The following is a 144,179-nucleotide window of genomic DNA, read 5'->3' on the forward strand; positions in this document are numbered from 1 at the left end:
CGTTAGTTGTTGACAGTTAGAGGCAAAATCAGCTGGGTCAGAGCATATCCTTCTGAAACGCAGAGACTGACTGTATGGTATGCCGAGTTTACAGTGTTTGACGTGGTTGCTTTTGAAATGCAAGTACTGGTGTCGGTCCGTTGGCTTCCTGTACACTGAGGTCACAAGCTTGTTGTCCGATATCCTCACTGATACATCGAGAAAGTTGATGGTAGATGCGGAATACGAGTGGAAGAATGAAATGCTCTCGTGGGCGTTGTTGGAAGCGGTTATAAATGTTAGAAGTTTCTCTTCCCCATGGCACCAAATGAGAAAAATATCGTCAATGAACCTTCGATAGAAAAGAGGGTGAAGCTGTGCCTTGCTTAGAAATTCCGACTCCAATGTGCCCATGAAAATGTTAGCATAGTTGGGTCCTATTTTGGTTCCCATCGAGGTCCCGTCGATTTGCACGTAGTGCTTATTGTCGAACTCAAAGTTGTTCAGCTCCAAGACAAGCTTTAGAAGTACGCCGAGAGTTTCACCATCAATTGAATTGTCTTGGGCGGCATCATTGTATGCCTGGATGACAGATCGGATGCCGTCCGAGTGTGGAATATTTGTATATAGCGAGGCGACGTCGAGAGTGACTAGCAGGCTATCTTCCGGTATAACTAGATCCATAATATCAGCCAGAAAATGGTTTGTATCCTTTACATATGAAGGTAGTGTGGGAGGAATGTCTTTGATTAAGCTATCGATAAAACTAGAGATGATTTCTGTTACTGTCCCTATACCGGAGATGATTGGCCTGCCCGGATTTCCTGCTTTATGTATTTTAGGCAACATATAAAATCGTCCTGGAACTGGGCTTAAAACTTGAAGCGAGGCTGCAGTTTTTTCCGGAAGTTTTTTGTCTTTGACGAGCGCAATCAGTGTCTGGCTTACCTTGTTCTTAAATTGCGGAGTCTGATCGGTGACAGTTGGTTTATAGAAAGAAGTATCGCTGAGCTGTCTTTCCGCCTCAGTGATGTAGTCCTGCTTATTCATAATAACAATTGCGCCACCTTTGTCGGCGGGTTTGATTGTTTTGTCGGAGCGCTCGCTTAAACCTTGTAATGCCTTTTCCTCTTTCTGTGAGAGATTTTTGTGATGCGGTGATCGATTTTTACATTGAGCTAGAATGTCGCGTTGTACCGCCTTGATGTAGATGTCTAAGCATTTGTCTCTTTGTGGGGGAGGAGTCCAATGGCGTAGTGATGGCAGCCTAGTGTCTATATTAGCGTCTTGTGATTTGCCATAGTAATATTCGCTGAGCCTAAGCGTTCGGGAGAAGTTCTCTAGATCCTTATAGAGTTGGAATTCGTCTAGTCTGCCGGTTGCAGGGCAAAAACTCAAGCCTCTTGATAGCACGCGTTCTTCGTCATCAGTGAGGGGGGTGTCGGAAAGATTTACTATGTGGCACTCTTTGAACTGGGAGGGGTTCAGGTCAGGAATATTTTCGGGGCTTGCATGGGAAGGAAAAAAAGACGTGTCTACTTTTTCAGGAAGGGAAGTTATGCCGTCCCGAAGCAGCTTTTTCTGTTTTGTTAGAATTAGTTGGCGCTCTTTGTTTTCTGCAAATACTTTTAAAAGGTTAATTTCATGGGGCGTCAAGTCTACCTGGTCAGTGAGTTTTCGTTCCTCACTGAGGATGTGCTCTAGTTGTGAGTTATCGTGGTCAATAACAATATTCAAAAGTTCCTTGGATGCTTCATGTATGCATAGCGCCCACCTAGCCTGAAGCTCTTGAGACATGTCGGATGTGGCGGCTTTAACGTAAATGCGGAGCCCTTTCGGAACAACATCACATCTGCGATAGAGAATGAGGGTACTGAGATGGCACTGATATCGCACTCGCTTTTCAACAATTTTCCTAGCCTTTAAAAAAATTTTTGACACGGTTGGCCTGTTCTGACCACAAGAATCACTTGATTTTAGTCAGTTCCTTCGGTTTTGGTTCACGACGGCCGAGAAGGTCTTTCGCAAGTTGTAGCGAGGCTCCGATGGAGCCTGGGATGAGGCCGCTGGGTCTGATGGAGCATTGCCTGAGCTTTGGGCTGGAGACCGGGATGCTGCCGCTGGGTCCGATGGAGCCTGGGCTGAAGCCCGGGATTCTGCCGCTGGAGAGGCCGGTGCTGGTGGAGGAGAGGTAGGGGCCGGTTCAGCCGCTGTGTGGCCCGCAGAGTGCTGCTGCCACGTGTCATCTGCGCTTCCGTATCCTCGACGTAGGGTCTGGTGCAGGTGGCTCGCCAGGATAGCCACACCCTCGAAACTTGGGTGGAGCCCGTCAGCGGCTAGCACCCGAGCCGGCGGGAGCCACTGGAAGCCGTGGTCGAGGAAAAAGAGGCCCCTTGTCTGCCGGCAATGCCGGCGAAGAAGGCCGTTGAAGCGGGAACCCTCCCTGTTGCATTTCCCAATGAAACGGCGGTTCGTTCCACCCCGGCGGCGATTGATGGAGCGGGGCAGGATTAGGGTGGCATACACCCTCTTGATGCTGGGAAAGTCTCGTGCGATGACGTCCAAAAGGGTGCGATAGCGCCCGAACGCCTCTTCCGCTGAGGACTGGGCCATATCGTTGGTGCCGACATGTAGCACGATGGCGGTGGTTGTCGCCGGGACGAAGTTCAGCAGGGAGCAGGCGTCGACGATTTTCGCACCGGATTGAGAGATGAATGCGGGCGTTCCCTTCCGCCCTGGGTTGAAGTGGTGATGCAGGTGCTTGCAGTGAGAGTCTCCAATGACAACTGAAGTAGGTTGATACTTTGGAAATTTACAACTTATGTCTTTCGCGTTGACTGTGCCTCTAGCCATTGTTGCAAAGTTAAGAGAAAAGGTTCCTGGCTATGAGGTTAGCTGTACGATAGAGAAGTCAAACTGAAAAACATAACAACATTTATTCTAACGTTTCGACCGGGGGCCAGTCTTTTTCAAAGATACAAATAGTGCAGATCAGTTGAGTTTAAATACATTTCAGTCGTGGGCGGGGCAAGAAAAACGTAGGCTCTACGCGACACAAAAAAGCCGCAGAACGCAAAAGGTGGAAAAAAAAAGGGGGGGGGGGATAGAGGGCTGTTGGAGTGCTGCCGGGGCACAGAGGGGAAAGGGGCCTAATGAAGTCAGGCGGAGCTATAGGATAAGAGGAAAGCATTGCAAGGTACTGAAGTCACGACGGGAAAGCAAGAAGGTGAGAACTAAGGAGGGGCTCGTTTTAGCTCGTTTGTTGACCTGTTTCTGGCGGCAGGTGCCAGGTAGGGCAACCTGCAGGGTGTGAGAGTTTCAAAAATACAGAAAATATGCAAAGAACCAGAGGAAATTGACTGGTGAGGAGAAAAGGGTGGGAGAGCCCAGAGGTAATTACGGATGCCTAGTGCAAGCGTTAACACACATAAAGAAAGGGAAAAAAGAAAAAAAGAAAACGAGGGAAAGAAGAGGGGGATTGGGATTAGCGGGAGGGACGCGGAAACCGCAGAGGGAGGGAGGTGCGGGGATGAAAGAGGTTCGAAGAAAAGACCAAGCGACCATGCGGGGGTGAAAGAGGTTCGAAGAAAAGACCAAGCGACACGTGGTTTCACATGGCGTGAAATCGCGGAAACGTTTTCTTGCGAAAAACGTGGCAGCCGGCCACGAGGCATCCACGAGGTCATGCAATGCAAGGACAATACAATGCAAAGTAACGCTAATTTAAGCTTGATCACATAAATACCGAAAATAAATGGACATAAGGCTAAAAACACATAGAAAAAAAGGAAATATACAGTGCCACATGAAGTTTTTGAAGAGCATTCACGCAAGATCATATTTCTTTACATACCCGCATACAGACACACAGAAAAAACTGAAAACAAAATATCACCACAGAAAAGACAAGCCGTTTTATCTACCCGATAGCAATTGTTCATTGCAAAAGGACACAAAATAATAATCATACAAATAAAGAAAAAATATAAAGCAAGGGGTACTATGGTGAAATCTATGTACATGTGGTATGGCAACTACACACAAGCAATACACTGACACAGTACAAAGTACGATATGTACACATATTTAAAAAAAAAAAGTAAGAACGTTTTTCTTTCAGAACAAAGTTTTTCAGTTGCTCGCTGCATCGGCCTTCTCTGGTGCCTGATTGGGCAGGCAAGACAATCGGCCTGTGTTTTCATTTATGGAGCTCAAGACAGTGTTAAGCTTGTAAATAAGGTACGATTCGCGGGCTTCACGATCATAATGCGTTTTGAAATTGGACTGAAGCACTGTGGCTGTGAATGCGTGGAAACGGTGGCCTAGATTATTTACATGTTTAGATAGGGGAAGGTGTGGTAGGGACTTTATGTGTGCTCGGTGGTTGTTGATTCTCATTCTAAACGGATTCTCAGTTTGACCAACGTACTGGGCGTGGCATATGGTGCATTCAAGAAGGTAGACAATGTTTGCGCTGTCACAGTCAAAGTTTCCTCTTATCTGGAAAGAGAATGAAGACGTGGTGCTGGTGGCGACAGAGGCTTTGTCATCATGGGGCATAGTTTGCACTTAGGCTTATTGCAGGGTCCGCTGCCTGTGAAGCTGGGGGTGTTGACCTTAGATGACGTTACAATATCCCTGATGTTTCTCGCACGTCGGTACACGACGCGGGGAGGCTCAGGGAAAACACTTCGCAACTTTTCGCTTTGAAGTAGAATGTTGTGGTGCTTTCTGAGTATGCAGTTTACGCTGGAGGACGAAGCGGCATATGTTAGAATAAGGTTGGGGGTCGTATTCAAAGATTTTGATTTTGAGTTAGTTATCAGGTGGCGGCGGTCCTGTTTCTCAGACTTCCTAATAGCATCACTGATGACAGACGGTGGGTATTGTTGTCGTGTTAGGTCGTTAGTTGTTGACAGTTAGAGGCAAAATCAGCTGGGTCAGAGCATATCCTTCTGAAACGCAGAGACTGACTGTATGGTATGCCGAGTTTTTTCGCAAGAAAACGTTTCCGCGTTCTCGGGGTGAAGGTCCCCTTCACCCCGAGTAGTCCGAGTGGCGCTGGCTACCATCCCCAAGCGCAGGAAACAAAAACACGTGAACATAAATACCCCAGAAAGTGGAGGTTATAGTAGCCCCGCCGGTAGCGTAGTGGTTATGGCACCAGACCGGTATTCTGGAGGTCGTGGGTTCGGATCCCACCTGGCGGGCATTTTTTCTCCACTCTCTTATTTTCCAAATTCTTTATCTTGACGTACTACATCCTCCCCTTTGCTTTCCGAGGTTGTCTTGACTACCAATTCTTATTTCTGTCTTATTTCAACGAGCCCCTCATTTCCTATTCTGATTCGCTAGATGCATAGCGAGGGCCTCTGTTCTGGCAGTCTTGGTGACAAGGTTAGCTTAAGAGGGTTCAACGCTGGTCGACCACTCTCGACATGTCGTAGACGATCGAGTCACGGCCCGGGGGTTAAAAAGAAGGTCCCCTTCACCCCGAGTAGTCCGAGTGGCGCTGGCTACCACCCCCAAGCGCAGGAAACAAAAACACGTGAACATAAATACCCCAGAAAGTGGAGGTTAAAGTAGCCCCGCCGGTACCGTAGTGGTTATCGCACCAGACCGGTATTCTGGAGGTCATGGGTTCGGATCCCACCTAGCGGGCATTTTTCTCCACTTTCTTATATTCCAAAATCTTTATCTTGACGTACTACATCCTCCCCTTTGCTTTCCGAGGTTGTCTTGACTACCAATTCTTATTTCTGTCTTATTTCAACGAGCCCCTCATTTCCTATTCTGATTCGCTATATATATATATATATATATATATATATATATATATATATATATATATATATATATATATATATATATATATATATATATATATGTATATATATATATATATATATATATATATATATATATATATATATATATATATATATATATATATATAAACAAAGTAAAATAACGCTCTTTGGTGACTTTATTTCCAACGTTTCGACCTGAGGCAGGTCTTCCTCAGGATTCCCGAGGAAGACCTGTCTCAGGTCGAAACGTTGGGAATAAAGTCTCCGAAGAGCGTACTTTTACTTCGTGCGTATTCCTGCAGCAACTAAAGAGTCTTCTTCACAACTTTATATATATATATATATATATATATATATATATATATATATATATATATATAACACAGAAATAAGGGTTGGCAGTCAAGAAGACCTCGGAAAGCAAAGGGGAGGTTGTGGTAGGCCATTGAAACAGATCAAGAATTTGGAAAGAAAGAAAGAAAGCGAAGAAAAAATGCCCGCCAGGTGGGATCCGAACCCACGACCTCCAGAATACCGGTCTGGTGCGGTATTCTGGAGGTCGTGGGTTCGGATCCCACCTGGCGGGCATTTTTTCTTCGCTTTCTTTCTTTCTTTCCAAATTCTTGATCTGTTTCAATGGCCTACCACAACCTCCCCTTTGCTTTCCGAGGTCTTCTTGACTGCCAACCCTTATTTCTGTGTTATATATATATATATATATATATATATATATATATATATATATATATATCTATATATATATATATATATATATTGAGAGACGGCGTTTCGCAAGAAGGCCTTTATTCGGTCGCCCAGCCCAGACGTTCGTCCGCAGTCGAAGCGAGGGGATGCTGATGATTATTTACAGATGATAATGGCGATGGGTGCAAAGACATGACTAAACGGGAAACACACCCCTTAGTGTCCACAATGCAAGCGATGATGCTTATGCTGCGTTTGGGCATAATGTCCGGCAATAACGTCCCTATGCTCACAATATATATATATATATATATATATATATATATATATATATATATATATATATAAAGACAGCAAAATCATGTAACTTTACTCAGATGAAGGCAAGTCCCGTTGCCGCTACGTATGTAAACATTGTTTGTTATTGTTCTTGCTGTGTATCCGAATCTTTACTTATACTATATATATTGCCATTTGGGTTGTGCAATGCGCCAGCGACCTTCGAAACAATGATGGATTCTCTACTTCGTGGATTCAAATGGTCGACGTGCTTGTGTTACTTGGATGACGTCATTGTGTTTTCCCCATCATTCGAAACTCACCTACCTCACCTTGCGGACATCCTTTCCCTTTTCCGACATGCTGGCCTGCAACTAAACTCTTCTAAATGTCGATTTTCTCGCCGCCGCATTACGATCCTCGGCCATCTCGTCGGCGCTGAAGGAGTTCAGCCTGACCCAGACAAAGTCAACGCCGTGAAGAACTTCCCGGTTCCGTGTTCTACAGACGCCGTGCGGAGCTTTGTCGGACTATGTTCTTATTTTCGACGTTTCATCAAAAGCTTTGCTGATATCGCCCGTCCTCTCACTGAGCTTCTCAAGAAAGACGCTAAGTTCTTCTGGGGTATCGACCAAGATGAGGCTTTTCACACCCTAATATCCCTCCTTACATCATCCCCAATTTTAGCCCCCTTCAACGCAGCCGCTCCTACCGAAGTGCGAACCGATGCCAGCGGTCACGGGATCGGCGCCGTACTGGCTCAACGCCAGGGCGGTCACGATCGCGTTATCGCGTACGCCAGTCACCTCCTCTCGCCTGCCGAACGCAACTGTTCTATCACCGAACGGGAATGCCTTGCACTTGTGTGGGCCGTTGGAAAGTTTTGCCCCTACCTGTACGGACGGCTCTTCACTGTTGTGACAGATCATCATGCGTTATGTTGGCTCTCTTCATTGAAAGATCCCACCAGACGCTTGGTCGCTGGGCACTACGCCTTCAAGACTATTTTTTCTCCGTCGTCTACAAGTCTGGTCGCCTTCATCGGGACGCTGACTGTCTATCTCGTTATCCGGTTGACCCTCCTGAGCCTCTGCCCCAATCCTGCTTGTTGTTAATTTCGGGATTACTCCACATCGGTGATGAGCAGCGTCGCGATCCCTCTTTGAAATCCATCATCGACAGTCTCACCATCGGCTCCCCTGCACCTACCACTCATCTCTTTCGACTCCAGGATGGCATCCTTTACCGCCGGAATCTCCGTCCAGATGGCCCTGAGCTCCTGCTTGTTGTCCCTAACCACCTTCGTTTAGACATCCTCAAACAATTTCACGACCTACCTACGGCTGGTCACCTGGGTGTTTCCCGAACGTACGACCGTGTGCATCGTCGATTTTTTTGGCCCGGCCTTTACCGTTCTGTCCAACGTTACGTGGCCTGCTGAGCACGAGGTCGCGGGTTCGATTCCCGGCCGCGGCGGCCGCTTTTCTGATGGAGGCGAAAAGCGAAAACGCCCGTGTGAACGAGATTTCGGCGCACGTTAAAGATCCCCAGGTGGTCAAAATTAATCTGGAGCCCCCCATTACGGCGCGCCTCATCGCCTGCGTTGCGTCGGCGCGTTAAACCCCCAATCAATCAATCAACGTAATGTGGCCACGTGTGACCTATGCCCACGCCGCAAGAAGCCCACCGCGTCGCCGCCCGGTCTCCTACAACCGTTACACATCCCCACTGAGCCCTTTTATCGTGTTGGTGTTGATCTTCTCGGTCCGTTTCCGGTGTCTACCTCGGGCAACAAGTGGGTAGCAGTCGCTACCGATTACGCGACACGCTATGACATTATCCGTGCTCTCCCCACCAGCTGCGCATCCGACGTGGCCGACTTCCTTCTACACGATGTAATTCTTCATCATGGAGCACCTCGCCAGCTTCTTACTGATCGAGGCCGCTATTTCTTGTCCCGAGTTGTTGAGGACCTTCTTCGTGCGTGCGCAACACAACACAAGGTCACGACTGCTTATCATCCGCAAACCAACGGCCTCACGTAGAGGCTCAACAGGACGCTTACAGACATGTTGTCGATGTACGGGTCCACCGACCATCGCGACTGGGACGTGGCGTTGCCTTACGTCACGTTCGCTTACAATTCGTCCCGTCACGACACTGCAGGCTCGTCCCCATTCTACTTGCTCTACGGCCGCGAACCATCTTTGCCGCTCGACACCCTTTTACCGCCTTCTCAGCCCACAGCTGAGTATGCCGAAGCCGCCATCGCCCGTGCCGACCACGCTCGCCAAGTTGCCCGCTCTAACCTTCTCTCATCACAAGTCTCCCAAAAGGCGCGCTACGACTCGCGACACCGAAACCTTTACTTCCCGCCGGGATCACTTGTTATGCTGTGGTCGCCGTCGCGCCGCGTGGGACTTTCTTAAAAACTCCTTTCCCTATTCAAGCCTTACCGTGTCATCCGACAAGTCACCGATGTCACGTACGAAATAACACAGGCCATGGCATCTCCAACTTCCCACCGTTCAACAAAGGACGTTGTTCACGTAGCCCGCCTCAAACCGTACCACGGTCCGCAACCCGCGTCGCTATAATTAGCACCGAGACGGCGCTTTCCGCCGCGGGGGTTATGCTACGGTACGTGCATAGCCTATGCACCATATTGGGACATGTGCCAGATACTAGCCGAAAGAAGATGACGGTAGCGCACGCGGACTCGAAAAACGAGCTAGATGTCGAAGTAGAAGAGGATCTTGCGCCTGGCCTGCGGGGTGCTCTCGCGATTGCAAATACACTGTGCGGATACCTCTTGTACCGCTTGGCTACACGTCTTCCTTCACGTCACAGTAACAATATATATATATATAGTCTGAAAGGATAAAAACTCACACAGAGCGCGAAAAAACTAAGGTTAGTAGAGACAGAGACGAACGAGAAAGACGTAGAAAATAGAAATAAGTTTACTGACGTTTCAGGGAGAGGACTCCCTTTCTTCAGAGTACTCTGAAGAAAGGGAGTCTTCTCCCTCAAACGTCCGTAAACTTATTTCTATTTGCTACGTCTTTCTCGTTTGTCTCTGTCTCTACTAACCTTATATATATATATATATATATATATATATATATATATATATATATATATACATATATATATATACATATATATTGTGAGACCAGTGGTAGCCTCGTTTGTGGAAGTTCGGCCCGCCGTCATCGTGGCACGGAGGTTGTCCACGTTTCCCGCCTCAAGGTATTTCCACCGGCGTAATCCGCAATAAAACGCGACCAGGCGGCCACTCCCGCCCCGCGGGGGGGGGACAGGGAGGAATAGCATCGTTTGTGAAAGTTCGGACCGCTGAAAGCAATGTCCCAGTGAAATGGTATCACCACAGACACCCGGTTGCGGCCACGGCTTCTTCATCTCTGTATATTCTTTCGATTCTACTGATTCTTCCGCCTTCTCGAACTATCATCAGCGGTAAGCTAGTGCGGTCGCCATCTTGCCGCCTGCGAGCTCGGCCTGCGAATAAAGCGGTTTGCGCGTACTGGTCTGCCTTCGCCTACCATCGGCCTTAAAAGTGGTAGAAAGTGCGTTTCGGTCCCGTAATCCACCTCTCCATCTGTCCCACTGGAGCGCCGCTCGGGTCGCCGCCTAATTCCGGAAACTACAGCAATGACGCTGGAATCGGCGAACGCCACGGCTCCACCGACCCCCCAGTGCATCATAACGAGCCCCCAGCGTGACCCTCCTTTCTTCGCCGGCCTTCGTGACGATGATGCCGGCGAGTGGCTGGACAACTACGACAGGGTGAGTGCATTCAACCGCTGGGACGATAAGCGCAAGCGGCAAAATATTTCGTTCTCCCTGACCAAGGTTGCCGAGACGTGGTATCTAAATAACCGGTATACCATCACCGACTGGGCCGATTTCGTTGCTCAGTTCCGCCAGATTTTCGGCTCTTCTAAAGCTCGGAGCGACAGCACGAAAAAGAAACTCGAAACCCGTGTGCAACAGGCGCATGAAACGTACACGTCATATATCAAGGACGTTCTGGCGCTGTGTGGTCGCGCCAACAGTAACATGCCGGAAGCGGACCGTGTACGCCACGTTTCGAAAGGAACCGCTGAGTTCGCGTTCACCACTCTAGCAACGCAGAATCCCACAACCGTCTCGAACGTGATCTCCACTTGCAAACGTCTCGACGCCTCCATCCGCCTTCGTCAAGACAGGGCGCCTACCCACTATCTGGGAAATGAAGACCTGCGTTCGTTTATCCGCTCTATAATTCACGAGGAAATGCACGCCAATATTTCCCAGTGCACACACTGTGTCCGCGAAGCTTCTTCTGTGCCTGGCCTACGGGGTATCGTTAAGGAGGGGCTCGCGGCTATGCCCGTACTTCCGCCTTCCACCCAACCTGTTTCTGTGGCAACGCCATCTTAATCGAACGTGGCTGGTCGGCATCCTCTGCCGCTCACTCCCATTACGACACAGGCCCCTCCCGGCATGTGGCCGCCATGCATCGGTTGAAGACCACGCGAACTTATTGTCCGCCAAACCACGACCCCAACGTTGGCCGGCCAGTCTGCTATTAATGTGGCATGGGGGGTCACATCTCCCGATTTTGTCGAAGGCGCCAACACGACGAACGACGCGGCTACGCAGCCTACGAACGCGATTATGTACGCCCGAATTGCTTCGTATACGTGCAGCGTACGCACCCGTCTTTCTCACGCCGTTCACTATCGCCACGCGGGCCACCAACCGACCTTCCTCGTAGGCCGCGCGATACGCGACGCCGCTCACCATCGCCAGGCCGTCGGGCGCTGTCGCCCCTTCGGCCTGCGACCTACGTCACCGACCAGCACTCCGAAAACTAGTTAATGCAGTTTCGGGAGGGGAAACTGCATCACGTGGGAAACTTACAATGCCTCCGGCGCGTCCATCGAACATGGTGTCAGTTTATGTTGAAGGTGTTTGTGTAGATGCCCCTATTGACACTGGTGCCAGTATTTCGATGATAAGTATGGAGTTGTGTGCACGACTACGCAAGGTTCGAACACCCTACCCTTCTTTGCATGGCGCCAATAGCAGCCCGATCAAGCCATCCGGACAGTGCACGGTACGAATTTCAATCGGTCAACTTCGTCATCACGTTCAGTGTGCAGTGCTCTCACCCTGTGTGCATCACCTTAACTTGGGCTGGGACTTCTTGTCAACCGCATCCGCCGTCATTTTGTGCCAGCAACCCCAAATTGAACTCGCAGATAGGGAGGATACCAACATTCCGGAAGAAAAGACAACTCAATTTGGCAGCAAGTCCCGATTACGTTTTATACCCTGGCCACGATACAATCCTTTCAGTTCACTCAACCCAAATTCGTGATGGTGATGTGTTAATCGTTCCGTCTGGTGTTTTATTCACCAAGGGATCATTATTGCGACCTGCTTTGCCCGTTTTGCAGGTGGGTCTGCACCGCTCGTCGCTACAAATACCACTTCTGAGACGATACTCCTCCCGGAAGGCACCGCGCTCGCTTCCGCTGTGGCTGATGACAGTCTGCCTCTGTTTTCCCTCTGCTCTGTGTCTTGCGTTCCCCTGTCTTCAGATTCCAGCCCCTCACATCCCACCCTGGCAGCCACGATAGCGATGACCTCACAGCGTTCGAAACAAAACTCCTACTTGAGCTGCTTGAAAAACACAAAAACTCATTCGACTGCATCTCCACCAACCTGTGACAGACGTCTGTTGCAGAGCATCGTATTGAGACACATGGGACCCACATTTTTCGCCGTCGCCCGTACCGTGTGTCGTCGTCGGAACGGAAAGTCATCGAAGAAAACCTCGCGGACATGCTTCAAGGAAACGTTATTCGACCGTCCTCGAGCCCGTGGTCTTCTCCTGTTGTTCCGGTGAGAAAAAAAGACGGTTCCGTATGCTTTTGTGTGGACTATCGGGCTTTGAATAGGATTACCCGGAAGGATGTATATCGGATGCCGCGCATAGATTACGCGCTGGACCGCCTACAAGGAGCTGAATATTTCTCTAGTCTAGACCTGCGTTCTGGCTACTGGCAGATCCCCGTGCGCGAGTCTGACAAAGAGAAAACGGCGTTTGCGACTCCAAACGGCTTGTACGAATTTAACGTAATACCTTTTGGCTTATGCAACGTCCCAGCCACATTTGAGCGCCACCCGCCGCGGTGGCTCAGTGGCTAAGGCGTTGCGCTTCTGAGCACGAGGTCGCGGGTTCCATTCCCGGCCACGGCGGCCGCTTTTCTGATGGAGGCGGAAAGCAAAAACGCCCGTGTGTACGAGATTTCGGCGCACGTTAAAGATCCCCAGGTGGTCAAAATTAATCCGGAGCGCTCCACTATGGCTAAAAAAATTAATCGGCGCTAAAACAGGGACGAAGAAGCAACACGTAACACACAACACAGTTTCGGCACCGTGTTGTGTTACGTGTTTCTTGCCCACATCAAGCTTTTGTTACTCCACTACGGCGCGCCTCATCGCCTGCGTTGCGTTGTGCGTCAAACCCCACAATCAAAAATCAGATTTGAGCGCATGATAGATACGGCCCTTCGTGGCCTTAAATGGAAAACATGTCTGTGTTACCTTGACGACATCGTCATCTTTTCGTCAAGTTTTGCGGCACATCTGCAGCGTCTGGACGAGGTGTTGACTTGCCTGGCAAAGGCTGGTCTGACTCTGAACACCAAGAAATGTCGTTTTGCTAGCCAATCGATAAAGGCTCTCGGTCACGTCGTCAGTGAAGATGGCATACGCGCTTACCCCGACAAAATTTCTGCTGTAGCCAATTTTCCTCGACCTCAGCAACAAAAAGCCCTGCCTAGTTTTCTCGGTCTGGCGTCCTATTTTCGCCGTTTCGCCCGCAATTTTGCTACTCTCGCTGCACTTCTAAACGAGCTATTAAATTCTGATACCCCCTTCGACTGAAGTGATGGCTGCGAGAAAGCCTTCCAAGACCTCAAGCAAGCCCTTATTTCCGCACCTGTATTATACAATTTTGATGACTCGAGAACGGCGATCCTCCACACCGACGCTAGTGGGCATGGCATTGGCGTCGTTCTCACCACTGTGAGAGTGTTGTTGCTTATGCCAGCCGCTCTCTAACACGAGCGGAGAAGAATTATACGATAACGGAACAGGAGTGGCTGGCCATTGTGTGGTCTGTGCAAAAGCTTTGGCCATATCCCTACGCCCGACATTTCACCGTCGTCACAGACCATCACTCTCTGTGCTGGCTGTATTCATTGAAAAACTTGTCGGTACGCCTGGGGCGCTGGATTCGGCGATTGCAAGAGTACGACTTTACTGTTACCTACAAGTCCGGACTCAAGCATGTAGACGCAGATGCACTATCCCGGTGGCCGCTGATGCCGTCTTCAAACGACATGGCGTAACGTTCCCATGCGCCGCCATCATCAGTTGCACCTGTCGACTATGCACCGACTGACGACCGCCGCGGCTTGGTTGGTCATCAACGGCGAGACAGCTACTGCCGAAAAATATTGTATCGGCTCGCTGGTTCGACACGTCCACCGAATAGCCGCATACGTCGCCAACTGCGGCAGTTCCTGCTCATAGACGGTGCACTGCATCGCAGAAACCACCACCCAAATGGCGCCACATGGGTCCCAGTTGTGCCTCGTTCTCTCCGGAGTCGCGTCTTGCAAGCTTTTCATGACGACGACATCGCCGGCCACCTTGGCTTTCAAAAGACCTACGACCGCATTCGAGGTCGGTTCTTTGGGCCAGGACTCTCAACCAGTGCGGTGAAACACCTCGCATCTTGTTCACCCTGCCAGCCCCGAAAGCGCTCTACAGCGCCCCCTGTCGGTCTCCTCCAGCCTGTTCTGTGTCCAACTACGCCGTTTGAAGTGGTCGGTATTGATTTGTACGGGCCCTTACCGACGACATCCACTGCCCACCGCTGGATCGTCACGGCCGTTGATCATTTCCCTCGCTACGCCACTTCCCTCGGCTGGCGCTGGCGCCGTCGCTGCCTTCTTTTTGTGACACATCCTGCTACAACATGGAGCCCCTCACGTACTGTTAAGTGACCGCGGCAAGATGTTTCTATCCGAGATCTATGCCGAAGTGCTTCGTGCCTCTAATACCTCGCACAAAATGACATCAAGCTACCATCAACAAACGAAGGGGCTCACCGAACGTTTTCACCACATGCTCTATGAGATGATATTGTGAGACACCCTGACCACGACTCTGTGCTCTTCTCGTAATCGGTACATTATCTTCAGTGCTAGCTCTCATGGCCCCGGCATCATCATCACCTGTACATAATCATCACCACCACTTAATTGGGTTTTTCGTCCGAGTGTCCGAATAAACCGGTCACGCTTTCCATCGGCTCTCAAGTGGTGGAGGGTGCCTTTCGATCTCACAGTCTACCGCTGCAGCGCCACTCCTGGAGCTCCGTTCGGGCCGCCGTCTGACTCAGGAGACCATGCCCATGGCGCTCGATCCAGCCAGCGCCACGGCTACGCCTCCCCCGCAATGTTTTATCAGCCGCCAGCGAGATCCGCCCGACTTCGCTGGCCTTCGGGGGGATGATGTAGAAGAGTGGTTGGAGAACTTCGAGAGAGTCAGCGCATATAATGGGTGGGATGACAAGCTAAAACGGCTGACTGTCGGCTTTTCCCTCACCGAGATCGCGAAGACGTGGTACCTCAATAACGCCGGACGCCTACCCGATTGGACGACCTTTACAACCGAGATCCGCAAGATTTTTGGGACATACGCAGCTCGCTCTGAGGACGCGAAAAAGAAACTGGAAGCGCGCGTGCAACACCCGTGCGAAAGCTACACCTCTTATATCGAAGATGTTCTCGCACTGTGCCGGAAGGAAAATAAGGATATGTCAGAGTCGGACCGCGTACGCCAGATACTGCAAGGTATTAACCAGATCGCTTTCACTGCGCTCGCCCTTCAGAACCCAAGAACCATCTCGGATGTCACCACTACTTGCCAACGGCTTGGCGATCTGCAGTCGATCCGCATTCAGCAGGATACATCGGCCACGCGCTTAGGCGAAGAAGACCTTCGCGTGCTTATAAGGCAGCTGATTCCGGAGGAGCTTGACGGCCGGGCCTCCGTGTGTGCTTCTGCTCCTGCTCACCACTCAGCAAGCACCAATCTTCGACAGATAATCAAGGAGGAGCTTGCCTGTGTGCCTGGTCGGTCAGTGCCTGATCTTGCCGCCCCTTATGCCATACCGTCCTATTCGGAAGTCGCTGGAAGGCCGCCCCTGCCCATGGCCTCGGTTACCTCGCAGCCTCTGGCCGGATATGTGGCAACGATCAACCATGCCATTCGGCCGCAGCCTTACTATCGCACGTGGGGACCGCCGAGCCCCGAGCGCCCACCTAACAGGCCAGTGTGTTTCTACTGCGGAAGTCGCGGCCACATTGCTCGGTTCTGTCGCAGGCGTGCACAGGATGAACGGCGTGGCTACGACACCTAGGAGCGCGACGTAACGAGCACTCATTATGGATACCGCCAGCGGGGTTAGCAATCTCCGACCCGCCAGACTCCTCCCCCAGCCAATTCCCCTGGGATACAGCGCAATTCACGTGATCAACGACGCCGCTCTCCTTCGCCTTACCGCCGATCTGTATCGCCGCTTCGCCCCGTCGTTCACGACAGCGCTCGTCTCTCGGGAAACTAAGCCATGCAGTTTTTGGAGGGGAAACTGCATAGAGGGAAAAGAAAAAAACTCCTCCAGGACTCCTCCAGAGTCCGTCAGAGCCTTTCGGGACCGTAGGCATCGATTTGTTCAGACCACTACCTCCAACGCCATCTGGATACCGTTGGATAGTTACGGTTGTCGACCATCTGACACGATACGCTGAAACAGCACCCATTCGCTCTGGAACGGCTGCTGAAGTCGCTGACTTTATACTGCACAACATTATTTTGCGCCATGGCGCGCCACGCGTCCTCCTCAGCGATCGCGGCAGGGCTTTTCTGTCAGCTGCAGTCGAAGAGCTTCTGCGTGCCTCCAAGACCGTGCACAAGACAACGTCCAGCTACCATCCCCAGACTAATGGATTAACAGAGAGATTCTATCGAACCCTCGCGGACATGCTCTCGATGTACATCAGCCCTGATCGTCGCAACTGGGATACCATCCTGCCATTTGTGACTTTTGCGTACAATACTGCAACGCAAAAAACGACTGGACTCACCATTCTTCCTAGTCTTTGGCCGCCCTCCCTCTATTACCTTCGAGTCAACTTTCTTCTGTGCTTCGGTCCCCTCTGAAATGTCATCTCGGGAGCAGTACGTTTCACCGCTCGCCCACTGCCGCGAAATCGCGCGAAGTCGAACCGATAGTCAACAACAAGAACGCAAAGCTCGCCACGACGTCGCACATCGCTCTGTTCAATTTCGACCAGGTGATGAAGTATTGTTATGGACCCCTGTTCGTGTACCCGGTCTGTGCGAGAAATTCCTTCATCGCTTTCTTGGTCCACACAAAATCACAGAACAGACTTCGCCAGTTAATTACCGTGTGACGCCAGTAGAATAGTCGTCAGATGGGCGCCACCGTTGTACTGAAATCGTACACGTATCTCACCTCAAGCCGTTCAACTGCAGGCCAGAACAATAAGTCGCGGCCAGGCGGCTGCTTCCGGCCGCAGAGGGGTAATTATGTGAGACACCCTGACCTCGACTCTGTGCTCTTCAACACGTTAAGGACATTTCCTCGTAATTGGTACATTATCATCAGTGCTAGCTCTCATGGCCCTGGCATCATCATCACCTGTACATAATCATCACCACCACTTAATTGGGTTTTTCGTCCGAGTGTCCGAATAAACCGGTCACGCTTTCCATCGTCTCTCAATATCAATGTACATTGTGGGAACGCGACCTTAGCGCGTTTCCTTTGGTTCGGCTTCGCCGCGCAGCTTGATCTCGCGGGAACTTGCTCGGCGAGACGTCGGCGAGGGGGATCTACCTCCTCGCCGAACGAGTGTCTTGGGGGGCCGGCGAGCACGCGCGAGAGGCAATCAGCGCGGGGGAGCCGGAGCTCGGAAAGCGAGGCGTCAGGACACGCCTGGCGACCTCCTTCCTTCGAGGATCGGGCAAAAAGGAGGGCGACAATGGCTGCCATCGGTGTCCCAGCGAGTCAAACGCGAGCGCGCTGAGGCGGCGCGCCGGCAATGACTGTTGTCGCGGTGAGTCGAACCTCTCGATTCCCTTAAATTGCCCGGGCGAGGAACTAGATCCTCGCCGTCAACCAGGTAGCCTGCATGCTCTTTGGATGTTTATTATTCAGTAATAAATGTCAATGAGCGAAAACACTTGTCGCTTCCTTTGTTCCGGTGAACCACGGCCCGCCGCGGCTGGCGCGCCACAGCGCGGAGCCGCGGGGTGGGAGATAGCTTGCTAGCGGGGCGAAACGAGAAGACAAAGACTGATTAGTCTCTCTCGTCGCCGGTTAGGCTATCGTAGGGAAATGTAAACCAATCTACTTTACCTCCCTCCAATCCCACAACATATACCCTGACCACCGAAATCGGGACACTATATTACCTTCATTCCCCTGTGCCTATAACACGGCAGTTCAAAGCACTACAGGGTACACGGCTTTCTACCTTGCCTACGGCCGTCACCCATTGCACGCACGTGCTTGATACCTGTTTCTATACCGCTCTTGCCAGCAGTCTACAACGCCAAAGAAGGCATAGGGGAATGGTTAGACTATTTTTTACCGTTAGTGACGTTACATTATTATTTTTTATTAATTAAGTGAGAAAGAAAGAAAAACACGCGCCCAGAGTGGGGACCGAGCCCACGCCTTTCGATTAGATCTCGAATGCATTACCAATTTGGCTATCTGGGCGACTGTGTTCTCCTTAACTTTCTAGGGTATTTATATTTACTACAACTGTATCTGACGCTTGAGGATGGTAGCCAGCGCAACTCAGACTACACAGGGAGAAGGGGACCTTCTTTTCAACCCCCGGGGCGTGACTCGAACGTCTACCGCCTGTCATGCGCGGGTAACTGGCGGGAAATCCTCTTATGCTACCACTTTCTTTTCGACTCAAAAAATTCTTCATCTCTTTCTATGACCCACCAGAACCTCCCCTTTGCTTTCCGAGGTTTTCTTGACTGCCAACCCTTATTTTCTGTCTTATTTTGCGGAGCCCCTCATTTCCCATTTTCTGATTCGCTACATGCTTAGCGAAGACCGGAGACACCGTCGCCAGAAGTAAGTCTACCAAACCCCTAACCAGAGCACAATTTGTTAAGAAGATAAACGCTACAATGGAAAAGGCAGCCCGCATGCCCAGAGACATGAATAGGGAAGAAGCCAAAGTGATCGTCAGACCACGTGGTGGACTGGCAGTTGGTAGCGTTAAGCCTACCACGCTCATGCGAGCCATCTCGAACGCCGCAGGCATCGACCCCCAAATAGCAGCGGAAGATACGCTATACCCCAACACCGCACAGAATATTGTCGTAATAAGCACTCCCGATGACAAAAGAGCCAGGAAATACGCCCGTATACAATGCATTGTCGTCGACACCAAAGCGTACGAGGTATTTGCATACGGATCCCTTCCGGACTACATGGTCAAAGGTGTAATACACAACATATCACAAGACGATACACAGGAAGACATCCTAAAGCATCTCAGCAACTCCTACAACACCACCTTTAGAGCGGCCCGCCGTATAGGGTCATCGGAAGCGGTGGTCATAGCTTTCGAAGCAGACAGAATACCGGCACACGTCAAGTACGCCGGCGTAATGCTCAAATGCACGGCATACAGACAACACAGGGAGGTATGCAAGACCTGCGGCCAAATAGGACACAGGAGGGATGTCTGCCCCACCCCCGAAGTCAACGCATGTTTCGCGTGTGGGCTGCGAATCCCGGACCCAGAACATGGCAGCAGCTGTAAGCCAAGCTGCAAGCTTTGCAACGGCGACCACCCCACCGGCGATCCGCGATGCAAGAACCGCTTCAAAACACCATACCAGGCAAGGAGACAAATATGGGAAGCAAGGAAGCCAGCTGAGACTACCACATCTGCAACTAAAGTCAGACTCTCACGCAAGGACGAATTCCCGAAACTCGAGGGAGCAGCTAAGCCACATCGCTCGCCGTCAGCAAGGCGCGCAAATCGCCAAAGATCAAATAGTGCAGCACGGAGCGCTTTGAAAAGCCAGACTCAGAACGCAACAGCATGGGCCAAAGTAGTGGCCGCCGCAACGGCCAACGCAGGAAATGCAGCAGAGCAAACGAAACACATGCTGCGACAGCGATCAGTCGGTCGCAAACGTGACGATAGAGACGACAGGATTGCCATGCTCGAGAGAAAGGTAAAGACTCAAAACGAAACCATCGCAATGCTTACCAAACAAATAGAAGCACTCACACTCAGAGAAGCAAGCAAAACAACAACCCCACCTCAACCAGAAGGCAACCACGACACACACAACATGACCGCAGAAAGGATGGAGGAGGAAGCGGAAAACAATACAGCGCGACAAACACAACAACAGGCAGACGAAGAGAAAGCTGACGAAGAGGCTAATGAGAGGACTGAATCCCCCAGAAATACACCACAGGCAGAAAAGTCACACAAGACCACAATGGGAAGAATTGTAAAGAAGACCACCAAGACCACTGAACACAACAGAGCAATGAAAGGCCTAGAAGGATATCTAATCAAGCGTCAAGAGGAGTTCGAAACAAGAATTGGAATACGCATGGACAGTTTAGAAGCCCGCATGGACGCCCACATGAAAGGAGTGGAGCAAGCCCTGCTCGAAGTACAAAGAATGCTCAGCTTACTGAGCAAACAACCTGCCGGCACAACCGAAAAACCGACACAGCAGCATGGGTAAACAAGCACAAGGCAGCATCAAAATATGGCACTGGAATGCGAATGGCCAATAGTGCCGGAAAGCAGCCCTGCAACAATACATTCAAAGTCTTGATTCCCCTCGGGATATCGTGATGGTGCAGGAAACCCACAGTGAACGATCGCCAACAATCCCTGGTTATCGAACACAGGCTACCCCCCCAAGCGCGCGCACTGGCTCCAGAGGTACGGCGCAAGGGGTATGCACCTTCATCCGCAAGGGAATCATACACATACCACACGACGACCTCCTGGGAAGGGACACGGCCCTCGAACTGTGCGCGACCGAGGTGGTCGTCGGAAAGAAGAGAAAGGAAACCCTATATGTCATCAATACCTACAGCAACCCGAAGCACAGAAGCCAACGCTTCGGAACGTTATTTCAGAGAACACTTAGGAAAGTTTCCGGCGCACCCACCATCATCGCGGGCGATTTCAATGCACATCACAGGGTAACCGGTTACAACAACACCACAGCAAAGGGCAGGAACCTGTTAGAAGAAGCAGCCACAGCACAATTCGAACTTCTCACCGATCCCACACAGCCCTCGCGCATCGCTACATCCGTCGCACGTGACTCTAATCCAGACCTCGCCTTCGCCTACCTACCCGACGGCAGAACTGCCAAGTGGAAGAACACCGGGGTGAGTCTGGGCAGCGATCATTTCATTATTGAGGTGGAGATCCCAGTGCGGGCCACGAAAACCCCCGGCATGAACGAAAAGAGTCACAAAGTTATAGACTGGAACATCTTCCGACAACAAGCAACCGCATCCACTGTAGGTGACATTGATCAGTGGACCAGTGACCTACTTAAAGCTGCCGATGAAGCCACCACGACAGTGGTCACCGACAATACCATCCGAAGCGTCGATTCAAAGCTCGTCCACATGATCGAAGCCCGCCAATCCCTCCAGCGAACATGGAGGAAACGCCGGCACCTCCGCTCCTTGCGGAAAAGGATTGCGCAGCTCGGTAAAGCGATTGAGTTGCACAGTCGACAACTCAGCGCACAACAATGGCATGCCCTATGTAACGAAATGGGTGGACAATTACACACCAGTAAAGCCTGGAGGTGGCTTAGGCATTTAAAGGACGAAGCGCAAAGCAAAGGCTACCAGCAGCACAGGCTCAACCAAATTATACACACAGCAACCAAAACGCTTGGCGATCAAGAGCTACGAAGACGACTGAATAATCAATACCTGCCAGTCACCCCGATCGTCACCCACCCTGACTACCAAGGTCCGCGGAATCCTGAATTGGATGCAGAGATCCAAGAATGGGAAGTTCGCAATGCGGCACAGACGCTAAACTGCCAGTCAGCAGCAGGACCGGATCGAATACATAACAAGATGTTACGAAACCTCAACAACACGGCCATAACGGCACTAACGGCATACTACAATAAGTGCTGGCGTACCGGGGTACTACCCAAGCAATGGAAAACCGCCAAGACAGTCCTAATACCGAAACCAAACAAGCCTCCAAGCATCGACAACCTCAGACCTATCTCCCTTACATCCTGCGTCGGCAAAGTCCTGGAGCATATCCTTAACAACAGGTGGAAACGCTACCTAGAGGACCATGACATGTACCCGAGGACCATGCTGGGCTTTCGAGCCAAACTCAGTACGCAGGACGCAATACTACAACTATAGCATGACGTCATCGAGACGCCAAGCAAGGTGGACTGCAGGGCCATCCTGGGCCTCGACCTTAAAAGCGCCTTCGATAATGTTCAACACTCCGCCATCCTCAAGCAAGTTAGCAAGCTGGGACTGGGTGAGAGAACATACAATTATATCCGGGCCTTTCTCACGGATAGAACCGCAAATATACAAATTGGCAATACACAACTAGAGGAGCGCAAGAGAGGGAGAACTGGCACCCCACAGGGATCTGTCATCTCCTCGTTCCTCTTCAATCTAGTCCCCATCCCAGTGGCAGAACGCCTAATTCAAATCCCAGCAGTCAGACATTCAATATACGCGGATGATATCACCATATGGATGACCGGAGGTACCAATGGACACATCGAAGAATCGTTACAACGAGCGATAAATGAGGTCGAGGCCGGACTGGCCGACACTGGACTCAAGTGCTCACCGCAAAAGTCCGAGCTCCTAATACTAACACCGCCGGGCTCGCGCAGAAGAGAAGCCGCTGAGAGCGCCTCTTGCATCGCCCTCCACGCGCAGGACGGAACACAAATCCCACACGTCAAAAGTATAAGAGTGCTCGGATACCACATCGATGAGGGCCGGAATACCAACCGCACGGCCCTAAACAAGCTACTGACGAGCATCGACACCACCACCCGGTTGATAAGGAGAATATCCACACGCAACGAAGGCATGCGCGAAGCCAACCTCCTTCGCTTGCTACAGTCCTTTGTAGTCAGCCAGATCTCCTATACCGGCTCCTACCACGCATGGCTGGCACAGGAACGCGACAAGATAAACGCCGCAATACGGAAAGCATACAAGGTCGCCCTTGGACTGTTACAATGCACCAGCAACAAAGGGCTTGACACTCTGGGAGTCCATAACACCCTGGACCAAATATGTGAAGCTCAGAGATCTGCCCAAATCGCACGACTCCAAGCAACACCGACTGGAAGAGAAATACTACGCAGGATTGGACACCGCACCCCGAACCGCACTAGAACGCATGGGAACCAAAGTACGGAACACGAGAACGAAGCCAAGCTATAGGAACGGGTGCCTAGATCAATGTGTGAACAACTAATAATCACTCCCCTGCCTAAAAACATGCACCCGGACAGGGACAAAGAAAGAAGAAAGGCGAGAGCCAGGACGCTGGCCGAAACCTACAACACTGACAACACTGCCGTGTACGTCGACGTTGCCCGCTACCCGCACAGGACCCAAACTTACGTGGCGGTGGTAATTCGAGCTAGGGACGGTGCCACCCTTAATGCCGCAAGCCTCATGGCCCGGGACGCCACACAGGCGGAGGAGGCAGCGATCGCGCTAGCACTGAAGAGCGATCCGAAAATCGCCACTATAATAAGTGACTCCAAATCAGCTATCATCAACTTCAGCAAGGGCGTCATAGGGCCTCCAGCCCACCACATCCTGCCAAGTCGGAAAACGAATACCACATACCTCAGATGGTTCCCGGCCCACGTCGGCCCCATACCCGGCGGAACGGCCAACCAAAACGAGAGGGCGGACGCCGTCGCGCGCGAGCTTACACACCGCGCGGCGCCCCCCCGCCCCTCGAACTCTCAGGCCGCAAGGGACGACCAGGAAGCGCAAGGAAAAGAAGACGAACACGAGCCTCTCCTAGAGTATGGAGACATACTCAGACACTACAGAGAACTGCGAAAGACACAGCCTCCGCCGCATCCTGGACTCAACAGACACGAACAGGTACTGCTCCGACAGCTACAGACGAGATCGGTGATCACACCCGCGCTGGCTCGTTATGTGTGCCCAGGACGCTTTAAAGACTACATGTGCAGTGTGTGTGCGCGAGCGCCCGCCACCCTCTCCCACATCTTGTGGGAACACGGGAAATCAGGTGGCGGGCAGGTGAACAGTGGTGCAGTGCGCGTGTTCAAGTGCAGTGACACCTTGAGTGACAATGTTACGCCGTGTGGGAAAGCTACCCCGTCCGATCTACCGCCGGACATAGTGACAATGACTACAGCGTCGGACTGTGAATCCCAGAGGCAAGCCATCCAGCGGCTCGAGGAAGCCCTGGCCCGGCAAGAGCGAACGGAGAATTCCGCTGCCGTCGCGCCTTCCTCCCGCACTCCGAGGGTGCCGGGGAGGGCGGCGCGGGTGGAGGAAGCTTAGTAGCTTGAGCTGGGCCACTGGCCAAACACCCCTCGAGGCTTAGACTAGGCAGGAGGGGGGAGAATACCCCGACGAGGGTTTTCCTCTCGTCCCTCTCCACGCAGGATCACGTAATAAAGTCTTTCTCTCTCTCTCTCTCTGTTCTGGCAGTCTTGGTGCCAAAGGGAGCTTAAGAGGGTTCAACGCTGGTCGACCACTCTCGACATGTCGTACACACTCGAGTCACGGCCCGGGGTTTAAAAAGAAGGTCCCCTTCACCCCTAGTAGTCCGAGTGGCGCTGGCTACCAGCCCCAAGTGCAGGAAACAAAAATACATTGACATAAATACCCGAGAAAGTGCTGGGGAAACAGCCCGCCGGTAGCGTAGTGGTTATCGCACCAGACCGGTATTCTGGAGGTCGTGGGTACGGATCCCACCCGGCGGGCATTTTTTCACCACTTTCTTTTGGACTCAAAAAATTCTTCATCTCTTTCTATGACCCACCACAAGGTCCCCTTTGCTTTCCGAGGTTTTCTTGACTGCCAACCCTTATTTTCTGTCTTATTTTGCGAAGCCCCTCATTTCCCATTTTCTGATTCGCTACATGCTTAGCGAAGGCCTGTGTTCTGGCAGTCTTGGTGCCAAAGGGAGCTTAAGAGGGTTCAACGCTGGTCGACCACTCTCGACATGTGGTACACACTCGAGTCACGGCCCGGGGTTTAAAAAGAAGGTCCCCTTCACCCCGAGTAGTCCGAGTGGCGCTGGCTACCACCCCCAAGTGTAGGAAACAAAAATACCTTAACATAAGTACCCGAGAAAGTGCTGGGGAAACAGCCCGCCGGTAGCGTAGTGGTTATCGCACCAGACCGGTATTCTGGAGGTCGTGGGTACGGATCCCACCCGGCGGGCATTTTTTCACCACTTTCTTTTCGACTCAAAAAATTCTTCATCTGTTTCTATGACCCACCACAACGTCCCCTTTGCTTTCCGAGGTTTTCTTGACTGCCCACCCTTATTTTCTGTCTTATTTTGCGGAGCCCCTCATTTCCCATTTTCTGATTCGCTGCATGCTTAGCGAAGGCCTCTGTTCTGGCAGTCTTGGTGCCAAAGGGAGCTTAAGAGGGTTCAACGCTGGTCGACCACTCTCGACATGTCGTACACACTCGAGTCACGGCCCGGGGTTTAAAAAGAAGGTTGCCTTCACCCCGAGTAGAACGAGTGGCGCTGGCTACCACCTCCAAGTGCAGGAAACAGAAATACCTTAACCTAAATACCCGAGAAAGTGCTGGGGAAACAGCCCGCCGGTAGCGTAGTGGTTATCGGACCAGACCGGTATTCTGGAGGTCCTGGGTACGGATCCCAACCGGCGGGCATTTTTTCACCACTTTCTTTTCAACTCAAAAAATTCTTCATCTCTTTCTATGACCCACCACAACGTCCCCTTTGCTTTCCGAGGTTTTCTTGACTGCCAACCCTTATTTTCTGTCTTAATTTGCGGAGCCCCTCATTTCCCATTTTCTGATTCGCTACATGCTTAGCGAAGGCCTGTGTTCTGGCAGTCTTGGTGCCAAAGAGAGTTTAAGAGTGTTCAACGCTGGTCGACCACTCTCGACATGTGGTACACACTCGAGTCACGGCCCGGGGTTTAAAAAGAAGGTCCCCTTCACCCCGAGTAGTCCGAGTGGCGCTGGCTACCACCCCCAAGTGCAGGAAACAAAAATACCTTAACATAAGTACCCGAGAAAGTGCTGGGGAAACAGCCCGTCGGTAGCGTAGTGGTTATCGCACCAGACCGGTATTCTGGAGGTCGTGGGTACGGATCCCACTCGGTGGGCATTTTTTCACCACTTTCTTTTCGACTCAAAAAATTCTTCATCTGTTTCTATGACCCACCACAACGTCCCCTTTGCTTCCCGAGGTTTTCTTGACTGCCAACCCTTATTTTCTGTCTTATTTTGTGGAGCCCCTCATTTCTCATTTTCTGATTCGCTAAATGCTTAGCGAAGGCCTCTGTTCTGGCAGTCTTGGTGCCAAAAGGAGCTTAAGGGGGTTCAACGCTGGCCGACCACTCTCGACATGTCCTACACACTCGAGTCACGGCCCGGGGTTTAAAAAGAAGGTTGCCTTCACCCCGAGTAGAACGAGTGGCACTGGCTACCACCTCCAAGTGCAGGAAACAAAAATACCTTAACATAAATACCCGAGAAAGTGCTAGGGAAACAGCCCGCCGGTAGCGTAGTGGTTATCGCACCAGACCGGTATTCTGGAGGTCGTGGGTACGGATCCCACCCGGCGGGCATTTTTTCACCACTTTCTTTTCAACTCAAAAAATTATTCATCTCTTTCTATGACCCACCACAACGTCCCCTTTGCTTTCCGAGGTTTTCTTGACTGCCAACCCTTATTTTCTGTGTTATTTTGCGGAGCCCCTCATTTCCCATTTTCTGATTCGCTACATGCTTAGCGAAGGCCTCTGTTCTGGCAGTCTTGGTGCCAAAGGGAGCTTAAGAGGGTTCAACGCTGGTCGACAACTCTCGACATGTCCTACACACTTAAGTCACGGCCCGGGGTTTAAAAAGAAGGTCCCCTTCACCCCGATTAGTCCGAGTGGCGCTGGCTACCACGTCAAGGTGCAGGAAACAAAAATACCTTAACCTAAATACCCGAGAAAGTGCTGGGGAAACAGCCCGCCGCTAGCGTAGTGGTTATCGCACCAGACAGGTATTCTGGAGGTCGTGGGTACGGATCCCACCCGGCGGGCATTTTTTCACCACTTTCTTTACGACACAAAAAATTCTTCATCTGTATTTATGACCCACCACAACGTCCCCTTTGCTTTCCGAGGTTTTCTTGACTGCCAACCCTTATTTTCTGACTTATTTTGCGGAGCCCCTCATTTCCCATTTTCTTATTCGCTGCATGCTTAGCGAAGGCCTCTGTTCTGGCAGTCTTGGTGCCAAAGGGAGCTTAAGAGGGTTCAACGCTGGTCGACCACTCTCGACATGTCGTACCCACTCGAATCACGGCCCGGGGTTTAAAAAGAAGGTTCCCTTCACCCCGAGTAGAACGAGTGGCGCTGGCTACCACCCCCAAGTGCAGGAAACAAAAATACCTTAACATAAATACCCGAGAAAGTGCTGGGGAAACAGCCCGCCGGTAGCGTAGTGGTTATCGCACCAGACCGGTATGCTGGAGGTCGTGGGTACGGATCCCACCCGGCGGGCATTTTTTCACCACTTTCTTTTCGACTCAAAAAATTCTTCATCTCTTTCTATGACCCACCACAACGCCCCGTTTGCTTTCCGAGGTTTTCTTGACTGCCAACCGGTATTTTCTGTCTTATTTTGCGGAGCCCCTCATTTCCCATTTTCTGATTCGCTACATGCTTAGCGAAGGCCTCTGTTCTGGCAGTCTTGGTGCCAAAGGGAGCTTAAGAGGGTTCAAGGCTGGTCGACCACTCTCGACATGTCGTACACACTCGAGTCACGGCCCGGGGTTTAAAAAGAAGGTCCCCTTCACCCCGAGTAGTCCGAGTGGCGCTGGCTACCACCCCCAAGTGCAGGAAACAAAAATACCTTAACATAAATACCCGAGAAAGTGCTGGGAAAACAGCCCGCCGGTAGCGTAGTGGTTATCGCACCAGACCGGTATTTTGGAGGTCGTGGGCACGGATCCCACCCGGCGGGCATTTTTTCACCACTTTCTTTTCGACTCAAAAAATTCTTCATCTGTTTCTATGAACCACCACAACGTCCCCTTTGCTTTCCGAGGTTTTCTTGACGGCCAACCCTTATTTTCTGTCTTATTTTGCGGAGCCCCTCATTTCCCATTTTCTGATTCGCTGCATGCTTAGCGAAGGCCTCTGTTCCGGCAGTCTTGGTGCCAGAGGGAGCTTAAGAGGGTTCAACGCTGGTCGACCACTCTCGACATGTCGTACACACTCGAGTCACGGCCCGGGGTTTAAAAAGAAGGTCCCCTTCACCCCTAGTAGTCCGAGTGGCGCTGGCTACCACCCCCAAGTGCAGGAAACAAAAATACCTTGACATAAATACCCGAGAAAGTGCTGGGGAAACAGCCCGCCGGTAGCGTAGTGGTTATCGCACCAGACCGGTATTCTGGAGGTCGTGGGTACGGATCCCACCCGGCGGGCATTTTTTCACCACTTTCTTTTCGACTCAAAAAATTCTTCATCTCTTTCTATGACCCACCACAACGTCCCCTTTGCTTTCCGAGGTTTTCTTGACTGCCAACCCTTATTTTCTGTCTTATTTTGCGGAGCCCCTCATTTCCCATTTTCTGATTCGCTACATGCTTAGCGAAGGCCTGTGTTCTGGCAGTCTTGGTGCCAAAGGGAGCTTAAGAGTGTTCAACGCTGGTCGACCACTCTCGACGTGCGGTACACACTCGAGTCACGGCCCGGGGTTTAAAAAGAAGGTCCCCTTCACCCCGAGTAGTCCGAGTGGCGCTGGCTACCACCCCCAAGTGCAGGAAACAAAAATACCTTAACATAAGTACCCGAGAAAGTGCTGGGGAAACAGTCCGCCGGTAGCGTAGTGGTTATCGCACCAGACCGGTATTCTGGAGGTCGTGGGTACGGATCCCACCCGGCGGGCATTTTTTCACCACTTTCTTTTCGACTCAACAAATTCTTCATCTCTTTCTATGACCCACCACAACGTCCCCTTTGCTTTCCGAGGTTTTCTTGACTGCCAACCGTTATTTTCTGTCTTATTTTGCGGAGCCCCTCATTTCCCATTTTCTGATTCGCTAAATGCTTAGCGAAGGCCTCTGTTCTGGCAGTCTTGGTGCCAAAGGGAGCTTAAGAGGGTTCAACGCTGGCCGACCACTCTCGACATGTCCTACACACTTGAGTCACGGCCCGGGGTTTAAAAAGAAGGTCCCCTTCACCCCGAGTAGTCCGAGTGGCGCTGGCTACCACCCCCATGTGCAGGAGACAAAAATACCTTAACATAAATACCCGAGAAAGTGCTCGGGAAACAGCCCGCCGCTAGCGTAGTGGTTATCGCACCAGACAGGTATTGTGGAGGTCGTGGGTACGGATCCCACCCGGCGGGCATTTTTTCACCACTTTCTTTTCGACTCAAAAATTCTTCATGTTTCTATGACCCACCACAACGTCCCCTTTGCTTTCCGAGGTTTTCTTGACTGCCCACCCTTATTTTCTGTCTTATTTTGCGGAGCCCCTCATTTCCCATTTTCTGATTCGCTGCATGCTTAGCGAAGGCCTCTGTTCTGGCAGTCTTGGTGCCAAAGGGAGCTTAAGAGGGTTCAACGCTGGTCGACCACTCTCGACATGTCGTACACACTCGAGTCACGGCCCGGGGTTTAAAAAGAAGGTTGCCTTCACCCCGAGTAGAACGAGTGGCGCTGGCTACCCCGCCCAAGTGCAGGAAACAAAAATACCTTAACCTAAATACCCGAGAAAGTGCTGGGGAAACAGCCCGCCGGTAGCGTTGTGGTTATCGTACCAGACCGGTATTCTGGAGGTCGTGGGCACGGATCCCACCCGGCGGGCATTTTTTCACCACTTTCTTTTCGACTCAAAAAATTCTTCATCTTTTTCTATGACCCACCACAACGTCCCCTTTGCTTTCCGAGGTTTTCTTGACTGCCAACCCTTATTTTCTCTCTTATTTTGCGGAGCCCCTCATTTCCCATTTTCTGATTCGCTAAATGCTTAGCGAAGGCCTCTGTTCTGGCAGTCTTGGTGCCAAAGGGAGCTTAAGAGGGTTCAACGCTGGCTCGACCACTCTCGACATGTCCTACACACTTGAGTCACGGCCCGGGGTTTAAAAAGAAGGTCCCCTTCACCCCGAGTAGTCCGAGTGGCGCTGGCTACCACCCCCATGTGCAGGAGACAAAAATACCTTAACATAAATACCCGAGAAAGTGCTCGGGAAACAGCCCGCCGCTAGCGTAGTGGTTATCGCACCAGACAGGTATTGTGGAGGTCGTGGGTACGGATCCCACCCGGCGGGCATTTTTTCACCACTTTCTTTTCGACTCAAAAAATTCTTCATCTCTTTGTATGACCCACCACAACGTCCCCTTTGCTTTCCGAGGTTTTCTTGACTGCCAACCCTTATTTTCTGTCTTATTTTGCGGAGCCCCTCATTTCCCATTTTCTGATTCGCTACATGCTTAGCGAAGGCCCCTGTTCTGGCAGTCTTGGTGCCAAAGGGAGCTTAAGAGGGTTCAAGGCTGGTCGACCACTCTCGACATGTCGTACACACTCGAGTCACGGCCCGGGGTTTCAAAAGAAGGTCCCCTTCACCCCGAGTAGTCCGAGTGGCGCTGGCTACCACCCCCAAGTGCAGGAAACAAAAATACCTTAACATAAATACCCGAGAAAGTGCTGGGGAAACAGCCCGCCGGTAGCGTTGTGGTTATCGTACCAGACCGGTATTCTGGAGGTCGTGGGCACGGATCCCACCCGGCGGGCATTTTTTCAACACTTTCTTTTCGACTCAAAAAATTCTTCATCTTTTTCTATGACTCACCACAACGTCCCCTTTGCTTTCCGAGGTTTTCTTGACTGCCAACCCTTATTTTCTCTCTTATTTTGCGGAGCCCCTCATTTCCCATTTTCTGATTCGCTAAATGCTTAGCGAAGGCCTCTGTTCTGGCCGTCTTGGTGCCAAAGGGAGCTTAAGAGGGTTCAACGCTGGCCGACCACTCTCGACATGTCCTACACACTTGAGTCACGGCCCGGGGTTTAAAAAGAAGGTCCCCTTCACCCCGAGTAGTCCGAGTGGTGCTGGCTACCACCCCCATGTGCAGGAGACAAAAATACCTTAACATAAATACCCGAGAAAGTGCTCGGGAAACAGCCCGCCGCTAGCGTAGTGGTTATCGCACCAGACAGGTATTGTGGAGGTCGTGGGTACGGATCCCACCCGGCGGGCATTTTTTCACCACTTTCTTTTCGACTCAAAAAATTCTTCATGTTTCTATGACCCACCACAACGTCCCCTTTGCTTTCCGAGGTTTTCTTGACTGCCCACCCTTATTTTCTGTCTTATTTTGCGGAGCCCCTCATTTCCCATTTTCTGATTCGCTGCATGCTTAGCGAAGGCCTCTGTTCTGGCAGTCTTGGTGCCAAAGGGAGCTTAAGAGGGTTCAACGCTGGTCGACCACTCTCGACATGTCGTACACACTCGAGTCACGGCCCGGGGTTTAAAAAGAAGGTTGCCTTCACCCCGAGTAGAACGAGTGGCGCTGGCTACCACCTCCAAGTGCAGGAAACAAAAATACCTTAACCTAAATACCCGAGAAAGTGCTGGGGAAACAGCCCGCCGGTAGCGTAGTGGTTATCAAACCAGACCGGTATTCTGGAGGTCCTGGGTACGGATCCCACCCGGCGGGCATTTTTTCACCACTTTCTTTTCAACTCAAAAAATTCTTCATCTCTTTCTATGACCCACCACAACGTCCCCTTTGCTTTCCGAGGTTTTCTTGACTGCCAACCCTTATTTTCTGTCTTATTTTGCGGAGCCCCTCATTTCCCATTTTCTGATTCGCTACATGCTTAGCGAAGGCCTGTGCTCTGGCAGTCTTGGTGCCAAAGAGAGTTTAAGAGTGTTCAACGCTGGTCGAGCACTCTCGACATGTGGTACACACTCGAGTCACGGCCCGGGGTTTAAAAAGAAGGTCCCCTTCACCCCGAGTAGTCAGAGTGGCGCTGGCTACCACCCCCAAGTGCAGGAAACAAAAATACCTTAACATAAGTACCCGAGAAAGTGCTGGGGAAACAGCCCGCCGGTAGCGTAGTGGTTATCGCACCAGACCGGTATTCTGGAGGTCGTGGGTACGGATCCCACTCGGTGGGCATTTTTTCACCACTTTCTTTTCGACTCAAAAAATTCTTCATCTCTTTCTATGACCCACCACAACGTCCCCTTTGCTTTCCGAGGTTTTCTTGACTGCCAACCCTTATTTTCTGTCTTATTTTGCGGAGCCCCTCATTTCTCATTTTCTGATTCGCTAAATGCTTAGCGAATGCCTCTGTTCTGGCAGTCTTGGTGCAAAAGGGAGCTTAAGGGGGTTCAACGCTGGTCGACAACTCTCGACATGTCCTACACACTTAAGTCACGGCCCGGGGTTTAAAAAGAAGGTCCCCTTCACCCCGATTAGTCCGAGTGGCGCTGGCTACCACGCCCAAGTGCAGGAAACAAAAATACCTTAACCTAAATACCCGAGAAAGTGCTGGGGAAACAGCCCGCCGCTAGCGTAGTGGTTATCGCAACAGACAGGTATTCTGGAGGTCGTGGGTACGGATCCCACCCGGCAGGCATTTTTTCACCACTTTCTTTTCGACTCAAAAAATTCTTCATCTCTTTATATGACCCACCACAACGTCCCCTTTGCTTTCCGAGGTTTTCTTGACTGCCAACCATTATTTTCTGTCTTATTTTGCGGAGCCCCTCATTTCCCATTTTCTGATTCGCTACATGCTTAGCGAAGGCCCCTGTTCTGGCAGTCTTGGTGCCAAAGGGAGCTTAAGAGGGTTCAAGGCTGGTCGACCACTCTCGACATGTCGTACACACTCGAGTCACGGCCCGGGGTTTCAGAAGAAGGTCCCCTTCACCCCGAGTAGTCCGAGTGGCGCTGGCTACCACCCCCAAGTGCAGGAAACAAAAATACCTTAACATAAATACCCGAGAAAGTGCTGGGGAAACAGCCCGCCGGTAGCTTAGAGGTTATCGTACCAGACCGGTATTCTGGAGGTCGTGGGCACGGATCCCACCCGGCGGGCATTTTTTCACCACTTTCTTTTCGACTCAAAAAATTCTTCATCTTTTTCTATGACCCACCACAACGTCCCCTTTGCTTTCCGAGGTTTTCTTGACTGCCAACCCTAATTTTCTGTCTTATTTTGCGGAGCCCCTCATTTCCCATTTTCTGATTCGCTACATGCTTAGCGAAGGCCTCTGTTCTGGCAGTCTTAGTGCCAAAGGGATCTTAAGAGGGTTCAACGCTGGTCGACCACTCTCCACATGTCGTACACACTCGAGTCACGGCCCGGGGTTTAAAAAGAAGGTCCCCTTCACCCCGAGTTGTCCGAGTGGCGCTGGCTACCACCCCCAAGTGCAGGAAACAAAAATACCTTAACATAAATACCCGAGAAAGTGCTGGGGAAACAGCCCGCCGGTAGCGTAGTGGTTATCGCACCAGACCGGTATTCTGGAGGTCGTGGGTACGGATCCCACCCGGCGGGCATTTTTTCACCAGTTTCTTTTCGACTCAAAAAATTCTTCATCTCTTTCTATGACCCACCACAACGTCCAATTTGCTTTCCGAGGTTTTCTTGACTGCCAACCCTTATTTTCTGTCTTATTTTGCGGAGCCCCTCATTTCCCATTTTCTGATTCGCTACATGCTTAGCGAAGGCCTTTGTTCTGGCAGTCTTGGTGCCAAAGGGAGCTTAAGAGGGTTCAACGCTGGTCGACCACTCTCGACATGTCGTACACACTCGAGTCACTGCCCGGGGTTTAAAAAGAAGGTCCCCTTCACCCCGAGTAGTCCGAGTGGCGCTTGCTACTACCCCCAAGTGCAGGAAACAAAAATACCTTAACATAAATACCCGAGAAAGTGCTAGGGAAACAGCCCGCCGGTAGCGTAGTGGTTATCGCACCAGACCGGTATTCTGGAGGTCGTGGGTACGGATCCCACCCGGCGGGCATTTCTTCACCACTTTCTTTCCAACTCAAAAAATTCTTCATCTCTTTCTATGACCCACCACAACGTCCCCTTTGCTTTCCGAGGTTTTCTTGACTGCCAACCCTTATTTTCTGTCTTATTGTGCGGAGCCCCTCATTTCCCATTTTCTGATTCGCTACATGCTTAGCGAAGGCCTCTGTTCTGGCAGTCTTGGTGCCAAAGGGAGCTTAAGAGGGTTCAACTCTGGTCGACCACTCTCGACATGTCGTACACACTCGAGTCACGGCCCGGGGTTTAAAAAGAAGGTCCCCTTCACCCCGAAGAGTCCGAGTGGCGCTGGCTTCCACCCCCAAGTGCAGGAAACGAAAATACCTTAACATAAATACCCGAGAAAGTGCTGGGGAAACAGTCCGCCGGTAGCGTAGTGGTTATCGCACCAGACCGGTATTCTGGAGGTCGTGGGTACGGATCCCACACGGCGGGCATTTTTTCACCACTTTTTTTTCGACTCGAAAAATTCTTCATCTCTTTCTATGACCCAGCACAACGTCCCCTTTGCTTTCCGAGGTTTTCTTGACTGCCAACCCTTATTTTCTGTCTTATTTTGCGGAGCCCCTCATTTCCCATTTTCTGATTCGCTACATGCTTAGCGAAGGCCTCTGTTCTGGCAGTCTTGGTGCCAAAGGGAGCTTAAGAGGGTTCAACGCTGGTCGACCACTCTCGACATGTCGTACACACTCGAGTCACGTCCCGGGGTTTAAAAAGAAGGTCCCCTTCACCCCGAAAAGTCCGAGTGGCGCTGGCTACCACCCCCAAGTGCAGGAAACAAGAATACCTTAACATAAATACCCGAGAAAGTGCTGGGGAAACAGCCCGCCGGTAACGTAGTGGTTATCGCACCAGACCGGTATTCTGGAGGTCGTGGGTACGGATCCCACCCGGCGGGCATTTTTTCACCTCTTTCTTTTAGACTCAAAAATTTCTTCATCTCTTTCTATGACCCACCACAACCTCCCCTTTGCTTTCCGAGGTTTTCTTGACTGCCATTCCTTATTTCTGTCTTATTTCGCGGAGCCCCTCATTTCCCATTTTCTGATTCGCTACATGCTTAGCGAAGGCCTCTGTTCTGGCAGTCTTGGTGCCAAAGGGAGCTTAAGAGGGTTCAACGCTGGTAGACCACTCTCGACATGTCGTACACACTTGAGTCACGGCCCGGGGTTTAAAAAGAAGGTCCCCTTCACCCCGAGTAGTCGAAGTGGCGCTGGCTACCACCCCCAAGTGCAGGAAACAAAAATACCTTAACATAAATACCCGAGAAAGTGTGGGGAAACAGCCCGCCGGTAGCGTAGTGGTTATCGCACCAGACCGGTATTCTGGAGGTCGTGGGTACGGATCCCACCCGGCGGGCATTTTTTCACCATTTTCTTTTCGACTCAAAAAATTCTTCATCTCTTACTATGACCCACCACAACGTCCCCTTTGCTTTCCGAGGTTTTCTTGACTGCCAACCCTTATTTTCTGTCTTATTTTGCGGCGCCCCTCATTTCCAATTTTCTGATTCGCTACATGCTTAGCGAAGGCCTCTGTTCTGGCAGTCTTGGTGCCAAAGGGAGCTTAAGAGGGTTCAACGCTGGTCGACCACACTCGACATGTCGTACACACTCGAGTCACGGCCCGGGGTTTAAAAAGAAGGTCCCCTTCACCACGAGTAGTACGAGTGGCGCTGGCCACCACCCCCAAGTGCAGGAAACAAAAATACCTTAACATAAATACCCGAGAAAGTGTTGGGGAAACAGCCCGCTTCTAGCGTATTGGTTATCGAACTAGACTGGTATTCTGGAGGTCGTGGGTTCGGATCCCACCCGGCGGGGATTTTTTCACCACTTTCTTTTCGACTCAAAAAATTCTTCATCTCTTTCTATAACCCACCTCAACCTCCCGTTTGCTTTCCGAGGTTTTCTTAACTGCCAAACCTTATTTTCTGTCTTATGTCGCGGAGCCCCTCATTTCCAATTTTCTGAATCGCTATATATATATATATATATATATATATATATATATATATAGTCAGGTAAAAGATTAGAACAACTTTGCGGTTAACTTGTTTATTATAAATTAGTCCGACAGCTTCGGAAGTGGAACTTCCTTCCTCAGGGACAATCCCACAATGAACACCGAATCCTTATGCACACTGCATGCGAGGGAGTCTCTCTTCCTCTCCCTCATCAAGGAGGGGAATATGCCAGAGACCTCGACGAGCAAGACGTTCTCTGGCATATTCCCCTCCTTATTGGCACTGATGTAAATACTTGCCACGAAGCCCTGGTTGAATGCAATACTGAGCTTCTCCTAGAAAAAGGCATTGGTGTCACAAGGGGTGTCACACAGCTGCAAGATGGCCGTGCCACAGTTCTTGTGACGAACTTTCGGGACGAACCACAGCACCTCACGAAAGGTATGGTAATAGGCTACGTCGAAGACATCAGTGATTTCTCCGATGTTTCACCAGTGATAGGAGAGGCAGGTCCACCAGGAGCAAGCTCGACTGGACTCGTGGGGCTCGACGTAAACCCAATGCTTTCGTCGCAACAGAAAGACGATTTGACCAGGCTACTAGATGAGTTTCAAGACTGTTTTTCGACTACAGAAGGTGTCAATCAAACTGCCATTGCCAAGCACAGAATAATCATTGAAGATTCCACGCATCCCATTCATCAATCGCCATACAGAGTATCTTTCAAGGAGCGAGAAGCTATACGGAAACAAGTACAAGAAATGTTACGAGATGACATCATCCAGCCCTCAAACAGCCCCTGGGCTGCGCCAGTAGTTCTGATGAGGAAGAAGGACGGGACACTACGATTCTGTGTCGATTACAGGCGATTGAACCGCGTAACTAAGAAAGATGTCTATCCTCTACCACGTGTGGACGACACGTTTGATCGACTACGGTGTGCTCGTTACTTCTCATCAGTAGATCTGAAGAGTGGCTATTGGCAAATCGAAGTTGACGAACGGGACAGAGGAAAAACGGCGTTCATTACACTTGACGGCCTGTATGAATTTAAAAGGATGCCGTTCGGACTTTGCACTGCGCCTGCCACCTTCCAGAGGGTGACGGATACTGGTCTTTCCGGTCTGAAATGGCAGAGTCTTGTTTATCTTGACGATGTTGTAATTTTCTCGAACACATTTGACGAACACCTCCAGCACCTCAGAGCAATTCTACAGGCAATCAGGAACGCGGGTCTGACGCTTAAACCGACAAAATGTCGCTTCGGTTACCGGGAGTTGAAGTTTCTCGGGCACATCATTTGCAGTGAAGGGATTCGCCCCGACCCACAGAAGACAGCCGCTGTGGCTGCCTTTCCAACTCCAACCGACAAGAAGACCATCAGGCAGTTCCTCGGTCTGTGCGCGTACTACAGGCGTTTCATCCGGAACTTCTCTCGTGTAGCGGCCCCACTTAACTACCTGACAAAAGAAAGCGTCGCCTTCGAGTGGAAGGAAGCACAACAAAGAGCGTTCGACGAACTGAAACGAGCACTACAAATGCCTCCGTTGCTAGGGCATTTTGACCAGGACGCCGAAACAGAAATACACACCGACGCTAGTAACAAGGGCCTTGGAGCAGTCCTCGTTCAGATACAAAATAGGGCTGAGCAAGTCATTGCGTATGCAAGTCGAACGCTTTCCCGGGCCGAAATCAATTATTCGGCGACTGAGGAAGAGTGCCTCGCGGTGGTGTGGGCGGTGACGAAGTTCCGTCCATATTTGTACGGACGCCCATACCGAGTTGTCACCGACCATCATTCACTGTGCTGGCTGGCGAATTTTAAAGACCCTGCTGGGCGACTTGCTCGATGGAGGCTCCGATTGCAAGAATTTGACATTACGGTGACACACAAGTCAGGTCGAAGGCACAAGGACGCAGACTGCCTGTCACAAAATCCCGCAGAATTAGCGCCGGTGGACAACACTGATGACGAGGAGAGCTTCCTCGGAGCACTGAACGCAACGGATATGGCAGTGCGGCAGCGACGTGACCCAGAACTACGGCACGTGATGGAACACTTGGATGGAAAAGGAAACGTAGTCCCGCCTGATTTCGTTCGCGTTTTACCCTCACTGAGCATTCGGAACGGCGTCCTAATAAGAAAAACTTCGAACCTTGGGGAAAAGCATGGTTTCTTATTCCACCCGATGACCTGCGAGGAGAAATTATGGAGGCCTGTCATGATGACCCCAGCTCTGGACACCTCGGCTATACGCGCACGCTTTCAAGAGTACGAGAAAGTTACTACTGGCCGCGACTCGCGAAGGCCATACGCTGGTACACTAAGATTTGCCACCAGTGCCAAAGACGGAAGACACCGCCCTTACGTTATGCCGGCTTTCTGCATGCGATTCCACCGCCAAGGGTGCCATTCCAACAAATCGGAATGGACTTACTTGGCCCATTTCCTAGGTCAGAGTCGGGAAATCGGTGGATTATTGTAGCGACTGATTACCTGAGCCGCTATGCCGAGTCGAAAGCCCTACCGACAGGAACTGCGATGGAAGTGGCGAAGTTCTTTATCGAATGTATTGTACTACGGCACGGCGCTCCCGAGGTAATCATTACTGACAGAGGATCAGCATTTACGGGACTTGGCAGCAGCGGTCGCGGCTGAAAGAGCGCCGAACTGAGACACACTGTTTGTTCTTACAGAAGTGAACATCATCCCCGTCCCACGGATCGCCTATTCGTGGTATCGTCCACGTGCCGGGTGATTGCTGGTAGCCCTATCGAAGATTGCGGACTGCCACATCGGGGAGTGCCTGTGCGACTCTTCTGCGCATCGACGTATGCACTGCTGGCGACGACCACGTGGGACTCCTTCCGGCATATAAAGGGCAACGGGTGGCTGTTCGGCACCACTTGGCAGCAGTGGTAGCGGCTGAAAGAGCGCCGAACTCAGACACACTGTTTGTTCTTACAGGTTAGTGCCAGTATCCATTGCTTTTTTCGGATAGCATTCTGCTGTGACCGCTGCTGCCCTTGTGTGCTAGTCGTTACATTGTTTGACCATACGCTCCAACGCAGAATTTTCCAAGCGGCTAGACGAGCTTGAGGCTCTGTCCGATAGCAAAGCGGCCGACATGGATGAGCGAATCAAGCGGCTTGAAGATTCGTATGAAAGCTGGCTAAACGACATGGCGGATAAGCTTGTCGAAAAATTCAAGCTGAAAGTGCTTGAGTCGGATCCAAACCTTGCAGCCATGACCACGCAGCTAGTGGACTTTGCCACTAGCTTGTCAATGATGGATAGCCTTGTTGAAAAGGTGAAAGCTGAAAATGCCAGTTTGACTATTGCTAACAAACCACTCAAGACCCAAAACGAAACATTGGCAAAAAAATCGCGCCAATCCACCCCGTGAATGTGGTTGGAAAGCAAAGCTCTAAATGGCACCCATAACGATTACCCATGCGACGTCACTTAAATTCAGTCACATCGCTCTGCAAATAGTAAAACCAGAGAGAAGTGAAATGCACTTAACCACGCCATTTATTACTTCAAAGAGATATTCTTCGTAAGGTTAAATCAATGCATGATGCATGAACGGTGTTTGGTTGAGTTGTAGAGTGAAAACGTTTTTATAAAATTAAAGTAAGCTCAAACCTCGTGTTAGACGATCTGACATCTCCGTGTCTGCGCCGCGGACGGAGGCGACGAGATTTGCAGCAGAGAAAGAGGAGGAGGAGGAAGAAATACTTCTGTTCAAATTTCTGAACGGCCCAGAGTGCAGCCCTGGGGAGTGATTCCTTCTTCTGTGGGGCCCATATGCAGTCCGCGCGGCCTGTGTTCTGTCCACCCGCTGAAGCTGGGTAGGTAGAAAGGGCTTGAAGAGCAGCATCTCCCGTTGCTCTTGTTGAGTAGTTGACGGAAAGAGAGGAGGGTGCTCAGGGCTAAAGTCGCACACCCCGATTACTGGGCGGAGTGTTCCTACTTCTGAGCAAAATTTACATTCAGCGTCGTAGCGATTCGGATGCATTCCGTGAAGACGCGTAGGCAGTGGGAAGGAGCCAGGATTGTATAAGCCGTAGGGTAGTCTGTTGGTCTCTGGAAAGGTCAGTTTAAAGCGAAGGTACGGTCTCTCTCAGAAGGCGCTAATGCTGGGTTATCTCCCTGAACGTGACAAGCGGGTGACTGTCCTCGTGCAGCTCCATAGCACGGGAGACGGGAGGTGAAAGCGCAGGCTTGTTGGGTGGGCGTATTTGTTGCCCTCCATTGAAGCGTGAGGGGGTGTCCGATGAGCTGAATAGAACAGTTTCGGGACTGGTTTTTTAGCAGGCGCAGTGCAGGTCAGGACATCCAACCTGACTGGTAATTTAAGTAGGCTTGCGGTGAATCGGTGACTACCCTCCGAACCCCTGGTTGAGTGAGAGCCAAGGTGATGGCTGCCTCTTCTGCTGCCGTCATATCTTGGGTCCTAAGCGAGGCACACGCAAGGAGGTTGATTCTGGAGGTAGCCGCGATGATGGCGTATTGGTGCCCTCGATGTTTGGAGGCGTCTGTGAAGATAACTGCATGATCCCTACCGAGGGTGGTGTTTATCGCTTGAGCCCGTGCTTTTCGGTGACCCTCGTCATGTGAGGGGTTTATATTTCAAAGCAAAGGGAGCATCTTTAGTTTTAGTCGCCAAGAGTCTGGGAGTACGTCAAGCGGAGTGACATTCCGGGATGCCCAGCCAATCTCGTGAAGCATGCGGTTACCAACCGAAGTTCTGAGTCGGACCTTCTGGTTAGAAAGATGGCCTTCTATCAGCTCTTTCACCGTGTTGTGGAGCCCCGTGCTAAGCAGCCTCTGTGTGGACGCACGCATGACAACACCAATGGCCTGCTCGACCGCCTTTCTAATCATTATATAAAGCATCTCTATGTCTTCCTTGTCGAGAATACAGGGGGTTGATGTAAGTGACTCTCGAGAGGACAAAAGCTTTAATTAATCGCAAGGTACCGGATTCCTTTAGGCCTCACTTCATGGTGGCAACTCGCCTGATCATGTATGTGATTTCATTAATGCTTTTTTTGAGGCGCTGCAAGCAGACGTCACTCTTGGTGTTAGCCTCGAGATGTTGACCCAGGATCTCGATGTTGGGGCTTGGAGTGATGGCCTGGCCATCAATTAGTATTTGAATGTATTCCTTAATTTGGCGTGAGGGCGGACGAAAAGGAGCTGTGATTTTTTACGGGAACATTGGCGTACTAGAAGTGAGATGCCTTGCCTTGCCTTGCCTTGGTGTGGGCTTCCTTTAATTTTTGTAACTCTTAGCACATGAGCAAGACGTGCACATGGCCGCTAGACGGGCGTGAGTGGTCGCTTGACGCTTTCACGTGGCATTCAGCGAGAACGCAGGGGGTAAACCCGTAGATGTGCTTGGTGAGTACACCACCTGTCTTCCCCGTATTCGCCTGGACTCGTAGCTAAATCGGTAAGACAACGGGCTCTTACTTTGCTAGTCTGTTAGTTCCAGGTACGGTTCCCGGTGGTGCCAGTAAATTCTTTTATTTGTTCGCTGGAGTTTTCTGGTTACACCAACGGTCGCGAAAGAACCCTTGGGGGGTAGAGGTAAAAAGCTTTGCTTAAAAGGGACTGCTAGCACTCATCTTCACCTCAAAACTTGCAATTAATGGGACAAAAAGTCTGCGCAAATTGTAGCGAAAACTGGAAAGCGGCAATAAAGTACATAAGTAGTTTACTGAAACACCGGCACTGTCGCCAATTATTGAAATTTTAGAAATTGGAGCTGAGCTGGTGGTAGATAGCGGCATTGGAGTTGTAGAGAATATGTGAAAAACGTTTTGTCAATGACACCTGCATGATTTCGGTGACAGGTTTTGGGAATTACATTCTCAGATGTAGGCTATAATTTATATTTTAAGCACCCGCGATGCAGCCTACTAGGGAATGGTGGTATGAGATGCCCCATACCCTACTCTGTACCAAAAAAGTAACGTGACTCTGGTCTCTGAACCACTGTTGATGGTACGTACAATAAACAAAACCGTTCGCAAATGACAGTCAACAGGTGCAGTTTAATTTTACCGCTCTCTTTATCTACTTTTGTTGCTAACCTTCCAATTTTGACACATACGCGTTCTCGGGAAATAAAAATTTCTTGAAATGTGAGCACGGTCCCTGCAAAAATGGTCCCAACTCAGATGCTGCAGTATTATTCCAATATTATTCCGGCGATTATATCACCGTTTGTTAGCTGGCTGAGAAAGAAATCGTTCAATGTACTTTCCGCCCTTGCATTTCAGAAATACAATACCCAGAACTACAACTTTTCCGGAGGCTGTGTTTTTGTTGGTGAACTTGACTAAAAATAGTTACTACAGGTGCAGGATGCGCTCTTTATCAAGCGTAGAAAAGGTGACGGGGATTTCGAGATAGCCCTTGCTTATATCGTTCCGTCTAGGCGGAACGCCAAACAGCGTGCCCGGCTCATAACTCGTAGTGAAGGCAGTCTGTGTGCATTTTTACCATGCCGCTACCACTCACTGTTAATTAGTAAATACCCTTAATAATTACATCGATAATTACAGCTTCGGCGACGGGCCTCGGGGCAAGCAACCGCACTGAAATGGTCCGTGTGAGAAGCTTGGCATACTGCTGAAAAACAATGCGATCACAACCATTGTCACTCGAGAATGTAAACAGAAGCAGCGCGCCATCTCCTCCTGTATGATCGCGCTCGCCCGCTGTTTATTATTATTTTTTTTTCATAACTGCTGCTACCACTAATAGGTGCTCGTGGCGCATCCGACCCAATTTCGTGAATGCGTGAAACGTTTAGATGCAAATGCTTATACGCACAGCAATATTTTTAGTTTTCATGATTATCCTTATTATTACCTAATGCATAAACGGCTTCTGCGTATTTGTTTTTTGTTTTTTTGTGTGTGTGACGTCAACGGAAGTTTTACCACAACAGCGTTTTGGAGACGGAAACACGCGCTGCTGTAGCCTACTGGAGGTGAAATAGCGCAGTGCCCACAGCCACCGCCTGCAACTTGTTTCCCCTGGGATAGAATCCTGGCGTATCTTATTTTTGTTCTTTAGAAACATGTGAACATGAATAAAATCAATAGCTGTGTACCAAACACCGACTGATTGAATGCTTATAATCATGAATGACAGTAAATATTTCCAGCACACAACGTCGCATCGGTCTTGCTTTCGGCAAAGCAGTTAAGCGGGGCGTACTTAAAGGGGCCATGAAGACAAAATCAAGTTTTACTCGAAGATTTTGTGTTCTAGAGTGCCCCCAGCGCTTGTCCGGACGCAAACGATGCTTTATTCACTGCGAAAGTAATCAATTCGAGCTAAAATTTTCATTCTCGCGCAAAACGTGTGTTTGGACGACGTTTGCAATGTCATCATAAGAGCAGGTCTTTCAGCTAAACTTGTTATGGCGCCGAGACTTGCTTACTGTTAGTCAACCTAGGTGGCGCCACCACACCGCGGCAAGCCGTTTCTGCGTTGTTTTTTTTTTCTATGGAACGCCCGTTGGCATAAAATAACCTATTTAGTAGAGATGGGCACCCGTCTCTCGAAGTAAGGCAAGAAGGGAGCGGTGGTGGGGTCCCGAAAGCCACCAATGGAGGTCGGGGGGTCTTCCAGGATGGAGGCCTGTGCCTCTCAGGTGTCGCTCTCTGGCTGAGTTCAGATGGTCCGCATCAGCTTGTTCGGCAGGAGCTGTGCAGAAGGGGCAGGTGTCGTTTGTGACCGTATTTAAACCTGGCTTGTTGCTGTTCATGGATAGAATAATCGTTTCATGAAGCATGGTGCTCGCTCGACAAATATGGTCACGTAACACGCAAGACACCCTCGCGTGCGTCAACCGGCCAGTGTCGTCTGAGACAACCCAAATGCCCCGCAGTGATGTGCATGCAAACGAAGCATAGTGCGGGGAGTACCAACAGCATGTACGCATCGGTACTTCTTTGTTTACGTGTGCTTTCACAACATCCCCTGTTTGTGCCACCATTCTTACTGATAGAAAAAGAATGCGCCCTACATTTCGGCGCAAATAGCTCGTTCGGGCAGCTTTTAAGTTCTGCCTAAGTGGCGTTAGCTTTTTCCGGCCTCCGCCAATCCCAGAGCTGGCTCGTATGACATCATAGGTTCTGTTGCGGGAGCTGCGCTAGTGGGTCGCATAGTAATTCCTGTTTTCCTAATTATACAGCTTATTTGAGCGAAGTTTACATCAAAAGGGGTGTCAGCATGATTCTAAGGAGTTAATCTTTTGAATGAACAAACTTGCATTTTGTCTTCATCGCCCCTTTAAGGCATGAAAGTTGTACGCCTTCCCCCAATTCCTATTTTCACGCACCAAAGAGCGCCTGCTTGTAATAATGAACTGGAATACATGAGCCCGAGCAGCATTTGGAATTCTTTGGCGAATGCCCTGAATACCTCATCTGACAAACTCTCATTAGGTATTTCCTAGATTTTCCGGGACATTACAAACACACCTCCGCTTTCGCTATGAAGAAAAATCGCGCCAATCCACCCCGTGAATGTGGTTGGAAAGCAAAGCTCTAAACGGCACCCATAACGATTACCCATGCGACGTCACTTAAATTCAGTCACATCGCTCTACAAATAGTAAAACCAGAGAGAAGTGAAATGCACTTAACCACGCCATTTATTACTTCAAAGAGATATTCTTGGTAAGGTTAAATCAATGCATGATGCATGAACGGTGTTTGGTTGAGTTGTAGAGTGAAAACGTTTTTATAAAATTAAAGTAAGCTCAAACCTCGTGTTAGACAATCTGACTTCACCGTGTCTGCGCCGCGGATGGAGGCGACGAGATTTGCGGCAGAGATAGAGGAGAAGCAGGAGGAAGAAATACTTCTGTTCAAATTTCTGAACGGCCCAGAGTGCAGCCCTGGGGAGTGATTCCTTCTTCTGTGGGGCCCATATGCAGTCCGCGCGGCCTGTGTTCTGTCCACCCGCTGAAGCTGGGTAGGTAGAAAGGGCTTGGAGAGCAGCATCTCCCGTTGCTCTTGTTGAGTAGTTGACGGAAAGAGAGGAGGGTGCTCAGGGCTAAAGTCGCACACCCCGATTACTGGGCGGAGTGTTCCTACTTCTGAGCAAAATTTACATTCAGCGTCGTAGCGATTCGGATGCATTCAGTGAAGACGCGTAGGCTGTGGGAAGGAGCCAGGATTGTATAAGCCGTAGGGTAGTCTGTTGTTCTCTGGAAAGGTAAGTTTAAAGCGAAGGTACGGTCTCTCTCAGAAGGCGCTAATGCTGGGTTATCTCCCTGAACGTGACAAGCGGGTGACTGTCCTCGTGCAGCTCCATAGCACGGGAGGTGAAAGCGCAGGCTTGTTGGGTGGGCGTATTTGTTGCCCTGCATTGAAGCGTGAGGGGGTGTCCGATGAGCTGAATGGAACCGTTTCGGGAGTGGTTTTTTTAGCACACGCAGTGCAGGTCAGGACACCCAACCCGGCTGGTAATTCCAGTAGGCTTGCGGGGAATCGGTGACTACCCTCCGAACCCCTGGTTGAGTGAGAGCCAAGGTGATGGCTGCCTCTTCTGCTGCCGTCATATCTTGGGTCCTAAGCGAGGCACACGCAAGGAGGTTGATTCTGGAGGTAGCCACGATGATGGCGTATTGCTGCCCGCAATGTTTGGAGGCGTCTGTGAAGATAACTGCATGATCCCTACCGAGGGTGGTGTTTACCGCTTGAGCCCGTGCTTTTCGGTGACCCTCGTCATGTGAGGGGTTTATATTTCAAAGCAAAGAGAGCATCTTTAGTTTTAGTCACCAAGAGTCTGGGAGTACGTCAAGCGGAGTGACATTCCGGGATGCCCAGCCAATCTGGTGAAGCATGCGGTTACCCACCGAAGTTCTGAGTCGGACCTTCTGGTTAGAATGATGGCCTTCTATCAGCTCTTCCACCGTGTTGTGGAGCCCCGTGCTAAGCAGCCTCTGTGTGGACGCACGCATGACAACACCAATGGCCTGCTCGACCGCCTTTCTAATCATTATATAAAGCATCTCTATGTCTTCCTTGTCGAGAAGAAGACAGGAGGTTGACGTAAGTGACTCTCGAGAGGACAAAAGCTTTAATTAATCGCAAGTTACCGGTTTCTTCTGGCTTCATGGTGGCAACTCGCCTGATCATGTATGGGATTTCATTAATGCTTTTTTTGAGGAGCTGCAAGCAGAGGTCACTCTTGGTGTTAGCCTCGAGATGTTGACCCAGGATCTCGATGCTGGGGCTTGGAGTGATGGCCTGGCCATCAAGGAGTATTTGAATGTATTCCTTGATTTGGCGTAAGGGCGGACGAAAAGGAGCTGTGATTTTTTACGTGAACATTGGAGGTCACAGGCTTTAGCACATTGGCGTACTATAAGTGAGATGCCTTGCCTTGCCTTGCCTAGGTGTGGGCTTCCTTTAATTTTTGTAACTCTTAGCACATGAGCAAGATGTGCACATGGCTGCTAGACGGGCGTGAGTGGTCGCTTGACGCTTTCACGTGGCATTCAGCGAGAACGCAGGGGGTAAACCCGTAGATGTGCTTGGTGAGTACACCACCTGTCTTGCCTGTATTCGCCTGGGCTCGTAGCTAAATCGGTAAGACAACGGGCTCTTGCTTTGTTAGTCTGTTAGTTCCAGGTTCGATTCCCGGCGGTGCCAGTAAATTCTTTTATTTCTTCGCTGGAGTTTTCTGGTGACACCAACGGTCGCGAAAGAACCTTTGGGGGGTAGAGGTAAAAAGCTTTGCTTTAAAAAGGAAGGATGGAAGGAGAGAGAAGAGAGCATAAGGTCGTGTACACTTTTAGGGGCTACAGCGGCTCAGAGCACACACGTATTCTGCCTACTCAGCTCTCCCCACATCACTTCGCTGACGTGCGCCTTTTTTTTCTTTTAAAAAAACATCCTCACAAAGCATAATGGGCTCTGCCGTAGGAAAGGAGGAGGCTGGAGGGGTCGGCCTGCTTCCTTAAATTTCTGGTTTCCTCGGTGATGGATGGAATATTGGCGCGCCCGTCCTAATGACGACCAAAACTTCTTTTTACGGGCGAAGTACCTCAGGGGCTCGGGCTCTCGGCGCGTCCAGTCGCCGTCTCATGTCGTCACGATAAATCAAGTTGTCAAACGATGGTCACAAACAAGTGTATAATGAATAAAACCGGTTCAAAATTAACTAACACGATTTGAACTAATCGAAATACAGAAATAATCAGGGTTTCTTTGCTATATTAACAGAAATTTGTTAACTCTAATTGGTTTCAAGCGCATATTTTTTTTCTGAAAAGCATACTCCTTAGCATGCGGCGGCGTGTGACACGAAGACAACTTACGGCTAGTCTCTCTCACATTTAATTGCTTAAATCCGGTTCAACGCAAGAGAGGGCGCCACCGCGTCAGCAAGCGCGCGACTCCTCCTCCCACTGGAGCTTCTCCGGCGCCCAATCAGCGTGCGCCGTGTGGCAAAAGAGACGCTTACAATCTTTGAATACATTTCTATACTACATGCTTCGCCCCTCCCAAGCTTTCACGTTAGTGAAGATGACCCGGTTTTTAAAGCCGATAGTCTTTCTTGGGCTACCTTAACCCAGAAATTTTGGTCTGTCTGTCTGCCTGTCTGTCTGTCTGTCTGTCTGTCTGTCTGTGATTCGATTCAGGCTCCCGGCCAAAGCAAAGTTTATATTGCGCAATAGTCTTATATACTCACACCTAAAAATAAACGTCTAAGCACGGTTTATATATATGTTCATACTTGTCAACTTTGTTGAACAAGAGCAAGACATTACGCAAATATAAGACAGGAAATTAGTACACAAGGGATGTTTGGTGTTCCTTTATAAAAAATGTTCATGGATGCTTGGTTTTTCGATAGCAAATGATATTCCACATCTACTGCAGAAACCCGCCGCCTGCTGTTGCCCGCGCCACTTCCAGGCTGCATATGAAAAATCACGCAACAGCAACGAATGATGATGAGGATGATGATGTCCCCAAAGATTTTCGGACGCACCCACAAGGGGGGATTGGCCAGGGCTAAATCGGTTGTTCCACTAGATAGGTTCCACGTTCTGCTTAGAACGCACGTGGAGCATGGCCACGCGGTTCTATAAACCTTGAAGTCGGCCGCCTCGATTCACCTGCGTTACCGCCGTACTGCAGCGCTGGTATCGAGGAACCTGGCCGGTAGCAGTGGAACGCGGTAAATTCAAATCGTCTTGACCAAACCCTTGGTGTGTTTGGCGCGCTCATCCGAAAACCTTGGGATGAGCGCGACGGTACAGGAACAGCATGAGAGGTGAGCGGGAACGCAAAAGGGGACATTCCTTGGCAAATTTCTACAAAGACTATCGTCTTTTGACGACATTTGCAATGAAAGGTGCAGATACGCGGCCATCCTTTTCTGAAAAGCAATTAGGTAGATTCGTCTTCTACTTTCAACACAATTTGATTCATGATCGTACACTACGTTCTTGTTAGCGCCAAAAAGACACCTGCACTCAAACGAATTGTCAATAATAAAAAGAGAAAGTTCGAGATCAAGATCTCAAGAGCACGCCGACTGCAAACCAAAGTTTTTTCAAAGTCCTGAATTAATTTCTTGTTCCGTTTTGCCTGTTATTTTTGTTTGTTTACTATTTCTTCTCATGTCTTAAAGGAGCCATGAATGAAAACACAAGTTTGGTTCATTCGAAAGGTTGCCTCGTTAGAACCATAACGACACCACTTATAACGCAAACTTCGGTCAAATAAGCTACATAAGTAGGAAAAAAGGAAATGACCATGCGACCCACCAGCTCATTTTCCGCAACAGAACCTATGATGTCACTCGAGAATGCTCTGCGATTGGCGGAGGCCGGCAACAGCAAACGCCTGTTAGGCAGGGCTTACAGTTTGCATAGCGAGCTATATGCCCGTTAAACATACTGCACATTCCTTTTATGACACTAAGAACGGTGGAGTAAACGGTTTAAGTTCCGAATAAACACGCAAGCGTGTGCACCAATGCGTACGAAACTACCGCCAGCCGAACTCGACATCTCGCCGTCGCCACCGTCGCGCAGACGAATATTCGGGTTCGAGGCTCTTCGGGGCCAACGAACCGTCCCAGCACGCACAGCCGCGACCTTGCTTGGTATCGTAATCCCTTCACAGGAGGTTTGCCGTCATATCGCCAACCAGCAAAGGTAAAAATAGAAACGAGGGGAGTAAGGAACAGCAAGCAGCGACGAGATAGTGACAGTCGCCGCAGTTTCGGAATGGTGTTGGCTTGCTGCTATTGTTAGGAGCTCGTTTCCAGTTTACAACCACTGAAAACTTCAGTTTGTTCGAGTACTTTACAATGAAATTTCGTTGCTACGTTTTGAAATGCCCATGTTGTACGGGCAAATCGTCGAGGGAGTGCGACACCCCCGCCGGTGAAGAGATCTCTTTTCATGTGCTGCCAAACGACGAACCGCGGCGAAGCAAGTGGCTACGTTTGGTGAACTTCGCAAACGGAGAAGAAAGGGAGCTAAAGGAAGTACGAGTGTGCTCGCTTAATTTCCGACGAAGTGATTACGGCAGGGACGCTTACGTTAGCTCACTCCTGGGACATGCTGGCGCTCGTCGCCGACTTCGTCAAATCGCCGTAAGCGCTCTGACCTTGGGGGAAAAATGCCGTACACAGCGCGCATTGACGCTCGTACCTTTCTGCTCGGAGCAGAGAGCTCGCGCGAACGGCTTTCCATACACGACACCGGCCAAATGGCACAAGCGATACTGCTACTGAAATTGAACTATATTAACCGTAATAAAAATACGGCACATACGTACCAGTCTGTATTCGTCCGTCGCGACGGGGCTGACGAGGCAGCGGTGCCGACGGCAGGGCGTTCGTCTGTTGTGGCTATCGCGGAATGGTCGCTTTCCCGTCCACCGCGTATCCAACAACTCCTGCCGCTCGTGCACTTAGAAGCATTGAGCGTTCAAGTGGTGTGAGGTTGTTAAATGCAAACCCTAGCTCCTCGGCGAGAGTTTTGTTCTCCGGATCAGGTGATTCTATGACTAGGGCTGCGGGTGCACTAGGTTTTAATAGTATTTTTAAAATGGCCGCCGTCTCGGTTTTGGCACAAGTTGCCCGCGTGTGGGTGCTATATGGAGTCGACATACTAAGTATCTGTTTCATGGACCGGCTCGTATGACGCCATTGTTCACGTCACCAAATGTGCAATTTTAGCGGTAGATTTAAAATTTTGGCTTAACTTGCCTCATTTCTCAGTGAATAAAGCATCATTTGCTTCCGGGAAAGCGCTTGGGGTACTATGAAACACCTAATCTTTCGAATAAAACAAACTATTGTTTTCTGTTCATGGCTCCTTTAAATCACGTTTTATATGGGGCACCTTTCTTTCGGCCCGAGTTCTCGAAATTCGCTTTGCGATCACCTTACGCTTATAAATTCTACTTACGCTTACAAATAGACGTGAATAGTCTCCTCCACCGTGCATTGCTGCTGCTACTGCCGGTTTAAAGCGCGTGTTTTGGAATGCTTCGCATCCAAACGCATTTGAAGCCTCTGGAGCCGCTTAAGCGCGCATGCAAACAAAAAAGAAACGCTAAGCAACGAACGCCTAGCTTTGTTTGACGGCTGGCGCTTTAAAAGGACGTGGATAAAGTTGGCTGTGCCGCAAGGCGTCTTTATGCGAGGTAGTAAAAAACATGTATAAGATTGTTGCGTAATATGGCTCCGCTGTAAAACAGAACAAGTTATCCTGATCTCATGTGTGCTTTCAAAGAAATTTTACGTGAGCTGCATGCATTCAGTAGCCGCTGCGTCATATTCTAATTACACGAAAGCCGTGGTATCTCGGAGCGTCAGTGGTTGCTTCCGGATGGCAGCGATGACGTATTTCCGGGGAAGCTTGATGAGCACTAGTGACAGCTTGATGAGCTTGATGAGCACCCTCTAGCAGCCACGGGAAAATCGAAAAATGAGCCTAATAACAAAATAATTCACTTTTGTTTGGCGTTCATGATACGGGCAAAGGAACGTGGAAAATTCGGAAGATAAGGTTTCGGCATTTTCAACGGACAAACCATCATTCTAAAATCTTCCCTACTGTATCGAACCACATCAGAACACCTTCCCCTGAAAAACATTAACCAATAATCGCCAAATTCACGAACTTTATGACAAAGGAAGTACACTTTTTGCGACCCTCAAATGACGGACAAATTTTACAATAAGCGAGGATTTTGCTGCCACAAGTCTTGCTCATTCTAAGCTTTCCAAGTTTATCCGGCCTTCGGCTTGACAGGTAGCATGCTGTCAAAAACTGCTGCTTTTACGACGCCCTCTTCGACGCCGTACTAGAATGCCCCAAATCCCAAAGCACGGCACCCTACCCAGTTTTGCAAACGACACCAATACTGCCAATAGTGTCATCGGCCTCCTAACCGAAACGTGAACACGTGTTGACATTCACGACCGCGGAATATTTCCGCTGAATCACAACTTCACCCTGTACCGCGGTGATCGAATCGGCCGCAGAGGAAGTGGCATTCATATTGCTATTAAAAACACCATTGTTTCGTCACTCATACGCCACGACGACACAATTGAACTTACCTGGGTACAAATCCATCCTCAGCCAGTAAAAATTATTATCAGCATCCGTTGCGGACCGCCCTACAGCGACGAGTCTTTTGCGACCCAATCACTAACTTGAATTACAAAAGTTTTTCCCAACGCCTGTCTCTTTGGTGACTTCAGTTTTCTGCATAATATTTAGACTCAGCTGTCAGTTCACGACAGACATCCACCTAACGAGACAAACCAATTCGACAATTTATTACTTGATTGCAACCTGCATAAAGCAACCTGTTCGACTAGCGGTTATAGTAAGCTCGACTTGCTGTTTACGTAGCCCGATGACGTTTTAAGCGTGACGTCATTTCCTGGCTTCAGGGACCATAGCCTTTTACATATTTGCATATACAGTCGAACACGGATATTTCGAACACGGGTATATCGAATTATTGTCTATATCGAACTCAAATTATCCCCTTGAAAATTCTGTGTAAAAGTATAGGAATTCGTACGTTAATATCGAACCGTATTTTTCCCGACATTGGGTATATCGAACGCCGCGCGAGCTGGAAGGTGCTCTTCGGCGGTCGCTGCACCCCCGAGTGAGGTTGAGGAGGATGTGGAGGAATGCGCGGGCTTGGCGAAGACTGGCTCGCGGAACTAATCCCCCCTACCGGAACGAATTTGCGCTTGCCCAGTCGGGTCCCGCTACCGGCCGCCGTAGCGTTAGCGAACGGAGCCCGGTATGCTACATCTTTCTAGGCACACAAGCCCGAACGCTCGGAAAATGTGACAGTGTGAGGTAAGGATGCCCCGACTGCGCACGTTCTTTTTTTTTCGGCTGCGTACGTTCCCCGGCTTGCCGAAAAAGAATTTTTTTTTTCTGTCTCTCTGGGTCTGTCTTTCCCCGATGTCGTCTCGGGAAAGGGAAGAGGGAACGAAGGCGCTGACGGCCTCCTCATTCTTTTGCATTTTGCTGCTGTTGCTGCTGTTTGGCGAGTTGTCCCGCACCTTTTGGAGATCACAGTTTCTCTTGGAGACGACCATCGCGAGCGCTTTGTTGGAGTCCGTTCAGAGAGCCTTGGAATTGTTACCTTCAAAGTTATTGTGGTACGTGCGCGCTGTTCTTCTTTTGCGTGCGTGTTGTGCATGGTGTGCGAAGGCCCAGCGTACTGCTGGAATTTTCTAGTTGTGCAGCCTCGGAAAGATCGAGACCAGCTTCTTTAATTTCATTTCCAGGACGAAGAAGCAGGCCAAGATCAGCGATTTTTTTTTCACAGAATTAAAGCGTCCTGTTGCGTCGTGAGTGCGGAATTAGTTTTCATTCTTGAATGCGACGATCGGTGAGTGATCGTCCGCCATAGGTGAGGTCTCAGAGCCCATATTTTCTATATCAAATTTTTCATATATCGAACTATTTCGCGATCCCCTTGGAGTTCGATATATCCGTGTTCGACTGTATCTACGTCTAGGAAAGAAACTAACAGTAATAAAAGTTACAACTGATTTCAAAAGAAGGAACTATGGAGCCATCAATGATGAAATTTCTCCCTTTTACGAATATTTCAAAGACTCGCATTTAACCCGCACCGTAACAGCGAACTGGAAACTTTGCAAACTTTAACTACTTATACAAATACACTCCACCGTTAACCGTGACATCATACTCAAACAATCAGTGGTTCTATAGACATCGCAAAGCAATTCTTAACAAAAAGAAAACGTATTACCAGACTAGGGAATCGAAGTAACATGCCGGCCGCATGGAAAAGCATACCACAGGTGCGCTAAACAACACAGTAAAGCAATTAATGAAGCACAGGAAACATTCTTTTCTCCGATTTACTAGCAATTTTAAAACAAATCCTCGCAAATTTTGGAAAATGCTTTCTCCCAAGTCCAGGTCATAGCAACTTGAACTGACAAACCCTGAAGGGGTCCTGATTGAAAGCAACCAATGCGCAAAAGTTCTTAACTCGTTCGCCTCGTGTTTACATGTAATTCCGACACCATCACGTTACTGCGCTCCTTATCATCCAGCATTTTTTCATGATATCCAGATTCGCCCTAAATGAATATCCAACCTGATCCAAAAGATCAGGTTGGATATTTTTAACCATGTTTGACTATCATCATCATTAGTGTATCATCATTGTGTGACCACATTTACAGTAAAATCATAAAAACACCGAGAATTACTCTAGCCTGATTCTAGCTTACCCAGTCATTTCCATCAGGCTGCCTACCAGACGATTGGAAGGTTGCTCAGATAGTGCCAATATTTAAAGCCAGAATTCACTCGCTGGTATCCAACTACAACCAGATATACCCAGTGATTCTTTCTTTTAAACTACTCGAATACACAACTTCAAGCTTAATGGCTTATCTTGAATCAATCAATTTTTTTTATCCGCACCAACAAGGCTTTCGTAAACGGTCATTGTGTAATACCCAGCTTCCCGAATTCATAAATACTTGAGGAAATAAACCGTAGCCATCGTGTTGACGCGATTTTCCTATATTTTTAGAGAGGATCTACCCCCAAAGCTATCGTCACTAAGCATTCCTTGTAACCTTATATCAGAATCGACAGCAGGGCTAGTTGGTATCCGTCCATCCTAAACAGCGCTTAACACAACGACAAGGAAGAGGGACACAAGTCTTGTGTCCCCTCTTACTTGTCGTTGTTTTGTTAAGCGCTGTTTAGGACTAACCTAATATGATAGGTGGAACGATTCCTAAAAAGACGCACACAATACACCTCGGCCAGCATTTCAGAAAAAGTCCTGTCTAGCCAGCGTAATATCCGGTGTTCCGTAGGGTGCAAGCCTATCGCCTCTACTCTTTTTAGTACATATAAATTATTCGCCCATTACCATTGCAAGAAAACTAAGACTGTTTGGAGATGACTGTTTATTGTACCCAACCATTTGTGCCACCGATCTTGCTAACCTGCCATCTGACTTAGACAGCATTTCATTTTGGTGTGACAAATAGAACGTGCTCATGAGCTTAACATAAATGCAAATCCCTCTCATACTTTTCTGAAACATGCCCTGTCTCGGTGCGTCAGGTGAGCTCAGTCAACTCAGATCAGCTCACTCACATCATACAAATACCTCGGGGTGCACATGACATCATCGCTATCTTGGGCAACGCATATCGACACCATTTGCTTGGAAGCCCCTCGTACTCTCGAGTATTTTCGCAGTAATCGAGAACTTCTTTCTCAGAAAAAAACGTCTAGCCAATCTGACATTTGTAAGGCCAAAACTGGAATACGCATCAGTCATATGGCATCCAGGACAAGCATACCTATTACTGTAGAAATCAAAACCATTCAAAACCGCGCCGGAGGCTTCATCACCTCTTAGTCAGCTCAAACCATGTAAGCGTCACCGCCCTCAAACATGCCCCTCTTTCACCCGACCCTTGAATCAAGAGGCGTCCTTGCTAGCCTAAGCCTCCTTCACAATGGGGCACACACACGTGACTTAGGCCGCCTCACCGAATATCACACCGCTTAACCCACAGTTGCCCAATAGTCCCGATAACCGGCGGAACGACAGCATTCATGTCATGTTTTTTTCTTAATGCCACAATTCTATAGAACGCCTTTGCCGCCGACATCGCCGTATGCACCGAAAATAAATACTTTAGAGATAAGCTTGAAATGATAATCACATAATATATGTGCTCACTTGATGATAGTACTGACGCGTCAACCAATTTTTGTGCCAGAGTTCTTTTCGCTTGACTTCAGCGTCACTTTTGTACGTTTTTGGGGTAGTTTGCAGTTCAATATGGTCCTTGGTTGTATTTTTTCTGCTCTGAAGGCTTCATTCTTGTTTTCTTTTGTGTGATCCGTTCAATGCTGTTCCTGAAAACCTTATTATCTGACCCCCTGCCCTTCTTATGTAATGCGTCCGTGATTTCAGGGTATAATAAATAAAGTGAAATGAAATGGATTGGACTGACTGACTGACTGACTGACTGACTGACTGACTGACTGACTGACTGACTGACTGACTGACTGACTGACTGACTGACTGACTGACTGACTGACTGACTGACCGACTGACTGACTGACTGACTGATTGATTGATTGATTGATTGATTTTTTGATTTATTGATTGATTGTAGCGAAGGATCACAGAATAAGGTCAAACACCTGGTAATCTTCAACATGCACCGGAATCTCCATCCTAAGATATAACCGTAAGTTCAGTTTGATCGCTACCATTTATTTATTTATTTATTTACTTATTTATTTTCAAATATCCTAAAAGTCACTGAGGACATTATAAAGGGGAGTGGGGAAAAATTTTGCAATACACAAGTAATGCAGCATATGATGCGGACATAAGACCATGTCCAAAACAATCAAGAAAATATTCACCGTTTTAAACATGAAATCCAGACCCATGAAAAATCAGAAAAATGCGCCAGTAGGGCAGCTTTGAATAACTTGTTATCATGTATTGACACTAGCGGTTCGGGAAGGCAATTCCATTCAATCACCATGCGGGGCAAAAATGAATGATAAAATGGGTTTGTTTTGCAGGGTAACGGCGCAACTTTGTAGAGATGATCGACACGGCGTGATATGTAAGATGGGGCTGAGAAAAGAAAATCGTGAAGATGGGCGTGGAAATAAATTTTGTGAAACAAAGATAATCGAAGGATCTTTCGGAGCAAAGACAGGTTAGGCAGAAGCAATGTTGATTTCGTAAAAGACACACTAGCAGTGCCATGATAGTCAGACAGTATGAAACGAGCGGAGCGGTTCAGGATTGCCTCTACCCTTGTAACTAGATATTCGTAGGCTTGGTCCAATATTGAGGCCACGTACTCTAGCTTTAAGCGAATGAGCGTTTTATAGAGTTGTAGCTTGAGGCTAGAAGAGCTTGACGAATAGTTACGCTTCAAGTATCCTAATAAGCAATTTGCATTGTTTGATACATGCGTACATGTGGATCCCCAGAAAGATTATTTGAAATATAGACACCTAGGCGCTTGTAAGAGCTTACGACGTCAAGAGTATGTTTTCGTAGGGTATAGGTTGAGGAATGTGCATTGGTGCGTGATACATGCATTACTTTGCATTTGTTAATGTTCAAAGTCATCACACATTCGCTGCACCACGGAGATACAGCGTTTAGGTCTGACTGAAGTGCTAGAGAGTCGTTAAAGTTTCTTATTTCAGGATAAATGACACATTCATCAGCGAAGAGGATAACGGAAGAATGCACGCGAGATGGGTGGTCATTAATATAAATTAGGAAAAGGAGCGGACCAAGGACCGACCCCTGTAGAACTCCCGAAAGAACTGGTGACAAAGATGAGTCGAAAGGATTAACGGTAACAAATTGAAAGCGGTTATTAAGAAAACAACTGTACTGTTAGTAAGAGCTGTACTGTACTTTTAGTAACTGTAATAACTGTACTGTTAGTAAAAACAACTGTTAGTAAGAAAACAATTATACTGAATGTTGATTGAAAAGAAACGTGGCATGGGCACCGAAAGCGTAATTAGAAAAAATGAAGAAAGATGTCCAAGTGCCGCTATGCAGTGCAATCTTCACTGAGGTTGTAACACGATTCACGGACGCACTGACGTGAGTGCTCTTTGATAGTTATTGAGAAGAACCCACTTCACTGCAAAACAGCGCGAGTGGGAACATATCGGTTTCATCTGGATCGGCTTATTTTATATCAGCACTGCGATTACTTAAAGTGGCCACCGCTTGGGATCGTTGGCGGGGGGAATAACTGTCATGAAGAATACGCGTTCGGGCCCGCCCGTGCGGTGAAGCATCGCAATGAGAGGCGACATCTTGGAAGTCTCCTCCGTCGGGCGGCGCGACCAGAGGGCTGTTTATTTGTGCTCGGCGACGTCAGTCCTTGATGTACTGGGTGTACACGATGTAGCCGCTGTGGGCGGCGTGGATCGCACCGCAAAGGATGGCCACGATCTGCGAGCGAGAGAAGAGGTGTTGTTCAACACGTATATTTCACATTTCTATGCCAACCTAAGGCCGCTGAGAAAGGACGTAAAAAAGATGAACGGTGAAAATGAAAACGCCATGCCGTTTGATCACTGGCCTCGGCCGAGACAGGCTGTGGTTCTGGTGGCAGAAGCTTCTGGCCCTGGCCTCACTCCCGAGTGAGATAAGGCCGAACTCCCTTCAGAGCGGGGCCACACCCCACCCGGGTACAACTGCAGCGGCCGCCAACGAGCTTTGGCGCTCGTTAAGCCCCTTTGCGAGAGAACAGCGCGTCAGGAGGAAGCGGCCGTTTTGCGGGGTGATTAGAATGCGCGTGTTGAACCAACACGCAAGGCTTCTTGGAGCTGCCTGCGAGTCTTGCAAGTATATTTGCGTGCGCGTGAGGTCACTTTTCCGTCCGGAAGCTATAAAGGAAAGTTCTTTTGTCGGTATACTCAACGGGAAAGGCTGTGGATGCTTTACGCTGGGGGAATCGCAACGCTGGTGATAAGGCTGCGGGGATTCAAAGTACGTTAGACCAGAGATTAAAGTTAACTCCGATGCATTTCCAATGTTCTATGTAACCACTATCACTTAGGCTTGCGTGACTTTTCATAATCATTGTGTATTTAGTAACCTACCGAGAAAATCGCGATACATAGAGTTCCTTCCCCCCTCCCTATCAAAAGTCAATAAAAATTAAGAAATCATCGACATATCTTCAAACTTTGCAAGTCCTACTGCCTTGCAATTCAAGTCCAATGCACACCTGAAGCAGCCTAAAAACCGGTGACAGAAATAGGGGCGATGCAGGGCCTCTTCTCCGAACTCTCCCATTTGAGTAAAGTGAAAAAATGGCAAAACCGTAAAAGCGGCACAAGCCGACTCGATGCGAGACAAGCCTTGTCTTGGAAAGAGACGACGGCAAGCGTTACTCACTGAAGAATAATAAAGATTTCGCGGCTGTTGGCTGCCATGGTTAAGTCGACTTTTTGATGTTCTAGGAACCCTTGCCTCGTGCCGCCTATTCCTGCCTGGCCACCCGCTGTCACCACAGATTGGCACTGTCCCCGTCATCGTCCAAGAAGGGCGTCATTCACCCCACCCCCTGACGTCACACCGATATCAGCGCCACCGGAATCTTCAAAAAGAAACTGCCGGCACCTGTTCCTTGGGATTCGCGGCTGTTGGCTGCCATGGCTAAGTCGACTTTTTGATGTTCTAGGTAGGCATGTCGCTTGCCCCTTTTCTTGACCTGTGTCACGAGCCTATTTTTGGCCGCTGATCCCCACTTTCAGACGTTTTTTGTTTCTGTGTCCAAAGAAGTGTCATGGGTGTAGACTTGTCGACGTACCGTGCGCGGATTGGTAGATTTGTCCCTTGCCGAGGGCCCACAAGCCCCATCAGTGCTCGCTTTTCTGCTGCGGCAATCCTATTGCGCAGTGTATGCCTGAGACCTTCGTTCTTGCTTTTAAGCACGTGCTTTGCGCTACTGCTCCTTTGCGTAGGCGATGTAGAAGCAAACCCCCGTCCTAAGGTTGATGAAGTTTTAGCTCTAATGAGGGAATTTCACGGTGAAACAACGGCTGCCCTGGCAGAATTAAACAATGACATTCATAGTATTACCTCACGAATTCTTGTAATTGAGGGTGACCTCAAAAAAATAACGCAGATTGAGACTCAGTTCGAGGGCGTGGGTGTCTCCGTCCGTGAAGTCAAATCGAGCATAACCAAGGTAAACGAAGAACTGACTGACGTAGTGGACGACATAAATAACAGAATGAGAACAAACAACCTTATAGTCAGAGGTCTTCCTGATACCGAAAAGGAGGGTTATGAGGATTCACAAAACATAGTGAATGAGTTCTTTTCCACATACCTTAAAGTACAAACTGGCGATATTGAACGCGCTCATCGGTTAGGTAAGCGACGTCCGACTTTGATAGACCCATTATTGTTAAGTTTCTTAACTTCAAGTCCAAATCCGACATTTTGCACAATGCCCCCAAACTGAAGAACCTCGAGTACCCGAAAGTTTGGATAGATGAAGATTTCTCGCCTAAACTGCAAATAGCGCGCAAAAAATTCAGGGACTTTGCTAAAGAAAACCGTAAAGGAAACGAACGCTTTTTGCTGCGCTTCAACTACCTTTACATTTGGGATCGCATGTTTCGATATGACTCAGGCACCGTCAGTATTGTCGAGGTAACCACTAACCGCAATTTCTCAACGGATGTAACAGACCCACAAGGCGCTATTGTACACGTGCCCACATTACAACCTACTTCTGCAGATTCAGAAACGGTTTCACTTAATCGAAAATCAACCGCCAGATCTGATTTATCAGTGCTTTTAGCCAATTTTCGAAGCATCTCCAGCAAGCTCAATAACCTAAAAGCATTTATCTACACGTGTTCGGCTGACATAATCATTTGTTCGGAAACGTGGCTCTGCGACGAAATTTCAAACAGTGAACTTAACTTTCCTACACAGTTTGCCGTTTTTCACAAGGACAGAGCAGTATCTAGAGGAGGAGGAGTTATTATAGTAGTTAAAAAAGAATTCCAACCGTCGGCTATCGTTTATGAAACACCCCTGGAAATTATTTGGGTTACTGCGCGGTCAGTCCATATCACGTTAGTTATTGGCGCGTGCTACCGTCCACCCGACAGCGGTCCTGAGTTTATAGACTTGTTAAATGATTCCCTCTAGTATATATCTGAACACTATCCAAATGCTGTACTGATTTTACGTGGCGACTTTATCTATCCCGGCATCGAATGGTCGGCCTCATCCGTTCCCATAACAGTTCCTATCGCCCCGATTGCTTGCGTTTTCTTCATTTGGCACATGTACACCATTTGACCCAGTTAGTCGCAGAATTCATCGTAAGTACCGCTGAGAGACGGGACACAGAAGAGGAGACACACACGACGGCGCTAACTCGCAACTGACTTTATTAGGCGAAAACACAAATATATACCCAAAAGAAAGAACACGTGCCCAGGTCAAACCCGAAAATGCAGTTTGATAAACACAAAGGTCACAGGAATACGATTCGAAAAAAAAAATCACGCCAATCCACCCCGTGAATGTGGTTGGAAAGCAAAGCTCTAAACGGCACCCATAACGATTACCCATGCGACGTCACTTAAATTCAGTCACATCGCTCTACAAATAGTAAAACCAGAGAGAAGTGAACTGCACTTAACCACGCCATTTATTACTTCAAAGAGATATTCTTGGTAAGGTTAAATCAATGCATGATGCATGAACGATGTTTGGTTGAGTTGTAGAGTGAAAACGTTTTTATAAAATTAAAGTAAGCTCAAACCTCGTGTTAGACGATCTGACTTCACCGTGTCTGCGCCGCGGATGGAGGCGACGAGATTTGCGGCAGAGAAGGAGGAGGAGCAGGAGGAAGAAATACTTCTGTTCAAATTTCTGAACGGCCCAGAGTGCAGCCCTGGGGAGTGATTCCTTCTTCTGTGGGGCCCATATGCAGTCCGCGCGGCCTGTGTTCTGTCCACCCGCTGAAGCTGGGTAGGTAGAAAGGGCTTGGAGAGCAGCATCTCCCGTTGCTCTTGTTGAGTAGTTGACGGAAAGAGAGGAGGGTGCTCAGGGCTAAAGTCGCACACCCCGATTACTGGGCGGAGTGTTCCTACTTCTGAGCAAAATTTACATTCAGCGTCGTAGCGATTCGGACGCATTAAGTGAAGACGCGTAGGCTGTGGGAAGGAGCCAGGATTGTATGAGCCGTAGGGTAGTTTTTTGTTCTCTGGAAAAATCAGGGTAAGGTGAAGGTACGGTCTGTCTCAGAAGGCGATAATGCTGGGTTATCTGCCTGAACGTGACAAGAGTGTGACTGTCCTCGTGCAGCTCCATAGCACGGGAGGTAAAAGCGCAGGCTTATTGGGCGGGCGTATTCGTTGCCCTCCGTTGAAGCGTGAGGGGGTGTCCAGATGAGCTGAATGGAACCGTTTGGGGAGTGGTGTTTTCGCACGCGCAGTGCAGGTCAGGACACCCAACCCGACTGGTAATTCCAGTAGGCTTGCTGGGAATCGGTGACAGCCCTCCGAACCCCTGGTTGAGTGAGAACCAAGGTGATGGCGGCCTCTTCTGCTGCCGTCATTTCTTCGGTCCTAAGCGAGGTACACGCAAGGAGGTTGGTTTTGGAGGTAGCTACGATGATTGCGTATTGCTGCCGTCGATGTTTGGAGGAGCCTGTGTAGATAACTGCATGATCCCCACCTAGGGTGGTGTTTAGCGCTTAAGCCCGTGCTTTTCGGTGACCCTCGTCATGTTAGGGGTTCATATTTCTAAGCAAAGGGAGCATCTTTAGTTTTAGTCGCCAAGAGTCTGGGAGTACGTCAAGCCGAGTGACATTCTGGGCTGCCCAGCCAATCTGGTGAGGCATGCGGTTACCCACCGCAGTTCTGAGTCGGACCTTCTGGTTAGAAATATGGCATTCTATCAGCTCTTCCACCGTGTTGTGGAGGCCCGTGCTAATCAGCCTCTGTGTGGATGCACTCACGAGAAGACCAATGGCCTGCTCGACCGCCTTTCTAATCAATATATAAAGCATCTCTATGTCCTCCTCGTCGAGAAGAAGACAGGGGGTTGACGTAAGTGACTCTCGAGAGGACAAAAGCTTTAATTAATCGCAAGGTACCGGATTCCTTTAGGCCTCGCTTCATGGTGGCAACTCGCCTGATCATGTATGTGATTTCATTAATGCTTTTTTTGAGGAGCTGCAAGCAGACGTCACTCTTGGTGTTAGCCTCGAGATGTTGACCCAGAATCTCGATGCTGGGGCTTGGAGTGATGGCCTGGCCATCAAAGAGTATTTGAATGTATTCCTTGATTTGGCGTAAGGGCGGACGAAAAGGAGCTGTGATTTTTTACGTGAACATTGGAGGTCACAGGCTTTAGCACATTGGCGTACTATAAGTGAAATGCCTTGCTTTGCCTTGCCTTGGTGTGGGCTTCCTTTAATTTTTGTAACTCTTAGCACATGAGCAAGATGTGCACATGGCCGCTAGACGGGCGTGAGTGGTCGCTTGACGCTTTCACGTGGCATTCAGCGAGAACGCAGGGGGTAAACCCGTAGATGTGCTTGGTGAGTACACCACCTGTCTTCCCTGTATTCGCCTGGGCTCGTAGCTAAATCGGTAAGACAACGGGCTCTTGCTTTGTTAGTCTGTTAGTTCCAGGTTCGATTCCCGGCGGTGCCAGTGAATTCTTTTATTTTTTCGCTGGAGTTTTCTGGTGACACCAACGGTCGCGAAAGAACCCTTGGGGGGTAGAGGTAAAAAGCTTTGCTTTAAAAAGGACTCTAACCCCGAAACGCCCGGCAACATTCTTCAACCCATGTGATAAACGGTGGATATATGGAATCACAGCAGTTTTCATTTTTTCTGCCCCGAGCCCATCTTTTCTAGATTGCGCTGCCGCACCCACTACTTTAATTAACTTCTGGACAGTCTTGTGCATTATGTGCACCGGAAAACCGGAGGCGTCCAGCCTGGTAATTTGCGCTGGAAACTATTTTCAGTTTTATGCAAACAGGACTTCAACACCGCAGACCTTAACACAGAAAAGGCTATTCCACTTTTTACCAATTTGGAGTGCCCTGAACTGAAATTTAGAAGTGGTTTCGCAGATCTAGGGCAATACTCCCCGCAGACATGCCCAGGTTTCAAATGTAAGCGCAAATCAAGGAATTGTAGGCATCCCTTTGTCGGAAGCTCACACGTGAAATTAAGTCCAAGACTGTACTCTTTAAACAATTTAAGCACATCAACGGCTTGGCGCGAAACATTACAGTTCTCCACAAACACAAGAAAGTCATCCACGTATCTCACTATTTTGAAAGCCAATCCGTACAGGTTTTGCTGTATATGTCTGTCAATTGCACTCAGGAAAATATTGCTGAGGACGGGAGCCACCCTGGAACCTATACATATTCCAGTTTTCTGCAAATGCAACCCGCCGTTCCACTCTACAAAGGTGGACTGTAAGTAAAAAGACAGAATTTCGAGAAAACCACTTATAGGAACACCGCAATTACTCGCAAACCGCATTTCATCATTTTCCTCGGTAATGCACCTTTTCACACTGTTCATCACTGTCCAGGCTGGACGCCTCCGGTTTTCCGGTGCACATAATGCACAAGACTGTCCAGAAGTTAATTAAAGTAGTGGGTGCGGCAGCGCAATCTAGAAAAGATGGGCTCGGGGCAGAAAAAATGAAAACTGCTGTGATTCCATATATCCACCGTTTATCACATGGTTTGAAGAATGTTGCCGGGGGTTTCGGGGTTAGAGTCCTTTTTTCCGCTCCGAATAAACTTGGTAAGTTGTGTAACATGGTGGAAAGAAGGTTGTCCGGTCAGAAGTCTGACAGATATTGCAATGTTAAGCATTTTTCGCCTTTTGTCCCGTGCAAGACAGGAATTGTGTACTCATTGCCATTATCATGTGACAACGTTTATATCGGCCACTCAGGCAGATGCATCAATGCTCGTCTGATGGAACACCGGAGTTCGCTCAAAAACAACCCTCATGCACATATCACTCGCCATTGCGCGACCCACAAAGATAAGACCCAGGCGCAATGCTGTCCACTTTTTGAAAACACCAGTGTGTTATGGCGACACAGGCACCAATTGACACGCGAGGTAATCGAAGCTTTTTATGTAAGAAAACACGAGGATAAGTGTATCAGCCACGCGTCGGTAGCACTTCATGAAAAGGAATTTCTGTTCTTGTCAAATGCATTAACTTAGATGTTTCGCTGGTTGGTTGTTGAATATGTGCACTGTAATCTTGTGTGTTTTTTTTTCGAATCGTAATCCTGTGACCTTTGTGTTTATCAAACTGCATTTTCGGGTTTGACCTGGGCACGTGTTCTTTCTTTTGGGTGTATATTTGTGTTTTCGCCTAATAAAGTCAGTTGCGAGTTAGCGCCGTCGTGTGTGTCTCCTCTTCTGTGTCCCGTCTCTAGCGCTACTTACGATGAATCAAAACCAACTAGCCCAACTGTCAATTTTATTGATTTTATTTAGTCGAAGAACCCACCCGGGGCGTTAATATTTTAGACCTGCTTTTCACTAACCGTCCTGGGAATCCCCTCACCCGCGTTCTCGAAAAGATTAGCGATCACAGGGTCGTTCACTGTTCCCTTTACATACCACGCCTCGAATGTGCTAAGGTTGTCAAACACTTGTTGAACTCTGCATGCGCTGACACCGAGAGAATGGATAAAATGTTTGACGAATTTATACCCAGATTCGAATCTGATTTTGGAAATCGCACAACAAATGAAAACTGGCACCTATTTCGTGACACTCTGAAACAAATAGAAGAATGCTGCGTCCCAAAATTAACCAGCAGCTCTAAAACTAATGATCCCTGGTTCACACGTGATGTAAAAAGATGTTTAAACTGGAAAAAACGTGCATTCAAAAAGGCTACGCGAACAAATTCACCGGAGGACTGGCTTAGTTATAAAACTATATCAAAGGAATCCGAAACTTCCATAAAAGAGGCCAAGGACAAATATTTCAACTGCACTCTACCCAACCTTCTTAAAGGAGCCATGAAGAGAAAACACAACTTCGTTTTATTTGAAAGAACTAGGATTCAGTATCTCACTCAGCTAGATTACAGCCACAAAGGATGTTTTTTAACGAAAAAAAAGCAAGAAGTATTTAAAACTTTCAAATTTTGCGCCACAGTGACGTGTTATGAGCAAGAATGACGTCATACAGGCCAACAATAAAACATAATTTTCAGTGCGTTAGCGGCACGTTAGCATTCAAGTGATGCGGTCAAATGGAACTAGAGGCCCCATTACAGACGTCCAGTCATCTGTCGTCCAGACAGGTCAGTTAGGCGGCCGCCAATCGCACAAACAAGGTTCCGTGACGTCATAGAAAAGTTGCGGGAAATTGGCTAGGGGGTCGCGACTGCTTCACACATTTTCTTTAATATCTCCGTTATTTGTTGGAAGATTGCGATGATATTGGTATCATTGTTATCGGGACTAAGCAGTCGTTCTAATAAACCCAACTTGTATTTTGTCTTCATGGCTCGTTTAAATCCGATCCCAAAAAATTCTGGCTGTGGTCAATCCTAGAGAAAGTCGTACTGATTCAGCACTAGTGAACAATAAAGGCGACATCTTATCAATGGGGGAAAGCCCTGAACACTTCAATAATCATTTTGTATCAGTATTTGTGGACGAACTTCCACTAAAGTTTCCCATGCCGGCCCAACCTAACATTCTCCACCCTTTTCTTGCAATTACCGTAACCGAAAATGGGGTTGTGCGTGCTATAGGACGTCTTCCTTGCAAAACAAGCCCGGGGCCTGATGGGATTAGCGCCAAACTTCTCAAATTAACCTGCCACAAATCAGCATACCTACTGACACTCATCTTTCTGCAATCGCTTGATACGGGCTGTGTACCGGAGGATTGGAAGTATGCTCATGTTAAACCTCTATTCAAATCTAGCGAAAAGTCCTCTCTTAACAATTACCGGCCTATCTCGTTAACATGTATTTCTTGCAAGCTACTAGAGCATATTCTTCACTCACACATTATAACCCGCCGCGGTGGCTCAGTGGCTAAGGCGTTGCGCTGCTGAGCACGAGGTCGCGGGTTCGATTCCCGGCCGCGGCGGCCGCTTTTCTGATGGAGGCGAAAAGCAAAAACGCCCGTGTGTACGAGATTTCGGCGCACGTTAAAGATCCCCAGGTGGTCAAAATTAATCCGAAGCCCTCCACTGCGGCGCGCCTCATCGCCTGCGTTGCGTTGGCGCGTTAAACCCTACAATCAATCAATCACTCATACATTATAGCGCATGCAAACAGAAACAATTTACTCATCGAGAACCAACATGGTTTTCGCAACAAGCACTCCTGCAATACCCAACTATTCGAACGGTTAACTGACCTCCATAAATCCATGCATAAATCTGTTCCTACTCATGTAATCTTTATAGATCTTTCTAAGGCATTCGATCACGTACAACACAAACGTTTATTAGCCAAAGTCCGTAACCTTCAACTTGACGAAAAAACGACACAATGGATTTCCGAGTTCCAATGCAACCGACACCAATCAGTAAAATTCAACAATATAATTTCCAGAAAAAGCCCGATCAAATCAGGTGTTCCTCAGGGATCTGTACTTGGCCCTTTATTATTCTTGGTTTATATTAACGACATCGGATCTAACATTGCCTCTTTAATACGTCTATTCGCGGACGTCTGTGTCGTATATAGGAAAATAACCGAACCAACCGATGTTTCTACCCTACAGACTTAATGAAACTCGCGGAGTGGTGCCGATTGTGGCAAATAGAAATTGACATTGGAAAAACCAAACACATCAGATTTTCTTCCGGTACAGCCATCCCTCCTCCCACATTTGCAATTAATGACACCATAGTTGAGACGGCGTCATTAATAAAATACCGTGGCATTTTTGTAAGCTGTGATTTAACACGGAACAGACATCTTGAGTACATTACTAATAAATCCTTTAAAAAACTCGGTCTCATGAAGCGTCGTCTTAAGTGCGCAAACGCGGACACTAAACTTAAGGCATATAAAACTTTGATCAGGCCTTCCTTTGAGTACGCGTCAACTATCTGGCACCCTCACACGGCAATACTGACTGATATGCTGGACTCAGTACAAAATAAAGAAGCCAGGTTCATCTGTTCTTGTTACTCTAGTTATCAAAGCGTCTCATTACTAAAGCGTAATTTGAACCTTCCTTCTCTTGCCATGCGCAGAAAGTTGTCTCGCCCTTGTTTTTCTCACTCTTTGTATAATTAATAGTGACACAACTTGTTCCCGAAGCTTCATTCACCCTGCTCCTTACGTATCTTGCTCAAATCGACCATGCGCATAACATTAAACCAATATTTTCGCGCACTAACAAATACCAGTTGTCACCTCTTTCTTTGTGTATAAACGAATGGAATGCCCTACCTTCAGCCATTGTCTCCCTCACTGATTCATCGCGTTACAAATCTGTTTTATTGTCTTATTTAGAAGCCGGTGAAGATATGTAGCGATTCTTTTCGTGTAAGGTGTATTACGCGTGTTGACAATGCATGCTCGCTTCTTTTCAAGTTTATGACATGCTGTTTTGACTCACCACTTTGTTACAGTTCCCTCACCAAATGTATTGTTGACAATGTTGTACCCAGTTTTTGTATCCCCCCTTATGTAATGCCCTCTGGGCTTTCAAGGTATTTAAATAAATAAATTTCTAACGTCAATAAAAAAAACGGCCTGGACGCATAGGCCCAAATGAGGCTGAAAGCAGTCAGGGTTTCAAACAACGGGTGAACCTCTGGTAAGGGAAAGCTCCAGGCCAGCTGGCAAAGGCGGAGCAAATGATGCTTCGACAAGCATCATTTACTGAAACCATAACCCTAACGGGGCACCGGTCTAATGCGTTTTGACCCTCACCGTAATGCCGCGTACTGTTTTCGATGGGTGTTCCATTGTAGCTTAAGCTTAATCATGAATGCGCTTTCACTCGGTCTTCACTTTAGAGAGTTGCACATCCTTACCGTAGCCAAAAAAGCACTGACAGCTTCGCAACACCTCGAAAAGAAACCTCTGGCAGGAAACACAGCAAAGCGTGCTTCCTTGCCGGCTGAAACCCCGCACAGAGGATTGCCCACGAGGGCAGACGCCACCGGGTTCACATAAATGTTCCGCCTGCTTTGCTTTATTAATGTACTAGCGGTAGTACCCGGCGGTGCCCGGGTGGGCCATTATATTAGGGCAGCAATGGGTATAACGCAAGTTCGCTAAGCAAATCTGTTGGGCAAGTTGGTGCATTACGATTCAAAAAAATAGAGCGCGACTTGGACAACGACAGTAAAGAAGGACGATGGGACAAGCTTGTCCCGTCGTCCTTCTTTACAGTCGTTGTTCAAGTCGCACTCTATTTTTTTGAAGCAAGTTCGTTTATTTATTAGTCGTCATATTAGGCTAGTTTATTGGGAAGTGGTACACACTCGGCAGCTCCTGCCTACTGTCAGTACATGGGCTCCAACTGCAGGCGCGTCGTGGTAATGTCAAACGACTGGCACTCGTGTTTTACTCCAACTCTCGCAAAACAAATCGCACCAAGATGGCGCGCTCGAGCGAGTGAGTCAGTGAGTGAAAAAAGTTTTATTTAGCCGGCGTAGTGGGAGTGGTTCCCAATTTCAGAAAACCATGTGATGAGTGGGCAGCGTTCGCTCTGGAGGAAGTATTGTCTGGACATCCAGATGGCTGTTAGTCACCAGGTTCTCTAACAGCTCAAGGTTGGGAAAAGTGGATTGAAGAAGAAGCAGGTTCGTTTGCTTGCACTCTTTATATGATATGAGGAGGAGTGCCAGGTTGCAACAACTTGAATATGGCAGGAGATTGCGCAGGGAACACATGATGGAGGTCGGCTGGGTGAGGGGTATTCTTCCTCGTAGGAAGTGCTATCTCAGAAGTTACGAACGATGTTCATCGGTACAGTTCTATCATAAGTAACATGGGCTCCGGGAGGCGAGGGGTTGCAGGAAGTCCCAACAGATGCCAAGGGCTAGCCTTTGCGCTTTGGTACATCTTCTCTTTTACATTTATGATATATGACACCGGCTCCTACGGGAGAGGCGTACTTGCCGAAGGTGTCAACAGATGGCGACCGATAAGTGAACGCGGAAAAACTCAACTAAATTTTACGTTCATAAGGATGCAGAATTTGGCTTTCTTTGGCTTTTCTTTGGCTTTCTTATCCGCAAACTGGCTGGGTGGTTATTTACGAATGTGTAAAACCACAGTGTTTTCCCGAAATCCCGCTTGCCTCTATTGGGAGGGTGTCATTGAAAAATGCTGTATAACAGTGTTTAGATACGTGAGTAAGTTGCCTATCTCAACACAAACCAGTTCGATATCTCAAATGGCGGGCGGTAAAAAAATTAATATCTGGAAAACTATTATACCACTTTTCACCCTCTCCATGATTGAAATTTTAAAATTTTCAAAAATATTGACCTCTAAAACCGTAATAAAAATGTGCCCTTGCAATCTGCAGCCGTTTGAAAGCGCAGTTTGGCTAGACGTGTACATAAACTTTTAGGCCTTTTTGGCTCATCAGCCGTGTCATTTGTAAAAAACAATTTGGCCCTTTTAGCGGCATCGCTGGGCGAAAACCTTTAAAATGGTTCTGTGCATTTGTATTAGCAACATATGCTAGCGAAAATCAGTTGGATAACTGAATCGGTGAACGAGTAATTTGAGAATCTTTAGGAACACCATTTTATTTCCGGAATGCGGAATCACCTCGCTAGTGTAGGTTAGGGCGTAATCTAAAAACTACTTTTTAGATATTCTTAAGGGCTACATAGAAAAGCAAAAAGTGCTTCGATATGCGAATGGGTGACCGAGAGAATTCGCGAAATTTCACGAATTCGCGAAACCACAATTTCGCCCTTTTCCGCGGTCAGGAGTGCAATTTCCGAAAACTCCGCCTTAGTGAGCACCTACTCAATGACGCAAATAAACTAGCGAAATTTCAAGTCTCTACATCTAACAGTTTTGGCTGGGCTTTGATGAGTAAGTCAGTCAGTCAGTCAGTGAGTCGGGCACTTCTTTTTATAGGCACAGATTACAAAGATGACATGTGCTAACTCCTCAAATTATGCATTTTGTGCAAATGCCGGGAGTTGCACCAAATGCTTTGTTTTCGAGATGTTTCATTGGTCTTTTCGTGGTTATTTTTGAAACACTTCTGATTTTTGTTTTTTTGGCTCGCTGTACAAGATGCGCAAGTATTACTTTGTTCGTCCAGTATTACAGTATATTGCAATTGCTGCTATTTTTCTTATTTTCTGATTTCTAAAATTTTATTTCAGCAGCCACCTTCAGTTCAGTGAACGATTCAAAGTGTTAACTCCACTAGTTATCCGTTCTTGTTGTTGACTGTAACGCGTCGACGCAACGCAGACGATGAGGCGCGCCGTAGGGAAGGGCTCCGCATTAATTTTGACCACCTGGGGATCTTTAACGTGCGGTGAATCTGTTTCTTAGGGGCGTTTTTTGCTTTTCGTCTCCATCAAAAAATCGGCTGCCGCGGCCGGGAATCGAACCAGCGGCACAACGCCTTAGCCACTGAGCCACCACGACGGGTACACCCGTCTTGCGATAATGCAGGGCGCCACACGGTTGCCACCATGGGGAGGGGGAGGAATATTTGGCAAAGAAAAAAACCTTAAACGTTAAACCTTAAACTTTAAACACGTTAAAAACTTTCAAAGGGGATTATTCCGATTGATGGTGAAGCTAGCAGGGTGCGATTGCGGTTGCGTAACAGTACTTCTGTTGAACTCACTTCCCGTGCCCCACCCTCTGCCTCCCTTCCTATTTCAATCTCCTCATGTCTCTGTCCCTTGAGTGGATGCTTCCCAGAGAGCACGCTGACAGCGCCTTTTCAGTGCCGCAGACACACTCAACAGGAGGGACCACCTACCGCCTGCATGGAAGCCGACCCACCGCCGTGCTTGTCGGCCATGATCTTGACGCCGCAGATGATGAGCGCCAGCATGGCCGTGAAGTTGAACATGTGGTACTGCGAGACCAAAGCACGTGCAGGTAAGGGCCATGGGGCGTCCATGGGCAGGACCATAACTGCTCTCACATTGTACATCTTTGCTACGTCAGTCACCGTGGTTCGCCCCTAAAATTCCCAACGCTGTCCATTTCTGTGCCCCTTTAAGGACCCACAGGATGGGCCACGCGCTATCGCTCCTTAGGATGGAAATTTTGAACTTAAAACCGCTGTTCAGCCATGTGAGGAGCACAGTTAGGAACAGGATCCGACGACACTTCACACGAGATGAAGACCCGCACTCGAAAGACGCGTATGCGTAGAGCAGTCCCTCGTCGAGCGATTTAAAATACGCCCACAAATACGGCTTGTCGCGGCAGCAGAGTCTTAGCGAGCTCTTCCGCCCATGCGCAGGAAAGCGCCCTCTCCTCTGTCCGTCCTGCCGGTACTCATCGGAGGATCGATGGACTATAGTCGGTGACAGCTTAACTCTGCAGCGGCTTTTCAAGATCAAAGGGATTTTGTGCTCATCCGCAACCAATGGCGTCTCGCCGTTTGTGTTACGCCTGTGACGTACGTTTTAGGGGAGAACTACTTCCAATATGGCCGCGCTCGCTTGCCTACCGCTGCTGCGCCGTCCAGCGACAACGAGGTTGCCGAGACCCAAAAGCTCTCTATGCGATTTGTGTTACGAATGTGTTGTAGTGCATCAAGAAGCCGCTTATCGTCATCTGTCCCGTGTGTGTCTTGTCGCGTCGTGGTTTGTACGTGAGCAAATCGTGGTGGCACTGGTGGGCTGTTTTTATGCGGAACGTCGTCACCGAACTCGATCTGAGAACGTCGAAGCGTCGAAACTGCATTTGTTGCTGGTGGGATTGTGGAAATTGTGTCGGTGTAACGCAACCTCTGTGAGGAAATAATACCATTTGCTTTGTCTACGGCAGTAGCGGTGACAAGTTGCAAGCGTTTTTGTTTGATGCTGTGAGCGTAGGCTGCGCCCGATGTTGAGCGCCGACCTACGTGGTGTCCGTCTTGCCCGACGCAGATTGTGTAAACGTGTATGGCGTATTTTTGGCCAGATACGGCCGCTGATGCAGCCCTACACGTTATTAAGACGATTGTCAAATCTTACAATCTAAGAATTCTTTCCTTACTGTTTCGCACATTGCTTTAGCTTACCGGGGTACGAGCGGAGCAGCGGTGTGTCGTTTTTCTTCCCTGGCGCAAACAGGTATGATTAAAGCATTATTGCGGAGACTCGCGAAGAATTAAACGTTCGCGCACAATTATCCGAGATTGGGTAGTATGAACCTGCCTTCCTGCGAGAGACGGGTGCCTTGGCGTTGTTTGTGCCAATGCGGATATTGTCGCTACAAATTGATGAACGCAAGAAAAAGGACGGGACAGGCGCTACTAACAACTGGTTTTATTGCCATGACATGCAAAGAAATATATAGGAAAAGAAAGAAGCAAAATGCCCTGAAGAGGTGTGCGCAGATCTTCACTAACCAATGTAGGAGGCTACGGAACGGTGGGATCAAACCAACTCATCTCGCAGGCATACAGAGATATAGGCGTGTCGCTAACACAGTCGCCTCTTTTTTTATGTGATAGGCCTGTAAAAGTTCACGGTCTGTTTGGTCCCGGCTTCTGCATAGACTTTTAGCCTCGCCAAGTTCCCACCAACTCGACCAGCAGCAAGTCCTTCTCAAGGGCATATTGCCGCGAACAATGTATGGGTTTGTTTATTTATTGTTTGTTTTTACTGCCGGGCTACGCCCGGCTATGCTATCTGCTTTCCTAGCAAAGCGCGTCTTCCATTCTTTATTTTTATGCCACACGGGCTATCACATTCAGATATGCAGACTGTTTCGCCGTGGTTTCGCCCTAACGTCGCTAGTCCAGAATAATCTTCGGTGATCTACAATGTTCTGGATGTGAATCGACGGTTCCAGAAACACTCGAGCCGAAAGATAAAATCCTGCAGAGCAGAATCCGCGGCATTCCATTCGACGACACTCGCCTGTGCAGGTCACTTTGTTTACCGCTGCTTTGCCGCCACTGCATTCTTTTGAGTTGTTAGGGGAGCACAAGTTCGCTCTAATTACCTTGTTTCTTTTTCAAGACAACTGCGTCGTCCTTGGCTTCGTGACATCTGGTAGAGGTTCTGTGTACTAAGCCTTTACGCTCTCTACGACATATGGAAGCCGGCAAGCCAGTCAAACCAGAGAAAGCCGCCGACGGCAGGGATTGCTACCCGAGTTCGGTCTTTTGCAATAAGGGCCCAAGAGAAGGAACGCTGCAACCAACCCCATGGTGCAAGAAACAACGTCGCCAATCGTCCTCCCGCAGCCCCGAGAACCGCCATCGTTCCGGGGAGCCCCCGCTGAAGACCCCGAAGAATGGTTGGAGAAGCTGGAGCGCGTCCGCATCTTCAACAGGTGGGACGATGAAGAAACTTTCCAGCATGTCTTCTTTTACTTAGAAGATGCTGCTCGAACTTGGTTCGAGAACCATGAGAGCTTTTTGGCCGACTGGACTCAATTCAAAAGGGAATTCCTTAAGACCTTCACTACGGTGGAGAAAAAAGAGCGAGCAGAGGTTTTGCTTGAAACTCGAACGCAGCACCCCAACGCAGGGGTCGTGATCTTCGTGAAGGAGATGAAGCGACTTCTTCGCCGTGTGGACCCCGAAATGACCGAAGAAAAGAAACTCAGGTTTCTAATGCGAGGAGTGAAGCAAGAGCTTTTTGCTTGTCTAGTCCGTAACCCGCCGAAGACGGTGGCGGAATTCGCGTCTCAGCCGGCCGCGATAGAGGCGGCTGCCTCAGACGCGTCTGAGGCGGCCACGCTAGAAATTCGAACTAGGCGGTACGACCGCCCTGTCAACGCACTGTTCTCGGAGACCATCAGTGCCGCAACTGTAAGCTCCGATACGTTGCGGGAGACCATCCGAGCAGTGGTCAAGGAGGAGCTTCAGAAGATTTTTCCAACGACACCGGAACCTCGAGTGGCTTCCCTGACTGACGTCATCCTAGAAGAGGTTCAACAGGCGGTGGGGACTTCTACGCCTTCAGAAACACTCCGTCAGCCCCAAGCGATGACCTACTACGCAGCTCTTCGTCAACCCCGCCCTCCTCCAACCCGTCGTCAAGAGGCCAAACTATACCGCCGACTAATGCCGCCGTGCCGACGCCCTGTAGACCAATACCAGCCGCCAAGGAAGACGGACGAGTGGCGAACGCCCGATAATCCCCCGCTTTGCTACCACTGCGGAGAGGCCTACCAGATCTATCGTCACTGTCCCTACAAGAGGCTCGGTTTGCGAGGGTTCTCCGTCGACGCCCCAGTCCCCGGCCAGCGCCCTGCTGAAATCGAAGAATACCTCTGCAACACCAATCGAGGACCAGCCCGATTCAACCGTTCACCGTCGCCCTACCGGTATCAGTCACCGAACCGCCGCAGCACTGCTGACTTCTCACGTGGAAGGTCCCCCTGCCCACGCGGGGGGAACTAAAAGCAGCAGCTTCTGGAGGTAAACTTGCACGACCGCGGAAAATGAAAACCCTCCAACGACGCAGCGACTCCTTGAATACCATTATTCACGACATGCCCTCAGCCCGACGACCCAATCTAACCCTGACGTGACTCCAGAACACGACGACAGCAAAGCGGCGCGACGCGTATCCGACATGACCAAACCTGCCGCTGAGAACCCGACGAAGACTACGACGCATAGTGCCCGACCGTCAACACGTACAAGCCGAGATACGACGCCCGGATGCACCCGAAACTCGAGAAAAGCGGCGTCCGACATTCAGCTGTCCATCGATGGGTTTGATGTAGTCGCCCTCATAGACACGGGAGCCGACTACTCAGTAATGAGTGGATCATTTGCGTCTAAGCTGAAGAACGTTATGACCAGATGGGACGGTCCGCACATTCGCTCAGCAGGAGGCCCCCTCATGACGCCAAGTGGAACGTGCACACCGCGCGTCACCATAGAGCACACAACGTACTCTGCGGCATTCGTCATTTTGCCTAACTGCTCCAACGATGTAATTCTCGGAATGAACTTTTTGACGGACAACGGCGCAATATTTGACCTACAGAGCAAGTCGATAACTTTTGCCTCCGATCACTCCACGACGCCGCAGCAGAACCCCGAACACCGTGCTGCTGTAAGGATCGCCAACGATCACATCACCCTGCCAGTCCGCGCAAGCTGGATGATCACCGTCTACTGTGAAGGTGCTGCTGCTTAAGTCGACGCTATCATGGAGAGTGATCAAAGGTTGTTACTCGACGGCGGTGAGTCTGTCGCAAGAGGCATTGCGCGCTTTAAGCGACGCCAATCTCAAGTTTTTGTCACCAAGTTCACCGAGCAGTACCAGCATTTAAAAAAGGGAGCTGCAATTGCGTTCCTCGAAGAAACGCAAGAAGCAAGTGACGTGGTCGCAGTCGCTGACTTTGAACGCGCACCCGAAGATACCTTCAAGCTTCCGCATCCCTTCGACGTGAATCCGGCGCTACCGCAAGAAGAAAGGAACAAGTTTTCGGCATTTCTGCGTCTCTACAGCGAGTGTTTTTCGTCAACCTTAAAATTACGTCAGACACTTCTGCGAAGCACCGAATAATAGCGGAAGATGGAGCCCGACCTACCCGACAGTCACCGTACCGCGTCTCTTCACACGAGCGCGAAGCCATCCGGACTCAAGTCGACGACATGCTCAGCAACTACATTATACAGCCATCGAAAAGTCCGTGGGCTGCACCGGTCGTATTAGTGAAGAAAAAAGACGGCACTTTAAGGTTCTGCGCTGACTACCGGTGACTGAACAAAATCACCAAAAAGGACGTGTACCCCCTGCCACGAATCCACGAAGCCCTCGGCCACCTATGCCACGCGAAGTACTTCTCATCGATGGATCTGAAGACCGGCTACTGGCAAATTAAAGTGGACGAGAGAGACCGAGAGAAGACTGCATTTATAAACCCGGACGGTCTATACGAGTTCAAGGTGAAGCAGTTTGGGCTGTGCACTGCGCCAGCAACGTTTCAAAGAGTCGTGGACACAGTGCTAGCCGGCCTGAAGTGGCACACCTGTCTCGTATACCTCGACGATGTTGTGGTATTCGCCCGAAATTTCGACGAACACCTTGCAAGATTGGAGTCTGTACTCGAATCTATTCGCACGTCGGGGTTAACGCTAAAGACCGAAATGTGCCGCTTCGGTTACGAGGAACTCAAGTTTTTGAGACACGTCGTCAAGGCCGCGGGAGTCCTGCCTGACCCGCCGAAAACATCAGCCATAGCGAACTTCCCAAGACCGAAAGACAAAAAGGTGTGCGAAGATTTCTCAAACTGTGCGCATACTACCGGCGCTTCGTCTCAAACATCACACGCATTGCATAGCCACTCACGCGCCTGACAAAAGATAGCACCTCTTTCGCATGGGAAAACGCCCTTGAAAAAGCATTTTGCGAGCTGCAACAACGCCTGCAAAACCCACCCGTCTTCACTAATTTCGATGAAAACGCCGAAACGGAAATGCACACCGACGCCAGCGATATAGTCTTGGGTGCCGTTCTCGTCCAAAAGCAAAGCTGTTGCGAAAAAGTAACCGCCTTTGCCAGCCGTGGTCTGTCGAACGAGGAGAAAAATTACTCAGTCTCTGAAAAAGAGTGCCTCGCAATTATATGGGCCATTTCAAAATTTCGCCCATACGTGTATGGTAGACCATTCAAGGTTGTGACAGGCCACCATGCGCTGTGTTGGCTCGCAAATTTTAAGTACCCCTCTCGCCGTCTTGGGCGGTAGAACTTGCGCCTGCAAAAGTTCGACGTTACAATCGTCTACGAATCCGGCAGAAAACACTCCGACGCCGACTGCAAGTCCCGCGCCCCCGTCGACCCGCCACCACAAGACTTCGATGAAGACAGCGCGTATTTCGGGTAGGTTACGGAGGGCGACCTAGCCGCCCAGCAGCCTGCCGACCCCGACTTGCGCGTTATCATCGACTACCTCGAAGGACGCAATGTCGCCGTGCCTAGGGCGTTCAAGCGGAACTTACCAGCATTCAGCCTCAAAAACTTCCTCCTCGTGAAGAATAATTTCAGCCCCGGAACGAGAACGCATTATCTACTTGTCATCCTCGCAGAGCTCCGTGACAAAATTTTGGAAGCGTGCCACGACAACCCGTCTTCCGGACATCTCGGCACAGCTCGAACTATTGCAAAGATCAAGGCGAAGTACTTCTGGCCCCGCCTTACATCCGGCGTCACCCACTACGTTCGGAGTTGCCGTGACTGCCAGCGACGAAAACCGCCACCGACAAGACCCGCCGGCTTTCTGCAACCGATCGCCGCTCCGTCGAGGCCCTTTCAATAGATTGGCATGGACCTTCCAGGCCCGTTCCCTACGTCGCAATCACAGAACAAGTGGAATGTTGTAGCGACAGACTGCATGACGCGCTACGCAGAGACCGCCGGTCTTCCGAGGGGGTCTGCACAAGAAGTCTCAAAGTTATTCATAAAGCAAGTTGTGCTGCGACATGGAGCCCCTGAAGTCCTAATCACGGACCGCGGAACGGCCTTCATTGTGGAGCTCATGCAAGGAATCAACGCTACAGCAACACAGATAACCGAAGAACGACGGCGTACCACCCCCAAACGAATGGACTAACGGAATGACTGAAAAAGACCATCGCGGAAATGCTCAGAATATACGTTGACGTTGAACATAAGACTTGGGACGAAGTGCTCCCGTATGTCACGTTTGCGTACAACACGGCTTTCCAGGAAACTACGCAAATGATGTCGTTCGAGCTTGTCTACGGAAGACTGCCGACTACGATGCTTGACGATGCTTGACTACAATGCTTGCCAACAACATGCTTTGCTGAGAAGCTTCTGCGATGGTATTTCTGACCCTACCAGATTCTACGACGTGTCGGCCAACTTACCTACGAGGTGATCCCCGGGTGATTCCGGAACATCACGACGACGCACGCGGCCCGACGTCGCCCACGTGGTTCGCTTGAAACCTTACTATGCAAGATGACGGCCTTTTTCTGTTGTTTGCTCTGACTGTCTTTTTTTGAGCATCGGGTCGATGCACTCTTAGAGGGGAGGGGTAATGCCACGAACCATGTATGGGTTTGTTTATTTATTGTTTGTTTTTACTGCCGGGCCACGCCCGCCTGTATTATCTGCGTTGCAACAAAGCGCGTCTTCCATTCTTTATTTTTATGCCGCACGGGCTATTACATTCAGATAAGCAGACTGTTTCGCCCTAACGTCGCCAGCCCAGAATAATCTTCTGTGATCTACAATGTTCTGGATGTGAATCGACGTTTCCAGAAACACTCGCGCCGAAAGATAAAAGCCTGCAGAGCAGACGCCGCGGCTTTCGATTCGACGACACTCGCCTGTGCAAGTCACTTTGTTGACCGCTGCTTCCCCACCTCTGTATTGTTTTGAGTTGTTAGGGGAGCACAAGTTCACCTTAATAAACTTGTTTCTCCTTCAAGACAACTGCGGCGTCCTTGGCTTCGTGACAATATTATCGCACATACAAAAGTATGAACGAGTGCGAGTATTTTTTAAGTAATCAAATGTGGTGGCGTTTCGTTTCTTGACTGTCATTGGTTGGTCGTAATCACCAAGAGCATTTTTAAAAGGTATAAGAGGGGTAAGTAAATAAACATCGAAACTGTATGATTGCTGGATTTTGAACCACGCCGTTGAAGAAAGCCGGAAGTCTGTGGCCGTGCGACATGACCACGTATTTTTTATACATTTGCAAAAATATACATGCGCGCAGTTTTTTTTTTGTCTGCTAAGCTTACGGTGCGTATGTTCCCATCGCTACACAAAGTGGCATTACAGAAACTGACTATGCATGGACTGGGGCCGCGTATTTTGTGTGCAGTGTGGAATTTCTCGGAAGTGTTGTGAGCTGTTAAAGTTGTTTTAGAATAGCTCAATGCATTTCGTTGGAATGAACCAACAGTTTATCTTCCCTTTATCTTCAATCAAAGTTGGTGTGATGGGCCTTATGAGTTAGAAAAATTAGTCTATTGCAGTTGTGTTTCATGGTGATGGCTGTAGTTAAATGATTGCATTCTGGTGCTTGTGCAGTTTAAGTTTCGAAAAGGGGTTACATAGTGTAATGGCAGACATTCAGGTTTACAGTTATTCTGTCATGATAGACCATTGTTATTTTACAGAGTGGAGGACATGTTTGAGCGTCTTCCCATGGAGCATGCTTTATTTCACCACCGCTTCCACTTCTAGATCCAGAGCATGGGAAACATAATCCAGAGCATGGGAAACACTATGCACCCGCTGAAGCACAACGTCGCATTTAATATCGAAGCGAACGCGTTTTCCACACACACACACACACACACACACACACACACGCACACGCACACACGCACACTCGCACACACGCACACACGCACGCACACACATACACACAGCTTCGGTCGCTGGTGGAAAACAAAAGCGCCCAAAAAACAAGGACGAAGGAAGACGTAGACAGCATCTTTGTCCTTCATCCCTGTTTTTTAGGCGCTTTCAATTTCCACCAAGATGAACACATACCAACTAGCCCAACTTTCCTTTCTTCTCCGGTCGCTGGCTTGGCTGCAAGCTTGATTCCGACAGTAAGCGATGTTACGACGATACAGAGCTGCGCGAGAGCAACTTGCCAACCACTCGACGTATACAAAAGCATAGGAGCAAAAAACAAAGTCCATCGGGAGCAAATTACTGTCCACAGAAGAGCCGAACCGTGGATGGTTGTCGCTCTACTTCCCGCCATGTTTTAAACGCAAGCGGTCTCACGTAGGCACGCTATTTTTCTGAAAGAGCGTCTGCTCTTATTCCGTCCGCTAAACGCAGACGCGGCTTAACGTACGGCACATGCGCAGTGCGAACGATGCAAAAATAGCGTTCACTAACCGTTTGCGTACGTCTGCGTACGTTATTCTAAAGCTCTCTAATTATTACATACATCATTAACAGATGCCCGCTGATATAATGTGCATGCATACACGTGTACGGGCGTGCGTTCGTGTGTGTGTGTATGTGTGTGTGTGAGTGCATGTGTGTGCGTGTGTGTGTGTGTGTCTGTTGAGGGCGTGCGTGTGTCTGGTGTTTGTGTGTGTGTGTGTGCCCGTGTGTGTGGCGTGTGTGTGTCTAGTGAGTGCGTGTTTGTGTGTGTGCGTGCGTGCGTGCGTGCGTGTGAGCTGTGTGTGTGCGGTTGCGTGTGTGTGTGTGTGTGTCTGATCTGTGTATGTGTGTGTGCGTGTGTGCGCGTTTGCGTGTGCTTCTGTGCGTGTGCATGTGCATGTGTCTGCGTGTGTGCGTGTGTGTGTGTCTGGTGTGTGCGTGTGTGTGCGTGGGTGTGTATGTGGGAGTGGTGTGTGTGTGCGTGTGTGTGTATGTGTGAGTGGTGTGTGCGTGTGCGTGGGCGCGCGTGTGTGTGCGTCTGGGTGTGTGTGTGCGTGTGGGTGTGTGCGGGTTCCTGTGTGTGCGTGTGTCTGTCTGGTGTGTGCGTGTGTGTCTAGTGAGTGTGTGTGGTGTGTGAGTGTGCGTGTGCGTGTGCGCGTGTGCGTGTGTGTGGTGTCTGCGTGTGTGTGTGCGTGTGTGGGTGCTTGCGTGTATGTGTCTGGTGTGTGTGCGTGCGTGCGTGTCTGTGTCTGGTGTGTGCGTGTGTGTGTATGGTGTGTGTGCGTGTATGCGTGTGTGTGCGTGTGTATGCGTTTGTGTGTGCGTGCGTGTGGTATGTGCGTGTGTGTGTCTGGTGTGTGCGTGTGTGGTGTGCGTGTGCGTGTGTGTGTGCCTGTGTGTGTGGTGTGCGTGTGCGTGTGTGTGTGTCTGTGCGTGTACGAGTGCGTACCTGTGTGTGTGTCTGGTACGTGCGTATGTGTGGGTGTGTGCGTGTGTGTGGGTGTGTGAGCATGTGCATGTGTATGAGTCTGGTGTATGCGTGTGCGTGTGTGTTTATGGGCGTGTGCGTGTGTGTGTGCGTGTGTGTGCGCGTGTGTGTTTGTGCGTGTTCCTGTGCGTGTGTGTGCGTGTGTGGGTGTGTACGTGTTCGTGTGTGTGTCTGTTGTGGGCGCGTGTGTGTGCCTGTGTGTGTGTGTGTGTGTGCGGTGTGCGTGGTGTGCGTGTGTGCGTGCGTGTGTGTGGTGTGTGCGTGTGTGTGCATAATGTGTGTGCAGGTTGCGTGCGTGTGCGTGTGTGTATGGTGTGTGTGAGTGTGTGTGAGTGTGTGCGCCTGTGCGTGTGTGTGTGTCTGGTGTGTGCGTGTGTGTGCGTGTGCGTGTGCATGTGTGTGTATGTGCGTGCGTGTGTGCGTGTGCGTGTGCGTGTCTATGCGTGCGTGTGTACGTGCGGCGTGTGTCTCTGGTGTGTTTGCCTGTGTGTGTGCGTGAGTGTGTGTGCCTCGTGTGTGAGTGTCCGTGTGTGTGGGTGGGTGCGTGTGTGTGTGCATGTGCGCGTGCGTGAGCGTATGTGCGTTGTGTGTGTGTGCGTGTGCGTGTGTGCGTGCGCGTGTGTGGGCGTGTGTGCGCGTGTGTGTGTCTTGTGTGTGCGTGTTCGTGTGTGTGCATGTTTGTGTGTGTGCGTGTGTGTGTGGTGTGTGCGTGTGCGGGTGTGTGTGCCCCTGCGCGCTCTTGTGCGCATGTGCCTGCGTGTGCGTAAGCGTGCGGCCGTGAGAACATGTCAGCAGTGCTTCTACCGTCTTAGGGTTAGCATATGACAGGCGATGCTGCCTCTGCAGCTACTGTGCTGATTTGCCAAGTGTTCACCCAGACTGTTTTTAAAGACGATAGTGTTTCTTGGGCTACTTAAACCCAGAAATTTTTGTCTGTCTGTATGTCTGTCTGTCTGTCCGTCTGTCTGTCCGTGACTCGATTCAACCACCCGGCCAAAGTAAAGCAATGCCTGCTCAATAGTCTTATACAGTCACAGCTAAATGTGCCCGTCTAATTCCGGTGTAATGTTCATACTTGTCAATATTGTTGAAGAACAGACATTACGCATTTATAAGACAACAAATTAATACAGAAGTAATATTTGCAGCGTTCCTTTATAAAAAATTGTACATGTTTGATTTTGGCGAGATTAAATACTTCATCAACTGAAGAAAAAAATATCACTCCGCCGTCGCCTGCTGTCGCCCGCGCCATATAGCTTCAGGCGGCATTTGAAGAAATCAACTAGCAACAGTTACGAAAGGTTCCACTAGATAGATTCCACGTTCTTCTTGGAACGCACGTGGACTAGGGAAACGCGGTTCTATAAACGTGGATGTAGGGCGCCTCAATTCACGCGCGTCTTCGCCGTACGGCAGCGTTGGCATCGAGACACCCGGTTTGGAGCAGTGGAACGCGGGAAATTTAAAATGATTTAAGCAAACCTTTGGCATCTTTACCTTGGGAGGAGCGCGACGCAAGAGGAACAACATGATAGGTGAGCGGGAAAGCGAAGGGAGGCATTTACTTGGCAAAACTCGATAAAGACCATCGTCTTTTGACGACATTTGCAACAAAAGGAGCAGATACGCGGCCAATTTTTTTTTCGTTCACGGTTCCTTTGCTGGGCACGGCATCGCTATGTCGGGTCCCGTCGCAGCAGCAGTAACGGGGGTACTTACGTAGAAGAGGTAAGGCAGCTGGGAGGCCGTGGTCACGGAGAATATGGATCCGATGCAGAACATGAGTCCGTTGAGGCCGTAGCCCATGGTCATGCTGAGCAGGCATCTCTGCGAGTCCAGCTCAAGGGTGCTCACGTAGAGGAAGAAGAACAGCAGCATGTCCCCCGCCTGCACCATGTGCCGCCTCGCTCAAAAGCAAGCGACGTATGCGACCTGCCAAAATATTACGTGTATGCTAATGCCCGTGGATACGGTGAATACATTGTTTCCTATCCAATTTTGAAGTTTCATAAGTTCGTCCACATTGTGTCCTCAGCTGCTTCGCATGGCCTCTCGTGAAAGCCATCGTGCTGTTAGGATGGTCCTCTTGTTATCCGCATTGTGCACCCCGTGGCCGGGTAAATTTTCAATCTTTGTTGAATTCCCTGTAAGGATGTAGTCTACCCCAGTTTGCTACCCAACCTGTTTGCTAGTCCTTTGGCAGGACCTCTTTTCTCCACAGATGCCAAGTAATGACCAGAGTTTGTGGCGCAAGTAAGCATTGCTTCGAAGTGACAACCGGTGGTAAATATGCTCCACAAGAGGAACACGACACCCGTGGTCGGCGCTGGTTCTGTCCGTGTGTGTCTTCTTCCCCCTGTGCAGCGTCTTTACAACCGGTTGTCACTTCGAAAACCATAAACCAACTGGCCCAACTTTCTACCTTAAGTAAGCATTGGTTGTCTACCGTTCCTTTGGGGTTCACAAGTAACAAGCTGTACATTATTTTAAAGCCATTCCCGAATGCAAGCCAATCTGGCTCTACGCCGAGACTAGCTTGACGCCGTTTTATTTTTCACGGTTAGGAGCTTCTCCTCCTGTGGTTCAATGTGCGCTGTTTACAAGATTGAGATATTCTAGGTAAGTGACTATTTTTGCTGTATGACGCTACAAGCATTTCGTGAATTAAAGGTATGCCAGATCTGCCTAGCGGCGATCAACATAGCGCATTACTGCGGAACATTTTGGGCCTACTGATTCCGGCTCTAAGTGCTGGCAGAATGCTGCTTTTTCAGCCCCACCTGTCTGTAAAGGGTGCACCACAGCACACACGACAGTACGGCGGCGAAGTCAGGATTAAGTGCCTCTCCCTGTATGTGTCGGAACAGAATGTCAGTATTTGTACAACGGTAGTATTTTTTCTCCAGCCGACACCTAGAGAGCGCGAAACGGAAGACCGGAAGATTATCAGTACTACGCAATCAAAGCATTTGAAAACATTCTACAAGCCCCCGCGTGAGCCGTCTTCACGGAGTGAAGCGTCACTATAACTTTTTCATCTGCTCACTCGACTGGATAAGTTTCAGTTTTGGGGCATTTCCGGGCATTTTTTTCGTTAGCCGGTGGAGCTTTCCCGCTCATCAATTCTTTCAGAAGGGATACCGTACAAAGCAAGGAATATTCGCCCAGGTAATCTTGAGGCATTTTAAATAAATAAATAAATAAATAAATAAATAAAATGCGTCCATGCAATGCTGCTTTAATTACTTTCAATGTCTTGTTTAGGGCGTTTTAATATTCATTAACTTAGAATAACAGATAATCCGGGTCACTAGTGAGCATAGTCATGAGTAGAGACCGCAACTTTAGGCACAAAAAATCGAGGTTTTAGGCGGTATAATAGGAATTTAAAAGTGTCGTTTAGGTGCCAAAACTCTAGTTTCGGTATATATAAGCCCTATTCATATTTAATATTTACTCCAGAGGCGTATATTAGTACAAATTCTTTACTAGCAATGAAAACCGTGGACAAATCTTGCTCTATGGGAAAGAAATTTTATTTTGTCCGTGTGAATGCGCCATACAAGAGTAGTCATTTTGCAAATTTGCGTGAAATTTGTGTGATTCGGCTCTAAAAAGCATGACAAACCACCCGTGACAATGTCTCACAGCATGTAGTTGTGCCTCCTTTCAATCGTTACTTGTGTGCAAACAAGAAGACTCAGTGTCCACGAAAGTTGGTGGAGAGAGAGAGAGAGAGAGAGAGAGAGAGAGAGAGAGAGAGAGAGAGAGAGAGAGAGAGAGAGGGGGGGAGGGAGAATAAACAGCGTACGTGTACTTTGGAACGCTCTATGATCTAATTCCATCCGGAATATCAATGTTTACCGCTAAGAAGCTTTGCAAGTTCTTTTTGCACAGAGTATCCAGGACCTTGACGTTATATGTCTATGTCCGAGACAGACTTCAGATTATGAATGGCTTTGTCAGCAACAGGTCGTGGGGGGATGGCGGTGGACGAGTGCCGTACCTTGGAAATGGGCTCAGCTTTCTGATTTAGAGTGGTGCCCAAGGTTTCCGCTACTGAATGCTTTCTGCTCAGAATGTCATAAGCACAATAATGTGCCAAGTTATCCTCAAGTGTACCGTGGTACAGAATAGTCTGGGCTGCGACAATCTTGGTCGCTGAAAAGCGGTGAATAACTTAGAAGTGCTTGTTGTTAAGTTCTTGCACCGTTAGCCATGTTCCCAGGGGCCCGTAAAACAGGCCCTGGTGTGAGAGGCACAATAGGTAACTGTTCCTTGACAGCAACACCGATTAATTCCAGGGATACAATCCCATAATATTGATGAGTACCATAAATAGCGGCCCGCCGCGGTGGCTCAGTGGCTAAGGCGTTGCGCTGCTGAGCACGAGGTCGCGGGTTCGATTCCCAGCCACAGCGGCCGCTTTTCGGATGGAGGTGAAAAGCAAAAACGCCCGTGTGTACGAGATTTCGGCGCACGTTAAAGATCCCCAGGTGGTCAAAATTAATCCGGAGCCCTCCACTACGGCGCGCCTTATCGCCTGCGGTGCGTCGGCGCGTTAAACCCTACAATCAATCAACCATAAATAGCGCAGTAAAGCGCAATGATGCCGGATAAAAATTGGGTCAATCTTGTCCTCCGGAGTTGAGTACCCATCACAGCTGCTGTGAATGACGACCACCCAGCGTGCCTGCTCTTCATACCGAGTAACAACATTAGACAGCATGCCAGATTATTTAAGCTCACCCTTCGAGAAAGATCATAAAGGACCTTGAAAGTTACCCGACACGGCGGATGACGGTTGTTGCGACCAGACTGAAAAAATTTCAGCCGTTCCACTCAATGTGAAAGGTGTCGGAAGTGCAGAGCAGTGATGCGACTTTTGGCTGTACCATGTTATCTGCTCACTGCCCCCACCCCATGCAATTCAAATTTCCCGCCTTCGCATTGCGCGCGCGCCCACTGCCTCAAACTGCTCCGGAAGGAGTTCTGTTCGTTTTGTGCTTGCTTTAATGTCGTATACTTGAGCTGTTTTGCGCCATTCCGGAGACGAGCACGCTTCCTTTTTAAAGGCTCCTGGAGCGACAGTGTTGCCGGTGTCTTCCTTGGCCGGCACGAGACGAGCCCGCTTCACGCGCCTTCGACGTTTCATCGTCATCGGCAGCGGCGTGCGTCCGCGAGTCTCGGCGGGCCGTGATTACAAGCAGCCACAACCCGGACGTGCATCGACCTCATCTTCAGCAACTTTAGGGTTCATCCACTACAACAGCCCTTGAGTTTACATTTCACAGACCATAAGACGGTCATGATCAAAGCAGAACGCCAACTACAGCTCGACGTCACCTACGTTGAACATGATGATGATAATGCTTAAAGGAAGACAAACTCATACCACATACAACGTATCTCTCTCTTTTTAATGCATCTCCAACCTAACACCCCCCCCACAATAAAATTACACCTTCTTCACGTGGGAAACCCTGAATGGTATGCGAAACAGCCATGAGGTCAACGCGATTTCCCATTTCGTAGTTCCGGTAAGTGAAAAGTGTGGTGGTTACCATGGAAACCAAACGGTTAATATAACGGTAGCTACGTAGCTCAACCTAACGGAAACAACGAACTGAAAACTAATGGGCACTTTAATCGACCCCATGGCTGCTTCGCATACTACTCAGGGTTCCCCTACGGGAATATGGTGTAATTTTTTTTTCGCTTAGTAAAAACCAACCCAACGAGCGTTCCTAACTAAATGAACGCGGGCACTGCCGGTTTCATTACATATATTTTGCCTAAATTGTACCTATAGTTTTCTTTGCGCTACACAACGGGGAGGTGTAGGACAAGCTGCAGCGGTTCACGAGTTTCGAACGCTTGTGACTATTGTTACGATTGGCGTATTGGCATTGCGACCACCGTGTGCAATATTGTCGGGTTCAATCACCCAATCCTCCCGTCGTCCGGTTTTCGCTGCTCCCCCCCCCCTTCTCATCGACGGGGAGCGACACAGCTTTGCGCGCAAGGACGGTGGGGCGACTGACTGCTAGACACAAGCCGCTTTCCGGGGCTTCACGGTAACCCGAGCGCCCGCCGGCGAGGTAAGTCACAATAGCCCCGGATACATGGACTCGACTAGAAAGGGCTGAGTCCACTGGCGGGTTCCGCTACCTCTAACCCTCCCGCGTTTATATAAACCCCGTACAAGGAATCGAGGTGATGGGAGCTGCGGGGTTCTCGGAAAAAGAAGCTACCATATTTTCACGAATCTAACGGGCACCCTCTTTTGCTAAAAGGTAGCCTGATTATTTGTGTGCGCCTTGCAATCGGGCTCAAACCCGAAATAGGCTTTAAAGCTGCCAGCAGGATGGACCTTCTTCCAGTAGCGATCTGCGCATACGCGAGGTGCCAGTCCACCATTCTTGGCAGGCGCCTCCGGCAATATAAACAAAAGGGCGCCCCTCGACTTTCTGCTCGGGGAGCGGCTATGCTTTCTAACTCTGCGCTTTTGTATTTTTTTCTTTTTCTCAGCTCGTGGTGGGTTCGTACGTGCACGCACACACGCACACGCATACACACAAAGGCTTTCCAAGGAAAGGGGCAAACATTTCTCAGCAAAGGTGCAGAGGCTGACCACACTGCGAGCACATGCATGGCTGCCAGTGAGGGAGTAACGAAAAGGAACAAAAGTAATGAAAAATGGGTCCTTCAACGACTGCAGATAGGGGAACGTGCCCCTGCTGCCGTGAAATTCATGTGAAAGGTGGGGGTAAGGGGGGGGGGCACGGGTGGGACTGCAGGACCAGGATATTTTGTGCACGAATTCTCCGAAAGCCCGCACTTTTTTCTTTTTTTTTGGGGGGGGGGCGTGCCTTACTGCCATTTTTAGTTCGGTGGGGCGGCGGCTAGGAGGACCGGTGCTGGAAAAAGGTCCATTGCCATGCATAAGACACGACGTCGCCGCAAAATCCAACTCAATCCAATAAAAGCAATCTCTCAACACCACGTCAGTGAATTTTTGCGCACAAATTCCTCAATGGCATGCCGCATACCTTGGTCAGCTGTTGCACGTTTTTTTGTGCTGCTGAAATTAGCCCGTAACGCCTTAAATTATGAAGATCAAGACACCTGAAATCGCAAACACATTCAGTGTTTTCCGCTATACATTTATTTCCAGCAGGATCTGGATAAGCAATCTTATTAAGCACAATCAATTTTGGCTTCCACAGCTGCATATGCCAAATAAAATATCTACGTGGTAACATATCTTTTCTATCTGCGCTGTACCGTCAGTGTCAAATTATTTTTAGGGGCGAAGCTCCTCTTGCTCGGGCCCTGTCCCGGCCGTACACGGCACATTGTACACGACAGATAGATGATGATTGTGGCAGGATCCCCCTAGGGATTGGCCAACCAAAAATTGGCCGAAGAGCTCATAACGTTCAACGCATTCGTTACTACCCAACAAGGAGGAGAGGAAGAAGAAGAGGTTGTCGTTCGTCGCCTGCGAGCTCAAGACTCTTGCTCGGGCCCTGTCCCGTCCCTCGTTGCTGCCATACACGGCGGAATGATGATGATTGTGGCAGGATCCCCGTAGGAATGGGCCAACCAAAGATTTGCCGAAGACGTCAAAACGTTCAACGCGTTCGTTGCAACCCATCAAGGAGGAGAAGAAGAAGAAGAGGTTGTCGTTCGTCGCCTGCGAGCTGAAGACAAGTACCGGGGGTACGCGACACAAGACGCTCTGCAGAAGGCGACGGACAAGGTGCCTAAAATGTCACACACCGAATTCGCCAACTTACCCATGGAGATTCTCATCGTCCCAAACATGCCCTACATAATCACCACAAACATCGACGTCGTCTACGGGCTTGTCAATGGAGCGTTGGAAAGGTTGACGTGTCGAGTCTTTATATGATGTGTGGGCGAATGTTTCACGGTTTTACCGATAAAGGCCTATTAACGGTACCTCCGGCAAGGTCGTTCCGTTCCGGCCAAAATCATTCCGGCGGGCGGAACGCACGGCGGATGGCGGAAGGTGTTAAAACGGTCTATCCGGCACACCGCGCACTCCGGCGCCGCTAGAGCCATCTTATTGGCCGGCGAGTCCAATGACGCGCATGCAATGTTTTTACTTTTTTTTTATTAATGCGTGCTCGATTCGAAGACGTTTGTTGTGTGCTTTCGGCGTTGAGAGGCCGCGATATGGATTTACGCGGGCTTCAGTAGTCTGAGAGCAGTCTGGAAAAACTAACCTGTCCTGGTCAATGGTCGTGCTTGCACGAGAAACGCGCAGCGGCCTGCGTCGTATGTTGCACCTCGGCGTCAATATTTGTGTAAAGCACAAAGCTACATAACAAGCTGCCAGCCGGCGGCCGCGCGACTGCACAAAGGCAATCGTAGGTAAAAACTGTCGGCAGCTGATTTTAAGCAACGCACGTAACCGCGCTTTGCTTGTGCATGTTTACGCCATTTGTTTACCCGCCGCGGTGGCTCAGTGGCTAAGGCGTTGCGCTGCTGAGCACGAGGTCGCGGGTTCGATTCCCGGCAGCGGCGGCCGCTTTTCTGATGGAGGCGAAAAGCAAAAACGCCCGTGTGTTCGAGATTTCGGCGCACGTAAAGATCCCCAGGTGGTCAAAATTAATCCGGAGCCCTCCACTACGGCGCGCCTCATCGCCTGCGTTGCGTCGGCGCGTTAAACCCTACAATCATCATACGCCATTTGTTTAGATACCCTTATTTATCATCGCTAGATAGATACTCCAGGATACTGATTTACTGATTATTAAAACCAAACAAACCGCGGATCTTGTTAGGGGCGAACGGATCTGATAGTCCAGTGAAGCTAGAAGTGTCTAGTTCATATCGTAGCATCGCCCCCACTCCCCCGCCGACCTCCAGCCTGTCATATTCGATCCGCAACCATAGGACACCGCGGGACGGCGCCGCTTCTAATCATTTATTTAGCCTCCGCGGGAATTTCAATCAAGGGTCGTAATATAGTTTTAAACCTCCAATTTCACTACCCAACAGCGCTTGCGCGTGTTTATTCGGCTTAGATTTGAAGTGACCCCAGTCAGCGAACTGTAGTGAAGCATTCAGTCAACTGGAGCGGGTGGATCACCATATCCCCTTCCCCTTTAACAACAAGTACCCATCTTCCAGCCTCTCCCTCACACAAACTCAACTCCACAATTCTGTAAATATTTTGAAATGACTCGAAAACAAGCAGCCTCATCAACAAATGAGCATGACTAAGCCCTAGGAATACCCATGTACGCTCCAAACGAAAAATATGACACGTTGGGTGCGCGCAACACTTTCGAAGAACAAATCAAGGCGCAAGCCGTGCAACACACTGCGCACCTAAAGCACCTAACCAAGATGGCCGCGAGCAGACACCTATTAGACAGCCTGCGCATTTTATATGAGAAGACCGTCGGCGACAAGATTTCCACCCCTGCGGAGAGAGCTGCGAGTCCAGGAACTCGAGAAAATCTGCGCGTTGTTTGTGTTGACACAGTCACGTGGAGTTATGGTTTCAGCCGCCACCGACTGCTTGAACAAAGTTTTTGACCCCTGCTCCACCCAAACCAAACACACGAAGGAGGACGAAGAACTGTCCTTTGCCCTAGCCCTATATAGCAGCTACCCAAGTGCGGAAAATGATTAGCGATTCCCATCAGGCGATCTGCAAAAGGAAGAATTTCCAGCGCAAGGCGCAGGGTCTTTACCCGCCACGAGACGAACCAAAACACCAGAACCACTTTGATGTGCACCCCCGCACATGTGGCACTACAAGGCAACGAATGGGCCAACGAGGCTGCTCGAGATCTCACCCACCGAGAGCCCCAGCCCACATTCCACAGACAACTCCAAAGATCGCGTCTGTACTTGCCGAGACGTGCTTGTTCATTACAAAGGGAAGAGACGAGGCCACCCGGCTGCTGGCCCTTCGCTCACCAAAAATCAAGACGTGGCGTGTAGACGTCTCCAGGTGATCACTTATTCTAACCCAAGGCTGTACTGGCCCTTCCATTTGGAAATAGACAACGCTGGATGTAAACACTGCCCAAAGCTTGCGACCTTGGCTCGCATTCTATGGGAACGCCCCAGTATACAGAGACATGGGTTCGAAAGGAACATTTATTATCACTAGTAAGGAGCAATGTAAAACAGTGCCGCACAGCCTGAATTCCAACAGTGGGCCATCCAAAGGAAGACATCGCCAGGAGCCAAGGCATCTTGGCTGTCGTCTAGAATGCCACAGGCCTGAATAGGCCTCCCCTTTCAACCGCGTCAAGTTATTTTCTCCTCCTCCAGACCGATCGGAGTTCAACATTTTCTAAACTAGCCATAGGATTTACTTGAAGTGAGTTTAGTGCTGCAAAATATCATGAGCTAATTGCTAATTGGGCATATTTCAGAAAACTTCAGTGACAGAGAAATAATAGAACACTAGAAATAAATTCAACAAAACCCAAATTTAATGTCCACATGTGCCCAAATGCCCAGCTGTCAGTTGTACCTTTGATGACGGCCTTTGAAGGTTGGAATTCGACAAATGCACCCAGCATTGTTTGCGAAACAGGGACTACAAGTATATTGTGGTATGGGAGCACAAAGGGAAAGACACGTGAGCGTGAGGGTGCAAAAAAGCATCTCTTGGTGCAACATCATCCACCCACCAGTTACGTATCCAGGATTTCATTTCGGTAGAGGATTGGGGCCAAAAAAGGTAATGGAAGAGCATGAAAGGATGAAAGTGCACAAAAAAAATACAAGCCCGAGCCAGGAATTCATTACAAAGAAAAACAGCTCTGTTATGTAAATCAACAGCCCGCACAAGCACTGTTTGAATTGCCTGCACAGTGGACGAGCAGATATCACCCTCATACCGAAGATCCACAAACCTCCAAGGATTACGCCTGTACCTCTTCTGTTGGCAAAACATTTGAACACTTGGTACATACACAAATCACCACGCACCTTGAACAAGCGGACAGTATCCCTAGGCCATGTTTGGCTTTTGTACCGGACTGTTCGCTCAACACGCGCTGTTACAGCCAAAAAAGGCGAAGAAAAAATTCTGGAGGCTGCGTTGCATCACCTCTCTTTGGCAATGCTAATTACTCCACTCACCCATAAGACTTCACCAAATCTCAGACCTGCATTACACTCTATATGCCGACAACATCATACTGTGGACAATTCAAGGTCAGTTGGAGCCGACACGACACCCTACAGCAAGCTATAGATACAATCAACACGTATCTTATACCAAAAGGGCTACGCTGCCAAGCCGAAAAATCTGCACTACTGATGCTTCGCTTGCGCACGCGAGAAAGACCTGCCGAAACCCCATCAAATTCTACTCTGGCGATTCAACACACTCCTATCCCCCAAGTTTCTTGTCTGTGGAATCTTGGTGTTCCTTTGCATCATGATGGCCCGAGTGCTGCCTTTAACCTCCAACTCACTAAAGCATGTTCGCACTTACTTGTCTCACTCAACGTCTAAGTCACCAACACGCAGTACTCAGAGAGGATGAATCTTGCAAGCAAGCTTAGTCGCATCACCTGCAGGATGGCTTATACTCCACTGAATTAAGAACCCACTGAATTAAGAAAATTTGATATGTTAAGGGGGCACATGGGTCTTTGGGAAGGAAAAATTGCCCAAAAAACATTTTTTTAGGTATCACTTTTTCCTCCACAAATTCCGTATGTGGAACAGTGCCACCGACTTATAAAAGCCATAGAGGCCCGATTTTAATAAAGAAATAATTATTTTCCCATATTTACACACTTCTTCGCCTCGATTGGTATCGCAGTGATACAAAATTCTCGAGAGGTACTATCGGCGTCAAATGAAACGCGAACACAAAAAAATGAACCTGAACACACAAATAGCGCGATTTCTTTCCATGCGAGTTAAAATGACGCGTCGCTTAGTTACATAAACAAAGTTGGAAAAAGGGGATTTCCAAACATACCAATCGCAATCCATTATATGAACTCTACGAACAGTACTTTTAAATGTTGCACGTTCTGGTTCATATTTTCACGTTCGCGTTTCATTTGACGCCGATAGTTCGTCCCAGCTTGTAGTGCAGCTAAAAATGGTGATTTCTTTCGCACTGCGAAGCTGAATGTGTAAACCATGCGATATGGGAAGCAGATTTTGCATTTTGTGTTTCAGTAGTTGTTTAATTAGCATTATTTTTAATTGGTTAGCAGTAGTAGTTCAAACCTAGAAGTTAGAATTGGTGTAAACTTGTATGTGACTGCTAAACAAAAAAACAGCTTCCCATGTTTCATGCTCCACAACTTCTGGTATCTATTTATGGCTTGCTGGCAATCTTTTGTTGAAGTTGAATAGTTTTTTTTTCTACTGTTCTCAAAAACAATCAAGGATCAAGAACACAAAAACTAGTTCTCTCACATCAAAACTAATTAGATATTTGAAATCAGGTAAAAAAACTGAACAAGCCTATGAAGTTTCATCAGAATTGGTTGGAAAGCAAAAAAAAAATGTTTCTGGAACCAGTGTGTTTTATTAAATGGAAAGCCTACAAAACGGCCCTTCCCCTGCCCACCTTTGAACCCTCACAAAAACTCTTGGGCACCCACAATACAAACTCACTCAAGTTCACCTTCAACTTGTCACCTAGCAGAATCAGAAGTTCCAAGCAGGACAATTGACAATGAATGCAATACTGCACCGGCTAAGGAAATGATTACACACATGGTGGAGGGGCGTGTTGTCTATTGAAATGAACTTTACATGAAGTTTTGTTCACCACGCATAAAATTAAAGGTAGAAACTAGCTGTAGGAGCAAAAACACTTTTCAAGACAACAATCAATGTAAGTTCTACTCCTTTTCATTCAACTTAGCAATTTTAAGAACTGAAGGTTGTTAAATTTTAACAACTGAAATTTTAACAACTGAAGGTTGCAGGCTGACAAATGTTGAATTTTCTTGCACTTAAACTCAACATTTAATGCACATCTGTAGGTCTGTGCATGCTTTATGCCAGATTTACTTCTATCTATCACCCGAGACAAACTATGTCACTGCGATCGCTAATCAGCTATAATGTCAGCTCTCATATTGTTTTTATTAAAATTCGGGATTGGATGGGAATAATACACGTCTAAAATGCTATCCCAGTACGCATCCCCGTCGCCAGTGTGTTTTATGTTTCCAGGTGAAGGTGGGCCTTGTGAATGCGTTGTGGCTTTCTACTTAGAAAACGCGGACAACTGGTACATGAAGCTCAATGTACAGTGATTTCGACATTGCTTGGCACGTAAAGAGGGCCGACATTACGGTAGTAACGACAGGGTAAAATGAATATTGGCATGAGGACATACCAACTCAGGTGGATTAGCCAGCAACTACAACAGCTGCCATCAAAACCAATTGGCTGTTTCACCAAATCGCATTTGGCTGCAACTTCACATGCCCACCCATAATTCTCACAAACCCATTGGCAGATGCAGAAGCCCAGCAGACACACCACAATGGAGCTCTCTTGGCTATACTCATCACACGGCAAGATGCTAACATGATACTCTACCGAGCACGTAAACAAGCTACAGCCTTCCATTCGCTTCGCCCGCAGAATCAATATTAACGGCTACACAGGCTCGATCCAGAGCAAAAGTTCTAGCTCGCTCACGCTCCTCGGCTTCGCAGAAGTCAAGAGACATTGCTACACCGGCTGCGTCTTGGAGTAGCATTGACCTGGGATTATCTCCACACAATCGGACGCGAGGACTGCCCGGACTGCCTTCTGTGTGGTTGTCGTGAAACTATCGAGCATTTACTTAGCGCTTGTCCAAAGTACTCTAGTGAGTGAAAGATCCTTGAGGCAGCATTGGACACTCGCCCTCTGTCCGAACAAAAGATTTTTTGCACGTGGCCTGGGAACAGGAAACAAAGCCTAGCCGTTAAAGCTCCACTCCGAAAAATCTGCACTACTGATGCTTCGCTTGCGCACGCGAGAAAGACCTGCCGAAACCCCATCAAATTCTACTCTGGCGATTCAACACACTCCTATCCCCCAAGTTTCTTGTCTGTGGAATCTTGGCGTTCCTTTGCATCATGATGGCCCGAGTGCTGCCTTTAGCCTCCAACTCACTAAAGCATGTTCGCACTTACTTGTCTCACTCAACGTCTAAGTCACCAACACGCAGTACTCAGAGAGGATAAATCTTGCAAGCAAGCTTAGTCGCATCACCTGCAGGATGGCTTATACTCCACTGAATTAAGAACCCACTGAATTAAGAAAATTTGATATGTTAAGGGGGCACATGGGTCTTTGGGAAGGAAAAATTGCCCAAAAAAACATTTTTTTAGGACTATATGTTGTGGTGTACAGCTGACAATCAAACCATTCAAACTGATGGCCTATGTTTCATCACTTTTGTGGCAAATAATTTCAATGCAGAAGCTGTTTTAGCTTATTAGTGGACATAACTGTAGCTCTTTTCAAATAGGTACTTCTTTGACAGAATCTCTTATGATGAAAACATTTGATTATTAGCTCAGTTGTGGAAGTTGAAGCTATTTGAATGATATCTGAATTCAGTATGGGGAAGCAGCTTCGTGTTTATATCTGTCGCACAGTGATGTCAACAGTAGAAGCTTTCTACATGATGTTTTGCCCACAGGAAAGCCGGAATGGGATGTGCAGTATACACTGCAGGCAAACCGGGGATATTTTCCTGCCAGTGCTACCTCCTTTGTATCCCTTATTTTCCTCACAAGATATAACCGATTCTGAGGACTTATCTAGGCAAGATAAAAAAGTACGCAGTGGAACAGCAGATAACCTGTTACATTCTTTAACACAGATCAACAACAAAAATTTAAGCAATGGGGAAAAAATATGATGCACTTGTTTAGGAGAAGCAAATGTATGTATGGCTATTCAAGACTTCATTCGGCTTCATGTTTAAGTGACACACAAGAACTAAGACAACAAATGTGACAATTAGCGACCATAGATAGCGGGCTTGTAGTGTTGTAATTGGTCTGCGGTGGAAAAGTGCATGGGTGATTACCAGAATGAGGGCAGCAAATGACATTGACAGCGGATTACCAACAACAAATGTTCTAACTCCTTTGTCGTGAGCCAGTAAATGCTATTCTCTTTTTTTGGTTTAGTTCCAGTTCGGGTTCGGCATGCTCGAAAACGTTTGGGTTGGGTTCAGTGAAAGCAGTGTTTACTGCTGTACGGTCAGACCCAATCCCCCTGTGTTCACAATGGCCTTCAACACAAGAGGAGCTACTCGCCGACGGGATCCTGGCACCTCCTAGTGGCGCGAGAAAAATGGTTCTTCTGTGATTCATGCTATGCACGACTACGCCACAGCTGGGCATCGGTACTGTGCATGCACTCTTCACCGCACACAACAACATTATTTTTGCCTGAAAATGTGACAGTCGACCGAGCTGTACGTGGTGAGTTGCCCCCAGTGTAAACGCAACAAATGCCCCACGACTGCTCAGCCGGGAAGGCTCTACCCTGCAAATCCCCCTCCCCCTTTACCAGTTTAAAAAGTGGGCATAGATGGTCCCTTTACCCCGGTCAAAGAATGGAAACCATTGGATGATCGTGTGCATCGACTACCTTTGACACCATAGTGAGACAGCTGCATTGTCATCTGCAACAGCTGCCAAAGTGACGAACTTCATTCTCAGTTGCCGTATACTTTAACATGGGCCACCTCATGTCCTCATCAGTGACCATGGGCGCCAGTTCACTGCTGACGTCATTAAAGAGCTACTTCATCTGTCCGATTCTCAATTCTGCCATTCAGTGCCATATCACAAACAAACAAAAGGTCTCACTGAGCGGACCATCCGGACTCACTAACATGAATGCCATGCCTGTTGCTTCTGACCACAACTGGGACATCTTGCCGTTTATTACCCATGCTTAAAACACTGCCAAGTGTGAGACAATGGGTTATAGCCCATTCTACCCTGCTGACGCACGTGTTTCCCCAACTACCTCAACACCACCTTCCCCTTCTTTCACGATGAGGCCAGCCTATCAAACACTCTCTGCGTTGCTGAAGAAGCTCGGAAACTCACTAGTCTCCACATACTGCCGTCACAAGACCGCTCGAAATTCCGCTACAACAGCTGACATCAGGAAATTCGTACTCGCGGGGAGACCTGGTTTTGCTCTGGACATCTCAGCTACAGCATGGACTGTGCAAAAACTGCTGTCACATTAACTCAGCCTATTCGTGGTCCTTGACCGACTTAGTTGTCTGAACTAAGTCATGTTCAGCTTACTGCTTGAGGACAGCGTAGTCGCAGAACTCAAGTGGCTCACGTACCTTGCTTGAAACGCTTTGAACCACGTGACGCTCACTGACTTGCAGAAAGGGCTGCATCTTCGATGGGGGAAATATTATGGCCTCCAGGGCCTTGAGATATTGGCCGCCTTAAATTTTGACACCAGCGAGAAATATGTCACCTTACAATACTGAGGAGGAAGACGATGAAGCTGGCTGGTAGCCCAGTCCGCCATCTTGGCTCGCCAACCCTTTGTAAATAAATGAGTTTTTCACTGTAAGGATATCGTGGTGGCTGAAGCAGGCTTTGACAAGTGGTCTTGGGCAAGCAAGAATGATTCAGCTTCACAAAGAGCACTAGCCGAGACAGCATTCCACGCTTAACAGTTATGCTGAAAACGATAATTGTTTCACCTCGAACAGCTGGGTACCACAGTGGGTGTGAGGGCCATCCTCAACATATCACTCACCGAGTTTAAACAATAAATACGTCATAAAGCTGCATTATCGCAATTGACCATGCAACTTCCAAGTGCAATCAGCAGTGTTTGATTGACAAACCAAACCAGAGCTTTATATTCATGAGCGACGGTATAGCTATTGCTGTTACATCAGCATAGCTATTGCTGTTACATCTGTCAGAAGTGCATTGTGCCACCACCACTCACATCACATGGAAAGTTGACAACTAAAATTCAAGTCTGCTTTTATCAGGTTGTCGGCACTGCTTACACACTTGTAACGCTCATTAATGTCAAGTAGGCAACCGAAAAGGGAACCACTTTTGCCGAAAAATGTTTCTCAGTAGGAGTGTGTTGAGACATGACGGCCAGAAGGCAGCTGAGCAATCATGATCCTAGTTAAAAGAGTCATGAGGACAAAACACAAGTTCGATTTATTCGAATGATTGCCTCGTTAGAATCCTAATGCCACCACTTTTAACGCACACCTCGCTTAAATGAGCTACATAATTAGGAAAAAACGGAATGGCCATGCGACCCACTAGCTAATTTCCGGCAACAGAACCTATGATGTCATATGAGCCCAGCTGTGCGATTGGCCGAGGACGTAAAAAGCAAACGCAAATTAGGCGTGGCTTATAGGCTTTCCGAACGAATTTTTTGCGCTTAAGTGTAATGCATATTCATTTTACATCAGTAAGAATGGTGCGGTAAACAATGGAAGTTACGAAAACGCACGTAAGCACAGAAGTACCGATATGCATGGCTGTTGGTACTGGGCGCACTATGCTTGTTTTAGGTGCACAGCACTCCGCCGTTTTGAAGTTGTCTTACAGGACACTGGCCGATTGGCGTAAGCGGCGTTGTCTTACATGACCCTGTATGTCGAGGATACCCCAGGTTTCACGAGACGATCATTTTTTACAGTAACAAAAACAAGCCAGGTGCAAATACGCTCAAAAACAAAGCAACGGCGGACGAAGGTTCGTGGATTACTATAGTAGCGTCACCTGTAAGGGCTGACGGACAGCAAGGCCGCAAACCCGAATGACGCAGTGGGATTTCGCGTGAATACACGCGCTTGTGACGTCGTTCCTGAAATTATGAAAACCTACGATTTGGCGCGACAATCAAAATTTTAACCTAAATTGATCAATTGTTCCGTAAATACGGCATCATTTGATGCCGGACAAGCACTGGGCGATAAAACGCGAAATCTTTCGAATAAAACAAACTTGTATTTTGTCTTCATGGCTCCTTCGTGTATACAACGGCCTTTCCCTTAATTTGAAGTCACAGAAAGAAGTCCAAGTGCCCACTCCTTCAATTAAACACAGCAATCCGAAGGCAGACACAAAGCTGGAGCACTGAAGACTACAGGAGGTTGCAGCTGTGCTATGACGATTCCCAAACGGCAACAAGCCAACTTTTTCCATTTCATTAATGTGGGGAGCAAAAGTATGGAGTCCACACAAGTGGCGGCCAAAATGTATTGCAGGGCCATTTTGTGAAAGAGCTTCTGCTGTCGACACACTGGTTGTGCGTCCCATTTTAACTGCATGCACCTTCGTTGGCTCGCCTGAGTTGATACGCTTTTAGTACGAAAAAGGACTGAGCTGTTTCGCTTCGGTTGGCCATGTGTCACACCTTCCCTAAGTGTTCTCGCTGAGCATTGATGAACGATGTAATTAGCGTAGAATGATATGCTGAACCAGTGGGCCGCTCTTGTTCCTCCTTATCATGAACTCAAGCACACGACATGCTCTATTCAAACAAGGCCAGAGTATGCATTATTTTTCTCTTGAGTCCCAAATTGTATAGGAAGTGCAACGATGACTGAAGAAGATGGAGTAACAATAAAGAACAAAACACAGATGACAATTATTGCACACACATATAGCAACTGCAAATTCAGCCACTCACTGGGGCCACCTTTGAAAAGAGGCTGAAGCAACACTGTTCAGTCACTCTGCTTACCAACACTGCATCAACGCATAGGGGCAAACTATCATGCGTGCAGTTAAAATAAGCGACACAGCCTTTATTTCGGCAGCAGTCGCGCTTCCGCAAGCTGGCACGGCAGTGTGTTTCGGTTGGTGCTTGCGTGGAATCCAGACTTTAGCTCCCGACAGTACACATTCGGCCATGTGGAATGGTTATCGATTGATTTCAAAGAATGAGTCAGTTTCCCACAAACACCAGTATACTCATCAGGTGACGAGCCTATTGTATACAGTGGGTGAACCCCAGAAGCAACACAGAACAGTATATCTGCTTTAACCAAACGAGCGTGCACTCTGACTGCTTGAACACTCCTGACACAAACAAGAGCACACTCAATCAGCCTAGCACACAACCAACCCAGACAAATGAGTAGCTGGGTCCCTCACACACAGCTCTCGAAACTCCTATTGTCAGCGGTTAAGAGAGGTCTCGCGTGTACTTATACAACTGCATGGTGTTGCTACAAAGCATATCCCTGCCTATTAAAACCACTGCCCGTAGGATTACACCACCAGCGCCCGCACGCAAAACAGAACCCCTGGTAGCGTCAAAAACAGACTTCGGCGAAAGCGTGCTGTTGAGCACTGTTGCGCAGTGTGTATACATGGTGCTGTCGGTGTAAATAAATGCTGCCGGCTGCTGTCTGCAGCAATCTTCGTGGATGTCTAGCTTACTGCAATGAAATTTGAAATCGTGCGCGCTTACACGAATTGTCGCGGTCAATGCGGTGAACAGCATCACTGCAGCACATCACATACAACGTCCCACCTCAATGATTTCTTTGGCTCGCTTGACGGTGTATCACGGTCGGAACTTGAAGAAACCAGTGGCACACAAAAGTCGCCCGTACACAGCGCATCGGCGCGAGACCCTGGCCGTAGTTGCCGCACCGCGAACTCCCACGGACGCACACAGAACTGACCGCTTGCTGGTTTGTCACTCTTTCGTCCATTTTGGACGATGGCGAGCACAAATGACGCTGTCAACTTCTTCAAACACACTCACGCACACCCAAAAACAAGGACAAGCCAGCCGTCACCAACATAAACATCGGGGTATGCTTGCTGCCGTAATATCGCGGCATTGCGGATCTCAAACTAAGCGCCGTGCAGGTATGCTTCCGTCGGCACAAACAAATGCTTCGTGGATTTATACCTCGATTCAAGCAGTCACAAAATAGTCGCGATGTACTATAAGCCGGTGCGACTATTGTCCTCCGCATCGCTTCGCTTGAGCAACGCCGCCATGTTGTTTAGCCTGAAACCTTCTGATAGCCTTGATTGGCCAGTAGGAGGTCGGTAGGAACCAATCAGGGCGTCGGATGATGGCTGGCGAAACGCGTCATCCTCGCGAACCGGCAAAAAGTTGAAGTTGGCCAAATTCTGGCGGAAAGCAATTTTCGGCCGGAAGGCGCCGCATTGCGGCCGCCGGAATGATTTTGGCCGGAACGGAATGACCTTGCCGGAGGTACCGTTTATAGGCCTTAAGCATTTTAGCTTCGCCCCTCTCATCAACATTCACTTCATGGAGATGGCGGGATTTTTTTTCGAATTTTCCTGCGCGAAATTACCCGTGCGTTACGACTGGGGGCATGTTACAACCGTGCAAACAGGGTATTCTGCTCCCCGCGGCCCGCCGACTCAGCCCGACGAGCGAGCCAACCCACCCCCTGCCTCCTCCTCGACTGGACTCGCCGCGACAGCTCTCCGACCCAACGCGTCCGGGGGTTCCCTTTGGGCATTGTTGTTGAGAGGCAGGGGCGTCGGAACAGGGGGTGCAGGGGGAGCCCTCGTGTAGAAATGGGGGAGCACGGCTCCCCCAGTCAAAGGGCACCCGTGGGCTTCCGCTGACGCCCCGCTAAACAGAAGCTCGCTGACTAAAAGACCAACGATTCCGAAAACGGTGGCTTTGAAAAAATAGAATAATTCTGCGATTCAACCTGCGTTTTTGACACTATTGCGAACTCCGAGCGTGGATGTCTGTCTCCTTCACTCGCTATTAGATCACTGCTTATGTTTCACTTTAATGAAGACAGTACTTCTGATGATGATGATCGTTGGATGTTTATGGCGCAAGGCCAACTGGGGCAAAGAGCGCCAAAACAATAGTCGATGATAGGGGTGAAACCTTTAACACTAAGTAAAATCAGCAAAAACAAAAGTAAAATCACAACACGACAATGAGCATGGCTGGTGTATAGGGCCAGATTTCATGATGCGTGATAGGAAATGAGGTTTAAAAACTTGACGTCGGACAAATACTCAAACACACGTTTCACGGAAACAATGGCATCATCACCTAGGAAAAACGATGGATGTAGGGGGATATGTTGTCTGTAGAGTTCTCTGAAGTGTTTGTGTCGTGTTGTGTGAAGTGCCTTGCATGTGATTAGTATGTGCACTACGGATAGGGCCTCTCCGCACCTGCCGCACTGCGGTCTAGGAGATCCCGTCAGCAGATACGAGTGCGTCGCATGGGTGTGCCCTATCCGTAGCCTTGCCAAGGCGACTTCTGTGTGTCTGTTGTGTGAGTCAGTTGTGTACCGTCCCAAGTGTGGCTTTATTACGTGTAGTTTGTTGTCTGTCTGTTCGTCCCAGTGTGTTTGCCATGTTCTGCGCAGGTGCTGTTTTATGTGAGGCTTGAGGTCTGTATATGGTACGCTTGTTATGTCGACAGTGTTCCTGAGTGCAGCAGCACCGGCCCTCTCGTCCGCCAACTCGTTCCCAGCGATCCCAGCGTGTCCTGGGACCCAGCAGAGGAGCAGCCGATGCTTCTCCGCATACTACGACATGATAGTGCTGAATACAAGATTAATTATGTGGTTTTTGGGGGGTTTATGCGATGATAATGCGCGAACAACACTCAAAGAATCTGTGTAGATGATAGAATTGGGAATTTGATTTTCAAGGATATGTCGTACAATCAGTAAAATTCCGTACGCCTCTGCTGAAAAAATTGTTGTGTGCACGCTCATGGTTCTGGCTGCATTGAAATTTGGACCATGAGCAGCGCACGACACCATAGTGGAGGTTTTAGAAGCGTCACTGTAGAATTCAGCACGTGGGTATTTGAACTGCAAAGAAAGAAAGTGCTGAAGTATTGCAGCTCGCGGTACCCGATTTTTGTCAAGCTTTATAAAAGAAAGGTCACAGGACACAGGGCGAACTTGCCAAGGCGGTAAAATGTTTAAAGAGGATGACCTGTACACGTCTAAAAACGAAGCACTCAGATCCGAGGCTCGCTCTCTCGCTCGAAGTGAAAAAGGCGGAGTAATGGACGGGCGATTTACAAACAGCACAGATGTGGATGTATCGTTAAGGACAGGATAAAAAGGGTAGTTATTCTGAGATGAAATTTTAAAAGCATAAAGCAAGTCCATGTACGTTCGCTGGTTCTCAAGGCTCCACTTATTACATTCAACATATAGACTCTCGACAGGGCTAGTGCGAAAAGCACCCGACGCAAGCCGTAGCCCCAAGTGTAGTACTGGGTCAAGCATTCGCAATGCTGTTTTACTCGCCGACCCATATACCACACTGCCATAGTCCAAACGAGACCCAACCAAAGCAGTATAGAGCCGTAGTAGGAGTTCTTTGTCAGAACCATACGAATGATGGGAGAGAACCTTCAGGATATTCATTGTTTTAAGACATTTTTGTTTTAGTTGTTTCATATGAGAAATAAAGAAAAGTTTTTCATCAAGAATTATACCGAGGAACTTGTGTTCTTTTTTGACCGGAATCGAGACACCATTCAGTTTGATGTCTGGATCTGGCCTGATCCCACGCCTTTTGGAAAACACAACACAAGTGCTCTTGACTGGGTTCAGCTTAAAACCGTTCTGATCTGCCCAGCCTGCTAGTTTGTTGACACCAAGCTGGACTTGGCGTTCGCAGATTGACATATTGCATGATTTAAAAGATATTTGCACATCATCTACATATATTGTACAGGAAATGGTTCGTGGCAACGCCTTTCGAAGTGAGTTCATCTTGACAATGAACAATGTGCAGCTCAAAACGCCGCCTTGAGGCACGCCGTTTTCCTGCAGGAAAACATTTGAAAGGGCAGTACCAACTCTCACACGAAAGGTTCGCTCCGCCAGGTAGCTACGAAGTGTATTAAACATATTTCCCGAGACACCGAAGGCTTTTAGGTCGCAAAGTATCCCGTATCGCCAAGCGGTATCGTAGGCTTTCTCGAGATCAAAAAACACCGTAGCACAAAACTGCTTATGGACAAACGCATCCTTGATATACGACTCAAGGGCGACGAGTTGGTCGTTTGTAGATCGCCCCACCCTGAAGCCGGCCTGGCAGCTCTCGAGAAGACCATTGAACTCTAAGAAGTACACAAGTCTCCTGTTGATCATCTTCTCGAGAAGCTTGCCCAGGCAGCTTGTGAGGGCGATGGGTCGATAACTGGCGGGAGAAGAAGGGTCCTTACCCTCCTTCAAGAACGCCACTACAATAGCCTCCCTCCAAGATTTTGGGATGTGCCCCGAAAGCCATATGTTGTTGTATAGGTGTAGGAGTGTTTCAAGAGTGTCCGGGTGTAGGTGTTGTATCATGGAGTATGTAATCTTATCTGCGCCGGGAGCTGAAGGTTTACACGCGCTCAGTGCAGCCCTCAACTCATAGAGTGTAAATTCAGAATTGTAACCAGATTTTGACCTGTTATTGTCATGTAGGGACTTCTTTTCACAAGTATTTTTATGTTTCAGGAAAGTGTTTGTGTAGTGTGCAGAGCTGGAAACGTGTTGAAAGTGTTGTGCAAGAGTGTTAGCCTGGTCTTCGAGTGTGTCCCCTGTTGTACTGACCAGGGGCAGGCTATGTGTATGTTGTCCTTTAAGTTTGCGTATTCTTGTCCATACCTTGTGTGCATCTGTGTATGAGTTAATGGATGTAAGGAAGGTGCGCCAACTCTCTCGTTTTGCCTCACGGCGCACACGTTTGCCGAACGCCTTGGCCCGTTTGAACAAAATGAGGTTACCCGACGTGGGGTACCGACGAAGGATACCCCACGCCTTGTTCTGGGCCTCTCGCGCCCGCCTACAGTCCTCATTCCACCACGGCCTCCGCTGGTTGCGCGGGGCTCCAGAGGCGTGGGGAATGGACTTTTCGGCGGCGTCGAGGATGTGCGCCGTGAGGAGTTGGGTAGCTTCTTCAACGTGTAGGTGTCCTATGGATGTGTGGTGTAGTTTGGATGTCTCTGTAAATGTATTCCAGTTAGCTCGTGCTTCATTGAACCTATTATGGGAAGATGGACTGCTTGGGCCTTTGCCTATGTATGTGAGTGAGGTGGGGAAGTGGTCACTGCCATATGGGTCAGTTCCCACTCCCCACTCGACAAGAGGAAAGAGAACTGCGGAGCCAATAGCCAAGTCAAGACATGAGTATGTGTTGTGACCTATGTTATGGTATGTAGGCTGTTTATTGTTGAAAAGGCATGCTCCAAAAGATGTAAGGAATTTTTCTATCAGGCGACCTCGGGCATCCGTTCTGGAAGAGCCCCAAAGAGAGTTGTGAGCATTAAGGTCGCCTGTAAGGATGTATGGTTCGGGCAGCTGGTCAACCAGCGACTCGAAGTCGGAGCTCGTAAGTGAAACATCAGGAGGAATGTATATGGAGCATACCGTTATCAACCTATTAAATATTATTAAGCGTATTGCTACAGCCTCAAGGATAGTGTTCAAGGTGACAGGGTGGCATGCTAAGGATTTCCGGACGATTATGGCCACACCGCCAGAAGAGTGTGTGCAGCCATCCCTGTCTTTCCTGTATACCAGGTAACTATTCAAGAAATTTGTGTTCTTGGAATTCAGGTGTGTTTCCTGAACACACATTACACTTGGCTGATTAGCATGCAGAATCTCATAGACGTCGTCAAGATTATTTAGAAGGCCTCTGCAGTTCCATTGTACTATGTTCTCTCTTCCCATTATGAAGTGTTCGGAGCTACTGGACTGTGTTGTTTATGTGTCGTCTTTCGGGGCTGTGACTCTCGTCTTTTTTGGCTTGTCGGGAGGCTTTGGCGTCGGGATGCGTTCCTTGCGGTGCACCGCAGACAAGAACGGACCGACGTCTATTTCATCCTCGGATGTCCTCGGAGCGCCTGAGGGATCAGGCTCCTTGGACCGCGAACCCTTTGGGGCGCGCTTTTCCTTGCCCGCAACCACCGAGGGGTTCAGGAACGCCTCGGATGGCACAGGCGGTGCGGTGGGGGTGGGAGCTGCCGCTGGCTCCCCCAAGTCCATCTCCTCTGCGCCCTCGCCTGTGGCTTGGGACGCTGGAGTGGAAGTGGAGGATGCAGCATCGCTTCCACCAGACGTGGTTGACCCCACAGCCGCTGCTGGCTCAGCGAGCGGTGCGGAGGCGGGTTGGGCTGCCCGAGGCAACCCAGGGGGGGCGGGGGCGGGACCAAGTCCGACTCGCGGTACTGGGTCCCCGCAGAAACCACACGCCGCTCCGCCCCCCGGCGAGCTGCGTCGGCGTACCTCCCCAGAGGGAAAGAGGCGAACCTCTTCCGCGCCTCTGGGAAGGTGATGTTTTCGGTGACCTTGATGTTAATGATTTTCTTTTCTAATTGGAACTTTTCACATTTTCTGGAGTAGGCCGCATGTGGGCCCTGGCAGTTTACGCAAAGAAGTTGTTGAACGTTACAGTTGTCAGACGGGTGGTCGTGCTGGGCGCATTTTGCGCCGGTAAGTCGGCCGCGACAGGAGTTTGTGCCGTGCCCGAACCGTTGGCACTTGAAACAGCGCCGCGGGTTCGGGATGTACGGCCGGACTGAACATCGGATGTAACCTGCGTTGATGAATTCTGGAAGGATGGACTTGTCAAAGGTTAGGATGAGGTGCTTTGTCGGTATTTGTTTATCGTCTCTGCGGATGGTTATGCGCCTGACCGCTGGTACGCCCTGACTACGAAGGCCCTCCAGCAGGTCAGCTTCAGATTCATTTAGCAGGTCATACTCGGAAATCACGCCCTGAGAGCTGTTTAAGCTGCGGTGGGGCGTGACTCGGATTGGCAGATCGGCGATGCTGGTTTGAGCAAGAAGTTTATTGGCCTGATCCTGGCTACTGACCTCGACAAGAATTTCACCGGTTCGTTGTTTTTTGGCCTTATACGACCCTCCAACAATACCGTCAAGAAACTTTGAAATGAGAAATACAGACTGTGAAGCAAGAGGTTTTGATTGGTCTACAGATTCCATCACGATGAAGCGAGGATAGTTGTTCGGTTTCGGAGGACTCAAGTTAGGAAGTGCTGGAAAAGAAACTTCGGTGCGGCCCCTTTTCGGGGGCCGATCACGTTTGGGGGGGGGGAGGGGGGGGGGTTTGAGAATGCCATATAGCATAGTATAAAAGCAGGGAGACTGGGGTACTTTCTTCTTTGACCTTACCCTGGTAGCCAAAGAGGTCCCGGAGCTCCCTGCCTGGTAGACAGACAGGGAGCCCATCCGCCGGAGCTTGACCTGGGCTCCGACGGCCACCGTTCGTGGTTTCTAACCCTCCACCTATAAACACATCGCCACGGTTGGATCCAGCTTATGTTTGGGGGCTCGGGGTCCGCGGTATCGCCAGTACCGTCACCAAGATTGCTCAAGGTGCCCCGTGCGGGGAGACAGTACTTCTCATAATGTCTGTTAACTGTTAGCACTGAGGTATTCTGTAGATTTACAGTGAATATTTATATTATTTTTATGTTTTGGTTCTAACGAGGAGCATTAAGATATTTCTGACTGCTCTCCAGAATATGTGATGTTGGATAAAGGTTTGACTGTATTGGTTTGGTTTTATGTCGGTGATTGGGCTTATTTATCTAGCCTACTCATCTGCAATATTGTGCATGCATGCGTCCTCAAGGAAAATAAGTGATGATGATGATGACGATGACGACGACGATTATGATGATGGTGTTATTATTGTTGTTGTTGTTGAAGATGATGATGATGATGATGATGATGATGTGGCACAACGTTTTTGGCTCCACCAGTCGAAAAATAGTTCCGACTCCTCTGGTTGAGGGGTTATAGCAGAAAAAAAGAGCAAGTTATACCCAAAACAAGAATAATGCATAACAGCTTACCACAGCAGAAGTACAAAAAACACCTAAAAATATTTCTAGTCCTGGAATAGGAAATGAAAAATGCTTGCGGAGTTGTTAACTAACTAACTAACTAACTGACTGACTGACTGACTGACTGCAACGGCTTACTTGCACGAATGCTTTGCTCTGTGGACAGCCAATGCACTCGCCATTTGTACAAGTGCGGCACGCACACACACAGCTGGCTGGCGCCGCATCTTTTCAAAGTGCAACGAGTTGTGCCGCGCCTCCGCCAGATGGCGCCACGGGTCCCGCGACCGAGAGAAGACGCAGTGAAACATCCCCCTCGCGAGGGGCACGATCAAATGCAGAGCATTTCCGGGGGCGCACGACGTTAAGTAGTTTGCGTTACGTTAATGTTGTTGCACTTGTGGCAACTGCTGACGAGAGAGCGCTCGTCAGCAGTAATTTGAATGAGTCAACGATATAAGGCGCGTTCGTTCTTCCCATTCTGTGTCGGCTTTGTGGCGCAGTGGGTAGAGCACCATGTACATTGCGTTCCGCCCGCAGGGTCGAGGGATCGAAACCGGGCGCCGGATAGTATTTTTTTTATATAGTAGGGACAACGACGGTGCGGACTACGGACGTCAACGAGGGTGACACCGTGAGATACTGAAATCCTCTGCATTTAAAAAGGCAGTAATAGTAATAGATGGCAGTACGTTTTGTTGTACTTTCACGCTTTTTGCAGTTTCGTTGATTGTGCGTGTAAACAAATGTTTTGTTGATAGTGCGTGCAATATCAATTCATCCTCATTTCCAACCCTCTAAGCCGGGAATGGCCGGGACGAAATAGAAAAGCCCGAACAAGCGGGACGAAGGAGTACAAAACATGAAAGACACACGGGCGCTGGGAGCGCTGTCTCGTGTTTGTAGTCCTCTGTCACGTTTGTTCCACTTATTTCAACATCATCGACCAAGTGTAATTTCCACAAATGGAGCTCACCGTTTCCGATATGTTGAAGAATCCGTTCCAGCTGTCGAAGTAAAGCTTCGTGGCATCCTTAATCGCTGCAGTGAAAATTTCAGAATCTGATTAAGACACAAGCAATACTCTGGCATTCACCGGATTTGCCGGTTGCATGAAGTAACCGTAGTTCAAGAGAGCTCGGATACTGCGCTAGCTCACTGGTAGCGCACCGAAGGCAAAGGCGCAGGAAAGGAAGACATCGAGGGCACTTTTAACGAGTCGACCCGAACGCCGACGGCCGCTCGGTGCCTCCGCCCTCTCCGCTTTTCCGGTGGCTCCAAACCAGCCACGGCCGTGCACCTGCAGTGCCGGTGGCGGTCAGCGCAGCCTAGTTGTGCGTGGCTTTCTGTCGTTCTGCTGCGGTGGGGCTTGCAGAGCTTAGATAACCAAAGGGACTTTTTCAGACCGCTCAATCAAATCAGTAAAGGAGATCTTTACGAGGCATGTCATGTGTATGATTTACGCCTCACTCAGTAATTACAAATAGCAGACGACGCTCCAAGCTGGAAGTCAAGCTCGAAGGGCCAATTTGTTCCTTCGCGCACATTTTTCATGCCTGCATGCAGTTTGGCGTACCGAGGAATATGCTGCAGCTAAACTCTCCTGCAAAGCCGGTGTGCGCGGCCGATCCAGCAATGCTGCGGCGCTAGCCTTGAGCAGTTGATCAACGGCGTCGTGCACGAGCGAAAGACGAAGTTTGGGGGTGCCTTCTCAGATCTACCCCAAAACAGAAATTATGATAAACGACGCTACGTAACTTCATTAATTACGATAGAAATTTGTTTAATGTCACAGAAATACGTTTACTACAGCCACCAGGAATGTTTTACAGAACAAATAGCGCATGACAGTAGAACGTTACTGCTTGTCGTGTAAAAGCATGTTTGTATTAAGACTTGCAATCTTTGCATGGTCGGTTAATAGTTTTTCAAAGAACAATTACTGCGTGGCTGAAGGGTCAGAGACAGGCGAGTGCCAAAAAACTGCTCTCAGTTTCACAACTGAATGCTGCGACCGGTTTACAGCTGCCACCTACGCTTTAAAAACCATGCCCTCCTCCGCCTAACGGCTGCGATGGTTTATCGCAAAGCTTTGCCGTGAGGGTTTCCTTGGTTGCCTTCTGGATTTAAAGTTTTACTCGTTGAGATTCGAATATGACCAGCACGCGGTTTGGTATTTTGATCTCAGCGTCTTTGACTTTGACTATTTCCCATTCTATTTCGCACGTAGAAAGCTTCGCGTTCAACCATCGTCACTGTTAGACGGAGGGCTGGATGTTTTTTTTTTTTTTTTTCATTTTGCACCTCCGCGTTCCCCTCTCCAAATCCAAACTGCCTCCAGCGTGTCGGAGATGCCTTTGTGCTGGAGGACTCGGGCTGATGCACTTCTATTTGAGGCATCCTAGTCACGCGTTTTTGGTTTCTTTACAAGGCATGACACAATTTTTTTAGGTACTCGACAGAGAGTTCTTGAGCATTAAAAAGCGCAGGCTGACGTTAACATTCTGTCAGATTTTTGACTAACGCTGCCAGCTTGTATTTCACACAGGTGGTAAGATGGTGAGGGGAGGGGGTATCGTTTGTAGATTGGGCTGCTGGGTGGGTAAATAACTTTGGTTCTTGATAAAATGACCACTACAAACGCGGGAGTTCTGCTTCGGCTCTCAGGCTCTCATGCTGTGACTCACAAAAACCCGACGCGCAAAGCTGAGGTTACAGAAAGAGAGTGTAAACTGCCGCGACGTTTCCGCGGCCACACGGTATTGTAATCGTACGTAAGTGCTTTTCCCTTAAAAGCACACGTATCGAGGCACCCCAGTGTTAAAGCGCGTGTACAAACCGCAGTCACTGAAACCAGTGTAAATAATTTAAACCGGTAGAAATTAATGCTAATACTCTGACTCCTTACTCCTAATCAAACCGAGTGAAGCCTAGCGCAGAGCGCTGCAAAAAAAAGCGCTCGTGTCAATGTAGCCCATAGCCACCCTTAGAAGCGTCCAACAGGTTTAAGTAGCCGTTAGTGCATTTAAAAAGAAGTGAATACTAATACTAATAGTTTTATTCCCGCTCATATCTAGAGCGCTGCAAAAAGCGCCCATGTGAATTGTAGCCCATAGCCAACCTTAGAAGCGTCCGACAAGTTTTCTTAGCCGTTAGTGCACCTAAGAACCCAACAGATCTATCCAGACTTCGTTTCTCCTACATATCCCCTCATAACACCCCCTAAACGCTCAACGCACCCGAGCAAACACGGCAAAAACAAACCGAAGGCTGCGTAGTCCAATGCACCCGCTTATTCCACTAACAAGGGGAGCGCGGTAAGGTGGCACCACCTGTTCTGCTACCTGGTCCCTATAGGGCTTACTCGTTTTGTTTGGGCGCACTAGTACTAATTGTATTTCTGACGCGTGCCTATGGAAAGCATAGGTGCCTATGACAATTCAGACGATAGGCAACGCCGACCCCAACTTCTTAACTCAAGGAACAATTTATTGCTTTCGCATTAAACACGCGTTAAACGCGAAGTACACTTTAAAACACCTAATAGCAGACGCCAGCCTTAAAGTAATTGTTAGACAAAGAATTATGCAGTAAGTATTCTGGTATGTCTATACTTACTAAAGTAAACAGGATAGAACGCGAAATAGACTGCTACATACAGCAACGAAAACACTAGAAAGTGTTGTATGTGCATATACTGTTATGAATTAGAGCTCCGCTAGCCTGTGCGCGCGTGCAGTGTAGCGCGGGGCAGCTTCGTGTTTTAACAAAACTTGTTGGGGGGGCTAGCGGGTTCATGATTCTTAAAAAATATGTTTAAGCGCAAAAAACTAAAGACAGTACACAAGTATACCACATTCCACTTACATGTGGTAAAGTCTACGTTGGCCAGACCGGCCGATTTATCAACGACCGAGCACGGGAACATGAATCGTCGGTAAAGGATAAAGGAAATGCGCATTTGCCCCCGCATTGCGATGCCTGCAAGTGTGACCCACTTCAGGGTGAGATAAAGATTCTGGGTAAGAGTAGATACGCGACAGCGCGGGAACTCTTAAAAGCTTTTTAAATCAAGCAAAAAGGCGATAAGTGTATCACCGATACATCTGCGGTCCTGTTTAACTCTGAGAAATATTTTTTCCAGCGTTTCGGTGATTGACGCATATGCGTACCTGTGTTGCTCTTACTGTGGCGCATGCTCCAGTTGTTTCTATATTTACCGGCTCCGGCGGTGAGTAAAGTTCAGTTGAAAGTTAGCACTTGTCCCCTCTCCTTTCTTGTGTACTGTCTTTAGTTTTTTGCGCTTAATCATATTTGTAGGAAGCTTCGTATGCTTGGCGGCAAAGCCCACCTTCCTGAAAGAAGCTACGACGCGCTGAAGCGTATCCGCCGCTCGGGGCCATGCTGGAAATGAATCACGCCCGCGCCAATCGCTGGACAAACTGTTCTATTGGGGTACGCGTTGAAGCTTGAATCTGTGAGCGGAGAGCTCCGCTTTTCCCGCTCTTTGAGACTCAACGTGCGCCGGCTATCACGACACCCGGAAACAGTGTTCTTGTGTGTCTGCACTTTGCTCGAGACGCGCGCAAAGCTCTGAAGACAGCGGAACCGTCGCCGCTTCTGTATACACCCCCTCTTTCTCTGCGGTTAGAATGGGTCAACAGTACCGGCTGAACTAACTGCGGCGCTCTGCCCGTCGCCTCCATGCTGTTCCTGCATCGCCGTGTTCATCTTGGGCCATGCAGTAAGCCAGTTAAATTTTGCTCTCTGTTCTGTCGTAAACACCAAGACAGCTCTACTCGCCGCTCGTCCACCAGGATACCTCTACATGACGAAGCCCGGTGCGGGGAGGACTTTGCCAGTGTAAAAATACACGCTGGTCAGACGAATTGAGCCTACAGCAAAAAAAAACTGTATTTCCTAGTAAAAAAAACAAAACCAGGATTCTCAGATTGTTTGGGCGCTATTTTTTTTTAAGTTGTCTGCATGCAACACTCGCGCCGAACTAACGCAGCTTTTGTCTAGTATCTTTCGTTTAGCAGCGATAGACAGCCGTTTAGAAACGACGACGAGGCTAATTTGTTCCTGTGGGTTCTGAGAGCATAATACTTCAGCTTTCACGAGTTTAGAGGTCGCTGTCTGTTGCAGATGAAAGCTTTCAACGCCAATTTTTCGATTTTCCCTCGCCTGCTATCCCTCAGCTATCAGCCGTGCTCATCAGGCGTCCGCGGAAATACGTCATCGCTGCCACCCGGAAGCTACGACTGGGGCAGCCATCCACCAGGGCTCGCCTGAATCTGGAATATGGCGCAGCGGCAACTGAAATGCGGAAAGTAGGGTAATGATACTACTGCGGAGATGAAAGAAGAGATACTTATTTTTTAGCAGGTCCCGCGCCTGCGCACTAAGATCGTTCTACGCCCTGTCCGTGGTACCACGCTCGCCAGACACGGTCGCAGGCCGTGCCCTACAGCAAGCAATTCTCTACCGCAAGTTAAAAAAATTCCGGTAATTCAAGTACCGAAGCCACACCTGGGCTTTTAGGCCTCCGAATTAATTCCAACCACACGTGGATTTTTAATACGCGCCAAAACCTCGATGCACTTACATGTTTGCTTTCTGCTTCCACCAGGAAACCGGCCGTCGTTGCCGGGAATCGAACCCGCGTCCTTCGGCTGAGCCCAGCAACGCCTTACCTCCAGTGGCGCGCTTTCGATGGGGACTGATGCCGGCCCTGACATCATGGTATTTCGGTAAAATCGCCCATTGTGTAGCGCAGTGGACTAAAGCCCCGCGCTCACTCGAGCAATGTCGTGGGTTAGAATCTCAGCAGGATGTTTTGTTTTTTGCACGGTTGTTTAAGTGGCATCGTTTGCGTATCGTGTTTGCGAATGCAAAAACAAAACTCGTCAATGCATCGTTTAGACCATTGGAACAATTTGTTCATTTTAAACTCGTGCTTTGTATATACAGGGAAAGGCAATTTTACTTTCAGATGAAGAAATACTGATGTGTGAGTTTTGAGAAGTTGGGATGTCTTCATATAGAGTAAACATAGTTTCTTTCCGCCAACATAAACAAGACAACAGGTGGGCTTGGGGCAAAGGGGCGGAGATAGGACCGCGGCCGCCGGCAACCAAACCCTCCACATAGCGCAACTGGCAGCACTGAACACGTAAAAAGTGAGCCAAGAGCCTTTATAGTGAGAAAAGGGCCGCCTGTCTATCAAGGCAAAAAACCGAAAGGGAATACAGTAATCCCTCGTTATAACGAAATCGCTTTACTCTAAATATCGCTTTATTCGAAATTTCTTGTGGTCCCACCCCAAACGCAAGCATTTTAGGCCACTTTACTCGCAGCGCACGAAGAGCTTGACCCGCTTAGAGCGAAATAATGAGCGTGGGCGCCGCCGAGCGCCGGCGACCCAGCGGCGAGTTAGGCTGTAAAATAGCGAGTCAAGGGACGTTGTTGCTTCCTCGGCGAATTTTTAGAGCCCGTCATGCTCGATTCACGCCATCCGACTCAAGACGAACAGTCGAAGTGCATGGTAGGGTCACTGAATTTTGTTCGCAAACGCTGGTCAATGGCGTTGACCTGACGTTGCGTGAACACCGACGCTCGAACCGCAGAATTAGCAGTGTCGTCGACAAGGGAGCACCGAAAAACACTTGTTTTGCAAACTTTACGGCTGCACACCTCAGGGGAAAATGGCCCAGTAATCAAGCAAATTCCCGTGAGGAAAACTGGTCAGTTTTCAGTACTGCGTTGTGTACCCACAATGAGCTGTTTGCATGATCGCGCTGCGTACCCACACCGTCTTATGGATATACGGTTCGACGCCAACAATCGGCAAGTGGTTTTCATGACTTACAAATGTCCGAGCCACGGGAAGATTGACAACCCCACTGCGATCGCTTTGGGATTTTTCCCTGCAGACACAAGCGCAATACTGCAACCAATGGATCACGTCATCCTTAATCGACCCAGGAGCTGTACCGGAAGGCTCTTTTGAGGCGCATGCTCACAGCGCATCACCCCAGCAAAATGTACAACACTGATTTGCTTGGTGCATTTCACGAAAAGAACTTGCACCTTCGGAGGTAGCCAGCTGCTTTGTGCACGCCGGCTTTTCCCGCACCATTGACAGCGACCCTGCGATTGCCCAGCTTAATGAGGACTGGACTTGCAGCTATCTTCACGAGGCTGTTCATAAAATTGCTGGCAAAGAAGTAGAAGGTGACTTCGAGACGTTTGCGTTGGCTGATTCTGCGGCTCCCTTTGTCGGCCCAACGTCGGATGTGGAGATAATTGACACTGTTGCTGGTGGCCCCGACGAGGACGAAGAGCCACGTGAAGTGCCAACAATGGCGCAGACGCGGGAGTGCTTACGTCTGCTGCGAAATAAAGTTCAATGCATGGGCGGCGACCACAGCCTCATGCAACTCATGGTCAAATGGGAGCAGGGGTTGCTTCTTTTACCCGGCAAGAATTTGAAACAGCCAAAGCTCACAGCCTTTATAGCACCTGAATAAAGTTCCGCTTCACTGAATACATTGTGTTTTCATTCCTCGCAGTTGGGGTGCAATTAAAGCTCAGCTGGTATATATTTTCTCGTGTGGTTACTTATATCGAAATACCGCTTATAACGAAACTTTTCGCCGTCTCGCTGAGTTCGTTATAACAAGACATTACTGTATTTGAAGTAAATTATAAAGAATACGCCGATCACCAGAGAAAATAAAACAATGACGTTTCGGCACCCCGAACGGGAGCCTTGTTCACACTAAAAGCAGAGACAGAAAGCTAGTATGAAGCACGTGACCTAAACACCTTGCGTAAGCGGGGGGAAGATTGCCGTCAGTGCGGTTCAGGGTGTTTTTGTTCGTCTGTATCATTATGGATTCAAGATACAGCCTAGAGGCAAAGTCCTTCTCGGTGGCGTAAACACGTGCCTTGCCCCAGTCTATCTCATGGTTAGACGATTGTGCATGTTCCGCGAGGGCATTAGTGGAAACGTTTCCCTTCTTTACGTCATTACAATGCTCTTTTAACCGTCTTTCAAAATTTCCAGATTCTCTAATGTATAATTTATCACAGTTCGCGCATGGCACTTCATATACAACACCGGGAAATCGTTCTTTCGGTAATCTATCTTTCACTTTCACAAGAGCGTCCTTTAGTTTCTGGGTAGGAACGTGGGCAACGTGCACGCCATACGTGCGCAGGACTCGGGCCAAAGTCCCACTCACTCCCGGCACATACGGAATGCTGCATCTTTTTGAGCATCTCTGTGAGGCTGTAGAGGCGCGATCCAACTTCTTTTCCACCGAAGTCACAAAGGAATCCGGGTAGCCGCTTGCAGAAAGGTCGCGACGTACACGTTGGACATCAGCCGAGTGGTCGGCAGCCGTGGAGCAGATAGTGCGGGAACGTTGCATTAAAGAAGACACCACGGAACTCTTGTGCGCTGCAGGGTGCGCCGACTTGAAGTTCAAGTAACGTCCCGTGTGCGTGCTTTTTCTAAAAACAGCGAAATATAGTTGAGTACCATCCCGTTTGATTAGAACTTACAGAAAAATCGCGCCAATCCACCCCGTGAATGTGGTTGGAAAGCAAAGCTCTAAACGGCACCCATAACGATTACCCATGCGACGTCACTTAAATTCAGTCACATCGCTCTACAAATAGTAAAACCAGAGAGAAGTGAAATGCACTTAACCACGCCATTTATTACTTCAAAGAGATATTCTTGGTAAGCTTAAATCAATGCATGACGCATGAACGGTGTTTGGTTGAGTTGTAGAGTGAAAACGTTTTTATAAAATTAAAGTAAGCTCAAACCTCGTGTTAGACGATCTGACTTCACCGTGTCTGCGCCGCGGATGGAGGCGACGAGATTTGCGGCAGAGAAGGAGGAGGAGAAGGAAGAAGAAATACTTCTGTTCAAATTTCTGAACGGCCCAGAGTGCAGCCCTGGGGAGTGATTCCTTCTTTTGTGGGGCCCATATGCAGTCCGCGCGGCCTGTGTTCTGTCCACCCGCTGAAGCTGGGTAGGTAGAAAGGGCTTGGAGAGCAGCATCTCCCGTTGCTCTTGTTGAGTAGTTGACGGAAAGAGAGGAGGGTGCTCAGGGCTAAAGTCGCACACCCCGATTACTGGGCGGAGTGTTCCTACTTCTGAGCAAAATTTACATTCAGCGTCGTAGCGATTCGGATGCATCAAGTGAAGACGCGTAGGCTGTGGGAAGGAGCCAGGATTGTATAAGCCGTAGGGTAGTCTGTTGTTCTCTGGAAAGATAAGTTTAAAGCGGAGGTACGGTCTCTCTCAGAAGGCGCTAATGCTGGGTTATCTCCCTGAACGTGACAAGCGGGTGACTGTCCTCGTGCAGCTCCATAGCACGGGAGGTGAAAGCGCAGGCTTGTTGGGTGGGCGTATTTGTTGCCCTCCATTGAAGCGTGAGGGGGTGTCCGATGAGCTGAATGGAACCGTTTCGGGGGTGGTTTTTTAGCACGCGCAGTGCAGGTCAGGACACCCAACCCGGCTGGTAATTCCAGTAGGCTTGCGGGGAATCGGTGACTACCCTTCGAACCCCTGGTTGAGTGAGAGCCAAGGTGATGGCTGCCTCTTCTGCTGCCGTCATCTCTTGGGTCCTAAGCGAGGCACACGCAAGGAGGTTGATTCTGGAGGTAGCCACGATGATGGCGTATTGCTGCCCGCGATGTTTGGAGGCGTCTGTGAAGATAACTGCATGATCCCTACCGAGGGTGGTGTTTACCGCTTGAGCCCGTGCTTTTCGGTGACCCTCGTCATGGGAGGGGTTTATATTTCAAAGCAAAGAGAGCATCTTTAGTTTTAGTCATGAAGAGTCTGGGAGTACGTCAAGCGGAGTGACATTCCGGAATGCACAGCCAATCTGGTGAAGCATGCGGTTACCCACCGCAGTTCTGAGTCGGACCTTCTGGTTAGAATGATGGCCTTCCATCAGCTCTTCCACCGTGTTGTGGAGCCCCGTGCTAAGCAGCCTCTGTGTGGACGCACGCATGACAACACCAATGGCCTGCTCGACCGCCTTTCTAGTCATTATATAAAGCACCTCTATGCCTTCCTTGTCGAGAAGAAGACAGGGGGTTGACGTAAGTGACTCTCGAGAGGACAAAAGCTTTAATTAATCGCAAGGTACCGGATTCCTTTAGGCCTCGCTTCATGGTGGCAACTCGCCTGATCATGTATGTGATTTCATTAATGCTTTTTTTGAGGAGCTGCAAGCAGACGTCACTCTTGGTGTTAGCCTCGAGATGTTGACCCAGGATCTCGATGCTGGGGCTTGGAGTGATGGCCTGGCCATCAAGGAGTATTTGAATGTATTCCTTGATTTGGCGTAAGGGCGGACGAAAAGGAGCTGTGATTTTTTACGTGGACATTGGAGGTCACAGGCTTTAGCACATTGGCGTACTACAAGTGAGATGCCTTGCCTTGCCTTGCCTTGGTGTGGGCTTCCTTTAATTTTTGTAACTCTTAGCACATGAGCAAGATGTGCACATGGCCGCTAGACGGGCGTGAGTGGTCGCTTGACGCTTTCACGTGGCATTCAGCGAGAAGGCAGGGGGTAAACCCGTAGATGTGCTTGGTGAGTACACCACCTGTCTTCCCTGTATTCGCCTGGGCTCGTAGCTAAATCGGTAAGACAACGGGCTCTTGCTTTGTTTGTCTGTTAGTTCCAGGTTCGATTCCCGGCGGCGCCAGTAAATTCTTTTATTTCTTCGCTGGAGTTTTCTGGTGACACCAACGGTCGCGAAAGAACCCTTGGGGGGTAGAGGTAAAAAGCTTTGCTTTAAAAGGGCAATTCTGTGTTGTTTTCTTTTTCCACTGTGAACTGAATGGAATCTTCAATGCAGTTTAAGTGATCCGCAAATGAGTCCAAAATTTCTTTCTTGATTATGCAAAAGCAATCGTCAACGTAGCGAAGGAAAATCTTCGGGGCTGGAGCGAAGAACGAAAGCGCTCGTCGTTCTACAGACTCCATTGTCAAATTGGCGGCTATTACCGAAATTGACGCCCCCATGGCTGTACCGTGAACTTGTTTGTAGAAAGCACCCTTAAACACGAAGTACGTGTTCGATAAACAGAAGAATAAAAGCCTCACAAGGTCCGGCACGTCAATTGGCGTTCTTTCCGCCAGGGTGGGGTCAGAATCCAGTGCGTCTTGGCATACTTGTACAGCCAAGTCAATTGGCACACTGGTGAAGAGGGACACCACATCGACCGACACCATGATTTCACCATCGTCCAGCGAGAGGTCCTTGGCTTTTTCTATGAAATGGCTTGAATTCTGGACGTGAGTGGGACTCTGACCGACCAGAGGGGACATCAAACGATGCAAGTAGCCAGAAAGCCTGTAGAGGGGAGACCGGGTGAAATCCACGATGGGTCGTAACGGAGTACCGGGCTGTGAATTTTGGGAACGCCGTAAAGAGCCCGGGCTGATCCGTTGTGGCCTAAGAGCTTGTAGTAAAGTGGCTTATGTTGCGCTGGGATGACCCGGAAAACGTCAGCAAGTAGCTTCTGCAGACCCCTTTGTAGTTTCGACGTCGGGTCTTTGTCAAGGCGAGTATACGTGTCTCCGCCAGAAAGCAACGCGTGCACTTTATCGTCGTAGTCGCTCCTGTTCATTATGACAGTCATGTTGCCTTTATCTGCAGGTAGCACAGCGATGTCCGTATTATCAGGGAGGGTCTTGATGGCTCTGCGTTGGTCAGACGTAAGGGGAGATTCCCGAGTACGGGTACGCAGCTTGGAAAGAACACCTATTGCCCGGTTGCGGGCTTCGTCACGGCGGGACGGTTCCACACGGGTGACAGCCCTTTCCACAGCATAGACCACTTTCTTAACATCTGATGCGGGGCGAACATTAAAGTTGAGGTCTAAGTGCAAGACGGCCAGTTCCGCACGATTCGGGCTGTAGCTGGAAAGATTATGGACAGTGGCATTTGCACTTTCAGGGCGGGTGCTGCTTTTCTGGCGAGCCATCATTGACTCCAACTTGTTTGATTGCGAGAACTCGCTTTGACGTGACTGTACACTTGCCTTTAGTTTTAGTTTTATTTTCTCTGGTGGTCGGCGTATTCTGTATTATGTACTTCAGTGTCATTCCCGACCAGACGGGCGTCCGTCGAAGCCTCGATTTCATTACTGTATTTGTTTTGCGCAATCAAATACAGGGTCGTACAAAGGGGCAGACGCCGCCCCAAAGCTTACACTACTCTTCCGGAACCCCTCGTAATACCGGTTACGGTGTACGTGTCTACTTTATACACCCACGGTCGCGTAGAAGATTTCCGGAAAGTAGTTGCGGGGGAAAAAGGAGGAAGAGGGGAATTGAATGCACGAAGCACCCTAGAAAATCCCCAGTACCGTACAACCCTTCGGCTGCTTTTTGTTATGGTTATTAATGTTTACAACCAATTGTAACAACGGAATAGAATATTACTACTACCTGTGTACACGCATGTATGGCCCCACCACAACACCACCAAGCTCGACATTGGCGTGAACGAGTGGCCACATCAGCAATATATAAACCTGACGTCTTGTCCTGTCTTGTCTTGTCCAAGACGAAAACGTCCAAGGTAATGTCGAATCGGCACGCCATGGTACATCACTTCCAGGTAGTGAATGAGGTCTTGAAAACAGTCACCGAATACGTATACCTTGGGAAAGTCATAGCTGCCGATCTAAACCATGGACGGGAAATTACCCGAAGAATAAGCATGGGGTGGGCTGCGTTTCGTAAGAACAACGACGTCCTCACTGGCAAGCTTCCCCTGTCACTCAAAAAGCTTGTATTTAACCACTCCCTTCATCCAGTAATGACTTATGGGGCAGAAACATGGGGTCTCACCAAATCACTAGAAACCAAACTTCGATCGGCACAACGGGCCATGGAACGCCTAATGCTAGGGGTCACGTTGAGGGACAGGAACACAGCCGCATCGATTAGGGAACAGGCCAAGGTGGAGGTATTTCTAGTTCAAATAAAACGAAGGAAATGAGGGTTGGCTGGTCACGTAATGCGAATGAGGGACAACAGGTGGACCACCCGTTTGACAGACTGGCCGCCAAAAGACCGCAAACGCACTAGTGGTAGGCCGACAACTCTTTGGCGAAATGAGCTGCGAAAAACAAAACTTCTTGAGCTAACCGGTTCATGCTTATTGGAACTAATAAAAGGGGCCCAGACGAAGACGAAGTAGAAACATACACCACATACAGGCGCCAACTTCCGACTGTTTCTTCATGAAAACCACGCTTGCTTATATACAGGCCAATAGTACAGAATCAAGATAACTGTCAGGAATGAACATTCGCTGACGGCTATCAGATAAAATGCTAACATCATTCGACATGTCGGCCCACACACGCTCTACTGATACTGCATACGCATAAGCATGACGACTAACGCGCATTCTACTCTGGGTGATTAGAAGCTGCATTTAATAAAATGCAGCTGCTTATCACTACGTGATAGTGATGGCGTGCTGACGCAGTCATCCTCCGCTTTTTTGATGAAATAAGCCTCGATAATCTCGCTCTCCGTCTTGTTTCCTGCTTTTTTTAAGAAGGTCGTCTGGTCCAGGAATGGTGTGCAAGGGCCAGCAATGTAGTGTACAGTATTCCTTTGAAGTGCGGGAAGGTATACATTGGCCAAACGGGCCGTTGCTTCAACGACTGGGCCAGAGAGCACCGGCTGGCTGCTAGAAGCAACGGCGGGCACTCGGCACTGTAATCAGCACAGCGGCGGGCACTGTAAGCGATGCGGTTGCACGCCATTCCTAGACCAGACGACCTTCTTTAAAAAAGTAGGAAACAAGACGGAAAGGGAGATTATCGAGGCTAAAAAAGCGGAGGATGACTGCGTCTGCACGCCATCACTATCACTTAGTGATAAAGAGCTGCATTTTATTAAAGACAGCTTCTAATCACCCACTATAGAAAGTGCGTTAGTCGTCATGCTTATGCGTATGCAGTGTCAGTAGAGCGTGTGTGTGCCGACATGTCAAATGATGTTACTATTTTATCTGATAGCCGTCAGCAAATGTTCATTCCTGACAGTTATCTTGATTCTGTACTATTGGCCTGTATATAAGCAAGCGTGGTTTTCATGAAGAAACAGTTGGAAGTTGGCGCCTGTATGTGGTGTATGTTTTTACTTCGTCTTCGTCTGCTTAGCGCCCCTTTTATTATTTCAAATGAGCTACGAAAATTCAGGGGGGAAACATGGACTTAGCTGGCGCTCGATAGGCGTGGCTGGAAATCTTTGGGAGAGGCTTTTGACCTGTAGCAGACACGAACAGGCTCATGATGGTGATGATGAAACCGAGGTCGCTTGGAACGCTTGGTCGTTCTCATTTTAACCAATTTTGAGTCTAATCTTTAGTCATTCGCTTACATATTTTCGACTCCCATGGCGAACACGTCGTCTCCGCGTACGCGCGGTGACGGGGTCGCCCCCCTATCACACGACGTATCGGCGTGGTGTGGAAGCGTAACAACCCCGCCCCATTCCCTGCGTCAGCTTTTCCAGCCGTGAGCGGAGAGCATAATTCATAACAAAACAATAAAAAACGGCGCAAAACTGAACGCGGAAAGTCAGGAGGCCCCGTCCCAGCGCGATGCTGCGGAGCAGGCGACGCGCGCAACCGGATATTCTTGCAGACGTCACTGAGAGGCGAGGCGCCATAGGGACCGGGCAGCTGGACGGGTGGCGCCACCACTCGGCGCTCCCCTCGTCAGTGGAATGAGCCGGTGCATTGAACTACACAGCCTCCCGTTGTTTTTGTCGTGCTTGCTTCGGTGCTTTGTATGTTTTGTGGCGTTGTGAGCAAACATGTGAGATGAAACGAAGTCTAGACAGATGTGTTGGGTTCTTAGATGCAGTAATGACTACGTAAACTTGTCGGACGCGTCTAAAGTTGGGTATCGGCTGCAATGGCATGAGCGCTTTTTGCAGCGATCTGCGCTTTGCTCCACCCGTTCTGAGTACAAATAAAACTATTATTAGTATTATTTTCTTCTTAAATGCACTAACGGCTACGCAAACTTATTGGATTGGGGAAGGGCATTGACACGAGCGCTTTTGCTGCGCTCTGCGCATGGCTCCGCGCTATCTGAGTAGGAATAAAACTATTAGCAATATTAGAATTCATTTCTACCACTTTAAATTATCTTCACTGGTTCCAATGACTACGGTTTCCACGCCAGCCTTAGCGCTGGGATACCTCGATACGTGTGCTTTAAATAGAAACGAACCTGCATACGAGATGGATTACCGTGTAGCCGTAGAAATGTTGCGGTAGTTTACACTTTCTGTAACCGTGACCTTTGTACCTTCGGTTTTGGTGAGTGACACTGTGACAGCATGGGAGCCTGAAAGCCTAAGTGGAAATTCCACGTTTGTGGTGGTCATTTTATCAAAAGCCAAAGTACCTCAACAGCCCAAGCTACAAACCACCCCTCCTGCCCTTCCCGTTTTACCACCTGCGTAGAATAAAGGCTGGCACCGATAGTTAAAAAAATGTGGCAGTGTTAACATCAGCTGGTGTTTTAGTATTCTTTACAGAGTTCCTAAAAAATCGTGTAATGTCTGGTGAAGACATCAAAAACGCGCGATTAGTTGCCTCAAATATGGGTGCATGAGCCCGAGTCCTCCACCACAGACACATTTCCGACACGCTGGAAAAAGTTTAGATTTGTAGAGGGGGCATGGAAGTTCAAAATTAAACAGCAAAATCATCTAGCCCTCCGTCTAATGATTATGATGGTTGAGCACAAAGCTTTCTTCGTGCGAAATCAAATGGGAAATGGTCAAAGTCAAAGACGCTGCGATCAAAAGACCAAGCTGCGGGCTGGTCAAATTCGACGCTTAACTAGTCAAAGTTTAAATCCAGAAGGCAACCATAGAGCTTTGCATACGATAGAGCTTTGCGATAAACCATCATCGCCGTTAGACGGAGGTGTGCATGATTTTTCAAGCGTAGGTGGCAGCTTGTAAACCGACCGCAGCATTCAGATGTGAAGCTCAGTATAGGTTTCAGGCGCCCTCCTGTCTTGCGTCATTCAGCCACGCAGGAATTGGTTTTTGAAAAACCATTAACCAAGTAGGCAGCAACCATTGTAATTCTTGTAAAGCAATTCTTCTCCACGACAAGCAATAACGTTCTACTATCATGCGGTATTTATTCTATCAACGATTCCCGATTACTGTAGTAAGAGCATTTCTGTGAAATTAAACACGTTTCAGCTGTAGGTAATGAAGTTACGGAAGCGCCGTCCGTCACAATTTCTGTTTTGAGGTAAATCTTCGAAGACAGCCCCCAACTTTGTCTTTCGCTTGTGCACGACGTCGACGCCGTTTCGTCATCAACTGCCAAAGGCCAGCGCCGCAGCATTTCTAGATCGGTTGCACACACCGGCTTTGAGGGAGCATTTAGCGGCAATATACTCCTCGATTCGCGAAACTGCATGCAAGCATGAAAGAATTGCATGAAGTAACGAACTTTCACTTCCAGCTTGACTTCCAGCTTGGCGCATTGAGCGTCGTCTGCTACTTGTAAATACTGAGTATGGGCGTAAATCAAACACATGGCATGCCTCGTAAAGATCACACCCACGCTCAAGATTTACCGATCTGAATAAAGGCCTTGTGGTTATGTACGCTTTGCAAGCCGCACCGCAAAAAAACAACGACAGAAAGCATTCACAATAACGCTGCGCTGACCGCCACCGGCATTCCACTGACGAGCGGTTCGCCACGGGCGGCGCTGTTCGCTGAAACGACGGTGGTGCCATACAACGGCCGCCCGGTCCCTATAGGCAGGCACGCTCGCGCGGTGCGAGGACGTGGACGAAACGAGGGAGAATCGCTGCGCGAGCGACAGTGCGATGTTTTGATTTGCCACAACGTCAGTAATACTCATCGCTTAAGCAAAATGTTTTGAAGGAGGTGATTAGTTGATCACTGAATTATTTGAAAGTGTGGACACCCATCTAGCGGAAAACTCCTTTCAGGGCCGTTTAACTCCACTTATAAACAACCTCGCAATTTCTACTGCGAGACAAACTGTCAACCGGCGGACCAGCCGGATAAGCGAATGGATATCTGGAGACGGGTAGAGAAGGAGCGAAAGGCCGTCGGCTTGATGGACAGATGAAATGAGAAAATTCGGAGGGAAAGCATGGACTCGGGCTGCGCAGGACAGGAGCCGGTGAAGTTCAATGGGAGAGGCCTTCATTCTGCCTGGACCTAAATAGGCTGTTCCTGCTGTTCTTGGTGCTGCTGCTGCTGCTTCTGATGATGATGATGATGATGAAAATGTTCTGAAATTGGGCCCTACAGGCCTCGTGCGTTGGGGTGGTGGCGCCACTGATGTGCTCTGTTCAGCGAAATATTGCCGACAACGAAGACCTAATCTCTTTGTTCCAAGAGCATGCAACGTCCCGTAGCCTCACCTTCGGTGCACTACGCAGCACGAAAAAGAAAGAATAGTCGCAATTTTGTTGCAATGCGATACAAACAACCATACGGTGCTTCCATAAAGTCAAAAGGTTTCAGAAGGGCCACAGGAAAGCGATTCATCACAACAAGGCCAGTAGTATGCAAGCGCGGGACTGTTTCCTCGCTGTATGAACACGCTGTCATTTCGCAACGGCTTCAACTGAACGCTGCGGCCTTGCCCAAATGAAATACAAAATAAGAAAACGAAAACCCATGAGCCCACTTACGAAGAAAAAGATAGGAGTGCAGGAGGGCGCGTGTGTTTGCATCGCCTCCTGGAAGCGCTAAACGGGTGTGAGACGAGGTGCGATCGCTCTTCGAATGAAGCAATTCCTGTTCTGCGGAGAGCCCCGGGCCCCCGCGAGTGCATAAAATGACAGCGCGACGTCCCGACGGCGCTGGCAACGCTTTGATGGCTTTCATTTGCCAGCTTTATGTCCCGGGCAGCGATTAACTGGCATCAACCAGCAGTTGGCAGACAGCTAAGTGAAGAGAAAGCCGGCGACGCGACTTCCACGGTGTTTGTAGAAGCAAATTTCTCCCCTTAAAACTCCACTGTGCCTAGTCGGCGCCAAGAAGTGACATGATGTCCCTTGTGTGTCTGTGGAATCAAGGGGGACGTCCGGTTCTATATTGCGACACCAAGGATATACGGCTTCAAGAGCCCCAAAAATTACGTTTACAGAGGCACGTATTTGGCAATACCACTGCGCAGCAAATCTCTGCCTGAAGCTTTAAACTACGATGAGTGTTCGTTGGATGCGCTAAAAAAATCTCGCTTGATGCTTTTTATTTTTTAAGGCGTTCATAGGTTTATAAACGCATACTTAAAATCCGTATATTCGTGGGTGAAGATGCACGTGAGGAAGTTTTCACGAAAGCCTTCGAAAGGTTATTTATCTTGTTGTTTATCCTTGTATTTGTGTGGGCTAGTTGGTTCGAACTGTGAAACATGGTTAAGTAGCGCGGTGCAGCCGGGACAACAAATAGACCACACAGGAGTAGCGCTGGATATCAACTGTCTTGATGTCTTGACCATGTTTTACCAACCCTTGTATCCCTCGACATAGGGCACGGCCATGGTAGAGCGTGCAACGGGAGCTATAATCTTGCACGAATGGTTTCTCTGTCATTCATAGTGCCGATGAAAAAAAAAAGACGATTTGGAATAACTGAGATTTTTCAAAGGTGATAGAGTTGTACGTGATATTTGTATGACAATATGCCAGCGTAAATAGTTGTGATCGTGCTGTTATCGGTGTAAGAAAACTCCCGGGCCATCTCCACTAACGTGAAACCAGGGGAGGAGGGGCGAAACATGCCGTGTATGAGTGCATTCTTGGCGCCTTCGCGTTTTTGGCAACGGAAACGAAACCGTTGTGGGTGGAGGTATACAGCTTTGCTGTAAAAGTCTCGTGTCTCTGAACCACGAAGTGAGGAGTCGCAAAACGAGTGTCCCGGCGTGTTCTTTAAGTACGCGATACTTTCTAGTGCGCGGAGCCGTCCCGTGACATCGTCATGTAGAATGGCAGCCTGTATCTCCCAAGCCTGCTTACGATCGCTTTCTTTCCGATTCCATTCCTGTGTGCTTGCTTCTTCTGCCGTTCGTCCTTGTACATCCGTCAGCTTAGCACTCACGTTTCATTCTGGACAGCAGCTCGAAAGCTTGCCCAGCTCACCACTCTGTTACTTTTCAGACTGCCCTACTTCGAACCCACACGTACCACGCGGACACACCACGCATAGAGCCATCCTTCGAGTACGCTTGAGGCTAAATTTATGAACTTCACCATTTGTCCCCTCACCCTTCACTCCACGAAGTCGTTTGTAACCAGCGTGGAGGGACCGCTTGTATGCCGCAGTAGCATGAGCTGTTGACCATGGCCATCCCTGCGGTTTCTTTCTAAGATAACTAACATTGGCACCTGTAGCCGTTCTCAGCGGAAATGAGCTACGACGTGCCCGTTAATACAAATAAAAGCGGTAAAGATTAGTCAGGAAGCCTGCTTACAGGACATTGTGGCAACGGATGGTCAGGAACTGGGATGCTGACCTCAGCGGCGAAGTGGCCGGTACGGTAGGAGCAGGGCGCGCTTTTTCTTTGCCCACGTCGACTATTGAAGGAAATGATGATGACGATGATGATTATGATGATGATACTAGAGGCGAAATCGGCACGCACCCTCGAGGGCAGTAGCATCACACTGTGCATGCACATTATACCCAGAAACCGAAATCCCTTGCGAACATTCATTGACTGCATTGAGGAAAGACTCAAATTCGCATCCACGTATGTTATCATTCTTTTTTTGCGATCATTTCCAGAGCGCAGGCGACATGACACCTTGCAAACACACTGGCACTGACCTTATTCCGACACTCTCGAAATAGCGTCAGGAATCACCGAGGCAGCCTCACTATGCTATGCTGAATAAAACATTGCGGGGATCATGAAGGTCCGCGATCCCGATTCGACGCGCGCGACCAGGAAAAGTCGCGATGCGCGGAACACGTGCGCCAGGAAGCACCTCTAGCTGAGCAGTGCCCCGAGAGGTGGCACCACCTTTCCGCGCGCGGGAGCCAACAAACCATCGCCTCCTGTATTTTTACAATGCCAAACGCATTGCGCGCTACCCAATGGGAGTGACTAGTACACCTGCAGTGCCTAGATTTCGCAAGGTTGGGCCTCGAGAAGAACCGGGATCACGCAACCGTAACTAATTTCGAGAGTGGCTTGTGCCTGGTTGCCAAGGCAACCTATGTTTGAGATGGCCGAAGGAGGGGGCGCCCCCGCCAGAGTCAGAAGACCGGGGGGCTGGCTGGGTGACGTACCTTTACTGGGTTTGCTCCGGCCGCGCGCGAACGTGCCCGAACATCGGAGAAGCAATGCGATTGCACGTGTTTTCGTGGCAGCCGGCCGCTTCTAAGTGGCCCGAACGTGGGACAGGTGGCGCTTCTGGCGCCGTTCAACAGCGCCACCCGCGGAAGAAAATAGCAAAAATCGTATGGACAGGTCCTAGCGTGTGAATGTGGAGCATGCTTGTTGCCGTGTTGTTTAAAAATGCAACCGCTTGTTACCGTGATAATGGTAGTCATATGAGTATGACACACATTTTTTGTCAGAAATTAGGTGCAGGCGACGCTTGTTCATTTTATTAATTACCTAATACATGTTTTTATTCATTAATTTATTGGGTTAAAAAACAAATTAATGTCACTAGGGCTTGTAAAGTATCAAATTCGAGGTCTCGATGAGGGGCATCACGTTAGACAAATAAAAATTGCTTCCTGGTAATAGTCATGAGATGATCACGTGAGTCATAGATTGGGTTAGCAGTGAAAGTGATGCAGTAGGGCTTGTGAGGTATCAAATTAAAGGTCTCGATGAGGGGAATCATGGGGGACAAAATAAAAATCGCTTCCTGGTTATAAAAATGAGATAGCCACGTGAGTCATAAATTGGGTTAAAAGTCAAAGTGATGCGATACAAAGATCTCAATACAAAGGTGTCGATTAGGGCTTGTGAGGTATCAAATTAAACGTCTCAATTAGGGGAACCACGTGGGAGAAATTAAAAACTGCTTCCTGGTAATAGTCATGAGATCGTCACGTGAGTCATACATTGGGTTAAAAGTCAAAGTGATGAAACTATGGCTTGTGAGGTATCAAATTAAAGGTCTTGACGAGGGGAATCACGTGAGACAAATTAGAAATTGCTTACTGGTTATATTCATGAGATATTCACGTGAGTCACGAATTGGGTTAAAAGTCAAAGTGGTGCCACTAGGGCTTGTGAGGTATCAAATTAGAGGTCTCGATGAGGGGAGTCACGTGGGATAAATTAAAAATCACTTCCTGGTTACAGTCATGAGATGGTCACGTGAGTAACAAAATTAGGTTAAAAGTCAAAGTGGTGCCACTAGGGCTTGTGAGGTATCAAATTAGAGATCTCGATTAGGGGAGTCACGTGGGATAAATGAAAAATCACTTCCTGGTTACAGTCATGAGATGGTCACGTGAGTAACAAAATTAGGTTAAAAGCAAAGTGGTGCCACTAGGGCTTGTGAGGTATCAAATTAGAGATCTCGATTAGGGGAATCACGTGGGGCAACTTAAACATCGCTTCCTGGTTATAGTCATGAGATAGTCACGTGAGTCGTGGATTCGGTTAACAGTCAAAGTGATGCCATAGAGCTTGTGGGCCATCAAATTAAAGGTCTCAACGAGGGGAATCACGTGCGACAAATTTAAAGTTGTGTCCCTGTTATAGTCATAAGATAGTCACGTCAATCGCGTCAATTGGGTTAAAAGTTAAAGTGGTGCCACTAGGGCTTGTGAGGTATGAAATTAAAGGTGTCGATTAGGGGAATCACGTAGAACAAAATAAAAATTGGTTTCTGGTTATAGTGATGAGATAGTCACGTGAGTCGCGAATTGGGTTAATACTCAAAGTGGTGCCACTAGGCTTATGAGGTATCAAATTTAAGATCTCAATGAGGGGAATCACGTAGGATAAACAAAAATCGCTTCCTGGTTATGGTCATGAGATAGTCACGTGAGTCGTGGATTCGGATAAAAGTGAAAGTGGTGCCACTAGGGCTTGTGGGGTATCAAATTAAAGGTCTCATTGAGGGGAATCACGTGGGACAAATTAAAAATTACTTCGTAGTTATACTCATGGGATAGTGACAAGAGTCATAGGTTGGGTAAATGTGAGTGTGACGCCACTGGGGCTTGGGAGGGATCTAATTAAGGGTCTCGAGATAGAATGTTTTCATACAAAATATTTTTTGAAAAGATAACAAAGGAATAGTTTTAAATAAAAAGAGAAAAATCACCAGTTTAGGTGACATCAGTACTTATCACAAGCCGACACAAGTCCGCGAAAAATCCGTATTAGGGTAGAGCGCACATTGTGGACGCGAGTTTCTCTTTACATAGTACTTGTTAGCATTTCTTTATTTTAAAAACAACGTGAAGGGGAAATATGTTTGCTGAGTGTTTTTAGAAACCGTATTTTTTTGTGTATTAGTGAACTTTCTTCACTGCTGATGCGCCACTGCTGCCGAGACAACTCAATTCGCCGCTGAATGAGCTCCCGAACCTCGGTTCGCCGCTAAATGTCATTCACCTCAAACGACCTTCGGTGTTGTCGTGTAGCGCTGAAATATTGACATTTAAAGCAAATGTCATTCGCTCGAAAGATAATTTGATCTGCCGTCTGAGAGTTGTATAACATATGCTACGCAGTTTCGATCGTATTCCATATTATTGCTCATAAAATAAAATAATAATGATAAGGTGAAGCATTTCTATGGCAGCCGCTTGCGTACCCAAGGTAATGCGGCCTTCGAAGAAGACTCCGTGCCTATACATGCCTTGCACAATGTTCGCGCTGGCCGCTTGCATAATGTAGTTGGCCCAAGCGGGGCGCAATGGTGAAGTAACACAAGGGCGAGGAGGGAACACATCGAGTAAATGGTTCTTTCATAGCCCCCGGTACCACAGTAGTATAACCAGTTATACCCAATTGCAACAATACAAAAACAGGCGAACCGGCAAAGAGAATTTTGTCCACCCGAAGGTGGAGAGAAATTAATGGGGAAAGCGTTCTTGCGACCCACCGCCAGAGGGACGGGCCCGAGGGGACCCCCCGTGTCCTCCCTAGGAAGAAGCCGGATGGGGTGGGTTGTTGGGAACGGGAACTTGGGCACCGGGATGGGTTTTGGGAGAAAGGAAGGGAAGGGGGGGGGAGCAATTTCGCTCCGATTCAGTTGTCTGGCTCTTTTTCAAGACTGATTGCTCAGCAAGGGCATCAGACAGTGCCAATTGCCAAATATGCGGTCCCTGCCACGGGTAACCGCTCACCCATAGGGTCCGATAACTGGGCCCCAACCGTCGGAGACAGGAAGTACCCTATTTGGTGGCGATGGCCGCCCCCCCCCCCCCCCCCCAGCTACGCGGCTGATGCGTACTAACGTCCTCGATCGACGGCCCGCACCAGGTGCTAACGAATCACCAGTGAAGCTTTCCACTATACACAGGTACTTGCAACACCTGCTTTTCACGATCTTCGTACACCGGAAGTTTGTATGCTCACGGTACCTCAACGGCCCGTTCGCAAGGTCCCTTCGTCAGGATAAGGGCCTATTCTTATGTCCTGCTCTTTGCCTACTCTGTCGCTCATAGGAACAAGAGTCTTGGGGCATTGCCTTGCATATGGCAGAGGAGATCGGTCCGAGATCGGTAGCCGTTACTAAGCCAGGAGAGTTTTTCCGGTCGGTGTACTCACCTCACCTTTCCTTGTTTTCCCCGTACGAGACACCAAGTAGGTTGTGGTCGAATTTTGATCGAATTACCATTCCAAGCACCAACCTCGGTAGCCACCCAGGCTGTCCGGGCCTGCGTCCGCATCACGCATCGGTGTTCTTGGAAGGCACTTGCCCTAAGAGTGCCTTGGGAGTTGCTCAAGCTCCCATGGGCGTTGAATACCCAATCCAGTGGGCCTGGCACACCACTGACTCCTGCCATAGCGACGGACCAAAGCAGGACAGCCGAAACCGACCGACACAGCCCAGTCCGCCAGCGCGGGGGGGCACGTGCAGGCCGACAGTAAGATTCCCCCCCCCCCCCCCCCCAGGAGGGAACACAGTGAGAACTTCACATGTGTTGCTCTCAGCCCACCCCGAAAAATATTTGTACGGGGTTCTTTCCCAACACGGGCTGATTTTCCTGAGCCACTGCAAAAAACGTTATTCGGATTAGGACATATATACTGTAACAGTCGAATGAAGTGAGCCTCAAAGCTAAGCTATGTCATGAGGTACAAGATGTCTAGCGGAGCTGCAGAAGAACGATCGTTACAATGATAATCATAGCCACTTATTTGTCTACGCCTCGAATATTACGGAATTGGAATGAAAGTGGGCGATGAGTATTCATGTTCTGGAACCACACATGTGGCAAAAATGGATGTATTACCTTAAGCGTAAATGCAAGTAGGGTGCCATAAGCCCGCTCTATATGGTGCGAATATACACGTGAATTCGCAGCTGCGGCGTCGCTAGTGCGGCAGTATGTCGTTTTTCTGCACAAGCTGAAACAATCCAAGCGATCGATTTTCGTTGCTGCCGAAGCTGCAAAATTGCTTCCACCAGTTCAGAGGCACAGATGGAGAAGACGAAGCGAGAAGCGACTTAAGGAGAACCAAAGGGAGAATGGGCTCAAAATACAAGAACAAGCCTATTCCCTAAGAAAAGGGCGACGTTACCACTAGTATTCTTCGTGACAGTCATCCTAAGATGGCGTTACCAATTGCACGAAAGAGGTGGTCACAGCCTCTCCTAAACTTTCCTTATTTTCATGGTGGAATAGTTTACAAATGGTGGCGCCAGTATTCAGATAATTGTGAATACTTGTACCGGGACGGCACAAACAGGTATCTCTATATTGGGATACATGCCTGTCGATTTATTCATTGCACTGTTAAGGAGCAGAAAAAAGTATAGTACATTAAGAGAGTCCTGCCAAGCGTCTTGAAGGGTGCATCACGGCGCTGTTGCGCCGCCTATTCCCTAAGAAAAGGGCGATGTTACCACTAGCATTCTTCGTGACAGTCATCCTAGACGGCGCATCACGTGACTGTGGCGTTACTCGTTCCGTCGGTGGCTTCCAACATACTCTCTAGAGCATGAAGTCGTTTATAACAAATTTCACTACAGGAAAGTCTGGTACTGCAACCAGGTGTCGTCATGGAACTGTTGGAAAAGGTTAAATTTTTATTCCACCTGCCTTTCAAATTCCTGTGCTTCGTGATTGACAACTCTTTCCGCGACAGTGGCTCGAGTTTCTTTTCCCCCAGCAGCTCGATGCTCCCCATCCGCTACTTTGGAGCAAGCACTGCTTGCTTTCTTGAGGCGCTGTGTGTTGCTTTTTTTTCGGTCTGTTAATTCGCGGCAAAGAGCCATAGAAAAAAGAGCTCTGAACAGATGTAGCGAAGGTAGGAGAGTCTGATCGAATTGAGCAAACTTCGACTGCGTCTATGATGGTGGAGGGGAGCGGAAAAGAACAGGGTAGGGCGAGAGACAAGGGGGTTTTACAGGCACGGATGGCAGAAGACTACTGTCTTTCGATGACATTTACAGCAAAGGACGGAGATATACGGCCTTTTTATTATTTCAGTTCAAAATTCAAATTATGGGAGTTTAACGCACCGCGGCTGTGCACCTGCGCCACGAGGTCTCTGGATTACATATTTAAAACTGCGAATTCGGACGGGACAAGAAAAAGAAGACACAGGACGGGCGCCCGTCCTGTGTCTTCGTTTTCTTGTCCCGTCCGAAAGCGCAGTTTTAAGTAGGTATATGAACCAACTAGCCCAACAACATGCCTTGCTCTGGATTACTTTTGAGCACCTGGGCACCTTTAACGCGCGACGAAATCTCGACATACGAACGTCTTTTTTTCTACGCCCGAAAGTGTCACCCCCACCCGGGGGTAGGCATGAGTAGGTGACGGTAGCCGAGTGGCCCGCTGACACGACGTGAGGCCGCGTCGCGTTTGCAGGACAAATAAAGATGTTTTCTCTCTCTCTCTCTCTTTTCTCCTCCATATGAAAAGCAGAGATAGCGAACGGGATCACACCCGCGTCCTTGGGCTCAGCAGCATAACTGAGCCACTGCAGCGGGTGCTATTTTCAGTTACTGCTATAAGGCTGACAGGGGATGTAAAACGGCTTCCGAAGCGCGCTGATTCGTCATGTGTACATTAGGTTACTACCATAAAAACGGAAAGCACCACAGATATGTTTACCATCCTGGTACATTATTGTGTTGGTGTACGTACGTCGCTCTACATGGCATATCAGCCACAAGTAACGAAGTAGCAATAAACAAAACACATGAATATATTTATTTTTTATATATTATACAAAAGCGTCATTTCGAATTGCAAGGATACGCCACCTCAGTAGAGCTGTAAGTTTCCATCAAACAGTGAAGGGCGTGAAGAAAGTTTTCTTATTATGTTTTTTTAGAAAAATATCGGAAAAAGAAAAAACACGATTCCAAACACATTAAAAGCTCGACATGCTTTTGAAGGGCTGCGGAAACGTTTTTCAGAACATTTGTTGGTGGCATTCTTTTATAGTTTTGTTGACGCTTAATCAGGAGAAGGTGTTTATTGCTTGTGAAAATACACCTAAAGAGCCCTTTTTTTCGCGAATGTAACGACCCCTGCCCATTGTGCGGTAAGATATGTGGCTGCCGGTAAGAGATGTGACCGCGCCACGGTAGAAAACGCCCTATTCCGAAGCCCCGGAGATGCGTCGACCACTCAGTATGCAGAGCTCATTCTGTTCTCATTCGGAAACTGGTCAGAAAGACCTCAGTAAAATTGAAGACGCACATAATCTTCCCTTAGAATAGGGGAGCTTAAAGGAAGCACAAACTGAACAAGTCTGCTCGCGGCGAGCTTAAAAATCGAATTTTCCCGAACGACTCATGGCCGACTTTGCATTTTGAGATGCAGGGACCTTGTGCAGTAATGGGATTGTCGCTTTCACTACCAGCGCGAACAGACATTCCTCGCACAATTTTCAACACCTCGTCAGCCCCTTTCTGGCATGCGCAACTTTCTTTTTACAATCGGGAGGGCGATAACAAGCTCTAGGGCATCACTTTGATGTTTAACCCAATCTATGACTCACGTCACTATCCCATGACTATAAGCAGGAAGCAATATTTAATTTGCCCCACGTAATACTCCTAATCGACACCTTTAATTTGATACCTCACAAGCCCTAGTGGCACCACTTTCACATTTAACCCAATCTATAACTCACGTGACTAGCTCGTGACTATAACTAGGATGCAATTTCTAATTTGTCCCATGTGATTCCCCTCGTCAAGACCTTTAATTTGAAACCTCACAAGCCCAGTGACATCAATTTGACTTTTAACCCAATCTAGGACTAACGTTACTATCTCATGCCTATAGCCATGAAGCAATATTTAATTTGTTCTGCGTGATTCTCCTAATCGACACCTTTAATTTGATACCTCACGAGCCCTAGTGACCTTGACTTTTAACCCAATCTATGACTCACGTAACTATCTCATGACTACAACGAGGACGCCACTTTTCATGTACCCCCCGTGATTTCCCTCATTGAGGTCTTTAATTTGATGCCTCACAAGCCCAAGTGTCATCAATTTCGCTTTTAACCTAATCTATAACCCCGTGACTAACTCATGACTAGTACCAAGAAGCGATTTTTAATTTGTCCCCCATGATTCCCCTCATCGAGACCTTTAATTTGATGCCTCACAAGCCCTAGTGGCATCACATCATTGACTTTTAATCCAATCTATGACTCACGTGAGTATCTCATCATTATAACCAGGAAGCGTTTAAATTGTCCCCCATGATTCCACTCATCGAGACCTTTAATTTGATACCTCACAAGCCCTAGTCGCATCACTTTGACTTTTAACCCAATTCGTGACTCATGTGACTATCTCCTGACTATAACTAGGAAGCGATTTCTAATTTGTACCCCATCATTTCCCTCATCGAGACCTTGAATTTGATGCCTCACAAGCCCTAATGGCATCACATCATTGACTTTTAACCCAACCTATGACTCACGTGAGTATCTCATCATTATAACCTGGAAGCGTTTAAATTGTCCCCCATGATTCCACTCATCGAGACCTTTAATTTGATACATCACAAGCCCTAGTCGCATCACTTTGACTTTTAACCCAATTCGTGACTCATGTGACTATCTCATTACTATAACCAGGAAGCGATTTCCAATTTGTACCCCATCATTTCCATCATCGAGACCTTTAATTTGGTGCCTCACAAGCCCTAGTCGCATCACTTTGACTTTTAACCCCTTCTATGACTCCGTGACTATCTCATGACTATAACCAGGAAGCGATTTCTAATTTGTCCCCAAGGATTCCACTCATCGAGCCTTTTAATTGCATACCTCACGAGCCCTAGTCACATCAATTTGACTTTTAACCCATTCTATGACCCACGTGACTATCTCATGAATATAACCAGGAAGCTATTTTTAATTTGTCCCCCATGATTCCCCTCATCGAGCCCTTTAATTTCATACCTCACAAGCCCTATTGGCATCACTTTGACTTTTAACCTATTCTTTGACTAACGTGAATATCTCATGACTATAACCGGGAAGCGATTTCTAATTTGTCCCCCCATGATTCCCCTCATAGAGACCTTTAATTTGATGCGTCACAAGCCCTAGTCGCATCTGTTTGACTTTTAACCCTTTCTATGACTCCATTACTATCTCATGACTGGAACCAGGAAACGATTTTTCATTTGTCCCCTATGATTCCTCTCATCGAGACCTTTAATTTGATACCTCACAAGCCTAGTGGCATCACTTTGACTTTTAACCGAATCTATGACTCACGTGACTATCGCATGACTATAACCAGGAAACGATTTTTAATTTATTCCACGTGATTCTCCCAATAGTGACCTTTAATTTGATACCTCACAAGCCCTAGTCGCATCCCTTTGACATTTAACCCAATCTATGACTCACGTGACTATCTCATGACTGTAACCAGGAAGCGATTTTTAATGTGTCCCCCATGATTCCCCTCATAGAGACCTTTAATTTGATACCTCCCAAGCCCTACTGGCATCACTTTCACTGTTAACCCAATCTATGACTCACGTGATTATCTCATGACTACTACCAGGAAGCAATTTTTAATTTCTCCCACGTGATTCCCCTCATCGAGACCTTTAATTTGATACCTCACTACCCCTATTACATCATTTTGACTTTTAACCCAATCTATGAATCACTTGACTATCTCATACCTATAACCAGGAAGCGATTTTTATTGTGTTCCCCATGATTCCCCTCATCGATACCTTTAATTTGATACCTCACAATCCCTACTGGCATCACTTTTACTGCTAACCCAATCTATCACTCACGTAATTATCTCATGACTACTACCAGGAAGCAATTTTTAATTTCTCCCACGTGATTCCCCTCATCGAGACCTTTAATTTGATACCTCACTACCCCTATTACATCACTTTGACTTTTAACCCAATCTGACTAATCAATAATTAACTAATTGGCCTAAATTAGGTATTTAACGTCTGAACCCTACTGCCTCGGGAAAAACTCGCGGCAAGTTTGCAAAAATAGCGCTCGCGCTCAAAAAAAGAAAATAAAAAAAACATGCCGCAGCTGTGGGCATCGCGCCCACAGCTGCGGCACGTTCTTTTTTTTTTTTTCGTCCATAACTTCCGTTTTCCGCCACTACGGCAAAAAAATGGCGCTAGTGTCGCGCGGCAAACTCCAGGTTCTGGTCCAATAACCGGGAGACGAAGAGAGGTATCACACGAGTTCCTTTTGGAGTCGCAAGCAAATGTTGACTCATTTATTTGTCGGTAGTTTAGTTTTGTTGACTTGTTCTCTTCGTAATACACTAAGTTATTTAGCAAGAGCTTCTTGAGCAAGATGTTGGTGCTTCACCACAGCATATGCTTCAAAACGATGGCAATGTCCTTACTCGCAGACTTCGAGGACAAACGAGTCGTCGTCGGTCTACTGTTAGCTCAGTGACGGGCTGCCGCTGCTTTGGTAGCATTAAAAATTCTGCTAATATTAGGAAGTCTACGAAACATCTAATACGGAAACGCTATAGAACGATAATCTCCACAGAAGCTGACAGCATAGAATAGCCGAGCTTTCGAAGTTAATCAATAAGCGTAAGACAGCTGATATACGGAAATATAATATGGAGAGGATCGAATATGCTGTTAACAACGGAGGCAGCCTGAAAGCAGTGAAGAGGCGTTTAGGCGTGGAGAAAAATCAGATGTATGCACTTAAAGACAAGCAAGGCAATGTCATCAGAAATAGGGATAAAATAGTCATAATAGTCGAGGAACTTTATAAGGATCTGTACTGTAGCCACGACATACAGGATAACACCGAACGAGAAAGTAGTTCAGAGGAGATAGACATCCCCCCAGTAACGACAGACAGACAGACAAAATAAAGGGCTATAAAATAAAATAAAAGCCCAACCCGTACCACATACGTATCACGGGTGACGCCAATTAAAAATAAACAAACTGGACCGAAGTCAAAGAGTGTTTTTACGAGAGGAAAAGAAGAAAAAAAGAAGAAAGAAGAGAGATCTATCACGCGAAACCAAGTCAAGGGAGGGGACGGGAGGCAATCAGTGGTATTTTTTAAACTATTATGTGGAAGCTCGGTTATGAGTCAACATGACCTTCTTCATACATGTGATCTTGATATGCAAACACAAATGCGGTTAAGTGCTTCCTCGATGGTGAAATTTCATGCTCAACGTTGACTCTTCTTGATCTTCTGTCTTGATCTGCCGTCTTCGTTCTCTGCCGTGATCCGATCTTCATCTTCCCCTGTCCTGCTGTCCCTTGTGTCCTGGTAGCCCTTCTGTAAAACTCAGAAACTGATTACTTCCCCCGACGCCCCTTCCCCGTATTTTTCCTCCCCTTTACATCATATTGAATCTTGCTGTTACTGATGCCCCAGTAACGACAGAAAAAGTAAGGAAGTCTTTGAAAGAAATGAAAGAGGGCAGAGCATTTGGTGAAGATCAGATAACAGCAGACCTTTTCAAGGATGGCGGGCAAAGTGTACTAGTAAAACTGGCAAACCTGTACACGCAATTCCTAATGATCGCGAGTGTACCAGAATCTTGGAAGAACGCGAAAATCATACTCCCAAGCGGCAGAGGCCGATTGCCAATGATTGGAAACCCTATGGGTCCCCATTGGCCTACGAGCTATCGGCCACTCATCAGTAACTCGGCTGAAAGATTGATTGAGCGCCAAGCAAACGGCGACCGAAAGTAACGTCACACGGAACGCCCATCGGAGGCCGAGTTTCAGAAGACGGATAAAAACGCATTTTGACCACGGGCTTCCCGTGCGGCTTGCATGTCCCAAAACGACGAATGACGACGGTTAGAGCGCATTGAACAGGCCACAACGCAACAAAAAGTAGTTACCTAAAGAGCCACAGAACCGTGCACCAAAACAAAGCCTACTTAAACTAAAGTGCAGCGTATTCAAAGGAGCGGGAGAGATAGTGTTACACGTTCAGTAGGGATGCGTCATTTGCGTGTTCTAACGCAATAGTGTCCGTCGGACTACTTGAGCGTTGTGCCTTTGCGCGTTCTTTTTCTCCGCGGCGGGGCCGGTTAACGGACGCGTCGCTCCGACGTCTCCGTCTCTGTTTTCACAAGTTTTGTGGAATTGAAACCGCCTTAGTACTCCTGTGCATGTCTGTGAGGTGCGTTTTGGTGTCGGTGCCTGTGTTTGAAGTATACTTGACTCGTGGAATAACATCGTTGGCTTGCTGCAGCCGCCGCTGAAAATGTAAGTCACCATTTCATTTTTGCTTGCGCGGTATGGGAGAGCTCGCGCTCGTTCCCGCCAAAACGTCAGCTGTCGTTTATAGCAACTGGCGCTCGTGAGTGCTGCTTAGCGTTGTTGGTTCTTGCGAAGAAGTAAGTATTGTGTGACGCCAGTTCTAGCTATCCTTTTTCCGGCTTTGTGTTTTCTGAACAAGCGGCCGTGCTCCCACAGCAGGTTCACGACGTTCAGCATGCGTTGAAGCAAGACAGTGTGTAGTATAAGAGTTGCGGATGTATACATAGTATTCACGTGACGTCACATCCGATGTGACGTCACATTCAGTGGTGCTGCCGCCATCTTAGGGAACCTCACCAACAGGCGCACGCATGGCGTGGCGCGCGGTTATCACGTCGTGATTTTTTTCGTGGCCTCCGTCTGAGCAGCTGCAGTGTGTTTGAGGCAGTGATGGCAACGAACAGTCGTGCTGGGCTTTGCCCATCGTATTTAAACGGCCTTGTCGGCCCTGCGCGAGCCAGGTACGAGTCGAAAATCAAAATGTGTGACAACATCGACCCGTACATGCTGAGCATCGGAACCGATGCCACCACGGACGCGGATTTTTTGCCAGCCACGACCTACCCGGACATTTATAATTATCTTGTGCTTTCGACGAACTACGCCACACAGGATCAGATGAGAATGGTGAAGTCTTTGGAGGCCCATAACTTCTTCACAAGTGGATGGGTTAGAGGCCTCGCAGCGAAGCAACTGCCATCAAAGCGTGTCGTCGTGCTCAGCGAGGGGAGTTCTCGAAGGAGAGCGCGGTTTCAGAGTGTACTCGTGTCTTTTAACGACGCGATTCCAGCAGCGAAAGCTGACAACGTTAGTTAGTATGCTAATTCGGCCCGTTTACCTGTCGCTGCTATGTTCCATGGGATGGCCGCCGTCCGCATACCCACAGCGTAGCTGCGTGATCGCTGCTAGGTTTAAGTTAAACACCTTCGCTAGGCAAGCTACACTGACTTCTTTCTGCCTGCACTGAAGTACGCCCTTAATGACTTTTCTTTTCATGTAGTCAGAGCTATACTTCGAGAGATTGAATTTGCCACGAACTACTTCTCAGTAAATTTGGTTTCTTGCTTGGGCATGTGCAGTGGCGTATCAGGAATGTTTTTACGGGCAAGGGGAGGAGGAGCAGGAAGAGGGGGGAGGTGATTTGGTTTCTTGCTTGGGCATGTGCAGTGGCATATCAGGAATGTTTTTACGGGCAAGGGGAGGAAGAGGGGGGAGGCCTGCATGCTACTCCTTAGCTAGTTCGCCAGTGGTCATGTCCTCAGTACAGATTGCATGTTTTGTGCTCACTTTGCATCAAGAATAACCACAACACAAAACATGCTTAATGTGCAGTTCTTTTTAATTTGCGCCTTCATTTTCAGGTCAACCATTCCCAGAGGCTGCGGGACCCCCAGCTGAAGGTGTGGGTTCTTGCTGAAGCGAACGGGACCATTGTCACAGCACATTGTACCAGCATGGCAGGGCTGGGCGAAGCTTGCTCACACATCGGAGCAACACTGTTCGCTGCTGAGACAGCTGTGCGAATTAGAGATGCCAGAACGTGCACAGAAAAAACCAACGTGTGGCTGCCAGCACATAATTCACGTGCACAGTATAAGCGCCTCAAAGACATAGATTTCTCGTCTTCCCAACGAAAAAAGAAACAAATGGAGAGCATGGATCCTGACTCAAATGCTGTGGATACAAATCATACAGAAGCAAGACTACCGGTGCCACCACCACCAACAGAGGAAGAACAGAAGCAGTTCTATGCGAATGTTGCACAATCAGGCATTAGGCCAGCACTCTTCATGATAACACCCGAGTACAGTGAGCTCTTTCAGCCACCACGACAAAGGGAGCCGCAACTTCTTCGCAATCTGGCATGTGCAGAAGCGTGTTCTGAGGACCTGCCTGCACTAATTACACGCGCAGAAAAGTTCCTTGCAGAGCTCACAGTAAACGAAGAAATGGTTGAGCATGTCGAAGGAATTACAAGAAATCAAACAAAATGCCGAAAGTGGTATGCATACCGAGCTGGGCGTATCACTGCGTCAATTATGAAGAATGTGTGCACAACAACAGTTAGCAAACCTTCTTTAAGCCTGCTAAACAAAATTTGTTACCCTGAAGAGCATCAATTTTCTTCCTCAGCAACAGCTTGGGGACTTCAGCACGAAAGTGATGCATTGCACAGCTATGTGCAAGAAATGATGAAGCGGCACGTTAACTTCACACATCACAGGACAGGCGTGTACCTAAGCTCGGAACACCCATACCAAGCAGCAAGTCCAGATGCTTCGGTTGAATGCGCATGTTGCGGAAGAGGCACTGTCGAGGTTAAGTGCACATACACCTTGGCTACTAAGGACATACAAAGCGCATTGGATACCAACAACTTTTGCATCGAGCATACCAATGGCACCCTGCACTTGAAGCAGACACATGCATATTATTTTCAAGTGCAGACTCAGGGGGCTGTGTGTCATGTTGCATATTGTGATTTTGTCGTCTGGACGCCACAATCCTTGCACATAGAGAGAGTTAAGAGAGAAGATGCCTTTTTTAAAAAGATCTTACCATGTGCAAGAGAGTTTTTCACTCATGTTATCTTGCCGGAGCTCTTTGCACAGTACTTTACTAGGACAAACATGGTATCCACCAGCAGCCATGACAAAAACAGTTTCTGCTACTGCCAAGGCCCCGAAGCTGGGAAAATGTTGGCATGCGATGGTCCTGGATGCAAGTACAAGTGGTTCCACTATACATGCCTCGGAATAAGCCGTGCTCCAAAGCAAAAGTTATGGCTGTGCCAAGAATGCGCCACCAGTGCTAGCAGCCAAGGACACGACCAGACAAAAGCCACAGCCAGTGTGGGGTAAAGAAAAACAGTAATGATGTACGCCTGACTCTTAACTAAGCAACTTTTTACGTGTTAACTAAACATAAAAAGGACCGTGTCCTTGTTTACACTCTATTATTACTGGGTAAAGTAGTTCCAGTAACAACTGTGTTACCTGTGTTTTTTTTTCTTAGAAGGTTACGTATTGAAGGTTTCCGTTACTTGGCACCTGTGTATGCTAATAATAATGCATGTTGAGTACGAGCTGCATATATGGCTTTTCAGTTTGTTCCCTTGTGTTAAAATTTTGTGTACTGTCTCCATCATTGTGTTAAGCTAATTATTATTTTCATGGTAAACTTTTTGCCACATTTGACTGCATTATTTGTAACCTTTGCTGTTCTTTTGACTAAAATTGTATGAAATATTTTTACGGGGTGTCTGAGTTTCAGTGTTTCCTGTATTCCACTGTATATGCGATCATTGCATATTGTAAATGTTTTCTCCCTCTTTTTAATGACCTTACAAATGCTTTGCTTTATAAATGTGTCTGCTTTAAAGGTTTTGTTCGAAAAGTAATGTCAGTGATTATGTTGTGAAGTCACTATATGTCACAGCGCGCTAGGACCAGTTGGGATTGGTGGAGCTGAAAGTTAGCTTATGCAAGCGCGGTTGCTCGGTCTGCTACCATCTGGAGAGTAAGCAGACGTTTCCGTGAAACTCATTTTCATTTTCCATGCAAGCCGCAATGCAGCACTCATTGGAACGAAGGAATGCCATCAAGTTTTGTGTGAAACCACGCTCATTGTGTTCTTTGACATCAAGGGGCTCGTCCACCGTGAAATTGTACCATATGGCACAACCATCAACGCCAAATACTGCGTGGAAGTGCTCAAGAGACTCAAACGAAGGCTTCGTTGCGTCCGGCCTGACATTACGGGGATTGGAAACTCCACCTTGACAACGCACCAGCCGACACCACCTTTCTCGTGACACGCCTCCTGGTCGATTCAAAGGTGCCAACGGTTCCCCAGCCGCGCTACAGTCCTGACGTGGCTCCTGCAGACTTTTTTGTTTTTGCGCTTGAAAACTCCCATGAA

At 48.6% G+C, this 144,179-nt stretch overlaps 1 protein-coding gene across 1 annotated transcript; it reads right to left on the reverse strand.

The window, feature by feature from the left end:
* Nucleotides 1-57,592: 57,592 nt before the first annotated feature.
* On the reverse strand, nt 57,593-112,200 carry LOC144180642 (uncharacterized). Its single transcript, XM_077708950.1, has 5 exons — nt 112,084-112,200; nt 109,193-109,257; nt 83,072-83,239; nt 71,325-71,423; nt 57,593-57,779 (listed from the first exon to the last, which is right to left on the reverse strand). The coding sequence occupies exons 1-5, from the start codon at nt 112,187-112,189 to the stop codon at nt 57,702-57,704; spliced, it is 516 nt and encodes a 171-aa protein (XP_077565076.1). The 5' UTR covers nt 112,190-112,200; the 3' UTR covers nt 57,593-57,701.
* Nucleotides 112,201-144,179: the final 31,979 nt, after the last annotated feature.

Source organism: Haemaphysalis longicornis, unplaced genomic scaffold (genome assembly GCF_048455015.1).
Source record: "Haemaphysalis longicornis isolate Haplotype H1 unplaced genomic scaffold, Haemaphysalis longicornis Haplotype H1 scaffold_4, whole genome shotgun sequence".
Lineage (NCBI taxonomy): Eukaryota > Metazoa > Arthropoda > Arachnida > Ixodida > Ixodidae > Haemaphysalis > Haemaphysalis longicornis.

What these genes read in the sequence shown, in the direction of transcription:
- LOC144180642 (XM_077708950.1), bottom strand. Translation starts at nt 112,189, where the DNA reads ATGCGGGGGCAAATGCGCATTTCCTTTATCCTTTACCGACGATTCATG. An exon ending in CAACGTAGACTTTACCACAT is followed by an intron (nt 109,258 to 112,083) that starts GTAAGTGGAATG and finishes TTTTCACTGCAG; the next exon opens with CGATTAAGGATGCCACGAAG. An exon ending in AGCTGCCTTACCTCTTCTAC is followed by an intron (nt 71,424 to 83,071) that starts GTAAGTACCCCC and finishes TTGGTCTCGCAG; the next exon opens with TACCACATGTTCAACTTCAC.